The sequence below is a fragment of the Uloborus diversus genome, unplaced genomic scaffold (assembly GCF_026930045.1).
Source record: "Uloborus diversus isolate 005 unplaced genomic scaffold, Udiv.v.3.1 scaffold_127, whole genome shotgun sequence".
Lineage (NCBI taxonomy): Eukaryota > Metazoa > Arthropoda > Arachnida > Araneae > Uloboridae > Uloborus > Uloborus diversus.
This window is the reverse complement of record NW_026557954.1, coordinates 96,304-240,482: the sequence shown is the minus strand read 5'-3', so window position 1 is coordinate 240,482 and position 144,179 is coordinate 96,304. Positions and strand designations below refer to the sequence as shown.

At 35.1% G+C, this 144,179-nt stretch overlaps 3 protein-coding genes across 3 annotated transcripts in view; 2 read left to right on the top strand and 1 right to left on the bottom strand.

The window, feature by feature from the left end:
- The first annotated feature begins 58,105 nt into the window (after positions 1-58,105).
- Positions 58,106-117,588, top strand: LOC129232560 (alpha-mannosidase 2-like). The gene is made up of 3 exons (XM_054866694.1): positions 58,106-58,504; positions 103,492-103,664; positions 114,784-117,588. Exons 1-3 carry the CDS (start codon positions 58,106-58,108, stop codon positions 117,569-117,571), a joined length of 3,360 nt encoding a protein of 1,119 aa, XP_054722669.1. The 3' UTR covers positions 117,572-117,588.
- Positions 117,589-134,100: 16,512 nt separating this feature from the next.
- On the bottom strand, positions 134,101-134,691 carry LOC129232559 (uncharacterized). Its single transcript, XM_054866693.1, is given in 2 exon segments — positions 134,101-134,517; positions 134,519-134,691. Coding segments are annotated over 2 exon segments (531 nt in total). The 5' UTR covers positions 134,633-134,691.
- A 7,634-nt stretch (positions 134,692-142,325) lies between these two features.
- Positions 142,326-144,179, top strand: part of LOC129232561 (ceramide-1-phosphate transfer protein-like) — an 18,608-nt gene continuing 16,754 nt past the window's right edge. Inside the window, exon 1 of the mRNA XM_054866695.1 lies at positions 142,326-142,546. Within this exon, the coding sequence (XP_054722670.1) occupies positions 142,377-142,546 (170 nt within the window). The 5' untranslated portion in view covers positions 142,326-142,376. The remainder of the gene's footprint in view (positions 142,547-144,179) is intronic.

The window sequence follows — 144,179 nt, the reverse complement described above, 5'->3', positions numbered from 1 at the left end:
AAAATGGTCATTTTGTTCCGCACGTGACGGTTCCTATATTTCATACAAAATAAATAATTTTTGAAGAAAGTTTTTGCTTAAGAAGTCACACATGCGTTTGTGATTTCTTAAGCAACAAAATTTTGTTCATCATCCTTTTGAATAAATATTTTTTATGGAATATATGAAGCGACACGTGCGGGACAAAACTACCGTTTTCCGTGGAATGGCCCCCTTGCAGATGATGTCCTGTTTCATTCTTCCACCTGTGAAAAAAAAACAAAAACAAAAAAAAAAAAATTGAATTTTGACATCTTTAATTCAAATTATGTTTTTCGAAATCACGAATGTGTGTGTGTGTGTGTGTGTGTGTGTGTGTGTGTGTGTGTGTATGTAGGCGTGTGTATTTATGTGTGTGTGGGGGGGTATGTGTGTTTGTGTGTAGGGGGTATGTGTATGTGTGTAAGCACGTGTGTTTGTGTCTGCGTGCAGGTATGAGTGTGTGGGTAGTTGTGTGTGTGTGTGTGTAGGCATATGTGTTTGTGCCTGTGTGCAGGCACGAGTGTGTGGGTAGTTGTGTGTAGCCGTGTTTATATGTGTAGGTGTCTGTATGGTATGCGTGTGTGTATGTGTTTGAGTGTGTGTTTGTGTATGTGTGTAAGCGTATGTACGTGTGTGTATGTGTTTGTGTGTGTGTGTGTAGGTGCGTGTATGTATGCGTGTAAGTGTAGATATTGACGCAACCTGGAGACGGTTTTCGCTAGAGGAGCAGCATCGTGAGGTGCGACACCCGGTCGACGGTGATGCTGCAGAGGGTGCTGGTGGGAAAATAAAATGATAGCACGCCAAAACAGTCAAATGAAAGCAATAAGCAATCGTGATTGCTCAAAAAAAAAAAAAAAAAACTTTAAAGCTGATGGGAAAAAATAATAACTTATTAGTTAATACGCGACGCTGCCAGTCAAAAGAAATTCAGTGAGTAAGGAACCAAGCGTTTAGCCTGAGAGTTTCTAATTTGGATGCTGAAGATGGGTTTTCTATTTATATAATAGCATGCCGCCAAAATTTGTTTTTCTTACTGCATCATTTTTTTAAAGAAAAAAACATTATTACTTTGTACCGCGAATATTTTGCTGTTGAGTGCCGTAGCAAATTTGCATTTTCTATGTTTTTTAGGTTTAACGAAAACGAATGAAAAAAATGGGACATTTTTGCGAAAATAAGAAAGTTATTATTTGTGATTTCTTCGCACAAATTTCGTTAAAATCAACATACTTTCCTCGATGTTTTTAGTCAGAGTTCTATGAACTTATATTTTCTCAGGTTCCTAGTTACTCTCTTTGTGAAATTAATAGGATATTTTCAGAACATATTCTTTATTTAAAAACGCTTTATGCTGTCTAAAATAATTCATAAACAACTGAATCTTCTTGCATTTGAAAAATAGTTATGCAATGGTCATGGGGTCTTCCACAAATGCTGTCACAATTTGAGGGAGGAGAAATTGTGAGTTTGTGACAAGGGGGAGGGAGGAGGAAACAAGAAGTGTGACATCACACATTTTGGTTGAAATAAAAACATTTTCTACAGTACTATGTTTAGGGGCTGTTCATAAATGATGTGCCAATTTTTTGACCCCTTTCCCCTTTGTCACAAAGAGTCACACTTCACCATACATCCTCTCCCCTTTGTCACATGTCACGATGTTTTTACTAACATATTCTTATGAAAAATGCATGGTGTCACATTTATTGTTACCTCTTCTCTTCCCCCTTGTCACAAATTGTCACAACTTCACGAACTCAAAGAGGGACATCATTTGGGGACAACCTTATGAAATATAGCGTGACATATGACAAGGAGAGGGTGAGATGAAGTGCGACACTTTGTGGGAAAGGGTGTCAAATATGTTGAAAAAAAAGTGTGACATCATTTATATACAGCCCCTCACAACAAGTGCAATGATTTTCGATTTGAAATTCTTCACCGTGATTCGTTTGGCTAGTCTAAGCTTAGGGGTAGTAACAGTTAACCTTTCGTAAACGAGCGCAAGCAACGCTGCAATACAAATTGTAAACTTTTTTGCAAATAGGCGTTTCGAAGTAACAAGAAACCAGTGTCATCAGTAAAAGTTTTCAGCTTTGAGGTGCACCTCAAAGCTGCAAGCATCAGTCGAAATATAGCCAGCTGAATTCGACCCTGAATTCAGCTCCATGCCGCTCCTAGACAGATTTGAAATCTGCCCCCCACCCCCTCTAAAAGAAGCAAAACTTCAAAAACACGCAAAAAAGTGTTCCCGAAATTTCAACTGTCCTCGGAAAATTTGGAGATAATATTGCAACATATTCTTTTTTTTCTTTGTTAAATGGCTTTTTAATGGTACATAACGTTTCTTCTCATTAGATGTAATGTACGTATGGCGTTATAGTTTCATAAAACATGTTGTTCTCTTTCATTCTTTGAAGTTTTAAAACCTTTCCTTATAATAGCAACGCAGATGAATCCTGAAAAACGAGATAGATTTGAGTTGGACCTATAATAGTATAATAGAAAATGTAATGATAGGAAATGGGCAGATAAAGAGTTACCGAGATATAGACATCCGATTTTTATAAGATGTGTGAAAGTAATCATTATTAAATTACAAGAAAAAAATGTCTCTGTGAAAAATGAAAGAATGCTAATATTTTACTTTCAATAATAAAAAAATTCATTGAAAAATATGTGTTTAAAGCAAAATTTGCCGCTTCTGAAAATTTTGCCGCCCTACTCTGCCTATTGGGAAATTGGGCCCTGAACATAGCTGGTCTCAACGAGAAAGAGTGTTAAAAATGAAGTTCATGTGTTCATATTAGCGCCACTTCCGAGAAAGAAGAAAGAAAAAACTGCAAATATTACCAGTGTAATTTTTAGTCGACCCCTTTTGAGTGCATTCATAACCCCAAATATACCTCTCGCTACTTCAGTGATGAGCCCAAATTAACTGATACACATTAACAAACTAATTAATTTTGCCTCATTCTTGCCGAGATGAAATATCTTCCACCATCAATCTCTTTTCTAATCCAACAGAATGTGATTTTTGCCCTTTCTTTTTGGGCGCAGTAATAACCCCGAAATCGGGCAAAATTATTCAGCCAAATACGCCAATAAAGACTAAGAAATAAATGCAGGAAAATAAAGTATCTCTGAGATGAAATTACTTACCCCAGCTTAAGCGAATCTAGAGTAACACTTTTATTGATTTGTGTTCCAAGCTGTAGTTCCAGTGTGTGGGCCTTTTCCTGACGGGACGTCAGCATTCCGATAAACGAAAGAAGTCTTTTCTTGGGAGGGTGCCAGAATTTCAAAAGATTTCATCGACCCCTTGTTCAGCTGGATTTCCTTTCGAGAATAATAGTGTTAAAGTTTGGAAGTCCAATGCGGGATTGTTTCTCCCAAGTAGCTGATGTAATATTTTGGAAGAATTTAGAACATGGTAGAGGGCACGAGACTTTTTTTTCTTCGTGAGGAGGTGAAAGTTTTGAAACTCGTTTTTGGGTCACATTCGAAACCTAAAACCAGGGCTGTCCAACTGGCGGCCCGCGTGCCGCATACGGCCCGCCAACACATATTTTGCGGCCCGCAACGATGTTGAAGTACATCGATGTTGACATTCCTGCCCTTGTCAAGAAGGCGGATCGGCCTCAGTTTTCCCATTAAAATGTAAGCAAATTGTTTTATAATCCTTCTGTTTCATTTTTTTATAATTAATAATTAAACTATTAATTGTTATTGTATAAGAGGTAAGAGGTTTTGTTCAACTTTTTCAAACTGCTGCCCGCCAGGTGATCAGTAACCGAAATTCTGGTCCGTGGGCTCTTTGCAGTTGGACAGCCCTGCCTAAAACTTTAAATTTCATTTTTGTGAAGTGTCCCAATACTATGTGACCAAAAGTATTGGGACACTTCACAAAATATTCATATTCTTTCGGATTTCTCAAAAAATAAGAGACCAATTGCTTTGTAACTTTTGTCACACAAAAGGTATGCCGCAGCTGTCATTTACCGATAAAAGTTATATCAATAAAAGTGTCATTTTGCTATGCGAGAGCCTTTTGTCGATGAAAAAAAAAATAAAACCTTGAAATATTTCTCTTTAAATATACGAATCACTTTTTATAACATGTGCCTTATTTTCGAAAGTATGTTTCTTACTTCCTTTTACAAACGAGGAAGTATTGTATTAGCAAAAAAATTTTCACTCAAAAATCGGCCTTAATTTCCATTTTGCTCTCGCCCCCGAATGAATATTGATTTTTTTTTTCAACCTGACCACCTTGTGGATACATGCCTAAGAAAGTATAGACATCTGAACAATTCATTTTGACGATCCCCGAGTTAATTACAACGAGTTTTCTTGTGACGTCCGTATGTACGTATGTGTGTATGTATCTCGCATAACTCAAGAACGGTATGTCTTAGAAAGTTGAAATTTGGTACATAGACTCCAAGTGGGGTCTAGTTGTGCACCTTCTCTTTTGGTGTATTCGGATGTTCCAAAGGGGGTCTTTTACACTTTTTTGGGGTAAAATCATTGTTAATTTCAATGTAAACTCAAGCGGTGCTATAATTTGGCAAACACTTGGCAATATATCGCCAAGCTTTTGGTCGCCAAGTTTTGTCGCCAACTTGGCGACAAATTTGGTGTTTTTTTTAAAATCTGGTTTCAATTTGGCCATATTTAGAGAGTTAACCATTGAATCACACTAAAACTGCCAATATTGGGAAAATTTATCTGTATAAAATGTTTTCTTTGTTTCGGTTCACAACAGACTTGGAATGAAAGTATTTTAAGTGTTTTTTTGCTTACTTCAAGGCACTACTATTATCATTAAATTGGCGTAAAAGGAAGTCATGTGATGCACACATCAGCTCGTTTTTTTTTTTTTTTTTGAAATCGGGTCCATCTTTTTTGCTGACCTTTTTGAATTAACATGACTGATTCTACTTTCTACGAGATTGCTACTATAAATAAAAAGATAATCTGTATTCTAAAGTCTTGAATAGTTTTATAGTACATTATTTTTCGTCTAAAATTTAATGATAGGTTTGTACTATAAGAGCACTTTTCCGCAAAAATGGGGATATCGATGATTTCGCGGCTTGAAAATTTCCTGAATTTTATATGAACAGTATGAAAGTTTATTGCATGAATAGAGTTGAAATGTTTCGCGACCACAAGCTCACGAAAGTCGCAAAAAATAAATAAATAAATATATTAATTTGAATTTTTGGCATCTTGAATTCAAATTATATTTTTCGCAATCACGAGCGTGTGTGTGTATGTATGCGCGTGTGTGTTTGTGTTGGCGCATGTGTGTGGTTGCGTGTGTGTGTGAGTGTATGTATGCATGTGTGTGCGTGTTGTGTATGCAGTGCTGTGCGTGTATGCGCGTGTGCGTCTAGGCGTTCGTGTGTGTGTGTGTGTATGTAGACATATGTGTTTGTGTCTGTGTCTGTCAGGCATGAGAGTGTGTATGTGTATGTGTGTGTGTGTGTAGGAGTGTGTGTTGGTGTCTGTGCGCAGGCATGAGTGTGTGTAGGCGTGTGTGTGTAGGATATGGACGCAACCTGGAGACGGTTTTTGCAAGAGGAGCAGCATCGGGAGGCAGGTCGACGCGACGGTGGTGCTGGCAGAGGGTCCTGGCGGGAAAATAAAATCAGCGTAACATCAAAAACAGTCGAATGAGAACAATAAGCAATCGTGATTGCTCAAAAAAAAAAAAAAAAAAGCAGCCTGGCGAAAAGAAGTAATCTCGATTTTACAGTAGTTAGTTGAGCAATATTTATTTCCGTATAAAATTAACAATTGAAAATTTAATCCTCTTATACGAAGAAACTCCTAATTCCACACGCGTTCCAAGCAAAAATCTTATTTATTGCATTACTGTTAATAAATTAGTGATTGAATAGCTTTGGTATTCATCGACTCTAATTGACACCCTAAATGAGATCCACCCCTTAAATATGTACCCTCAGGAACCCAGGGTTCGACATTGACCACTAGTGCTAAAGCTGTAGCGAGACTTAATTCCAAACTCTTCTGCCACGCGGTAAAAATAAATTCCCTCAAAATCAGCATTTAACAACATAACATTTATTGAAACAAAAAACAACAAAAACTAAATTAAAACCAAATAAACAAACATAAGTGCCGTCTCCAACAGTCATTCACATGGTATACATAAAAAAATTCTTGGCTCAAAAATGTTGCCATTTATTTCAACTTAAATTTTTTTTCGCACAAGACTCGAGAAAATATTTTGGTGAAGATGATGGTACGCTCGGTTAGTTCCGTATGAACTTATTTCCTATTTAGAGGTCAATGAAGAGAAAGAACCGAACTCTTTCAAACTGTAGACATTGTCAATATTGCTGTCGACGCAGTGACACCGTCAGTCCTTTAGTTCTAAGAGATCGATTAAACTTTTGAAAAGGATTTAGTTCTTGAAGGCTTTATTGTATTTCGCAAAACCATTAACGCTTATGTTTTCGAACAGAAGACTTGGAACAAATTCAATTTTGATGAGAGAAGCCCTTTTCTTTTCGATAAAATGTTTATCTTCAAGACTTGTGTCGATAAAAAAAAATATTTTTTTTAGTATTATCAAATTCTAAATTGCTTATTGTCATTAAGTTCAAAAAAGGTAAAAAGTTGAAGATTTGATGCTGAAAATAATCTAATTGAAGTTTTAAAAAATATTTCTGTAAACGTTAATAGTTTGCAGATGATAACCATGGAAAACATTTAAGGACTAAATTTTAAAAAGAACGAAGTAACTCAAATGCTTCTTAGACATATCACAGATATTGAAAAATCCTTGTATTTTTGGGTGAAAATGCTGCATTTTATCACGTACTCTAATACGGACTCTAACAGGACACATTTTTTTTGTCCACGATAGAGGGGTGTCCGCAGGACAGGGGTTTAATAATGTTATTTGTCTTAGAATCGGGGAATAAAAAATTGTCCGCATAAGAGGGGTGTCCGTTAGGAGGGGTTTCACTGCATGTTACAATTTGGGGCTTCAATAAGTTGACTTTATCATTTATTTTGTCTGTCCAATTGTAAAAGTTTTAGTTTCTTATCAGATTTGTTAAAGGGATTTGGAAAAGAAAGCGTTTTTTGCATTTTTTTAAAGCATAATTTTAGTGCAACTACAACTAAATTCATTTAAAACAAACTTCATCTTGACATACATAAATTTAGCAAAAGTGAACTTTTTTTAGTATCGCAAGGCGCAGCTTCAATCTTTGTCCGTGTAGTAAGGCGACAAAAATATAATCTTCAGCTGATGTGAGATCAAAAAGCAACAAGATGAAAGTCAGAGTGCTGTCAAAAAACAAGATAAAAATCAAATCAAAGTGCGACAAAAAAAAAATAAATAATAATAATAATAATTTGAATTTTGACCTCTTAAATTCAAATTATGTTTTTCGCAATCACGAGTGTGTGTGTGTATGTAGGCATGTGTGTGGGGTTTGTGTGTAGGGGGTATGTGTATGTGTATATAGGCATGTGTGTTTGTGTCTGTGTGCAGGTATGAGTGTGTGGGCAGTTGTGTGTATGAGTGTTTGTGTGTGTAGGCATATGTGTTTGTGTCTGTGTGCAGGCATGAGTGTGTGGGTAGTTGTATGTAGGCATTGAGATTGAGTGTGATGAGTGTGTGGGTAGTTGTGTGTATGAGTGTTGTGTGTGTGTATTTGTATGTGCACCTGTGTGTGTGTAGTTTTGTACGTATGCGCGTGTGCGTAACATATGGATGCTACCTGGAGACGGTTTTCGCTATAGGAGCATCATCGTGAGGAGCCGGTCGACGGTGATGCTGCAGAGGGTGCTGGCGGGAAAATAAAATGATAGCACATCAAAGCAGTCAAGTGAGAACAATAAGCAATCGTGATTGCTCAATAAACAAATAACATAAAATAAAATAAAAATTTTAAAAAAAGGATGAAAATCAACCTACGTAATTAAAAAGCAAGATGAAACTAAATCAAAATGTCTTTCAAAAACCGGATGAACATCAAAGAGCAAGAAAAAATCACAGAGGAGTCAGAAAATCAGATAAAAACAAAGTGCAGTCAAACAGCAAGTTGAAAATCCATCGAAGTGCAGTCAAAACACCAGATAAAAATCTGTATGTGTGTGTAAGAAATTTAAGTAGAAAAAGAAAAAGAACGAAGGCTTTAACATAAATTCCCATGCACTAATGTACAAAATATTGAGGTCTTTAATTTCACTGGTTTCTCGTCTGATCCCCCCCTCAACCAAACCCCTCTGAAACTTGTCATCAGACCAAGAAAATTAGCTCGTTTCTCCTTAACCTCGTTTCTCCTTCTCTTGAACCAGTTTAGTTTTTTGCTAAGCTAAATTTTTGATGCTGATAAAAATTATTTTTGTGCGTCATTCATTTTCGGTTTAAATATATTCAGATCTTCAAAAAATCTCATTAAAATAAATGTTTCAACTTTTATAATATTCCTCTATCACTCTTCTACGTATAGAAAGCCAGGTTGCAGAGTCAGGAAGATTATAATCGACTCTGACTACGGCTGTGGTTATTTCAGAGCCTATGACTCCTTTACTCTAAAATCAGCCCGACTCCGACTCCACGAATCCGACTCTGACTTAAAAGTAATTTGCGCAATTGCGGACTCGGAGGAAAATGATCGGCTCCGATTCTTGAATTTTTTATACCCTGCGATCCTTGGCTCCGACTCCTTCACCCTAAAATCTGCCCGACTCCGATCCCACGAATCCGACTCAAGCTTAAAATTAATTGCAGAATTGCGGGTTCAGAGGAAAAAGAACCTACTCTGATTCTTGATATTTTAAACCCGTCGTTCCTTGACTCCGACTCTTTCCCCCTAAAACCTGCCCGACTCCGACTCCACGAGTCCGACTCAGGCTTAGAATTAATTACAGAATTTCGGACTCAGAGGAAAAATGATCGGCTCTGATTCTTGAAATTTTAAACCCTTCGTTCCTCGACTCCAACTTCGACTCCTTCACCGTAAAATTAGTCCGACTCCAGTTCCGCTGCCCTGGTAAAAAAAGTTTTGATGAGGATTTTCAGAAAAAACGAAACGAGTTGTCACATAATTAATTTTTGTGTTTTAACATCTTTCCATATTTTTTAATTAATGGCAAGACTCGTACGCAGCTCTTGATAACAATCAATTAATTTAAACATTTTTCTCCGTATCATTTAGCCTGCTTTTAACTCGCCTGACACACAGGCAGATACTTTGAAACTGGGATATCTTTCTTTCATTACACTGTGAGTTATGAAACTGATTAATATGCAGTTACCAGACGATTTCAGATTTGGACGGGAGCCAGAAAAGGTCTGGCACGAAATGGTAGTCTATGCTGCAATAAGTCCTTTTTATTTGAAAAGCAACTTGACCGACGGAAACAAAAATTACAGCTCTTTTTTTTTTTTGCTTTGTATATAAAACGTATAATTTTCTAATGACTTTGTTAGGTTTTTAATACTTTTTTTGGGTTTTTCATACTATTCTTTGTAGATCAAATGAATTACAGTGAAACGACTCGAAAGTAGTGTTTCAAAATAAAATGTGGTTATGATACTCCATTATTTTAGTTTTATTTTCATCATTCCGCTACAACCGAATTCAACTTTATGCCACCCACAAACTGACTTGAAAATGGCCCGATTCGAAAATATTTATCGCTTGCCAACAATAAATAAGTAAAGAAAATGATTAAAACAAAAAAAGAAAGAAAGTTTCGCAAAATAAGTTAAAAAATAAAAAGTTAAAGTAAAAAATGTAAAAAATAAAAACTACAAAATGCAATGGATATCTCGACTCGCTATCTACCAATCACAAAAAACAAAGTGAGAAACGTCTAGCCACGAGCAATGTGAAATAAATTATCGAAAAGCAAAGATGAATAAAAAGAAAGAAAAATAAATTATTCAACAAAAAATAAATAAGTAAGTAAATAAATCTTACTAATATTACATATGCGAAAGTTTGTCTGTATGGATGTATGGATGTTTGTTACTCTTTCACGCAAAAACTACTGAACGGATTTTGATGAAACTTTACAATAATATAGCTTATGCATCAGAATAACACATAGGGTAGTTTTCGTCCCGTTATGGGGGGCAAAACCCCCTGGGGGGCAATAAAACACAATTTTTGTATAAATTCTCTAATATTGGGATGAAAAAATACTTGCACATATTTACATTATATGTCCATCGAAAGCTCTGATTTTTCTGCTGAAGATGGCACCTGTTCGAAATTTCTAAGTAGAATAAAAAACGAGTTATGAGCTTTTTAGATCCATGTTCGAAGGCTTTCCTCAACTCAATACAGTATTTAGTGTATCATCTCAACTCCCTGTCGATAGCGACAATTGTTGTATTGTTGACGTTCTTTGCTTTTCGTGATTGTTCAAGGCTTTTCTCAAGTCAAATCTTGAAGTAAGATTTTTGCACAAGATTGGCAAATAATACATCATTTGGCTGATGATTTTCCATTTAAACGGAACGTTAATGTAATTAATGGTTTTTATTATTATTTATGCTGATTGAACACTTACTCATTATCCAAACAACCAGCAGATCGCCAAAATTTTTGCAGAAACATTTCCGTAGCTGATGCATTTGGCAGTTTTTTCAACGTTGCTGTTTTTGAAGCCGAAGACTACGTCATAATGTTTCTCAGCTTTCACCATGTGAACAAAATATCGCCAATCAAAGAATTTTCAAAAGACTTTTTTTACTGTGTTAAATAATCCAGCAACTAAATTAGGCAAATCCATAAACAGCATAAAAACTTCCATTAATTTTCCTTTTTGCACAATTTCAGACAATCACCAAATTTTATTACTTATTTTGGTAACATTTCGGATGAAACTGTTTAGCGCCATTTTATGGTGACCAAAAATATCTCAACATCTGGCGACGATATCTCTGTAACGAAAATTAATATCATATCGTTTTACAAAGTAAGGAAAGAATGGGGGAGCATCATCGAAGGTAACCCAAAACGACTTTCGCAAATTCGGTAAAATCGCACCAAGAGCCACAATGATTGAAATTTCCCGAAATAACTAAAGCAAGTATAAGGGGATTACGAGCGCAGCTACTTTTTTTTAATCACTTCGTACTTCATTAGCCATACAGAGAAGGTTTTAGACTTCATGTTAAAAAAAAGTATCAACAGATTAATCTTTTTAAACATGAGAAGATTAATTTCATGTTTTTTAAATTTGTATATGCTTAAATAAAGTGCTTTCGTTTCTAAATCAATACTACTTTGTTCTTTATACTTATTGCTATTTTAGTTTTATGGGTAAGGAAGAAACTCGATTTTTAATCACGTCAAAAAGATGTGTTTTAAATTCTTTCACTTAAAACAGAAAACAAAAGCAAGTAACGATTTTTTCTAATAATTATTACTGACCCAGGACACGCCGGGTATTTTTGCTAGCAAATAAATAAATTAAAAAATTTTAAAAAAAGCCAAAAAAAACACGAAAGTAGGGTCAACGTAATAACATAGCACGCCTTAAAATTTCTAATATATTTCTTTTTTTGAATTTCTAAAATAATTCTAATCTTAATAGAATTCCAGTTTCTAATTGCCTTTCTTTTCCTAGAAATTTCTTCCAATATCCGATTATAATAGAAAAATATACGTAAAATAATACGATTAGTCTTGATAAAGTAATCTTCGTTTTATTTTCTTAATCTTCTTTAAAATTTCAAAATGGGAAGCAAAAGAAAAAATCAATTAATTTTAATACATGAATGACGAAAATGCGTTTAGCTCACAGGTATACAGAAAAAATACATTAAAAAAAAAAAAAAAAAACTTATACTACGTAGGTGGAAAACGCAATTGCCATCACAAGTAATTAGCTAAATAAACTAGTCTGAATGCAAAGTAGATAAAATATTTATTGCTTTATTTTTGGCAAAGAGTGGTTTTCGAAAAAAACTTAATGACATTTGAGGTAGTGAGTGGTAAAGGGATGTAAGTGGCAAAATTAAAAATTCGGAGATAACCAGTACAAATGGTAGGGGAACATCTCCTCTGCCTTGGGACTAGAGCTAGTACTAGTAGCACTGGTAGTTGCTGTGATATAGCATGAATTAGAAAAAAATTCAATGAAAGCCTACTTACGACGTAATCTTTAAACGCGTTTTACTCAAAACTTGAAAAGGTCCACTTACATAAATTTGCTTCTCACTGCCTCAAATGAAAAATTATTTAATGATTATATTTTCTTAGAGAACAAACATATGCATCAAACTTTTACAGTTAAAAAAGTGGCCAGAAACGTTTTCGCTCAAAACCAAAAATTATCAAATTAGTCAAATCATCAATGAACTAATATTAATTTTGAGCGAGATGTGATTTTTGTAAGTTGTTGAATTAAATTTTTTGGCATTTTTTTTTCTCGGTACAGTGAGTTTTTTTAAAGATTTTTTTTTTTTCATTTTATGTTACATGCATTAACATACATGTGTGTACTTACACACACACACACACATTAAATGACTATATTAAAATTATATGGTTTAAATTATGAAATTAATTTTTAGTTTTCTTGCAGTCTAGCAGTTACTATCTCATGATTTTGCCACAAAAGGAGAATTCAAGAATAAAAAATCTAATTTTATTTGTGAAATTTCTTTTTGCTTCAGAAAACTTTTAAGATAAGCTGTCAGTAATTTGCATATAATAAACCAAATTGATAAAATAAGTACGGGACATTGCATATTCAGCATCCAAAATGCAGTGGCAAATTTACCATATCACAAATGTAGCAATTGCGAGGGGCCCCCGCGACCTCGAAGGGGTTTACGAATGCACTTGATAACTGTTTTAATGAGACACAATACTAAATAGGCATGCCAAAGCAGGAAAACACTACTTACAAGTAAAGCAACAATAAGATTATTTTAGTTAAACGAGCAGATGTGTGCGTCACATGACTTCCTTTTACTCCAATTTAATGTCATTTTCTCATTATTGGCAGTTTTAATGTGATTCAATAGTTGACTCTCTAAATATCACCAACAGTGGCCAAACTGAAACCAGATTTAAAAAAAATAATAACAATAAAAATAAAATATTTTTTTTTAGAAAATCGCCTAATTGTCGCCAAGTTGGCAACAAACTGGATCAAAAGACTGGCAATATATTGCCAAGTGTCCGCCAAATTATAACACCACTTGAGTTTACATCGAAATTAACAATGACTTCCCCCAAAAAAGGGGCAAAAGACCCTTTTTGGAGCATCCGAATGCAACCAACAAGGGAGGTGCACAACTAGACCCCACTAGGAGTCTACGCAGCAAATTTCAACTTTCTAGGACATTCCGTTCTTTAGTTATACGACATACATACGCACATACGTACATACAGACGTCACGAGAAAACTCGTTGTTTTTTTTCTCAGGAATCGTCTATTTCGCGTGTCTATATATTCTTAGGCACTTGTCCACCCTGTGGTCGAGTCGAAAAAAAAACTCATTATTCATTCCGGGGGTGAGTAAAATGGAAATTAAGGTCGATTTTTGAGTGAAATTTTTTTCGCGAATACAATACTTCCTTTTTTGTAAAAGGAAGTAAAAATTAATGAATAAACACCAATTTTAAACAAAATTATAAACGGTTAAGCCCGTAAAAACATAAAAAATTATTACTTATCTATTTACGAAATTTATGACAAAATATTTATGCAACCACTGTCGTTTAAATAATATCATCGATTCAACTTTGTAATCAGAGTCTTATTAAAGAAATATTAGCTTGTCCATATGTGTACCTAACTTACTGAATTGCTTGATGAGGTTCGAAGATGCATGAAGGGCAATCGAAATTTAATATCGCCAGAGCTTCTTTCTATCAACATTAGAGAACTGAATCAACATCCGATGCTTTGTTTAACCAAGCTCCAGAACCTCTTATCTATGGCTTCCTTCGAAATCTGTGGATTCTCAGTCAGGCTTCTTCTGCGATTCAAAACAGTTGACGTCGAGGTATTATAAAAACATGTTTTGAAATTCTCTGAAATAAAACTTTTTTACTTCCTTTTACCAAAAGGAAGTATTGTATTCGCGAAAAACATTTTCACTCAAAAATCGACCTTAATTTCCATTTTGCTCACCCCCGAAGGAATGTTGAATTTTTTTTTTCGACTCGACCACACGTGGATAGTTGTCTAAGAACGTATAGACACGCGAAATATCAATTTTGACGATTCCCGAGTTAATTACGACGAGTTTTCTCATGACGTCTGTATATACGAATGTGTGGATGTGCGTATGTGCGCATGTATGTCGCATAACTTAAGAACGGTATGCCCTAGAAAGTTGGAATTTGGTACGTAAATTCCTAGTGGGGTCTAGTTGTATACCTCCCCTTTTGGTTGCATTCGGGTATTTCTAAGGGGGTCTTTTGCCCCTTTTTGGGGGGAAATCATTGTTAATTTCGATGTAAAACTCAAGTGGTGTTACAATTTGGCGGATACTTGGCGATATATCGCCAGGTCTTTAGGCTTGGCGACAAATTTGGCGATTTTTTTTTGAGCAATCACGATTGTTTATTGTTCTCACTTGACTGTTTTGATGTCCTTTGATTTTATTTTCCCACCGCCACCCCTCTGCAGCATCACCGTCGACGGGCTCCTCACGATGCTGCTCCTATAGCGAAAGCCGTCTCCAGGTTGCATCCATGTCCTACACACACGCGCATACATACACAACTACACACACACACATACACACACACAAACACACGTACACCTACACACACACAAACACATGTACACACGCATACACACAACTACCCACACATTCATGCCTGCACACAGACACAAACACATATGCCCTACACACATATACACATACCCCCTACACACAAACACACATACCCCCCCACACACAAACACACAATACCCCCCACACACAAACACACACGCCTACATACACCCACTCGTGATTTGCGAAAAACATAATTTGAATTCAAGATGTCAAAATTCAAATTAATTTTTCTTTTTCTTTTTTAAATCTGATTTCAATTTGGCCACTGTTGGTGATATTTAGAAAGCAAACTATTGAATCACATTAAAACTGCCAATAATGGGAAAAAGACATTTAAATTGGAGTAAAAAGGGAAGTCATGTGAGGCACACATCAGCTCGTTTCATTTCAACCTCCAAAAAAATCTGATGCAGAACTATAAAAGTTCTTCCAAATTTTAAATTATCTAAATGGTTATACTGTCATGTGACAAATGCTACCAATTTTTAACGATGCTATGAATTTTGGAAAATGAAGTTACGCCTAAGTGTTGAAAGAAAAATGAGTTTTTGAAAATGAAATTACGCTTAAGCGTTGAAACAAAAATGAATTTTAGAAAGTGAAATTACGTTTCAGTGTTCTTTCCCAGGTCGATCTACCCTAAATTCTGAGATGATTTAGCAATGAAATTTGTAATTTATCACCAGAAAATTAAAGGGAACATCTAACAACTATCTGAAGATAACTTTACTTAATTTTCACCGCAAAATTGATTTTATATAAAAGTAGTACCAAAGTGTCGTTCGGTGGAAGAGCAGACATTTTGCCATGCACGTGACTGCTCTACATTCATATTCAAAAATGAAAAGTTTTTTTACGTAAAAAAACCACACGAGTGTATGATTTTTAAAAGATTTTTTCTTAAATTATTTTTTTCATATTTTTTTTTTCGAAATAAAATATAGAGCTTTCACGCTCAGAACACAACCCATGAAGTTCTGTGCAATGGGCCCAATATTTGAAATTAACTCCAAAAATAATGCATACTTGCATATTTTAAGTAACTGTTCAAATTTTAATCATATACGTTTTAAATATTTTAATGATTTTAATCCACATTTGAAGGACTTGCTGGGGGGACCCACCCCATCGCAATTTGTACTCTTCCCCCCAGGAGATTGATTTCCTCCTTTTTAATTTAGTGTTTTGTCTCGTCATTATGTGACTTCGTCCTTTCCTTATTTTTCAAGATATTGTTTCATCCATTTTTTCTTAACCTACAATTTGTTTAAATGTTTTTAACGGCTGTCTTTTTTTTAATTCTAGTACTTGAAGTTTTATGCCTTTTATTTCAAAATATGCGTACTTTTCCCTTTTTCCTGGCTTAATTTTTGAAAGAAGAGTAAATAGTATGTGATAAAAAATCGTTTGGCGCAGTATAGCCCTCAAGGGCTCTCGCGCCATAAAAATCGAATAAACCAACCAACCAAAAAATAATTATTACACGTTAAAAAATCGCAACAATAGATTCGGAGAATATTTTGCCTTATTTTCAAAAAGTACGTCCTGCACATAACAAGCAAACTTCATTCAAAAAATGATAATTAAAAGAAAAAGATCGTGTGATTTTTTTTTTTTTTTGCTTAACAAATCACACAAGTAAAGTCCTTTTTTTCGCTACTTCTGAATATTTAAGACTTTCATCTCTATACAGTTTGCTACTACAGAAAATGTAAGGTAAAATATACATATTCCAGTTTGATAGTGAAATCCCCGCTAAACCATAGACGCGGACACTCTAAATTCAAACAAAGCCAAGAGACTGCCTGGAAAAAAACAAGAATTAATTAATTTGAATTTTGACATCTTGAATTCAAATTATGTTTTTCGCAATCACGTGTTTTTTTGCGTGTGTGCAGTAATGTGTTGTATATATATGTGTGTGGGTATGTGTGTATGTGTGAGTGTGTGTGTTTGTGTCTGTGTGCAGGCGTATGTGTGTGAGTGTGTGTGTAGGCGTGTGTTTGTGTCTGTGTGTATTGTGTGTTGTGTGGGTGTGTGGGTGTGTGTAGGCATGCGTGTGTTTGTGTCTGTGTGTATTGTGTGTGTGGGGGGTGTGGGGAGTGTGTGTAGGCATGCGTGTGTGTATGTATGCGTGTAGGGATATGGACGCAACCTGGAGAAGGTTTTTCGCTATAGGAGCAGCATCGTGTGAGGCCGGCCGGTCGACGGTGGTGCTGGCAGAGGGTGCTGGCGGGAAAATAAAATCAAAGGAACGTCAAAACCGTCAAGTGAGAACAATAAGCAATCGTGATTGCTCAAAAAACATGCCATTTAAGCCCCACCGAAAGCCACATGAATGAGATTGATCCTACATATTGATTTTCTTTCATCTAAAATCTTCCATCCTTAAACGAACAGCATATCCAGCATTATTAAACTCTAAAGCCCATAGGAGTCCAGACTTGGGAAAGAGTAAACAAGACGTTGACATGGTTGTAATGAAGAATCATGACGGACAAGATTCCTTGACAACACAGGGACAAGTGTATGATAAAGTGCAGATTTTTCAATCAATAACCCATTAAAGTCTGGAAAGTTCACTGAAATGTCTGCACAAACATCACTCGCTCAACTCAGTGTTATTAAAGGATGTTTAACGTAAACTTGAGTTTCGAAGCAAGGAGGATGAATATCGCTCAGAATGAAATGCATGATGAATTGGCCATAGACGCAGATGCTGGTGGCAATTTAAATTTTATTTGAATATTTATCTTTAGATAGCGACATTCTGAAATGTTTGTCGGGTATTTAACTTATGCTCTTGTTTCACCTTTATGCAGGTTTTTGTTGTCCTTAACCATGTACATAGGGAGGGAAAAAAAACCTTTGTACAGCAAAAAAATATTGAGAAAAACAATTTTAAAAGAGCAATTTTTTAGAAAAAAATTGAAAACATGCGTTTGGGGGTTTCAAGGAACCCCTTTTCAATACGAACGAGCCGGTGTGTGCAATACATGACTTCATTTTACTCCAATTTAATGTCATTTTCTCATTATTGGCAGTTTTAATGCGATTCAGTAGTTTACTCTCTAAATATCACCAACAGTGGCAAAATTGAAACTAGATTTAAAAAAAAGAAAAAAAAATTAAATCGCCGAATTTGTCGCCAAAAGGGAAATCATTGGTAAATTTCGATGTAAACTCAAGTAGTGTTATAATTTGGGCGAACACTTGGCGACATATCTCCAGTCTTTTGGTCGCCAAGTTTTGTCCCCAACTTGGCGACAAATTCGGCGATTTAATTTTTTTTTCTTTTTTTTTAAATCTAGTTTCAATTTTGCCACTGTTGGTGATATTTAGAGAGTAAACTACTGAATCGCATTAAAAACTGCCAATAATGAGAAAATGACATTAAATTGGAGTAAAATGAAGGTCATGTATTGCACACACCGGCTCGTTCGTATTGAAAAGGGGTTCCTTGAAACCCCCAAACGCATGTTTTCAATTTTTTTCTAAAAAATTGCTCTTTTAAAATTGTTTTTCTCAATATTTTTTTGCTGTACAAAGGTTTTTTTCCCTCCCTATGTACATGGTTAAGGGACATCAAAACCTGCATAAAGGTGAAACAAGAGCATAAGTTAAATACCCGACAAGAGCATAAGTTAAATACCGGGGGTCTTTAGCCCCCCCAAAAAGGGGCTAAAGGACCCCCTTTGAAACATCCGAATGCAACCAAAAAGGGAGGTCACAACTGGACCCCACTAGGAGTCTACGTACCAAGTTTCAACTTTCTAGGACATTCCGTTACGGGGACGGGCTTTTTAGGAGTGAAAAGGGGTGGGGGAGATTTTCGAGGCCTCTATTCATGATGAATTTGAAAAATTCAATCGCAACAAAGCATTAAACCTCCCAAAATGTCGCCTATCAAAGTATAAAAGTCGTTTTCATTGCGACTGACGACGCATGCGCAGAGATGTATTTCCAACATTAGTCAATGAGCAAAGAAGAAACAACTGTTCAGTTCCTCATGGCTTGCCTCCAAAACAAAAACATACAAACCAAATCAAAAGGAAAATAATTTTTGCGTTTGCTGCCACACAATTTTCTTATTGCTCATTATATCACTTTTTTTGAGCAATCACGATTGCTTATTGCTTTCATTTGACTATTTTTGGCGTCCTATCATTTTAGTTTCCCACCGCCACCCTCCGCAGCATCACCGTCGACCGACGCCTCACGATGCTGCTCCTATAGCGAGAACCGTCTTCAGGTTACGTCACTTATTTGCCTACCTTTACACATACACACACATACACCTACGCACACATACACAAACATATACACATACACACACGCATACATACAGACACCTACACATACACACACGCATACATACAGACACCTACACATACACACACGCATACATACAGACACCTACACATACACACACAAAAACATACACACCCACATACGCTCAACTACCAAAACCTTTAAGGCCTGCACACAGACACAAAAACATATGCCAACACACATATACACATACCCCCCCCCCACACACATTCATACTCACAACTACCCACACACTTAAGACAGCACACAGACACAAACACATATGCCTACACACAAACATCCATACCCCAGACACACAAACACACACGCCTACATACACACTCGTGATTGCGAAAAACATAACTTGAATTCAAGATGTCAAATTCAAATTAATTTTCTTCTTTTTTTTTTTTAACTTCATTTTTTCCCCTTACAATAATGTCCCTTTCCGTAAAAAAATGTTATCAGCTAGAATACGGGACTTTAACCCGTCCCGCATGGAAGTTCCCCGGGACGCGGGACGATTTCTCAAAATATGGGACTGCCCCTTGAAATACGGGACTTCTGGCAAACCTGGTCGTCACTTATCGCGTCAGGAAAGCGTTTCCGACCATGCATTGCTATGTGATTTACCATCGTCTAGGTGTACACTATCTGCCATGAAAGTCTGTAAACGCTGTACTGATACAGCCTGTATAAAAACAAAAACACGATGAGTATATGTGCCACGTCTAAGTATTACACGATATTTCGCATTAAAAATATTACTACAAACATTATGCAGCACGATTTCATGCTCAAACTGAACCAATTCAAACGACGCAATTAATTGTTGTGAAAATAAGCTTTACTTCTTTTAGCCTTTCTCCAGGGATGGCTGGAAACTTCTTCAGGCGCTCATCGGCAAACACTCTCGTTCGCTGGTGAAGCTAAGTGGAAAATTTTCTAGTAAAAGGAGAGAAGGGAATTGTTGAAGCGAATACAGCTGCAATGGATGAGTTAAAACGAATCTGCTTAGCTGATTGTGTCCAAAGCTATATATTTAGCTCCTTTTCAAGACTGAAACTGTAATTTGTTTTAGACGAAAGTGCGAAATTCGCTCTTAATTCAAAAAGATTGGATTTATAACGAAATGTTGAAGATAGCTGAGTAAGGTTTATTGGGACAAAAACATTGCTTTCTCTTTAAATCTGAAAAAAAAGAAAAAGAAAAAATAAATTAATATGAATTTTGGCTTCTTAAATTCAAATTATGTTTTTCGCATTCACGAGTGTGTGTGTGTATGTAGGCGTGTGTGTGGGGGCATGTGCGTTTGTGTGTACGAGGGTATGTGTATGTGTGTGTAGGTATGTGTGTTTATGTCTGTGTGCAGGTATGAGTGTGTGGGTATTTGTGTGTATGAGTGTTTGTATGTGGGGGGGGGGGTGTATATGTGTCGGCATATGCCTTTGTGTCTGTGTACAGGTAAGAATGTGTGGGTAGTTGTGTGTAGGTGTGTATGTATGTGTAGGTGTCTGTATGTATGCATGTGTGTGTAGGTGTGTATGTATGTGTAGGTGTCTGTATGTATGCATGTGTGTGTATGTGTTTGAGTGTGTGTATGTGTTTGTTTATGTGTGTAGGCGTATGTATGTGTGTATGTGTTTGTGTGTATGTGTTTGTGTGTACGTGCGTGTATATATGCGTGTAAGTGTAGGATATTGACGCAACCTGGAGACGGTTTTCGCTAGAGGCGCAGCATCGTGAGGAGCCGGTCGACGGTGATGCTGCAGAGGGTGCTGGTGGGAAAATAAAATCATAGGACTTCAAAACAGTCAAATGAAAGCAATAAGCAATCGTGATTGCTCAAAAATAGAAACTACAACGTGTACTATTCACACTTTTTAAATATTTAATCTCGTGTACCAATATTTACGCATTTAAAAAATTCATTTATTTCGTCACCCCCTTGACACTAAAACAAAAGACTGATTTATGAAATTCTAGTGGTACCCGCACGGCTTTGCTCATAGTTGAAAAATTAAGAGGTCATTCGGTTTACCAGTATATTTACAAATAAAGGATGACGAATTTCTCGCCAATTGGCTATGTTTATTCGCTCTCCCATTCCACGTCATGATAATTTCGCAATTTACTCGTCCATCTTATGGTAATTTTTCTCCGGAAAATGTTCTTAAAATTGAAAAAGAAAAAGAATAAAATCGAATTTTCGAGAGATCGCTTCGAGGTGCACACCCCCATGCTACTAACTTTGTGCCAAATTTCATGAAAATCGGCCGAACGATCTAGGCGCTATGTGCGTCACAGAGATCCTGACAGACATCCAGACAGAGAGACTTACCGCTTTATTATTAGTTAAGATTACTTTAAAATGTAGTGTTCGGAAAACGGATAGAACGATGAGCAGAAAAATACAGCAGAAAAGAAAACGATCGCAAAGCCAAATGGTAGACATTATAGTTTTGTTTTTCAAAAATTATTCCTGACTAGCAAAAATACCCGGCGTTGCCTGGGTCAGTAATAATTATTAGAAAAAATCGTTACTTGCTTTTGTTTTCTGTTTTAAGTGAAAGAATTTAAAACACACCTTTTTTGACGTTATTAAAAATCGAGTTTCTTCCTTACCCATAAAACTAAAATAGCAATAAGTATAAAGAACAAAGTAGTATTGATTTAGAAACGAAAGCACTATATTTAAGCATATACAAATTTAAAAAACATGAAATTAATCTTCTCATGTTTAAAAAGATTAATCTGTTGATACTTTTTTTTTTTAACATGGATTCTAAAACCTTCTCTGTATGGCTAATGAAGTACGAAGTGATTTAAAAAAAGTAGCTGCGCTCGTAATCCCCTTATACTTGCTTTAGCTATTTTGGGAAATTTCAATCATTGTGGGCTCTTGTAGCGATTTTACCGAATTTGCGAGAGTCGTTTTGGGGTACCTTCGATGATTCTCCCCCCTTCTTTCCTTACTTTGTAAAATGATATGATATTAATTTTCGTTACAGAGATATCGTCGCTAGATGCTGACATATTTTTGGTCACCATAAAATGGCGCTAAACAGTTTCATCCGAAATGTTACCAAAATAAGTAATAAAATTTGGTGATTGTTTGAAATTGTGCAAAAAGGAAAATTAATGGAAGTTTTTGTGCTGTTTATGGATTTGCCTAATTTAGTTGCTGGATTATTTAACACAGTAAAAAAAGTCTTTTGAAAATTCTTTGATTGGCGATATTTTGTTTACATGGTGAAAGCTGAGAAACATTATGACGTAGTCTTCGGCTTCAAAAACAGCAACGTTGAAAAAACTGTCAAATGCATCAGCTACGGAAATCTTTCTGCAAAAATTTTGGCGATCTGCTGGTTGTTTGGATAATGAGTAAGTGTTCAATCAGCATAAATAATAATAAAAACCATTAATTACATTAAAGTTCCGTTTAAATGGAAAATCATCAGCCAAATCATGTATTATTTGCCAATCTTGTGCAAAAATCTTACTTCAAGATTTGACTTGAGAAAAGCCTTGAACAATCACGAAAAGCAAAGAAAGTCAACAATACAACAATTGTCGCTATCGACAGGGAGTTGAGATGATACACTAAATACTGTACTGAGTTGAGGAAAGCCTTCGAACATGGATCTGAAAAGCTTATAACTCGTTTTTTATTCTACTTAGAAATTTCGAATAGGTGCCATCTTCAGCAGAAAAATCAGAGCTTTCTATGGACATATAATGTAAATATGTGCAAGTATTTTTTCATCCCAAAATTAGAGAATTTATACAAAAATTGTGTTTTATTGCCCCCCTAAGGGGGTTTTGCCCCCCATAACGGGACGAAAACTACCCTACGTGTTATTCTGATGCATAAGCTATATTATTGTAAAGTTTCATCAAAATCCGTTCAGTAGTTTTTGCGTGAAAGAGTAACAAACATCCATACATCCATACATCCGTACATCCATACATCCATACATCCATACAGACAAACTTTCGCATATATAATATTAGTAAGATGTTAGTTTCTCTGTCATAATACCTGCCGATTTCAGGTTTATATATTCGGGTTACTGTCGCCAAAAACAATGAAAAATAAATTAAATTTCTTAACAAATTTAGCAAATTAATTTCAAGGCTCAACTTAAGCAAGCATAGATTTGAATGTTGGGCATTAGAAGCTTGGCAAGTAATACAGGTTTTCAAAACTCTCTTTAAATCAAGCATGGCCCCACTAGATGGCGCTGGGGGCCTTGGCAATTTATCAATTTTCTGTGTTTAACAGATGCAGCTCGTGCATCCACCAATCAATGTCAACGTTTAACATTTTGCTTATTTTTTATTTTTGATTGGATGTCGCCCATTTTGACAGCAAGAGTCACTACAGGGAACCCCTTCGTCCACCTATCAATGTCAACGTTTAACAGTTTGCTTATTTTTGATTGGACGTCGCCCATTTTGACCGCAAGAGTCACCACAGGGAACCCCTGCATCCACCAATCAATGTCAACGTTTAATAGTTTGCTTAATTTTCATTGGATGTCGCCTATTTTGACCGCAAGAGTCACCACAGGGAACCCCTGCATCCACCAATCAATGGCAACGTAATGGAAACAGGGGTTCCCAGTAGCGCCATGAGTTTCAGCGATTGTCACGGCCTTTAAGAATTAAGTGGGGGCCATGATTCAAGTCAAATCATCATTGAAAGCCAATAAAGCCCTTAAATGAAACCCCTTTCATTTAAGGGGTTTATTTTTTAACCCTCAACACACAAAGGAAGGAGGTTATAAGTTTGACGTGTCTGTGTATCTGTGTATCTTTGTATCTATCTGTGGCACTCCAGCGCCTAAACGGATGGACCGATTTTGAAAAAGAAAGATTTGTTCAAAAGGAGAGTTGAGTGAATGTTCTTAGCTAGGTTGCGTCTTGGGATGACATTAATTAACGAAGATGTTCATTAAAAACCTCTAAAAGGTTTTTCGTGATTTTTGCAGTGAAAACATATTTAAAAAAATTTAAAATTTAATACCAAAATAAAGAGAATTTTTTTCCTCGTCTAATAGAATGTGTTTGGATTTTCCATGTTACGTAGAATTCGACTTACAACGTTTTTAAAAAGCATATTTTAATAACGGCTAAGCCTTTATTCACGCGATTGATCACCGAATCCATTGTTGGCCGACAAGGAAATTAAACGGAATGATTTAAAGTTTTTATCTGTTGCAAGTTTCTATTTGTTCGCAAATAAAATAACTGAAATTGATTTTAAATAATGTAAGGCTTTTAAAAGGATTTTCAATTTTCCCTCTTGATTCCACAGTTGCGACTCAGTCGGGGGGTTTTTAAATTTTTAATTTTACATGGTACTTGTTACTACAGTAACCACTCGTTATATCACGCTTTTCGGGGGACAAAGAAAAAGAGCGATATATCCGAAAGCGCGATATAACGGAGGGCATTAAAAATTGTTATGTCTAATACACAAGTAAATTGGCATTCGTTCTTTTTGACATTAGTTTCTAATGGTTTCGATGTGCGTACTATCACACCTATTGAAATTTAAGTAAATTTTCACCGTCAGAAAGTTTAAATCATCAATTGGCGAATAAAGACGATCTTTCTGAGCTACCGCGAGATAAGAATGAGCATTCCAATACCCTCTTATTCCGAGTAGGTTTTCTAATCCGTTTTATTTGCTGTAGAAAGGATGTGAAAAGTAAAAGAAACCAGATTGTTTCCAGGAAACTATTTCGCCCGTCCAGATCATTATTCCCTTCTTTGATGCAAATCCTGGTTTGTGCAACCAAGTACAAATCTTTTCTGTGCTAAAAGAAGGGCGTATGTTCTCTTCTACATGGGCTACTATGACACTTGCTTGATGTCTCTCACTCCTTGTAAAGGCAATGTATCAATACAAAAGAAGATGTCAAGTAGTTTACAGACCATCTTAAACTGAAATATACTGTGCGGGTATGTACATTTGGATGACAGGAATTGCTGCTGCTTTTCCAGCGAATTCAGAAGAATTGCTTCCTTTTGTTCATTGACAAAAGAGAGAAGAAAGAGACCTTCTCTGTGCAATACCATATGTTTTCAGAAATGGTTTCAAACTTAAAGCAAAGTTTTTTTCTTATTTTAGGCTTTACTATTTCGGGAGACAGAAGAAAAGAGCGATATATCCGAATGAGCGATATAACGAGGGGCTATTGTATTTACAGGTGCGATTGTGATCCGGTATTTTAAAAACCTTCTTTTTTAAAATTTAAGATAATCGAACCATGAAATTATGAATTAATCCGTTCTCTTTTCACCATAATGTATTTAGGGCGATGTAGGAGAAATTGTGTTTGTTTCGCTTACACACCGGAATTCCGATACTTTTTCGTGTGTTAATGCTGGAAATCGGGTATTTTTCGTTGTGCTTTAGTTCTTTATTTGCGAAACTTTATTTCATTACTCCGGTTTTTTTGGCGGTTATGTCAATAAAAAATCCCTTGCGGTATCTTGCTGATGAATTGGCTAGTTTGCGTTTGTTTTCAGACAGACTTCTAGTTGTAGAAAAAGTTGAAATTATATCAGTGATAAAGATGCGAAACACAAGAGATCCAGTGTAGTTAAAAATATTAAAAGATGATGCTAGCATCTGCAGATTTTGTAGGCAACAATGGGGTTGTTTCCATCAGTCAAAAATACTACTTTTAGTCACTGAAATTGATTGAATGCGCAAAAAATAAATAAATAAATAAATAAATAACATGGAGCGAGGAAAACTTTTGTTTTCAGAACATTAGATTTTTAATTTTTTTTTTTTAATTTCCAATTTTTCAAACAAGACGTGGTCTTTACTACGTCACAAGTGATGAACTTTAGCGCACACTCCACTGGCGTCCTGAATGTTGACGCTTGCTGTCTACCGCGTTTCCAGAATTATGATAATTCAGAAGCGAATTAAACATTATTGAGCTCTCCGCTTGCTATCAACCATATCGTTGCCAGAACATGTGAGTAAAGAAGCGAATCAAACATCGGCTCTAATGGCACCAGTGAATGGCATTTTCATGGCAATATCATGTGCAGAAGCGTAAAAAAGAAATCTGAATCTGCGCACCGATTAAAATGTTTATTTTAAATATTAAACTGTGTCAAATTGTTTAAAAAATGATCAAATCCTATGTTTTTAAGCGTGCTCTTTCAGAAAAAAAATATTTTTAAAATTTCGGAAACGACCCCATTGGCAATAAATCAGTAAAATCCCACCAAAAACATTCTGTAAAAAACTAGCCAAGTCTCGATGGAGCTGTTTGTTTATCTCTAAAAAGTAATGAAATCTAAACAAAGTCATGACAAGTCGAAGGTTCCTTACTGCGATTTCTTTATTGTTATAGTTAATGTTGTGTGACTTGGCCGTTAAACATTCTTTATACGTTAGTGGGTACAAGTCAATTTTGTTTACACGTTTTCCAAGTGGCAATTTTCCATCGTCAATGGGTAGCGGTTCTGGCGACAGATTGGTGCAATCGTGTCATGGAGCACCTGTTTTTGTACCCTTGTGTTATACTCTTTAACGGCCAAGTCACACAACATTAACTATAACAATAAAGAAATCGCAGTAAGGAACCTTCGACTTGTCATGACTTTGTTTAGATTTCATTACTTTTTAGAGATAAACAAACAGCTCCATCGAGACTTGGCTAGTTTTTTACAGAATGTTTTTGGTGGGATTTCACTTCTTTTTGTAGAAACATTTAATTTGTGTGATGTTCGAGTAGACTAAAGTTAGGCTAGATTAAATTAGAAGATGTGTCCCACTACGCTAGACTTTCGCAATGACAGTCGATTTTTTGATGTACCAAGAGTAGAAGGGGGCATTACCATATCTAATACAGCTGAGACCAGCTGAGGGTTCTTCATTAGATACTTCAGACTTTCGATTTTTGACATCAAATGAAGCGGCCCACCAAGTTGAATATTTTTTGTAAAGGCGGTTAGCCTAGTTTTTATAGTTTTCCCTTTATGTAGTCATCAAACCCTAACTCTGTACCAAATTTCACCTCTCTGAGTTTATGGGAAGTACTAGTTCTATTTTGATGATCATGAGTGAGTGAGTGTCATAAATGCGAAACTTTGCTTTCGCTTAACTTCGGAACTAAATGACCTACAGACTTGAAATTTCGGATTTCCAGTGTGTGATTATAGCTTACTGGATGACGAAAATTTCTGCGTTCTGGTCTCATCAGAAGGTTCTCAAATAGGGGCCTGAAAATGCGACGAAATGGTTCCAGTAAAGATGGTACGGCAGTGTTTGCTTCGCGCTCGACTTGGCTGGGGCACTGCCGTGCCCCTCGATAAATAAGAATGGTGAATGGCACTGCTGAGATAAGTGTTCAGCTAATTCAAGTATTTAACACAATTCTTTTATGTAATGAAGACGGTAAGAAGTTTTTTTTTTTTTTTTTTTTTTTAAGTTGTTGAAGAAAACAGAGTGGCTATCCCTAATGAAACAACGAAATAATATATATTGCTCCAAGTCAAAAAAAGAGATATAAAGAAGATGAAACTGCAAATTCATTTGCAAAATGTTATAATAAATGAAAAAATAATGTGAAATGTGTTAAAATAATTTGGCTTTAATTAAAAACGTCTAGCAAATTACAGGAGGTACAATTACAAAAAAAAAAAAAAAAAACACTTGAAATTCGCAAAAACGTCAACTATGTGAGCAATGAGAACCATGAGAGTGAAATTTCGCTACTATAAAAGGATAGATAAATGAAAAAAAAAAAAAAAAAAAACATTTGTATGTTTTTTTTTTTTTTTTTGCCCTGTTCAAACCTAGGGGGGAAAAAGCATAGACTTGTAAACCACCCTACCCTACACACCCTCACGATTATTAATTTTTTTAATGAAAATAGCGTTCATTTTGGTTTTTCATATTTTCTGTGTTTAGTGTTCGTTAAAAATGCTATATATTTTCAATGTAAAAAAAAAAAAAATCATTTTATAAGCTTTTTGCGAATTGGACAAAATCTGTTCTCAGCTCGTAGGTTGGAGATCCCTGTTTTAAAGAATTTGGACTTTTTCTGTCGAAAGCGTTTGCTTAAAAAAAATTAAATCTATATTCTTCATGATTGTTTCAAATCCTTCTCCTGATTTCTCTTACTTTCAACTCAGTTTAAAAAAATAGGTTTTTAAGTCTTCATAATTCTAATTATACATAAGCTTAATTTGTAATCGTTATTATAATAAGCTCGTAAAAATGCAGTAAAACTCCAACAAAAGTTTACTTTAGAATGGTGTCCCGCTTGAGGCTAATATAGATGAATAAATAAAATCTAGAACAACTCATTATTACTTGCAATGTTCAAAGGATGATAGTAAAGTGCCTAAAAATTGTTTTTTTATTCATGTGTAATTTGAATGCCTTTTTTCCTGGTTTGAAGAGTTAATTTTGTTTCACGTTTATTTTTGAAAGTTAAAATAACAATAGTTTATGAATTTTATTTAACGAATTAATCTTTTCACAGGGACGCAAGTTTTTGAAACCTCCTTTGATTTTTCCTGAATCAATACCTCAACCGAATCACCATTTTTGTCGGTAAGTTTCAATCACTATAAAAATACATGCTATATGTGTAAATGAAATAATTGTTTCATATTAACACGCTTTTATTAGCTTCACCTGTATGTATGTATGTATGTATCTTGTAACGGAATCTTGCAGAACAAATTTCGCCCACTTCCTGCGATCGGATTCTTTTGAAATTTGGCCCGCGACCTCAGACCCGATGACAATGCAATATTCTATAATCAAATTAATTAATTAACACTTTTAATTGTTAGTTTCCTCCAATTTTAATCAATATTTTCGCATATATCCAACAATGTGAAAAAGGAAAAATTTAAAAAAATACATTAAAAAAAGCTCGCAAAAATTATTTAAAATATCTACAAAAACCTTTAATTTTTCTGCATCAGATAAAATTTGTTCCAATGTTCCAAGGTAATTAGAATATGAAATATAATTGTTTTTAACTGATTTCATGCCAAAATTTAGGTGAGCCTTCAATTGGAAATTTATTGCTGATCAGACCATTGTTGAACAAAACTTTTATTCAAATGCATCTCAAATTTTCAAAGTAATGTAGGTATGATTTCAGCACACATACGTGGATGACTGAGATGGATTAGCTGGATTAGACAATTACTCCACAGGCAATTTATCAGCGAAGTTGAATGTTTTTAGAACTCGGCTATTACACTTTAAGGGGTACAGTTGCTCTTTTTGGATTTGGAGAACCACGTCTCGAATGCCACCCAAGACCTTTAGTCGCCTTTTTTGGGCAAATTTCATAAATATAAAAGATTTTGAACAAAATTAAAATGAATATTTTTTCGTAAAACAAGTTAAACTAAAAAGAAGAAAATGAAATAAAAGTTTAAAAAACTAAAAGAACACGCTTTTGTAGCAAAATGAACTAAAAAGTGAAAAATAATCTTTGGATGATAATAGTTGACCAATCACTTAATTTTAATGTAATACAAAAAAGCGTGGGGGGCTTCTTATCAGTTGTCTTGAATTTCTTCCATTTGTTGTCCATGCAAAAATGTAAATAGACAGCACCCCACGCTTTTTTGTATTACATTAAAATTAAGTGATTGGTCAACTACTATCATCCAAAGATTATTTTTCACTTTTTAGTTCATTTTGCTACAAAAGCGTGTTTTTTTAGTTTTTGCTTTTATTTTTTTTCTAAAATCTATTGGTTCAACGATTTTTAACCATTGGAATCATTTCGAAAATATTTCAAAATGTATTGACAAAATACCATAAAAAGGGCAGCCTTCTAAGTGAAAACTGCAGCAATCAAAAGCGAAATTTAAAACCAGGTAAGGCTTCGAAGCTGAATAGTTACCATGACAACCTATTTGAAAGGTAAGACGATCTTATAGGTCTTGTTTTTGGTTTGCTTTAGGTTCAAATTTCTTGCGCACGTTGCAGTGCTTTTATGCCTTTTTATTTTTCTCTTAGCGTCTGAACCTTTCTTTAAAAATTTCTTAGTCAAAAACGAATAAATAAAATATCAAAGAATATTCCGAGGAAAAGGATGAAAAGATTGTTGAAGCTGATTTATAATATTACTAGCTTCCCCGGTCATGGGTTCGCGTTTAGTAAACATATTGCGACAACTGCAAGCCCTTTGTCACTGCAACCACTTCCAACGTAGGAATTTTGAATTGTTCTTGTATTAAAAACATAGACTAATAATAAGAGTAGACCGAGCTTTCCCAGACTTGCTGATGAAAAAATTGGTTCATGGATACATCATGTGACTGGTGGGAGGCTTGGCGAAAACTTTGGCAACATGGTTGCTAGTTGGCAACATTATCTATAGTTTGGCTCTCGACATGTATTTTAAGACGTAATGTATTTTTATTATATTTTTTTTCCAGGTGAAGAAATTGAACTGTTTTTCTTTTAGTTATGCATTATTTTGACATTAGTAATTAATTTTTGATCACAGTTTTCAGTAACTTTTATTTCATTTGGAACTGCTACGTCAACATTGGCGTGAAAGTTATGGCGTAAACGTTTTGCGTTAACGCAAAAATGTACTAATCGGTATCTTAAATTGATATTGTAGGTAAAAATTTTACCGTTTGCCGACTCTTTTGGGGCGCTTGCATCTTTAACTGCTTAGAGAGTTATTGAAATTGACTAAAGAAAATGCACAATACTATCTAAACTTTGGTGAAGGGTAAAGACTGATCTATAATCTACCTCCATCTTCATTACTGAATCTTCTATCTGACTAACTTTGCTGCTATTATATCGTCAACCAGAAAGACATGACGTCACTCCATCATTGTCTGCTCTTGTGAGCAAGAAAATCTCTTTTTTTAAGAAGTTTTTACGAACGCGTCCCCCCCCCCCCCTCCTTTTTCATTCATTGTACTCTCAGATAGCGAATTCAATTTCTTCGCTATATACAGAGAAGCTAGCATGAAATTTGGTTTCGAAGTGCTCAGAAAGAAGTGAATTTGGAAGCACAAATTCGACGGAAAGTTATTTTCTCCTCCCTCTGTTTTCTTCTTCATTTCAAAATCATATAAAATGATTTTGCAATTCTAAGCTTTATCGTCGCCAATGGTACGAAATATTCCTTTCAAGGAACTTTTATCGTAAAAGTGGAAATAAAATATCAGCAGCTTAAGAATAGAAACTTGAAATTGAAAAACCGCTTCAAGTCTTTATTAAGACGACTGATACCAAAAGGTGGAGTGATTTAATGATTCAAGTTTGTTTTCACGGGTTTTTTTAGATGACTTTTTTATATTAATAGTAAACTGATTTATGGATTTAAGCATGCAAAAAAACATTTAAAAAAGCATTATTTGTTACTTTTTTAATGAAACAAATAAGGCCTAATGTTTAATCAGCCGTTCTCCTTTATTCATTTATCAATTACAGTTGGCCCTCTGTTTAACGACTTTTAAGTGACCACAAAAAATTGTCCTTAAGTAGAAAGCGTCCTTAAATAGAATGCTTTTAACACTACTGTGGACCATCTGGGACCGTGAAAAGCCGTCGTTAAATAGAGAAAGTCGTTAAATAAAGCGTCGTTAAACAGAGAGCCAACTGTACTTTCATTTAATCCTCTTGTTATCGTATAATAATGATACGCTACTTACGCGTAATTAGGATGACTGTCAAATTTTACTTTAAGGACTGTATGTCACTCAACATGATTGCCCCCCCCCCCCACTTTGGTAACGTCACAATTTTTCGACCTCTCCTCTCTCCCTCTCAATGTATGACATCCTTTGAGGTAGTAAGAAGCAAAGAGATGTAATTATAAATTTGGAGAAAATCAGTGCAAATGCGGTAGGAAAATCTCCCCTCTGTATTAGGGCAAGGGTGCTGCTTTTCTGCATGATTTAAAAACAAAATCAATGAAAGCCTACCTAGGATTTGAATTTTCAAAGCGTTTTACTCAAAACTTTGAAAAGTCTGCTTGCATCCGTTTGTTTATCATTGCCGCATTTTTGGATGAACCTTTTGTACATTTCTACACTCATTAGAACTTTCAAGTGAAACAAGTTACTACAAATGGATTCAGTCACATTATTTGTTCTGCCATACGGCTTGATATCAGGGTTGGCCAGATTGGACCCAATTGGGTTGGACCCAATGGGTTTTTTTGAAAAAACCCATTTAAAAAAACCCATTATTTAACCCACTTTTGGGTTTTTTTAAATTTTCCGAGAAATTTCCAAAAAAATCAATCAATTTAAATACTTTCACAATTTAAACTTCTTTTTTATTTGTTCTTCACTACAGACAATGGACATAAAAAATGAATTTTTAACTTTAATAGTATTTCTTAACTCTTAATGACATTAAAAAAATACTTCAAAAATTTTAAATAAATATATTTAACTTTTTTCTTTAACTGGTCAATAAATAAATCAAATTATCTTGATTAAGTCCTGTCACGTCTGATTTTCTCAATATTTGCAGATTGTACAGAGGAAATTACTCTAGCTAAAAGGCTTTCATTTGAATTATTTTCTGCAAACCAACACGTCACAAATCTTGAATAAACAAGGTATATTTTTTAGAAATTAACAGGTGTTACAGAAAACAGAATAGGATGTACAGTATTTTCATTATCTTACGAAAAAGTTTAATATTTCTTACTCTGTACACAGAAATAGAAAAACGGGCAAATAAGATTCAGAGAAATGTCTTGATTAAGCGGGAATTCAGTAGAAAGGGATTTAAACTACTTGAGGTTCTACAGTAGTTTTGCATAACAAAATGAAATACAATAAAGTACAATTCAAAAAAAAAAGTGTAGTACTTAAAAACAAACTAACGAACAATAGATTTTATCACTCGAGAAGTAACTTTGCCTTAACTGTTGATAATCATGGAAACTAAAAAATCTGAAGCTTCACCATTCTTGGGTTTCGTCGTCTTTCATACTTTTCTTCAGAAAACGCCGAATTTTCGAGCTTTTTTTACCCCAAGACAATTTTTGTGCTTTGTTCATATACTTTCGCTACAATATGCTACAAGTATCTACATTTTCCCTAAAAAAAGACAAAAAAAAACACATTTCTTTTAAAAACCCAGCTTTAGTTGGGTTTTATATTTAAAAATAACCTGGGTCCATGGGCTTTTTAAAAACAACCCGGATTTTTGCCAACCCTGCTTGAGGTTCTACAGTAGTTTTGCATAACAAAATGAAATACAATAAAGCAAAATGCAAAAAAAAAAAAAAAAAAGTAGTAACTAAAAACGAACAATAGATTTTATCACTCGAGAAGTATTTGTGCCTTAACTGTTAATAAGCAGGGAAACTAAAAAATCTGAAACTTCACCATTCCTGGGTTTCATCGTCTTTTATACTTTTCTTCAGAAAACGCCCAATTTTAACTAGTTTTCCAGCTTTTTTTACCCCAAGACATTTTTGCGCTTTGTCCATATACTTATGCTACAAGTACCCCACATTTTCCTTAAAAAAATACAAAAAAACCCACATTTCTTTTAAAAAACCCAGCTTTAGTTGGGTTTTTTTGGGTTTTATTTTAAAAAACCCAAAAAACCCTGGGTCCATGGGCTTTTTAAAAAAAAACCGGGTTTTTGCCAACCCTGCTTGATATACGTACAAATTTGAATCATAAAAAATAGTTTTGCCGCTTATTGGTAGAGGAAGTGGTGCAACTGTGGAAGCGTTTTGGTAATGTGGAAACATAACCTGTACGGCTTGTTAGGCGTTGCACTTTTACGGTGAAAGCATACTGTGCTTGTTTAGTAAGCCTATAGGAGCGTTGGTAGTCAACTCGTGGTTTATTATCAGTGCAGTTGTTGTTTTAAGTTTTTCGTGATTTTTCAAGCTTTTGAGGTAAGTCTTTAAAGTTGGTTTAATTACATAGTCCATTAAGCTATTTCTTAGTATTTAGGCAGTTATTGGTTAAGCAAAAAATACTCTACAATCTATTACAATTAAGTGGATTCCTAGTTTGAAAATATAGCGTAGTTTTATCTTCGTAGTTCAATATGGCTATGCTGGCAATGTGGAAGCCATTTGCATTTTTTGCGGGGAGGCTTTTTCGAATGATGTTCAAGGGGAACAACTTTGTATCAGATGTTTGGTTTGTGAGTCTTGATGCCATACTTTGTGCGCTGGATGTGTAAATGATCATTACATTTGTGACTTTTGCAAGTAAACATTTTATTTTATTTATTTATTTATCTATATATATAAAAATGGAGTTTGGTAAATTTGTTCCCTAAGATCTCAGAAACTACCCGGCAGATTTGGCTAAAACTTTCACCGTTTGTTCTTTTTGGTACTGGGGAGGTTTGTAGACCAGTTCGAAAAAAATCCGATTGATAGTTCCTTTTTTATTCTAATTTGTCAAAATTTTCGCATAAATGCCCCAATATGACGGTGAAAAAATACTTGCACATATTAAAATTATGTGTCCATCGAAAGCGCTTATTTTTCTGCTGAAGATGGCATCTGTTAAAAAGTTCTAAGTTGTATGAAAAACGAGTTATGAGCTTTTTTTTTTCCATGTTCGAAGGCTTTCCTCAACCCAATTCATTATTTAGTGTATCATCTCAACTCCCAGTTCATAGTTAGAATTGTTGAAAGTTTTGTGTTTCGTCTGACTGTTTAAGGCTTTTCTCATTTCAAATCTTAAAGTAACGTTTTTTCCCCCAAGATTGGCTAATAATAAATAGATTTGGTTGATTATTTTCCATTTAAACGGAACTTTAGTGTAATTAATGGGTTTTTTTTTTAATTTTCCAGAATTTAGACAAATTTCATTGATAAAAAAACTAGATACACCAAAAATTAAAACGGGGTTTCCACAGGGTTCCTCTACTCATATCCAGTTGAACTGCAGAAAGGACTTACATATATTGATACACAATTCGATGTACAAAAAAGATGAAAGCTTGCAAGATTAAATTTTCAAAATGAAAATGTTCCCCTAAATTTTTCAAAGTTTATCAAAAATGCTTCCTTTTCAACAATGGGGTTGTTTCCATGCATCAGTCAAAAGTACTACTTTTAGTCACTGAAGTTGATAGAATAAGCAAAAGAAAATAACATGGAGCGAAAAAAATCTTTTATTTTCAAAACATTTAATTTTTAATTATTTTTTTAAAAGGTCAGATTTTAAACAAGGCGTGGTCTTTATGATGTTACAAGTGATGAACTCTGACACACACTCCACTGGCGCGCTGAATGATGACGCTTGCTATCTACAGCGTTTCCAGATTATGATAATTAAGAAGTCAATTAAATATTGCGCTCTATGCTTGCTACCAACCATATCGCTGCCAGTACATAGAATTGAACGAGATAAATAAATGTTGCGTTCTGCGTTAATGGCATCAGTGAATGGCATTTCATCACTTGTGATGTCATGTGCAGAAGCGTAAAAAATGAAATCGAATCTGCGCACCGATTAAAATAATTGTTAAAAATATTAAACTTTGTCAAATTATTTTAAACGAACTGATGTGTGCATCACATGACTTCCTCTTACGCCAATTTAATGATAATGGTAGTGCCTTGAAGTAAGCAAAGAAACGCTTTAAATATTTATTGCCCCAAGTTTGTTGCGAACTGAAGCAAAAAAAAGTTTTACACAGATTAATTATCCCAATGTTGGATATTTTAGAGTGATTCGATGGTTAACTCTCTAAATAGCGCCAATAGTGGCCAAAATAAAACCAAATTTAAAAAAACGCCAATTTTTTTTGTCGCCAAGTTGGCGAAAAAACTTGGCGACCAAAAGACTGGCGATATATCGCCAAGTGTTCGCCAAATTGTAACACCACTTGAGTTTACATCGAAATTAACAATGATTTCTCCCCAGAAAGGGGCAAAAGACCCCTTTAGAAACACTTGAATGCAACCAAAAGGGGAGGTGCACAACTAGACCCCACTAGAAGTCTACGTAGCAAATTTCAACTTTTTAGGACATACCGTTCTTGAGTTATGCGACATACATACGCACGTACGTACATTCTCACATACGCACATACATACATACGCACATGCATACGTACGTACAAACAGACGTCACGAGAAAACTCGTTGTAATTAACTCGGGAATGGTCAAAATGGATATTTCGCGTGTCTATACGTTCTTAGGCACTTATCCACGTGTGGTCGAATCGAAAAAAAAAAAAAACTCAATGTTCATTCGGGGATGAGCAAAATGGAAATTAAGGTCGATTTTTGAGTGAAAATTTTTTCGCGAACATAATACCTCCTTTATGGTAAAAGGAAGTAAAAATGGTCATACCCTATGTTTTTAAACATGCTCTTTTAGAAAAAAAAACAGCTTTTAAAATTTTGAAAGCGACCCCATTATTCTCTTTTAAAACTAAAAAGGCAAATGATTTCAAAATCCTTTACTTGTAATCAAGTTTGAAGATATTTTTCTGAGTTAAAAAAAAGGGCCCTTCCTTTATTAGTTTCGAATAAAAAAAAGAAATTCCTTCCAAGTTGAGTTCCTCTAATATGTTTGGCTTTCGTAGTTATTTTCTTATTCAAATGTAGAATTAAAAGTAAATTAGAAAAATATGTGCCTCTATTGAACACGCATGACGCAAAAAAAAAAAAAATGAATACTGCGTGTCTGAAAAGATGAAAGAAATTTATTAAATTGTGAATTAAATTTTATTCTGATGTTTCATTAGCTTGAATGAAAAATGAGTGGGCGTACTCATGACCAATTCAGATTTGTTTTTAATTCGAGTTGAAGTAAAAAATAATTTTAAATATCCTTTTTAAACATTAAAGGAAAATATTTTTTACTTAGAATTTCAACTACATTTTCTCTGGAGGTTTTTTCTGAAAAATAAACCATTGCTGAAAAATTAAATATTTCCTTTAAGAGCAAAACTTTAGATACCTGTTCTAGCTGTAAAAACTATGTAAAAGAATAATTTCAAGTGAAGTTTTATAGTACACAAATTCAGATAATTTTAATTTCCTGAACCAAATAGATTTATGTGATAAGATTTGTGGAAATGTAAATCATAATGTATCCGACAAAGTTGCGTAGCGCCGACAGATTGGTGTAGAGCTTTAACGCTGGGTTCTTACTTCTAAAGGCACAGGTTCGATCCTAGATCCAGTCGGAGGGGTTTTCACGATGCAGAAAATCGACAACGTCCATGTCTTACGATTATACGGCATGCAAAAGATCCCTCGAGTACTTGTTTGGCTTGTAGTGCTCTTGGCAAATTTAAATTCCTTTTGCAGTTTTGCATCGAACAGAGCCCAGGTGCTTCCATCTGGTGGGGGAAATTGGGCGTCGAAATTCACATGGTAATGGCATCCACCACCGATAGTGGTGCTACGTAAAAAATGGATACTATATCGGGGGATCTCACTAGTTCAGCAGAAGATAGTACCTCAAATGCAGCCCAATGAGAAAAAATGTCTCCTAAACAATACGTAACATTGTCAAGCAATATAAGTGTTAAGCCAAAATCCAGGTATTTATGCTTACTGAGTTAATATTAGGTCAAATGTTTTTAATAGCAAATTTATTTGAATTCATAAAAACTTGAACTATCTAGTTGATATGCACGCGACATCAGTAACTTGAATTAGGTAACTTGGTATTCAATAAAAATGCGCCTAAACCCCTTTAGTCGGAATTATGAATTGTGAAATAGTTAACGAAAACATGTCTTATTTAATATAAAGAGTACAATAGCAAAAAGTACCTTATGAAAAAATTTGAAGACTGTAAGTAAAAAATTAAAATGGTTATGATGTTCCCGGTATACCGGATGTATCTTTTAAAATAAATATTTCATCTCGAAGAAATGATGAAACATCATACAAACTTCATCGCAAAATATTTACAAAACGACGATAAAACATAATATAAGTCTTTAAGAAAAAATGTATCAGAAAATAGAACTCATCTTTGCGACGAGAATTCATAGTTGGAAAAATTTGGCAATCCCAACATCCCAACCCCTATTTGGGAGTTTTGCCAATTTTAAAACGAGAAATTTTTGCACATCTTTACTAATAATAAAGCTGAAAGTCTCTCAGTCCGGAGGGTATCTGGATGTCTGGATTTCTGTGACACGCCTAGACCGTTCGACCGATTTTCATGAAATTTGGCACAAAGTTAGTTTGTAGCATGGGGGTGTGCACCTCGAAGCGATTTTTCAAAAATTCGATGTGGTTCTTTTTCTATTCCAATTTTAAGAACAAAACTATCATAAGATGGACGAGTAAATTACGAAATTATCATAATGTGGAACCGTAACATGGGCATAAGCCAGTTGTCGAGATACGAAATTATCATAACGTGGAACCGTAACATGGGTACAAGCCAATTAGCGAGAAAATTCACCATACATTATTTGTAAATATACAGGCGAACCAAATGACCTTTTAATTTTTCTATTACGGACAAAGCCGTGCGGGTACTACTAGTATAATAATAAGCAGAATGTGAAGAGTCAACTAGGATACATACCACGTAATGTAATCAATTATTAAGTGTTTAGCGGCTGTTCAGAGTTTAGGTCCGGTATAACGGACACCTGATCTGAAGGAGTGAGTAAATGAACGCTATTATGTCAAAGGTAAAAACGAAAGTAAATCTTTACTAATAATAAAGCTGAAAGTCTCTATCTGGATCTCTCTCTGTCCTGATCTCTGTCTCTCTCTCTCAGGATCTATGTCCTGATCTCTGTCTGTCTCTCAGGATCTCTGTCCTGATCTCTGTCTGTCTCTCAGGATCTCTGCCTGTCTCTCAGGATCTCTGTCCTGATCTCTGTCTGTCTCTCAGGATCTCTGCCTGTCTCTCAGGATCTCTGCCTGTCTCTCAGGATCTTTGTGTCAGGATAAGTTTCTAATGCCCAACATTCAAATCTATGCTTGCTTAAGTTGAGCCTTGAAATTTGTTTGCTAAATTTGTTAAGAAAATTAACTTATTTTTCATTGTTTTTGGAGACAATAACCCGAATATAAAACCTGAAATCGGCAGGGACTGTGACAGAGAAACTAACATCAGGAATAATATTTAAAAAAACAAAACTATAATGTCTACCATTTGGCTTTGCGATCGTTTTCTTTTCTGCTCTATTTTTCTGCTCATCATTCTATCCGTTTTTCGAACATTACATTTTAAAGTAATCTTTACTAATAATAAAGCGGAAAGTCTCTCTGTCTGGATGTCTGTAGGATGTCTGTCAGGATCTCTGTGACGTACATAGCGACTAGACCGTTCGGCAGGTTAGCATGAAATTTGGCACAAAGTTAGTTTGTAGCATGGTGGTGTGCACCTCGAAGCGATTTTTCGAAAATTCGATTTTGTTCTTTTTCTATTTCAACTTTAAGAACATTTTTCAGCGCAAATTATTACAACGTGGAAGAGTAAATTACCAAATTATCATAACGTGGAACCGTAACAGGGGCAGGCAAATGAACATAGCAAATTGGCGAGAAATTCATCATTCATTATTTGTAAATATAGAGGCGAACCAAATGACCTGACAATTTTCTACTACGGGCAAAGCCGTGCGGTTACCTCTAGTTTTAAATAAAACTTGCTTTTTTTGTGCGTGCGTTTGGTATAAAAAAGAAGGAGGGAGGGAAACAGAATAAACGAAAAAAGTTAGAAAAATTGTTTTGATAACCCAGAAAAGTAGATAGTCGCCTAATAAGGCTCTGGTTAGCCTTATCAGAACACCAAGTATCGAATGGAGGAAAAGATAATGTGTTACATAGGCCTGAATAAATGCATGAACTGTGCGCGGGAGTAACCAAGAAAAGAAAAAAGAAAGAAAAAAAGAAATCAGAAAATAAAGATTTCTTACTGCGCCGAATGTGAAAATTGATCGTTCTACTTTCCGTTGAAGTAAACGTGAATTTTTGATTATGTGTGTATTATCAAATATGTGTGTGTGTTTAACTGAATGAAGAATTTTTCTTTCTTTTTTTTTTTTTTTGTTTCAATCCTGAGTAGTGAGGTGACCTTTGCCCAGAGTTGACTTCATTGGGAACATACGTCAATATTCTGTATTTCAACTTGGTTGAAATTTAAGTTTTCACTTGAATTTTTTTTTTTTTTTTTTTGGGCAATCACGATTGCTTATTGTTCTCACATGACTGTTTTGACGTCCTTTGATTTTATTTTCCCACCACCACCCTCTGCACCATCACCGTCGACCGGCTCCTCACGATGCTGCTCCTATAGCGAAAGCCGTCTCCAGGTTGCATCCATGTCCTACACACAAGCGCATACATACGCAGCTACACACACAAACCATACACCTACACACACATACACACATGCATACATACAGACACCTACACACACACATACACACAACTACCCACACATTCATGCCTGCACAAAGACACAAACACATATGCCTACACACACATACACATACCCCCCCACACACACATTCATACACACAACTACCCACGCACTTATGCCAGCACACAGACACAAACACACATGCCTACACACACAGACACAAACACACATGCCTACACACACATACACATACCCCCTACACACAAACACACATACCCCCACACACAAACACACACGCCTACATACACACACTCGTGATTGCGAAAAACATAACTTGAATTCAAAATGTCAAAATTCAAATTAATTCTTTTTTTTTTTTTTCTCATCTCTCAGATGGTTGATCGCATATTTTCGATCTCTTTTTCTCACAAAAAAAAAGTGATAGTCTATGTCAACAAAATTTCATTTCTCACCTGCAATTCTCCCTTTCCTCCTCTGGAAAAAGAAGGAAAAAAACATTAATCACCCACTTGAAAGACTTCCTCTAATGCCGCAAAAGCGGAGAAATTGAAATCCTTTTTCAGGACAAGGCCCTTTGCGCAATAACTCATTTCGCGTTTGAGCATAAACAGAATGAAGACTGCAAATGCAATTTGAGAAGATCCCGCTTTTTGTTTTTTTCCTCACTCAAATAAATTTGATTCGGAAGATCAATAGTATAAGGAGGTGTGGGAACGAGTTTTTTTTTCGAGCTTGAAGACCATTTCATCAATTAATTTATTGGACAACCGGATAATATTCCTTTCGCAATTGTTTTCAATTTAATTGAAATTGGTTTTGTCTCCACAAAAGAGTTGTTTAAGATTTTAGGGGTCGTCCACAAATGCGGCAGTGAGAAGCAAAAGGATGCAAGTGGCCAAATTAAAAATTTAGAGATAACCAGCACAAATGGTAGGTGAACCCCCTCCTCTATCTTAGGGCAAGATATAGTACTAGTAGTCCTAGAAGGTGCTGCTGTATAGCATGATTTAGAAAAAAAATTCAATGAAGGCCTTCCTAGAATCTGATCTTTAAACGCGTTTTACTTAAAACTTGAAATAGTCCACTTGCATTCCTTTACTTCTCACTGTCTCATTTAACATCATAATTTCAACGGTCACACACGTATTTACATCAAAATACGCAAAAACACAGCACAAAGGTTAATAAACACTTTCCAGAAGTAGTGTAAAAAGGCCGGTTTCCCTGCAGCCGGCGCAATGCGCAATATTGCGCCGTCCATCTCCTCCGCCTGATGATAGCCGCCTCCCACTCCCCCTCCGACCTTGGGGGATGACCTTGGGCTGCGCCTCCTCCGACTCAGACCACCGGGGCCGCCGAGATTTCGCCCTTCCTCGTTTTCGCTCGGCTACATTTTCGCCCTTCCTCGTTTTCGCTCGGCTACATTTTCGCTCGAGTTTTTGCTCTTCCTCGTTTTTGCTCGCGTTTTTACCGTGAAAGGTTACAGGGATATTTTTAGACTTTGTCGTTTTTACCGTGAAAAGTTTTTGGACTTAGAATATTTTTCCGTAACCTTATACGATGGTTTTCGAGTGGCAACCTGTTTAGGGTATGACAAAACGTCACAATTGTTGTCATAAGAATGTGTGATACTTTTTGTCATGCCATCCTCATGAAGTTGTACAGAGCTATTTCCAGTGTTTTTTTTTTTTTTTTTTACAAACATACTGGACTTTGTCGTTTTTTTTTACCGTGAAAGATTTTCCCTACGTTTCTGAACTTTGTTACAAAATAAATTTATGTTTTAAGTTGACGGTCCCACCAACCAGCCCGGTGTATTAAATACACCCCATCAACTTCTTTTCATCTGCCAATGCAATTTGCATACAAATGCAGATCAATTTTGAAGATTTTTCACAAGTTAGATCAATCAGCTTTAATATTCAATATGATTTATACATTTTCATGAGTTATGTTTTAATCGCGTTATTAATCGTTTACACTGTCATTTTATTATTTTCATGCATTTATTATACTTGTAAAAATAAATCCCAACTCTGTTATATTTATCATTCTTTCGGTGATTCTTTTTTTTTTTCGGACTTTGAATAATTTCGACGAATGGTTGTCAAGACAACCAAAGTTTCGCGAATTTAATTATTTTTATTTTACAGAGTGTCGGGAATCGAACACCCAAACTTTGAGTTAGCAAAAACGTATGCTAACCACTATGCTATATTTCCCATTACACTTTCAGTCTTAATGTGAATCTGTACCATGACAACGAATATTACAATTAAATTAATTTTAAAACCATCAGTTAATTCACTCTTTAGTACTAATCATGGCATATCATTAACTGTATTTCAGCTCATAATTGAAACTATCATCATTATTATTATTTTTCATAATAACAAAGTTTTCACTTAAGTAAAGATTTATTTAAATACAACCCATTCGAGATTTTAGATTTGGTTCAATGCTTTGTGGACTTGAAATATATTTTAAACTTTGATTTTCTTTTTCATGCATTTCAAACTTTATCATTTTTATTTTTTCTAACTTGTTAAATTTTCTTAACTAATTTCTTTTTTCTTTGTCAAATTGACAAATATTTTTTCTAACTTGTAAAAATTTCGAAGAAATAATTTTCTTAACTAATTTTTTTTTGACTTTCATACAACAAAATATTTTTTCTTACTTGTTAAATTTTCGAAGAAATAATTAACTTAAATATTCTTTCACACATTTTGAACTTTAACGTTTTTTCCTGTCATTTAGAACTTTGATTTTTTTTTTACTATTTTAGCGTTTTTCAATTATTTTCAGTCTTTAACTATTTTCTTAACTTTTTAGTCTTTAACTAATTTCAAGCATTTCAGACTTAGATTATTTTTTCGTGATTTTGATTTTTTTTTAGTATATTTTAGAGTTTGATCATTTTCTCGCTTGTTTTTACTTTATCGTTTTTTTCGGATATTTTTAAACTTAGAAATTTTTCACAAGTAGTGACAGGAATCGAACCTTCAAATTTTTCAAAACGTTATCATGTCTTCAATTTTTGCAATCATGTCAAACTTGCAATCAATTTACTCGTAGTAGTAATTAACACTTATCATTAACAAATTTTCTCAGATTTTAAAAAATCAACTTAATTAATTTTTTCCAGTAAGCAAATTGCGCACTCAAGTTACATTCCAACACTGCATATACGTTTCAAGAGTTTCATTGAATTTATCACATTCCATTTAATTAACTCTAATAATTACTTTTTCATTAATACTTAACATAATCATTTTATCATACATTTATTCCAGTTACAAAATTATGCTTAAAAGTTATTTATTTTTCTTAGCACAAGAGATTTTAACATGTTCCTACTAAAATGCTTTTCACTCTAGTTTGAGTTTACTAAAATAGCAACTCATTTACGATTTAGATTCATTTAATCGTCTTTGATTCTTTTTCATTGTTAATATTTTAAATTATCACATACGTTATTATTTTTATACATTTATCCATTTAATTTTCCAAAATCTACAATCAATTTACTTTTCGTATTAATTAACACTTATCACTATCAAATATTTTCATGAATTTTAAAAATTATCTTCTTAAATAATTTTTTACTGTAACCAAATTTCCCACTCAAGTTATATTTTATCACTACATATGCTTTTCATGAGTTTCACTTAATTTATCGCATTTCATTTAATTAACTCTAATAATTATTTTTTTATCATCGATACTTAAGTTAATCATATTTTCCTTTCTTTATTTTTTTTTTCATGCAAACACTCTTGATGGAATAAAACAAAATTTTCAACTTTCATGAATTAAATCCCCTCTGAATATTTTATTTTACTTTACCATACTTTACTATTTTACTTACTGCGTTTTACTATTTATCATTCATTACAGCTTTTCCAAAATATTACTTTACAACCAACCAATTTCATTAACAGAATTTTCATTACAATTTATAAATTTCACTTTCATTTAATTATTTTTACTTACGGTAAAATAAAACACATAACACAAAAATGTTAAACATCAATGAAGTACCCAAGAAATGTTAAAATTATAAGTCGAGTATCAAAACTTCATGTCAGCAAATTTTAAAAATAGACTTACCGAAAAATAACTTCTACTGAAATTCATTTCAAAACTTGGAATCAATTTACTCTTAGCATTAATAAACACTTATCATTAAGAAATTTTCATGGATTTTAAAAATCAACTTATTTAATTTTTTTCCAGTAAGCAAATTTCGCACTCAAGTTACATTTTATCACATTTTATTTAATTATTTTTTGATTAGTATTAAACTTAGTCATTTTATCGCTTAGTATTTAACTTAATCATTTTCTTGCTTGTTTTTTACTTTATAGTTTTTTTTTTCCCGTTATTTTTAAACTTAGAAATTTTTCACAATTAGTAACAGGAATCGAACACACAAATTTTTCGAAACATCATCAAGTCTACAATTTTCATCCAACTAAGTTAATTTAAAAACTTGCAATCAATTTACTCTTAGTAGTAATTAGCACTTATCATTATCAAATTTTCACGATTTTAAAAAAATCAACTTATTTAATTTTTTTCCAGTAAGCAAATTTCGCACTCAAGTTACATTTCATCACTTTATATGCTTTTCAAGAGTTTCATTTAATTTATCACATTTTATTTAATCAACTCTATTAATTATTTTTTGATTAGTATTTAACTTAGTCATTTTATCGCATAGTGGTTTACTTTATTATTATTTTTTTTTTCATACAAGCACTCTTGTTAGAATAAAACAAAATTTTCAACCTTCATGAATTAGAATCACTTTGACTATTTCATTTTCCCAATAATATTTTACTTTAACAACTAATTTCTTTAACAAAATCGATATCATTTATTTTAGTCTTTATCCTTTTCGAACGATATATTCAAATGGACAGCTATACGTTAGATTAAGAAACTTAATCTAAAATTTGACAAATTAAGTTAAAGCTAAATACTGACTAAAATTAAGTACAAAAGACTAACCTTTTTAGGGTGAAATCTCTCAAGTACCAGCTATCGCGAAGTTATTTAAAAACAGTGAATGAAATTGTAATAAGTGGATTGTTAATTATAACTCAATCTCACAAATTACAACTACACGCATGTTTTATTTGAAATCGCTGCATACGGCTGTTTGCCCATCGTCGATTTGCAGAAGGCATGCCGTAAAATCGCAAATCAACTCGGCTGTTGAAAAAAACTACCGTAATCCTACAGCGCTTCGGATGGTCCACACACAACGGTGCGAATTGAGGAAATGACTTTATCAATATTTCTATCTACCCTTTACCGATAACAGATAACAAACCCCACGTGCGAGTATGATTCACCCCTTAGCAAGTACGTCTTGTAAGTGATGTCACTGTTTCTGACCAATTAAAATTAGTTCACGTTTCTCAAATATCAAGCACATAGATCGACAATAGTCTGATGTCAGGTTTTCCAAACAAAATTTTAGATTTTAATTCGTAGTTTCGAATTAATTTCTTTTTCATTTCAAACTTATTAAAAAAAATTTCCAGCTTGTAAGAATATTTCTTTCAAAAACAGATTTTTGATTCAAAACAGTATTTTTTCAAACTTGTAATATTTTTCTACTTAGAAAATGAAATCAAAAATTTTTGTTTTCTTTAATCATATAAAATGTTTTTAAGAAATAATTTCTCAAACTTGTAATATTTTTCCACTAATTAAAAAAAAATCAATTTTTTTCAATCATATAAAAATAAATTTTTAATCTTACAACAATAAATTTTTCCGCAAAAATATTTTTTTCAAATCAAAATAATAATAATATTTTTGTAACATATTATTTTTTTTCTTTTCAATCTTTTTTTTTTCGCAAAACTATTTTCTTTTTTTTTTTTTTTCAAAAATTTTCAAACTTACAAAATAAAATTTTTTCAACTGAATCTTTAAACGAAATGCTTTAATTAAATTTAAAACTCAATATCACTTTACTCTTAGTATTAATAACCAATAGCACTTAACCATTTACTCTTTGCACTCTAAGTATTAATTAACACACATGCATTAGAAATAATAATAATAATGTTTAAGATACTTACAAATCATCTACTCAAGCTTTCAAATATCCATCTAGCATGTTATTGTTCATTCGTGTGAGGGAACTTGTAATAAAACTTTACACATCAACCGAAATTATAAGCGAAAATATCACATTTTTAGCACTTAATATAATCCTACAATTAACAAATTGGTTTTAACTTTGAATTTAAGAAAAATAAAAACTATTACACACTTAGCCACATATCTATCGATGTATATTATTTCATGACAAATCACAAATAGGTGAGGATCTTTTATCGATCATGTGACCAACTAAGTTAAGAAAGAGCGTTCTTATCTCATATGAGAATTTATAAGTCTTTAATATTTCTCTTTAATGTAAGTGTATTGATACGTACGAGTTTGTGTATGTGAATATAACTGTGTATTGTTTTCAAACCATTGACATGTTTAAGCTTTACGGTTCTAATTTTGACTTTCCACTTAGCATTAGTCGAAGTCCTTCGCATGTATTAAACTATAGAAATATTACAAAAATTATATTTTCACTCAGTCTTAATTACAAAACCATACAATAAGATGAAGACAACACCGATAGTATAAAGATTACTTACAATAAAGTGCATATAAAAAATATATGTAAGAGTGATTTCAAAGTATAATCCATCAACCATATTCAACAACTCAATCAAAACGCAAGTCTCTTTTAAAATGATAAACACAATTTATTCACACACACAGTAAAAGACAATTAAAAAATATATGTAAGAGTGATTTCAAAGTATAATCCATCAACCATATTCAACAACTCAATCAAAACACAAGTCTCTTTTAAAATGATAAACACAATTTATTCACACACACAGTAAAAGACAATTAAAAAAACTTTCATCTTTAAGTAAAACTCTTCAAAACTTTCAAGCGTATTTTTAACATCGATTGCATCAAATAAATCAGACACATGACATTTTAAACATGGACTATCAACATTCAAAGTAACGAAGTCACGAGTCAAGTTTTCCCAATTAACATTAAAAAGAGCCTGTTCGAAAAAAGTGTCGAACTTTCGACCCCTTGTTAATGATTCACATTCATGCACTCTCTCTCATGTAAAAAATGAATCCATTTTTACAATCCACACATTCTTTTTTAGAAAGGTAGTTTATGTTGCATATGAGCTCATCAAATAGTCACTTACGTAGAGAATCAGCCAGTTTACGAACTTCTTGTGATGTATATGTGCTGATTTTATCACATCGACAATCACAGGGATATTTTTTCTCAATTTCCGAAAGGATGTACTCTTTTAGAGTATAAGTCATAAGTTTGTCTTTGACACTACGTGAGATACAAGGGGACGCGTAGCACAATTTGTCAATCTGGCTTTCCAAAAGTAGAATTCTATCAGGCATCAACTGGAACACTTCTCGTTTCAGTTTGAACAATCTTTGCACACTAACACAGATGTTACCATTCGCACTCGACTCTCCTTTTTTTTATAACAAAAGCGAAATCACGGTCTTCGATTAATTTTTGATTTATATTTTTACGTAGGCTTGAAATAAGTGATCTCCACACATCTGGTTCTAAGGAAATACCATCCTTAGTTGGTCGAAGAATACCATCTTTCCCACACGTATATCTTCTAATATGCACGCACGTACGTTTCCGAAAAGTATTCACCTAAAGTGAAAATACAATCACCCAAGTGTATCATATCATCAGGCTGTGGAGAAGCCTCAGTGTTCATTTTCATGTTCGTTGCATCCCATCTGTTCATCTTCAGGCTTCAAAGTTTCAGAATGATTTTCACCAGCCTTAGTCATTCTTAACTCTCATAGGATTAAGAGTCACAATACTAAAACAACTTCCTGCGAACTTAAAAAATAAATCAAAAATTAATCGAAGACCGTGATTTCGCTTTTGTTATAAAAAAAAGGAGAGTCGAGTGCGAATGGTAACATCTGTGTTAGTGTGCAAAGATTGTTCAAACTGAAACGAGAAGTGTTCCAGTTGATGCCTGATAGAATTCTACTTTTGGAAAGCCAGATTGACAAATTGTGCTACGCGTCCCCTTGTATCTCACGTAGTGTCAAAGACAAACTTATGACTTATACTCTAAAAGAGTACATCCTTTCGGAAATTGAGAAAAAATATCCCTGTGATTGTCGATGTGATAAAATCAGCACATATACATCACAAGAAGTTCGTAAACTGGCTGATTCTCTACGTAAGTGACTATTTGATGAGCTCATATGCAACATAAACTACCTTTCTAAAAAAGAATGTGTGGATTGTAAAAATGGATTCATTTTTTACATGAGAGAGAGTGCATGAATGTGAATCATTAACAAGGGGTCGAAAGTTCGACACTTTTTTCGAACAGGCTCTTTTTAATGTTAATTGGGAAAACTTGACTCGTGACTTCGTTACTTTGAATGTTGATAGTCCATGTTTAAAATGTCATGTGTCTGATTTATTTGATGCAATCGATGTTAAAAATACGCTTGAAAGTTTTGAAGAGTTTTACTTAAAGATGAAAGTTTTTTTAATTGTCTTTTACTGTGTGTGTGAATAAATTGTGTTTATCATTTTAAAAGAGACTTGTGTTTTGATTGGGTTGTTGAATATGGTTGATGGAGTATACTTTGAAATCACTCTTACATATATTTTTTAATTGTTTTTTACTGTGTGTGTGAATAAATTGTGTTTATCATTTTAAAAGAGACTTGTGTTTTGATTGAGTTGTTGAATATGGTTGATGGATTATACTTTGAAATCACTCTTACATATATTTTTTATATGCACTTTATTGTAAGTAATCTTTATACTATCGGTGTTGTCTTCATCTTATTGTATGGTTTTGTAATTAAGACTGAGTGAAAATATAATTTTTGTAATATTTCTATAGTTTAATACATGCGAAGGACTTCGACTAATGCTAAGTGGAAAGTCAAAATTAGAACCGTAAAGCTTAAACATGTCAATGGTTTGAAAACAATACACAGTTATATTCACATACACAAACTCGTACGTATCAATACACTTACATTAAAGAGAAATATTAAAGACTTATAAATTCTCATATGAGATAAGAACGCTCTTTCTTAACTTAGTTGGTCACATGATCGATAAAAGATCCTCACCTATTTGTGATTTGTCATGAAATAATATACATCGATAGATATGTGACTAAGTGTGTAATAGTTTTTATTTTTCTTAAATTCAAAGTTAAAACCAATTTGTTAATTGTAGGATTATATTAAGTGCTAAAAATGTGATATTTTCGCTTATAATTTCGGTTGATGTGTAAAGTTTTATTACAAGTTCCCTCACACGAATGAACAATAACATGCTAGATGGATATTTGAAAGCTTGAGTGAATGATTTGTAAGTATCTTAAACATTATTATTATTATTTCTAATGCATGTGTGTTAATTAATACTTAGAGTGCAAAGAGTAAATGGTTAAGTGCTATTGGTTATTAATACTAAGAGTAAAGTGATATTGAGTTTTAAATTTAATTAAAGCATTTCGTTTAAAGATTCAGTTGAAAAAATTTTATTTTGTAAGTTTGAAAATTTTTGAAAAAAAAAAAAAAGAAAATAGTTTTGCGAAAAAAAAAAAGATTGAAAAGAAAAAAAAATAATATGTTACAAAAATATTATTATTATTTTGATTTGAAAAAAATATTTTTGCGGAAAAATTTATTGTTGTAAGATTAAAAATTTATTTTTATATGATTGAAAAAAAATTGATTTTTTTTAATTAGTGGAAAAATATTACAAGTTTGAGAAATTATTTCTTAAAAACATTTTATATGATTAAAGAAAACAAAAATTTTTGATTTCATTTTCTAAGTAGAAAAATATTACAAGTTTGAAAAAATACTGTTTTGAATCAAAAATCTGTTTTTGAAAGAAATATTCTTACAAGCTGGAAATTTTTTTTTATAAGTTTGAAATGAAAAAGAAATTAATTCGAAACTACGAATTAAAATCTAAAATTTTGTTTGGAAAACCTGACATCAGACTATTGTCGATCTATGTGCTTGATATTTGAGAAACGTGAACTAATTTTAATTGGTCAGAAACAGTGACATCACTTACAAGACGTACTTGCTAAGGGGTGAATCATACTCGCACGTGGGGTTTGTTATCTGTTATCGGTAAAGGGTAGATAGAAATATTGATAAAGTCATTTCCTCAATTCGCACCGTTGTGTGTGGACCATCCGAAGTGCTGTAGGATTAGGGTAGTTTTTTTCAACAGCCGAGTTGATTTGCGATTTTACGGCATGCCTTCTGCAAATCGACGATGGGCAAACAGCCGTATGCAGCGATTTCAAATAAAACATGCGTGTAGTTGTAATTTGTGAGATTGAGTTATAATTAACAATCACCTTATTACAATTTCATTCACTGTTTTTAAATAACTTCGCGATAGCTGGTACTTGAGAGATTTCACCCCAAAAAGGTTAGTCTTTTGTACTTAATTTTAGTCAGTATTTAGCTTTAACTTAATTTGTCAAATTTTAGATTAAGTTTCTTAATCTAACGTATAGCTGTCCATTTGAATGTATCGTTCGAAAAGGATAAAGACTAAAATAAATGATATCGATTTTGTTAAAGAAATTAGTTGTTAAAGTAAAATATTATTGGGAAAATGAAATAGTCAAAGTGATTCTAATTCATGAAGGTTGAAAATTTTGTTTTATTCTAACAAGAGTGCTTGTATGAAAAAAAAAAATAATAATAAAGTAAACCACTATGCGATAAAATGACTAAGTTAAATACTAATCAAAAAATAATTAATAGAGTTGATTAAATAAAATGTGATAAATTAAATGAAACTCTTGAAAAGCATATAAAGTGATGAAATGTAACTTGAGTGCGAAATTTGCTTACTGGAAAAAAATTAAATAAGTTGATTTTTTTAAAATCGTGAAAATTTGATAATGATAAGTGTTAATTACTACTAAGAGTAAATTGATTGCAAGTTTTTAAATTAACTTAGTTGGATGAAAATTGTAGACTTGATAATGTTTCGAAAAATTTGTGTGTTCGATTCCTGTTACTAATTGTGAAAAATTTCTAAGTTTAAAAATAACGGGAAAAAAAACGATAAAGTAAAAAACAAGCAAGAAAATGATTAAGTTAAATACTAAGCGATAAAATGACTAAGTTTAATACTAATCAAAAAATAATTAAATAAAATGTGATAAAATGTAACTTGAGTGCGAAATTTGCTTACTGGAAAAAGATTAAATAAGTTGATTTTTAAAATCCATGAAAATTTCTTAATGATAAGTGTTTATTAATGCTAAGAGTAAATTGATTCCAAGTTTTGAAATGAATTTCAGTAGAAGTTATTTTTCGGTAAGTCTATTTTTAAAATTTGCTGACATGAAGTTTTGATACTCGACTTATAATTTTAACATTTCTTGGGTACTTCATTGATGTTTAACATTTTTGTGTTATGTGTTTTATTTTACCGTAGGTAAAAATAATTAAATAAAAGTGAAATTTATAAATTGTAATGAAAATTCTGTTAATGAAATTGGTTGGTTGTAAAGTAATATTTTGGAAAAGCTGTAATGAATGATAAATAGTAAAACGCAGTAAGTAAAATAGTAAAGTATGGTAAAGTAAAATAAAATATTCAGAGGGGATTTAATTCATGAAAGTTGAAAATTTTGTTTTATTCCATCAAGAGTGTTTGCATGAAAAAAAAAATAAAGAAAGGAAAATATGATTAACTTAAATATCGATGATAAAAAAATAATTATTAGAGTTAATTAAATGAAATGCGATAAATTAAGTGAAACTCATGAAAAGCATATGTAGTGATAAAATATAACTTGAGTGGGAAATTTGGTTACAGTAAAAAATTATTTAAGAAGATAATTTTTAAAATTCATGAAAATATTTGATAGTGATAAGTGTTAATTAATACGAAAAGTAAATTGATTGTAGATTTTGGAAAATTAAATGGATAAATGTATAAAAATAATAACGTATGTGATAATTTAAAATATTAACAATGAAAAAGAATCAAAGACGATTAAATGAATCTAAATCGTAAATGAGTTGCTATTTTAGTAAACTCAAACTAGAGTGAAAAGCATTTTAGTAGGAACATGTTAAAATCTCTTGTGCTAAGAAAAATAAATAACTTTTAAGCATAATTTTGTAACTGGAATAAATGTATGATAAAATGATTAAGTTAAGTATTAATGAAAAAGTAATTATTAGAGTTAATTAAATGGAATGTGATAAATTTAATGAAACTCTTGAAACGTATATGCAGTGTTGGAATTTAACTTGAGTGCGCAATTTGCTTACTGGAAAAAATTAATTAAGTTTATTTTTTAAAATCTGAGAAAATTTGTTAATGATAAGTGTTAATTACTACTACGAGTAAATTGATTGCAAGTTTGACATGATTGCAAAAATTGAAGACATGATAACGTTTTGAAAAATTTGAAGGTTCGATTCCTGTCACTACTTGTGAAAAATTTCTAAGTTTAAAAATATCGGAAAAAAACGATAAAGTAAAAACAAGCGAGAAAATGATCAAACTCTAAAATATACTAAAAAAAATCGAAATCACGAAAAAATAATCTAAGTCTGAAATGCTTGAAATTAGTTAAAGACTAAAAAGTTAAGAAAATAGTTAAAGACTGAAAATAATTGAAAAACGCTAAAATAGTGAAAAAAAAAATCAAAGTGCTAAATGACAGGAAAAAACGTTAAAGTTCAAAATGTGTGAAAGAATATTTAAGTTAATTATTTCTTCGAAAATTTAACAAGTAAGAAAAAATATTTTGTTGTATGAAAGTCAAAAAAAAATTAGTTAAGAAAATTATTTCTTCGAAATTTTTACAAGTTAGAAAAAATATTTGTCAATTTGACAAAGAAAAAAGAAATTAGTTAAGAAAATTTAACAAGATTAGAAAAAATAAAAATGATAAAGTTTGAAATGCATGAAAAAGAAAATCAAAGTTTAAAATATATTTCAAGTCCACAAAGCATTGAACCAAATCTAAAATCTCGAATGGGTTGTATTTAAATAAATCTCTACTTAAGTGAAAACTTTGTTATTATGAAAAATAATAATAATGATGATAGTTTCAATTATGAGCTGAAATACAGTTAATGATATGCCATGATTAGTACTAAAGAGTGAATTAACTGATGGTTTTAAAATTAATTTAATTGTAATATTCGTTGTCATGGTACAGATTCACATTAAGACTGAAAGTGTAATGGGACATATAGCATAGTGGTTAGCATACGTTTTTGCTAACTCAAAGTTTGGGTGTTCGATTCCCGACACTCTGTAAAATAAAAATAATTAAATTCGCGAAACTTTGGTTGTCTTGACAACCATTCGTCGAAATTATTCAAAGTCCGAAAAAAAAAAAAAGAATCACCGAATGAATGATAAATATAACAGAGTTGGGATTTATTTTTACAAGTATAATAAATGCATGAAAATAATAAAATGACAGTGTAAACGATTAATAACGCGATTAAAACATAACTCATGAAAATGTATAAATCATATTGAATATTAAAGCTGATTGGTACTATGAAAAAAAAAAGTTTTGTGAAAAATATTTAAAGTTTGAAAACGCTCGAAAATAATCAAAAGAACGAAAGACGTCGAATTAGTCTAAGACCTGAATGTAAAAAATATTCGAACTCTAAAATGAATAATAAAATTCATGAAAAATAATCCAAGTTCATAAAGCATTGAAATAATCAAATTCGCGAAAAATATTCAAAAAATAATTAAATTCGCGAAACTTTGGTTGTCTTGACAACCATTCGTCGAAATTATTCAAAGTCCGAAAAAAAAAAAGAATCACCGAAAGAATGATAAATATAACAGAGTTGGGATTTATTTTTACAAGTATAATAAATGCATGAAAATAATAAAATGACAGTGTAAACGATTAATAACGCGATTAAAACATAACTCATGAAAATGTATAAATCATATTGAATATTAAAGCTGATTGATCTAACTTGTGAAAAATCTTCAAAATTGATCTGCATTTGTATGCAAATTGCATTGGCAGATGAAAAGAAGTTGATTGGGTGTATTTAATACACCGGGCTGGTTGGTGGGACCGTCAACTTAAAACATAAATTTATTTTGTAACAAAGTTCAGAAACGTAGGGAAAATCTTTCACGGTAAAAAAAAAAAAAAAAAAAAAAAAAAAAAAAAAAAAAAAAAACGACAAAGTCCAGTATGTTTGTAAAAAAAAAAAAAACCACTGGAAATAGCTCTATACAACTTCATGAGGATGGCATGACAAAAAGTATCACACATTCTTATGACAACAATTGTGACGTTTTGTCATACCCTAAACAGGTTGCCACTCGAAAACCATCGTATAAGGTTACGGAAAAATATTCTAAGTCCAAAAACTTTTCACGGTAAAAACGACAAAGTCTAAAAATATCCCTGTAACCTTTCACGGTAAAAACGCGAGCAAAAACGAGGAAGAGCAAAAACTCGAGCGAAAATGTAGCCGAGCGAAAACGAGGAAGGGCGAAAATGTAGCCGAGCGAAAACGAGGAAGGGCGAAATCTCGGGAAAAAACCCTCGTCACCTTCTTCAAGTTCGAGGCGCAACCCCAAGGTCAGAGGGGGAGTGGGAGGCGCAATATTGCGCATTGCGCCTCCTGGCCCAGAACTGTCCTTTTCCCTCTACTTTCGCAATCACGAGCGTGTGTGTTTGTGTAAGCGCATGTGTGTGTTTGTGTAGGCGCATGTGTGTGGGTGCGTGTGTGCGTAAGTGTATGTATGTGTGTGAGTGAGTGTTGTGTACGCGCATGTGCGTGTAGGCGTTCGTGTGTGTGTGTGTAGGCGTTCGTGTGTGTGTGTGTGTGTAGGCGTTCGTGTGTGTGTGTGTATGTAGGCATGTGTGTTTGTGTCTGTGTGCAGGCATGAGTGTGTGTATGTGTGTGTAGGAGTGTGTGAAGTCGTGTGTTTGTACGTGTGTGAGTGTGTGTGTGTGTAGGACATGGAGTCTCCTATCAGGAAAAGCTCAGGACCGGGGGACAGCCGCGCCTGGAGGACGGCGGGCGGTGGTGCTGCAGAGGCCGTGGCCCAAGCTGAAAAAGGAACCGGAACATCAAGGACGGTCAAATGAGAGCAATAAGCAATCGTGATTACTCAAAAAAAAAATATATATTAATTTGAATTCTGAAATTTTGAATTCAAATTATGTTTTTCGCAATCACGAGCATGTGTGTTTGTGTAGGCGCATGTGTGTGGATGCGTAAGTGTATGTATGCATGTGTGTGAGTGAGTGTTGTGTACGTGCGTGTGCGTGTAGGTGTTCGTGTGTGTGTGTGTAGGCGTTCGTGTGTGTGTCTGTGTAGGCGTTCGTGTGTGTGTGTAGGCGTTCGTGTGTGTGTGTGTGTAGGCGTTCGTGTGTGTGTGTGTGTGTGTGGGCGTTCGTGTGTGTGTGTGTGTAGGCGTTCGTGTGTGTGTGCAGGCGTTCGTGTGTGTGTGTAGGCGTTCGTGTGTGTGTGACTTGGACGCCACCGCCCAGCAAAAGTGGATTCCGGGGGACAATGGTCAGGACCAGCCGCGCCGCCGCCGGTGGACGGTGGTGCTGCAGCCCTGGTCCAAGCTGAAAAAGGAACCGGAACATCAAGGACTGTCAAGTGAGAACAATAAGCAATCGGGATTGCTCAAAAAAAAAAAACTGAGCTCCCGTGCGCATTAATCCCTCATATTTACGTTATGTTACCAAAGTCCGCGGGGCAACTGATCCCGGAAATTACGGGCCTGGCAACGACAGTTCTTTTTCTTCAATAGCTTTCTGACAAAAAGTGGTGAGCCCCAGCCCTCAGAACTTGTTTTAATACTTAAATACAGTAGAATTCCAACTATGCGAATCAACTAGGATCGAACCAAATTTGAATAATGAAAAAATCGGATTATTGCTTTTTTTTTTGTTTCAAAAAAAGAAAAAGAAATTAATTTGAACATTGACATCTTGAATTCAAATTATGTTTTTCGCAATCACATTGTGTGTAGGGGGGTATGTGTATGTATGTGTAGGCATGTGTGTATGTGTGTGTAAGTGTTTGTGAGTGTATGTGTAGGTGTCTGTATTTATGCGTGTGCGTAGGTGTATGTGTAGGTGTAGGTGTGTGTGTGTGTAAGTGTAGGCAAGTAAGTGACGCAACATGGAGACGGTTTTCGCTAGAGGAGCAGCATCGTGAGGCGGCCGGCCGACGGTGGAGCTGCAGAGGGAGGCGGGGGGGGGGGAATAAAATCATAGGAATTAAAAACTGTGAAGTGAGAACAATGAGCAATCGTGATTGCTAAAAAGAAAAGGGAGGGTGGTGCCGTCTGTTAAAATTAATTACTGTGTGTATGTTGAAAATGGGAGAAACAACTATTTTTAAAGAAAGAGAGCTTTTAATAAATCAAATGAAAAGGCAACAAATTTACATCTCTCGTGTACTTGCAAGTGTAGCACATTAGTACAGTTTGTGTGCATCATACTTTTCATGAAAGTCATTTCGCTCGCTCAGTATCATTATTTTGCGATCCGCAGTACGTTTCCTCTTTTTTCTGAGAATCTGAAATCAATTCGGATAATCATATATTCGGATAGTAGGAGTTCGAACATTTGAAGTTCTACTGTTGGTTGAAATTCGTGTAAAATTCTGAAATCCTCATGAAACTGAAAAGAAGTGCAGGAACTGAGCTTCCGTAAGCTCCCATGCAGGGGTGCATACCCCCCCGCTTCCCAAATTCAATGGCGGAAGTCCCCCCTTTCCAAATTTTTCTCAATTCTCTTTCCTTTTTTTTTAATTTTTTTAGCTCTCTCTTTTTTATTTAATACTTATTTTTTTTTCTTTATTTATTTACTTATTTATTTTTAATTATTATTAATTTTTCAATCGAAAAGTTCTGTGCTACGCAATGCACAATACGCAATACACACACGCATGGCACACATTGGCGCACACGCTGCGCAATACACACACAAACTAAATAAATTAATTTAAAAACTATAAATAGAATAAACTGAAATAAAATAAGTAATTCAAATTCAAAAATAAATCTATAACTAATAAATTTAAATAAATAAATTTAAAATATTTAAAAATCCCCCCCCCCCCTCAAAAAAAATAGATGGCGCAATTTAGAATGCGCCATAATCTCTCTCTGTTGGCACTCCTGCTCCCATGCAAATTAAACCCTTGTTTCAAGAAAATTCTTCCGAGAAAAAATGCGGAAGAGATTTTTAAGTTTGGCGACGAAACATGCTTTGGCGCACTTTCGTAGAGCTCGTGCGGAGAGCATTTTCCGGCAGCCGTGACATTGCCGGCAGGCTAGTTGTGTTTTCATTCGAATGCTCCGCTTCTATCGTTCCATCAGAGTCAACGAAGGATGAAGGAGCATCGTTGAAAATACCGTCTGCTCAGATGCGGGTCATAATGTTGATCCATTCGAACGTTTGTTGATGTTATAAAGATTCTTGAAGCATCGCCCTCACAACACCTAGCAATGCCGAAATCCTCAATCGCCCGCTTCTTGCAAAGGCCCCGCACTAAATTCCTGGTCGTGGTAGCTGTTCTTGCATGTGTTTCCGTGCTTGTGATTTATCACAGTTTGGGGAGCCGCCAGCCGACCCCTGCCCCACAAACGATGGTCATAGCGGACCCTCCCGAAGTTTCAGTTCAGCTTGTAGAACAAGTAGATGCTCAAGTAGAATTAGTTAAAAAGGTAAAATCGCGGGAAAAATTACCGTGCGACCGTGTGATGCAGTTGAAAAATGTTGACATTAGTACGCCGGAAATTTATCCTACTTTGAACTTCAAACCCCCCTACAGGAGTTACTGGAATTATACGTTCGATATGAGGTATCTGAAGATTAAGGAACACTGGGATAAACTGCCTTTAGAAGTAAGTACTAAAATAATTCTTTTCTATTCCTATAGTGTAAAGAAATTATCACTTTAATCAGGGGTGCTCACCTGGGAGTGGGAGGGGGATTCATGGTGCACAATGCGCCACTGAAATTCTTAGGGGGGGGGGGTTGTTGTAGGGGCAAAAGCATTTGTCTCTTTTTTGGGGGGGAGAGGGGGACTCATTCTTAGAGTATTTGTGGTTTTGGAGGGAGGTTGTGCGCCATTGCTCTTGGGGGGGGGGGACACCCCTGTTTTAATCGAATCAAAATCATTCTATGCAAATGTGTCATCAAGTAACATGCTGAAGTTATGCCAATGCAGAAATTTAGGAAGACAGTGCAGAAATTTAATTATGTGTCTCTAATGATTACCTAAGCATGTTTTTGATTTTTTTAAACAGTGTTGTGTGGCAACATTGGTGTAGTATTAAAGGGGGCGGGGGGCTCAGTCTCCCCAGTCTGTAAGGCATATAACAATCCTCAAACCATGTTAAGTTTCAATTGAACCAAATTTAGGGTCACATTTTATAGGAGGGGGGTCTTTGAACTATTTTTGTAAACACCTGCAAATCCTTAGGGGCGCTTCTTACTGATTCGTTTATAAGATGAGATAATTTCTCTATATCTCTCTTTATACAACGGACACGGTGGGTGTGCAATGAGGGAGGGGGGGGGGTTCAAATTTTGAGGGGAGATAATAGAGGATTTTTTGATCTCGTTTGGGGGGCGGGCACTATCGTCACTGGGGGGAAGGACAAATCTTACATCTTTTCCACACATGTATGTTTTCTATGCTTTAGTTCCGCGGTAGATGGCGCCACTTACATCACATATAATAGGCAATTGATTTCCGTATCGTCATCTATTGAGCAACTAGACAACTAGTGAGGTAGATCGCCAATTAGGAGAATGTCCAATATATTGTTTCTTAAACTTAAGTTTTGCATTAATGTGTTCTTCGAACATTAATAACTAACTGCCCCTTCCATGACATGAATAATCCAAGTTTAATGATATAAGTTCTTTATCCTTTCTTTCAATTTTTGGGCATGAGAGTGCTTGATTTTTTTTGGGAGGGGGGAGGGGGCACTAGGACTTCGTGGGTAGGGGCCTGGGCATGAAAAACTTTAGGGCTCCCCATGACGTTTTGCATATCAATATTGCAAGTACATTCATTGAAAAATATGGAGATAACATTCTTCAAGAGATAAACAGTGTTCATATATGTGTAACAAGATATTTTTTTTAATTTCATCGATAAATGGCAACATCAGATGTGTTTCAGAATGTTCAAGTTGAACAAATTCATGCCCAGTTGTAGAATTTAGTAAAATAACACTGCATACAAACTTTTATCAGGGCAAGATTTGGAGCTATCAAACAGCTAACGTCCACTTGTCGTAACGAAAATCGGGGCCCGAGGGGCAGGGGGGGTGTCGAGGTTTGTAATTCTTTTAAAGAAAAATCTGTGCTTTAGTTTTAGCATCAATCTTTAAAGAATGATCAAAAATCAGCGGCGTCGCGAACTTATCAGGGGAAATTTTTCAGTTTGTCGAATGAAACTCCGAGTTTTAGCGTGTGATGAAATACAAGCATGCAATCATACCTATAACCAGGGGGACCACCCCCTAAGAGCGAAGGCGCACCCCCTAAATGTGACGAAGACCCCCCCCCTAAAAAAGGGAAAAAAACCTCAAAAAAAACCTCCCCTGAAAACTTTATTGGCGCAGTCTGCGCCATGACCACACTCCCCCCCCCTAGATGGGCACCCCTGCTATACTAATGAGAAGAGTCATTTTTATATAATTTTAAAAATTTAAAGAAATATAAAGGGTGAGGGAGGGGTTGCACCAGGGTTGCCCGACGTCCCGGATTTCAAGGGACAGTCCCGTATTTTGAAACATTGTCCCGCGTCCCGGGGAACATCCATACGGGACGGCTAAAGTCCCGTATTCTGCCTAATAACAGTATTTTACTAAACGAGGCATTATATTAAGGGAAAAAAATAACAAAACACGTGAAAAAAGGGCTAAAAGAAAATAATTTGGAAGCAAATGCAAAAATTGTTATCGTTTTTATTTGGTTCGTACGTTTTTGTTTTGTCAGCAGACCATGAGGCTTACTCATTCAAACTTCCACATTGGCTGGTGTGGCATTAAAAAATAATTTTTGCTCCACGATTCCTTCCATTACTATTTTTGACTAAGTAGTCACATTAAAAAGAATTTTTTTTTTTCGATTGCACTGTTTCTCTTATAGCAAATGCAAGCAAAAAAACTAGTTAGCACCTGCTCCTATCAACGTTGATCTGTACACTGAACATCGTTCTATTGCTTGCTTTATTCTCTGAGATAGAGTTCCTCCAAAATTGTGCTCACCCATAAACATACTGAGAGGGATATTCGGAAAGCTATAAAAACGTTGTTTATCACTCCTCAAAAATACAACATAACCAGTAATTGGACTCAATCTCAAAAATATCCCCCCTCTCCCCCTTTCACTCCTAGAAGCCTGTCCCGTATTTACTGTTCTTAAATCTGGCAACCCTGGGTTGCACTTACTCAATGCTGTCTCTAAATTGTCCGAATCGCCAGCGAAAATTTGCCAAAAAAGGAACATTTTGACCTCTCATCGGGGCACCGAAAATGCCGCAGAATTAGTAACAATGTCACAAACTAGGAGCCAAGTATTCAGAAATGTGTTCTGAACAACATGCATTTAATAAAATAGGCATTAAGTAATCGTAATAACACAACAATTATTAGATTACTAGCTGCGTGCCCGACGTTGCACGGGCTACTTAAAAAATGAAAGAGATGTCCAATTGATGGTTTTGTATTACTCTGACATCAGTTTCTAAAGCGCTAAAGAGTAAATAAATACGCGTAATGCAAAGTTTGCAAAACACCAGTAGAGCATATTTTTGTCAAAACTCTCTTTAACGTTAATCATAGTTATCAATGATACAAGTTATGAGTATTTTCAATTAGCACAAAAGATGAAAATATATGCATTATCAACTATAATCTGTGCTCACGTTAAAATGAATTACATCTGATAGACTATGTCTGAACTATTTATGTACAATTACAATCAGTTTTTTACATAGAATGACACATACTGTTTGGTTGAACACGTGAAACTAAAGCAACAGGACTTAAAAATACCAATATGCATTAATTTAATATTAAGTCATCAGATTCCAACTAAGCTTTAGTTAAAATCCTTAAAAACAATCTTTTTTGTTCAACTCTGTTTCACAAAGAAATCTAAACAATCTTAATTTAACATGTTCTTTTAACGATATAAACTGTATTTTAAAAATAGAAACAGGAAGGAAAAAGAGAGTTATTACAATTCGAAAACTCACCCATGTGACGGGAAAAAGTCCAACAAAATAAATATAATTAGTCGCACATCCTAAGCGTACCAAAATATGAGGCCGGTGAATGATAAACTTACACTACAATCAATAAACATAGCTAAAGAAACAACTTTCATATGCAGAAAAGAGTTAAGAAAGTTGACCGTAAAAAATAAAAAAAAAAAGGACAGACGATAAAATAAAGGCTATGTCCGAATAGGGCAACCAATTTTAAACTAATTTAAAATGAAATTCTGGATGGAAACGTTGTTTTAAGATTTGGACAGCAGCCAAAATAATCTCTTTCAAAACAATTATTAGAATTTTACTTGCTCATCCATATGCAAAATGGCAACAGGAAAGAAATAAAAATTTCTGAATAAAGTTATGTTAATTAACGTTTTAATTAATATCTCAGCTAATTAAAGTCGCACAATTACGAGATTGGTCCTATTGTTTTCTTCGGAAAATTTCGAATTGATCGGTATCTCGTTTGACTCTCGATTCGCAGCGGTTCTCGAGAAGATCGATCTTCAGACAGACAGACGGACGCGAACAGATTTTAATAATATAGTGGATAAATTGTTTTCCTTTTCGATATTTTTACATGTGATTTAGAAAAGAATGAAATATTTTGAAATTTTATGTGTGTTAGTGTCCAGAGGCGGATGGAGACCACGATTTTAGTGCGAGGGGGGGGGGGGTGAGATCATGCCTAGGAATGACACCACCCTCTTATGACCTACGGTTTTGAGTGCGAAAAGTTTCTGAAACTGGGTGTCAATAAAAAGCACCAAATCGGCCGGGAATAATGCCCCTTATAGGGCAAAAACGTTGCTAATTAATTTCATAAGCAATGAATAGAAGTAATGTTTCAAATGGTTACTTGAAATTAAAAAAAGAAAAAGATTGCTGCAATCGTTTGTATTTTATTCTTTATTGTTTGAACACAATGTGGATGAAACGGTTTAAGAGGGGGGGGGGGTCATGACCCCATGACCTTGACCCCTTCTCCTATATCTGCCCCTGGCTCTGTCCTACAAAATGTATTTTAATGTGCTGCGGATAGGCCTGTCATTTCAATATTTTCCGGGGAGGGGGTGGAAGGGTTTGTGTTCAATACATTTCATGGAGTAAAAAAAAAACAAAATATGCACAAAAATGCCTGGTTTTATTGTTTTACTGAAATCTACAATGGGGGGGGGGGGGGGAATTGACCACGCATGATCGCCTGAATGAGAGGTCTAGTTGCGGCCCTCGTCTAGAAAAAGGTTGGACACCACTGCTCCAGGGGTGCTGACCTAAAGGGGTCATGTCGCATACTGCGCCATTAAAATTTTTAGGGGGGTTGAGGGGTGGTTTTTGTGGGGTGGGCTTTTGCTTTTATGGGGCGGGTGTTCGTGATATTTAGGAGGGGGGTGCGTCCCTGCTCTTCGGGGGGGGGGGGCACACCTGATTGCTCTATGTATTTTGTAATCAGATGTGAAAACTCTGGAAAATCGTAAAACAGTTGAAGATAAAAGCTCAAAAAAAAAAAAAAGAAAGAAAGAAAGAAAGAAACTGTTATCTACTATAATACAATGAAGAATTAGTAATGCTCAAATGCATTGAATTCTGGATTATGCGTCCTAATCTACATCTGGCTTTATGTTGAATATTGTCGGAGAGTCGAAATAGTAGCCGGAATGAAACAATATCCTGGCTACCCCAGAACATATTGTACAAGCGATTTATTTTGTTAAATGACATACAATTTTCCTAAACGGCATTTTATCGGTTATTTTCGAAAATCCGATGCCCTTCTTGCAATCCAGTCGGGGGGGGGGGGGGATTGACCCGGAACCTCAAATGAAGGGTTTCAGAACTCTTCTCCAGGATGAGAATGGGTTCCGCAAGGCAACGTCAACCTTGGTCTCCAAAGGGCGCGAAAAAAGGGGCAAAAAAAAAATTATAACATTAACTTGAATTTAGACATCTTGAATTCAAATTGTTTTTCGCAATCACGAGTGTGTGTATGTAGGCATGTGTGTTTGGGTGTGTGTGGGGGGGGGGGTATGTGTATGTGTGTGTGGGGGGGTATGTGTATGTGTGTGTAGTCATATGTGTTTGTGTCTGTGTGCAGGCAGGAATGTGTGGGTAGTTGTGTGTATGTGTGTGTATGTATGCGTATGTGTATGTCGGCATATGTGTTAGTGTCTATGTGCAGGCATGAATGTGTGGGTAGTTGTGTGTATGTGTGTGTATGTATGCGTGTGTGTTTGTGTGTGTATGTGTTTGTGTGTGTAGGTGTATGTGTGTGTAGGTGTATGTGTGTGTAGGTGTATGTGTGCGTATGTGTCTGTGTATGTGTATGTATGCGCGTGTGTGTAGGACATGGATGCAACCTGGAGACGGCTTTCGCTGTAGGAGCAGCATCGTGAGGAGCCCGCCTGTCCACGGTGATGGTGCAGAGGCTGGCGGTGGGAAAATAAAATGATAGGACATCAAAAACAGTCAAATGAAAGCAATAAGCAATCGTGATTGCTCAAAAAAAAGGTGCTTAAAAGGGAAAAAAAAGGAAAGAAAAGAAAGGAAAAGAAAAAAAGAACGATGGTATATACAGGTTAACGAGTTAAAAGAAAACAAGAAAAAAAAGCGAAGGGAAGTCGCTCAAGTTTGTGAGTGCGAAAAAAAAAAAAAAAAAGAAATTGCGCTAAAATATTTTAAAAATAAATTAAAAAAAAAACAAATTTTTTAACAAAAAAAGGTGTTCAGCTTTGAGGGCGCAAACGCGCATCGGCCCGCGGGCCAGTCCGCCCCTACTCCCCTGTGTTACTCAAGGTATTCTTTTAGTCTGTTAGTTCGAAGGCCTCGGTTAGTTCCACTAATGCAAGTGGTCCTGCAATAAATGAACAACATTCGGTTTTTGCCTTGTTCCGTGGACGTAAAAGCTGACCTTGGAACTGTTCACTTCCTACACGAGAGAAATTAGGCGGATTCATGCGTGACAGAGCAGACAGAGTCTCACTCAGTGCTCCCTTGAAATTAAGTTTCGTTTTCGATATGCTTGCTACTTCCTTGCACGGAGCAAAGAAAATTATTTAACCTAAATTTTCTTTTTATTCACCCATTAATCGGTTTTCACCTTCTTTTTTTTTGAGCAATCAAGAAAATTGCTTTTGAGAAAAGCGAACGCTTATATTTCGTGCCAAGTCGATTTCTCTTGAGCAGCAGAACTCCAATTTTGTAGTAAGTTACCGCCCTAAGTAAGGGCTAAGGCAGAAATACTTAAAATACCCCGCCAGCTCAGTTATTACATCCGAGGACTGCAGTTTTGTGCTTTTTAGCACTCATCAGCCCGGAATAGGAATTACCTGAGCTGGAGGCGAGAAACCTCTTAAGGGAGCCTACAATCTTCTGGTGTGCTAATTCTACATTAGCTACCAGTTTGTTTGGCTCCCTAAAGAGGTTTTTCGCTTTCAGCTCAGGTAATTCCTATTCCTGACGGATCATGACGGATGGCCACCGTAGACTTTTCCCTTCCATTTTTAAGTTCCATTCTTATGAAATACTAGTGGTACCCACACGGCATTGCCCGTAATAGAAAATTAAAAGGTCTTTTGGTTCGCCTGTATATTAGAAATAATGCATGGTGAATTTCCTCGCCAACTGGCTTGTGCCCATGTTACGGTTCCACATTATGATAATTTCGTAATTTACTCGTCCATCTTTTGGTAATTTTGTTCTTAAAATTGGAATAGAAAAAGAACCACATCGAATTTTCGAAAAATCGCTCCGAGGTGCACACCCCCATGCTACAAACTATTTTTGTGCCAAATTTCATGAAAATCGGCTGACCGGTCTAGGCGCTATGCGCGTCACAGAGATCCTGACAGACAGGCAGAGATCCTGACAGACAGGCAGAGGTCCGGACAGATATCCTGACAGACAGACTTTCAGCTTATTTTTAGTAAAGAAGATGAAAAAATTTAATTTATTTTTAATTTTTAGTTTTTACTTTCGTGAAATAAATCAATTCACCGTATATAAAAAAAAAAAAAAAAATCAGTTTTCTGTCGATCATTAATGTTTTTTAGAAGTAAGGGGCAGTTTCCCCCCTTGTCACCCCCTCCCCCCCCCCGGATTAACCGCCTGTGGCTTCTGTGATTGGCAAAGAGGCTCCAAAAATGCATTACGACTAACCCCGAAACCCGTAAAGCCGTTGTAGGCAGCCGAAGGAGCTTTCCTGTAAATGATTTTTTCTTATACTAATACTCAAGTTGCAGTGAAGCCATTTTAACGAATTGTATAACTACTTCTATAACAACGGTTTCCAACCTTTTTCCCCTTGCGCGAACCCCTTCCAAACTCTGAAAAAAGTTGGCGAACCCCTTGGGTACTAGGTAATAAGTAACAAGAGAAAAAAAAAAAAAAATTGAATTTTTGTCATCTTGAATTCAAATTATGTTTTTCGCAATCTCGAGTGTGTGTGTATATGTAGGCGTGTGTGTTTGTGTGTAGGGGGTATGTGTGTTTGTGTGTGGGGGTATGTGTGTTTGTGTGTAGGGGTATGTGTGTTTGTGTGTAGGGGGTATGTCTGTCTGTGTGTAGGGGTATGTGTATGTGTGCAGGCATGTGTGTTTGCGTCTGTGTGCAGGCATGAGTATGTGAGTAGTTGTGTGTATGTGAGTGTGTAGGTGTGTGAGTGTATGTGTTTGTGTTGTATGTGTGTGTAGGTGTATTGTATATGTGTGTAGGTGCGTGTATGTATGCGTGTAAGTGTAGGATATTGACGAAACCTGGAGACGGCTTTCGCTAGAGGTGCAGCATCGTGAGGAGCCGGTCGACGGTGATGCTACGGAGGGTGCTGGTGGGAAAATAAAATGTAAGCACATCAAAACAGTCAAATGAAAGCAATAAGCAATCGTGATTGCTCAAAAAACGCGCGCACTCCCACGCATACACAATAAGATTTGGGAGATTTTTGACAGTTTGATGCTGCTGCGTAGTTTATAACAAGAACGAAAACACAATTACAAAATATAGAATTACAACTATTGCTACGACGTAAAATGATCGCAAAAAAATGAATACGAAACAAATTCACCAACAAATAAACGCAGTGATTATTCTGTGTTGAGCTTCAATCAACTTGGAAAAAATTTTGAAAATTAGATACTTGCGGAACAAAGAGACTCAAAAAAAAAAAAAAAGTTTGGCTGAAATTTTTCTGACACTAGGGTACATTTATCTCTAATCATTGAATCAGAAGTCAATTAAAGAATGATCTTTAAAATACCTATCACAGAGCCGTGTCCAAAGGGAGAGTTTTAGGGGTTAAACCCCTCCCATTGAAAAAAAAAAAGTATGTCAAATGAAGAAAACGATCGACTTAAATTAACTTTAATGTGAAAGCCTGCGTTTGACGTCCTCCCCCCCTCTTTCTCTCTGAAGTTTTTCTGTAATTTTAACTCAGTAAATCTGTATTTTTTCCTCTCTAATTCAACTCAGTTGGACCTAAACGCTTGCATTTCTTTCTCTTATAACTTAAAAAATTTTGCATAACATTCAAATGTTATGTAATTTACAACTGTTAAGGCTTTGCCAACTGAAATAATATTTTGGAAAAACTGTGGTGGTAGAACCGTTGAATTATCTATCAATACAAAGCATTAATATTGCGTATTGTAAGGAGGTAATGATGAATTTGGCATATGTTGCAGCTATGAAGATGTATTAGCGATTGTGTTTAGTAATGTAATTTGCATCTACAATAAGCTCGTTCTAAGCATTATTTCAGAACATAAAATCTGATATGCTTTCTCTTACATAAAGAGAATTCGTGGACAGTTTTTAATACTTGTTGCAATAAACCGCATAGTTAACAGATTTTATTAAAAAGAAACAAACAAAGTTTGATAAAAGTGAACCTGTAAAATGAAGGAATATTTTGGTCACTTGAGCAGTAGAATTATTCTTCTAAGGGAAAGGGGGGGGGGGGGGTACAGCAGTACTTATAGGTGCATAAACGCCATACTGGGATCGACAATTTGTAGTAAAACTAAAGGTTGTGAGGTATTGAATTCCTCCCCCCCCCCCCCAGGTAAGATTGAAACCCCTCCCTTTATAAAAATCTGGACACGGGCTTGACCTATCAGGGAATTCGCAGATTAACTAAATTAACTTTTTTTCTTACAGTAAAATAAGAAAGATGTCTAGGTTCATGAAATTATTACCAAGTGTTTGTGACATCTCAAAATACTTAAGGGGTAAATAATGTAAGTCTAATTCATGTCTGAGTGTTTCTTCGGGGAAAGTTATTGTGTACATAATTCATCAAAACCTTTAGAAAAATGTGAGTTTATAGATCTTAGATTTCTTAGATTTGCATCAATTACCACTTACCAGCTCTCAAAACCAACCTAAGCAAAATTTTGTACTTTTTTTTTCCTCTTATTTTTCTTGTATTTTCTTGCCGCCGCTAAAAATCCTATGACTTTTAGTTTTTTTTTTTTTTTTGATCATACAACCTTTATTTTTATGTTAAAATTCATCGCTGTCGCTTGAAGTAAAAAAAAAAAATAATAAATAAATAAATTCTGTCAAGAACTTCAATTTACTTTTCTTCAAAAAAAAAAAAAAAAAATTCCCTTTCCACTTAGAATGGGGTGGTTTCCTTCAGTCAAAAGTACTACTTTTAGTCTTTGAAATGGATAGAATGAGCAAAAAAAAAAATTACATGGACCTAGAAAATGCTTTCATTTTCCAAACTGTTTTTTTTTAAATTAATTTTTTAAAATGTCCGATTTTTGAAACAAGGCGTGGTCTTTATGACGTCACAAATGATGCACTTTGGCGCATCTTTCTACTACGTTTCCACGTTTTGATAATCAAGCAGTGAATTAAAATTGCGCTCTGCGCTTTCTACCAACCCTATCGTTGCCAATACACATGAGTAAAGATGCGAATTAAATATTTTGTTCTGTAAATGGCAACATTGAATGGCATTTCATCATTTGTGATGTCACACGACAGAAGTGTAAACAATAAAAGCGCTCCGATTTAAGTAATTTTTTAAAAATATTAACCGTAGTCAAATTATTTAAAAAATGGTCAGATCCTATGTTTTTAAGCATGCTCTTTCAGAGAAAACACTTTTAAAATTTTGGAACCGACCCCACACACATTGGTCACGACTGAGTATTCAATTCTTTCTTATTTGTGCTTCGGTACTGGAAAATTTACGAATTCACTCCCAGTGGCGTAGCTAGACCCGACTTTCGGGGGGGGGTTACTTCTTTTATATATATATATATATATATATATATATATATATATATATATATATATATATATATATATATATATACATTTAATATATATATATTTAATATATATATATTTATATATATATATATTATATATATATATATATATATATGTATATATATTTATATATATATATATTATATATATATATATATATGTATAATCGCTTGGAATTTTTTCCTTTTCTTCTTTTTTTTTCTTTCTCTTCTCTCTTCTTTTTCTCTTTTTTTTTGAGACTAACTTTTCGGGGGGGGGGTTGTCCCCCCAACCCCCCCCCCCTTAGCTACGCCCCTGTTCACTCCTACTCCAAATCTGACCCTCTTCCACTTGCTCAATCGGTGAACCATCAACAATCCTACAAATGAGCGAAAAGCTATGAATTCGTTGTTTAATGAAAGAAGGAGATAAGATTTTTAGTTTTGAGTGTAAATATCGTGCCGACAGTATAATCAATCCACAAGGAGGTCAATGTTTACCACGTTAAAGGTCATTGTGATAAGTCGAGTTCATACTGAAAATTATTATAAGTGCATGCAACTTGTTTATTTATTAAAGCCGTTCGACTTATTTAAACATGTTTGATGAGGTCACTGCACCGCTTTGCACTGAGAAGTGTATTCAAAGATAGATTCATGAAAGATTTTTCCTGCCAGAACATTTGTCAAAATATTACGTTTCACGTAGGCCAGAAACAACTAGTCCGTGGGACAGAGTTTTCGCACATTAAAAAGTGCTCGTCAAAATCAACGTTTATTCAAACGTTCTCACGTTACGTTATAAAAACGAACGTTGAATATACCATACCTTGCCTTCAATCCTCGAGTTGAACCGAACCATTGCTTCGGTCACTCGTCTGGTCTGCGCTAATTCTATATTAGCTACCAGTTTGTTTGGCACTCTTGGCTTCCTTAAGAGGTTTTCCATCTCTAGCTCAGTCACTTTCCTATGCCGGGCTGATGAGTGCTAATAAGCACGAAAAACTGCAGTCCTCGGTGTATTTCATGAAAATGAACGTTGTCTCATTTACAGCACGGGAATATGTTCAGGGGCCATTCATTAATTACGTAAGGGTGATTTTAGCAATTTTGACCCCCCCCCCCTTTCCCATATAAGAGTAAGTAAGATTCCCTCCCCCCTTATCTTACGTTAGATTCCGTTTCGTTTTTCAAAGTGATAAAATAACGAATCTTACATCACTTAAATCGTTATTAAATTCACTTTTTAAAATTCTTTTTAAAAAAAATTTTGTGTGAAAGAAATATTTACTAAAAAGAATCGAGATTGATACTTTTTTCAACAAATATTTTTTGCATATGATGCGATACTAATTAAAAATAAGACGTGCCATACACGGTGCGATTCTTTTATAAATTTTTACACTATTCATTCTTTGTAAAACAAGTTAAAAAAAAATCATCCTAATACGTTTTTTACTTTCCAGAAGCAAGTGAAATATAATCCCTGCCAAACCAATTGACTGCGCGATTTCTAATACAAAATATCGACTTGGAAAATATTGCGTAAGAATGGGTCTGACCCCCTCCCAAGTAAGGGTATGTAGAGATTTTTCCAGCCCCCCGTATCAGGACCCTTACGTAATTAATGAATGGCCCGTCACCAATTAGCGATGAGACGGGCTCGGGCTCTAGAACCGAAAATAGGTTTCGGGCTCGGGCGAGCTCGGACTCAAGCAAAGATATTCAATCGTCAATCTCCAAACAAATTCAAAGCGAATAAACATTTTCCTACTGTGAGAAAATGAAAGGAACGAAAAGAAATTTATTCTCATTTATAGTGTTTTTTTGCGATTACTCTTCCAATATGTGCAACAGTAATGCATTTGAAGTGGAGCATTTTGAGGAAATTTAGAAACTTCTGTTGATGAAGGACATTTTACATTACATTTTCCGTTAACAGAGAGATCATGTCAGACTGTAGAAGGCTCGGTTTCCTTCGGGCTCGGGTGGGCTCGGACTTTGGTCCGAGACGATATCACCCGGGCTCGGGCTGGCTCGGTTACAAATTTTCGGGCTCGGGCGGGTCCGGGCTCTCAAAAATAAGCCCGAACTCATCTCTATCACCATTCACTACCAAGCTTAACTAAACTCTGCGTGCGAGCGAAGTGCAATTTCGTTGTGAACGGATAGTAATGCGTATATGTTAGGTATGAATAATGTATGGGTCATTCTTTAAAAAGTGTAACTTTTCTGTCACTCGCCTTTTACAGTAAAAACTTTAAGGAACAATTCATTTAACAATGATTTTTAATTTCATCAAAAGTTATCTATCTAAACCCGCCAACATTTTTTAAATAATAATTTATATTTTAGTACAGTGAAACCTGTGTAAGTTGAACCACTTGCGGTGCACTACTTTAGTGGTCAACTTAAACAGGTGGTCAACTTATAGAGGTTGATTCATATGGTAAGATCTAATTCTGTGCCTGAAAATAGCGGTCAACTTAGGTGGTTAATTTTTGGTTCACAACATGTGAATTCTCACCTGGCACCTTGTGTGACTGTTTATGTTGCTTAATAACTTGTTTAATTAAAAGTATATGCTTATTGAGCAATCACGATTGCTTATTGCTTTCATTTGACTGTTTAGATGTGCTATTATTTTATTTTCCCTCCGCACCATCACCGTCGACCGGCTCCTCACGATGCTGCTCCTATAGCGAAAGCCGTCTCCAGGTTGCGTCCATGTCCTGCACTTACGCGCATACATACACAACTACACACATGCACATACACACACATGCACATACATGCACATACACAAACACACACATGCACATACACAAACACATACACACACACAAACACATACACACACTCAAACACATTCACACACACAAATAAATACACATACTCTAACACATACACGCACATGCACACACACAAACACACACATGCACATACACAAACACATACACACACTCAAACACATTCACACACACAAATAAATACACATACTCTAACACATACACGCACATGCACACACACACATGCACATACACACACATGCACATACACACACATGCACAAACACACACATGCACATACACAAACACATACACACACACAAACACATACACACACACAAATACATACACATACTCAAACACATACACACACGCATACATACAGACACCTACACATACACACATACCTACACACAACTACCCTCACACTCATGCCTGCACACAGACACAAACACATATGCCTATACACACATACACATCCCCCCACACACATAAACACACACGCCTACATACACACACACTCGTGATTGCGAAAAACATAATTTGAATTCAAGAGGTCAAAATTCAAATTAATTTTTTTTTCTTTTTTTTTTATTTATTTATTATTCCTTTCACAAGTGTATTCCTCATTAATACGTGGCAGTAATGACATCAAATTTTATTTTCCATGATACAAGAGAGCCCCCTTGTTGATTTTCAGCCATAGTTGAAATTTTGAGATTTTTGTCGAAAAACAAGAAGATAGATTTTGCTTTAAAAACTTAGTGTGATTATTCTGACTTCTCATCTCCGTGAACTTAAGTTTCAGGGATGTAAATTAATGTAAAAAAAGAAGTGAACATGTTTTCATATGCTTAACATATGCAGATTGTAGCAACGAAGAAAAAAAAATCCCTCACCTCCGTGACAGACCTTATCAATGTCATTATTTCTGATGGAGGGAAAATACATCAATAATAGGCATTCTACCAAAATTATAAATTGCCAGTACAGTGAAACCTGTACTTGCGGTGCACTACTTTAGTGGTCAACTTAAACAGGTGGTCAACTTACAGAAGTTGATTCATATGGTAATGGCTAATTCCGTGCCTGAAAAAAGCGGTCAACTTATAGAGAAGTGGTCAACTTACAAGGGTGGTCAACTTCACAGGTTTTGAACTACTAATTAAGCCGTACTTTAATTAAGAGAACTTAATATTATATTCCCACTAATCATTAAAATAGCTGATTGTTTGCACAATTAACAAAATGACTACTTTGATATTAAATTGACCTCGATTTTTAAATATTAAAAGTTTTTTTTTTTCCCGTGAACAAGACATTTTTTCATTTTTTTTTCTTTTTTTTATTTATGAGTAAAATAATTGTAACTTAGCTGGGCCATTGTTTATGGAAATACTTTCATGCAAGAATGAAAAAAAAAGAAGGTTTCGAAATTGAAAAATGTTTGCGTTCAAAAGTTACGTTTTCTGGAGAAATGACCCGTATTCTGAAAAAAATAGGTCTCCTGCACTTTTTTAAGCCCTGGTCATAAGTCCTCAAATGTATAATGTATTGACACATTAGAAGTGACAGTATGGCTAAAAGTCAAAGTGCTGTTGAGGAGGAGGGGGGTGGTAATAACCTCGCTGTGCCTCTATGTGAGCATAGAGAAGATATAAAACAGAGGGAGTGAAGACATTCATTCGGTGAAGGAAAGGCCCCAACGATTTTAAAGAAGAGCATCGGAAGAAATAGGTTTCTTTCGCCTAGTTACCCTCAAAACGTGTCAATCATTCGTCGTTGTTGAGTCACGTGACTTGACCGCTTAGCCAATGATTGGACTAGCTCCCTCTTTACTAATTCCTGCTCTTCGGTGTGGAGTACATGATCTTTCCCAGAAGCGGATACAGAAAACATTTTGGGGGGGGGGGGTCATGCTAAAGAATGACCTCCCCCTCTAAACAAACCTACGGTTTCGGGTACGAAAAGTTTCTGACACTGCTTGGGGGTCAAAAAAAAAAGCAAAAAATCTGTCACTAATAAGGCACTTAATTGGGGATAAAAGTTGCAACTTAATTTCATAAGCAATGAAACGAAGTAGTAGTTCAAATAATTACTTTTAAAAAACGAATTGAAAAGACACTGTAATACAGTCGGAGCAATTGCGGACTCGGATACATCGGACAAACCCGCCGTTCTTTGAAATTTCGGTTAAAAGAACATCAAAGCTATGTCAGAAAACAACAGCTGAATAAATCCAGTATTGCTCAACGCTGTTGGGAATGGAATCGCTCTTTCGATTTTCTTATCAAATTATCCAAAAATGCCACAATTCGTTGGATCTTGATTTTTGGGAATTTTTCCACATTCTGAGGAACCGTTATAATTTAGTTAACGATCTTACTGCAATTCCCTATTTTTCTTCTGTGGGGACTCCTTTGTTAAAATTGGTTTAGTTTTTCTATTATTTTTATGTATACGTCGTACATTTCTTACTTTTATTATTATTATTTTTTTTCATTTTTTGCTTTCTTATTTCGTTTTGTGTTTAACTAATTCCAATATGTTTATCCTTCACTCTGTTTTTTCCTGCATTTCTCCATTTGATACATTGCTTCCATACATAGTTTTTTCCGCTGGTAAATTTATTGCTAATTTATTCAGAGTGGTTTCATTTTTGGACTTCTTGCATTGTTTATGGGTTTTCTTGGAAAATTTATTACTTAACGGTTTTTTCCTGATGGAATTGTATAATAAATTTTGCCTCCAGGTGTCATTTTATCTTTTTTGTTCTGTTTAATTTCTATTTTTTGATATTTATACTATCTCCTGTTCCACCGTGTTGCTTTTCTCGGATGACTTTTCATCCAGAAGCTCACACTTCTTAGCAATGAAAAAGGTGTTCCTTATCACACCGAAACACGTGTCTGCAATAATTTTGCAATTTTTGTGCTTCATAACGTTGGACTACTAATTATTTTATCACACACTAGTTAATTTGAAATTTTAAGCTACTGAGTAATAAATGTTTCGCCATTTCCTAGATACCTGGCTCGAAATAGTTCTCTTTCGACTTTATGGAGAGAAGAAAATACTGTGTTATTTGCAGCCTGTTGCGTGAGTTTTTAGTTCCCATGTCATGTAAAGTATTTTAAAATGCGACGGGTTTAATGGAAGATTCAGTATCGCTTTTCTGCAACAAAATCAGTATTCATTGGTTGCCCCTTCGCCCGTGAAAAATTGCTGATTCCAAGAGAAGTCTTATTCTATTTCGGACAATATGGATGGAATATTTGGAAATCAATCCAACATTTCCTAACTCAAATTAACAAAAAAGCTTTTTTTTTTTCGGCCGTTAAAATAATTCATTAATTCGGTATTTATTATTCGGTAAATAGAGGGTTTGCCTCCATTTTAGTCGGGGAAAAAGAAAAATTCGTTAAATCGCGAAATTCGTTAAATTGAGGTTCGTTAAATCGGAGTCTTAATTGACTGAGCTGGAGGTGTATTTCATGTATTTCATCTATTTATCATCGTTTGACAGCTTCCATTTAACTGAAATCCTCCCCACGTGCCTGTAATCCATTAACGATTTTATTCCACAAATTCCTTCGATGGCTCTCGCTGTTCCGAAGAATTACACAAACCTACCAGGCAGAGTCATCAACCCGGTGGTGCGTGCAAATCAGCGGCGTTCGTCCATTCTGGAACTGGAGCAATTCAAGCCCATTGTTTACAGCAGCCTTTTTTATTTTCGGCTCGGGCCATTCCGGTCACGTTCTCCACGCTTAATTTCGTGCCAAGGTGTTAAGTTCGCATGTGTGTCGACAGTATCGTCTGCAACTTCATTCTGTCGTCCGAGTTCAGTGGTGATTGCGTGATTCAACTAGAGAACAATAGGTTTTGATAGCATTGAAATTCTCAGTACACGAACGCATTGGGAATCTTCTTTTGGCTCGCTCCTTTTATTTTACACTGGTGGTACCCGCACGGCTTTGCCCGTAGTAGAATATTAAAAACTCATTTGGTTCGCCTGTCTATTTACTCGCCTGTATAATGGATGATGAATTTCTCGCCAATTTATATGTTAATTTGTTCGTCCACGTTATGGTAATTTGCTCGTCCACGTTATGCTAATTTACTCGTCCATGTTATGATAATTTGCTCGGTAAAATGTTTTAAAAATTGGAATGAAAAAAGAACAAAATCGAATTTTCGAAAAAACCCTTCGAGGTGTACACCCCTATGCTACAAACTAATTTTGTGCCAAATTTAATGAAAATTGGCCGAACAGTCTAGGCGCTATTTGCGTCACAGAGATCCAGACTTTCAGCTTTATTATTAGTGAAGATTTTTTATCGACGAAGTTTTTCTTAAAGCAAGCTTAGCTTTTACAAAACAAATAGTAATTGTTTTGTAAAAGATAGCCGGAGTTTTGGACGTAATCTTTAAACGTGTTTTACTCAATTACTTGAAAATGTCCACTTACACCCCATTGCTTATCACTGCCTCATATATTTTATTATTCTTTTTACTGTCTTTTACATAGTAAAGAAAGTATTGTATTCGCGAAAAAAATTTCCGCCAAATTTCGGCTTAAATTTCCATTTTACTCATCTCCGAATGAATGTTGAGTGGTTTTTCCGACCCGACCGCACATGCATATTTGACTAAGAACGTACGGACACCCGAAATATCCATTTTAACCACCCCGAGTTTTCTCGTGACGACTGTTTGTACGTATGTACGTATCTCGCATAACTCAAAAACAGTTTGTTGTAGAAAGTTGGAATTTGGTATGTAAACTCTTAGTAGGGTCTAGTTGTGCACATCCCTTTTTGGTTGCATTCGAATGTTCCAAAAGGTGTCTTTTACACCTTTTTGGGGGAAAATCAGTGTTCATTTCAATGCAAACTCCAATGATGTTATAATTTGGCGAACATTTTTTTTTTTTTTTAGAGATTTTACTCGCGTACATCCACATAAAACCTCTTGCAAGCTGAATGAATAGCAAAAAACAAACAATTGAAATGTTTGTACTCCTAGTGATTTAAACAAAATTCCAACGCCAATACTGACGAGAATTTCTCTGAGCAGGAAATTTCAACCTGCGAGCTTGAGACCAGCTTGTCCAGCGAACCGGTACGGGTGCTAAATATTTTACTGTTGGTCAGAGATTTTCACCTGTCCACGTTAAAATACTTCCCTATTCAAAACAAAATAACACACATTCAGTGATTTTTTTTTTTTTTTTTGCTGTTGTTTTGTAATTATGTACCATTCATAATTTTCTGTGATTTTTCCCAAAGAGCTAATTTGTAATGAGTATTTACTTATCTTTGTATGAAGACATAATTGTATAACTGAAATAAAAATCGACGGGTTTATTGATCCGTGAAAATATTTCAAAATCAACCGGTCAACGGATCAAGAGAGGTTGAGAAACGTTGTCTAAAGGTAAGTGCCAACTGTAGCTCTGCTGATGTGTTAAAGTGCGATGTTTTTGTTCTCGTTTTGCGTGAAAACAGAAAATATACGCCATCTTCACGCGTCAAAAGAACGCCGCATGAATGAGCGATGTTTTTTTGGAAATGTTTTCGTCCGTCCGATGTTTTGACCAACACCTTCTTAATACTAAATGTCTATCGCATTTGCTTCTAAAAGTGATCCTCCGTTGGTACTCTTAAGAACGCTGCCTGGCGGCAATACATGGATGGCGTTGCTATGATGATGGATCCAAACAAATTCAAATCAAATTTGTCAGTTGGTCAATTTCAAAGTTTAAATTTAGAAGTTAACCAATTGCATTCTCCGCTATTAATTTCTAACACTTTTGACCTTCGATGGAGGGCGTTGTGAGAGTACCGAAATTGTTCTTACTGGGATCATTTTACTCTATGCTAAAAGTGAGAGAGCGATAGGCATTTAGTACTTAGGAGGTTTTGGTTTTGACACGTGATGCTTTTGTTCTCGAATTACGTCAAAACAGAAAGAAAATGCCATCTTCGCCCGTCAAAACAACGCCGCACGAATGGGCGATGTTTTCTGGGAAATGTTGTGTCCGTCCGATGTTTTGACTATAGTTTTGACACGTGATGCTTTTGGTCTCGTATTGCGTGAAAACAGAAAGAAAACGTCATCTTCACCCGTCAAAACAACGCCATACGAATGCGCGATGTTTTTTGGGAAATGTTTTCGCCCGTCCGATGTTTTGACACGTGATGCTTTTGTTCTCGTATTGCGTGAAAACAGAAAGAAAACGTCATCTTCACCCATCAAAACAACTCTGCATGAATGGGCGATGTTATCTGGGAAACGTTTTTGTCCGGCCGATGTTTTGACGCGCGATGTTTTTGTTTAGCTGAAGTTTTACACAGTGGGTTATGATGTCCGTCTTCTCCAACTGTAGAGCTAATTTTCAGGTACAGTGTACCTCGATATCCGAAGTCGGCGATACGATATATTGCAAATTTTCTATAGTATTGCAAGTATTTTTGCAATCCGAAAAAAAAAAAAACTTATCTGTGCGGTGTAAGAACTTTTAATGCATCCAAATTGTTCCATGCAGACTGCATGAAACAGAGGCAGTAGCGTACCCCCATAGACTTCAGTGCCCCTCTCCCCCAGAGAGAATTTTTTATTTATTTTAACACAGGTATTTTTTCAGAGCGTGCGCCCTCACACCTTTTGCGCCCCTCCCCCCCGCGCCGCAGGCGTTGTGGAGGTGCTATGTACGCCACTGAACAAAGGTGTTCAAATGATGTTGATTAGAATATTTTTTTTTATTTTCATTTAGTCTGCTTGAAATAGTTTTTTTCTTCCCCAACATACAATTATTTTGCGAGATATTTTATTACCACAATTGCACACATTTTTTACTGTGTAGATTATTGTTTCACTTATAAAACATTACGATTTATGAGACTTTTTGTATGATTAGTGAGAATAAAACTCTTGAAAACGTAGACTGAAATTTATGCAAAATAATAACATATTAGAATGACGGAGCAATAAACTATTGTGCATGGGGGAGGGGGGCTCAAAAATAAATCAGTTAATTAATCAATTAAAATAAAAAGCAAAGTTCCAAAACATTGCTGTAATCCTGTATTAAAATATAAATAAATAATAAAATCAACTAAATTGTGATTATTTTTTAAGTTTTAGTTTTAATTTTCAAAACTGCCTCATTTGATTTGGCTTGCAATAAAAGTTTTTCAATGCCTTCTTTTTTACAGTTTTTCATAGCCACACACTTAGACATAAGCCACACATAGACCGTCACTGTTTACCATGAGTGTTACGAATCGTTACGGGCTTTCTCTTTCACGGTAACCGTGCGGCCCGAGGGTTCCTTTGCGACTTTTGCCGAGCATTCCCGAAGCGCGCGATCGTGTCCCGAATTTCTCCGGCCCAATCGATCAGTCGACCCCAGCTGATGATTCACACGAAGGGCAATCTCGAGTCACGAGGACGCCATTTTTACCCTCCACGCGTGCGCGCAGGACTGTTTCAGCATTTTATTTATACTTCCCGCGTGGTCGTGGGGGGGGGGGGGGGATAGCTCGCTCAATAATTCCGCCGCCATCGTCTGCTCCGAAAAGTCATTTGCAAGCCGCCCCTCCCCCCCTCACGTGACTAGGGACACTTAATGAAAAGGGAGAGGAGTTTTAGAGCCGGCAGAGTCCCTCTGAGGGAGAAAGTGATTTCAACCGGGTGGTCTGATGACGACGTGTATTTTAATAAAACACATGCGTGAGGATTTTGAACAAGTTTATGCAAATCCTGTGAAAGGAGACAGTGGAGAAAAAAGTCTGTTCTGCATCATCAGAACCTGCCCTCGGGCCAACCTTAATAACTTTCGTGCTGTGTCAAGACCTGTTCCGCTATTGACAGGATCAGATATTGGAAGCAGGAACGTAGTTAGAAATTTATTTCGGGAGAGACTCAAGCCAAAAGTTGTGAGAACTTTTCAAATTTGAGTTTTAAAAATATTACAATCTTTATTCCCGATGAGGAGGTTTAAATTTATTTCGGATGGGCAGATGCGTGCACAGGGGGGAGGGGGAGAAGGGACACCTGATGTCCCGGGTCCGAGTCTGAAGGGGGCCCTATAGTTTTAAAACTAGGCGTGAAATATAGGGGTAAACAACATGGAGGGGATCCGGAAAAGTCATTTGGTTCCGCCCCCAAAATTTCTGTGCACGCCCCTGCGGATGGTTCCCACTCCCTTGATGTGAAGATTGCACTATTTTTCTCATTACTTTAAGACAAGGGGCTGTCACAACGGTTTCAGTGATGATCCATAACTATATAGCAAGGAAGCACTGTGGGGAAGGGGGGGGGGGCAGCTCCCTGATTCATTAATCGGTTTTAGCACTTTTCCACTCCTTGCATGTTTTTTGGAAAGCAAGCTATTACGGCAAGTGGGAAGCAGGCTTAAGTAATACTGCACCAGTGTTGTAAAATTATTTAAGCCTGCTTTCCACTTGCAAGCGAAAGAGCGCATACGCTCATTTCTTTATGATGCAATCTTTTTGCATCCTTTCTAAGAATAGGACATTTTCCATTTCAATTATTTGTTAAGATTCGTTATGCAGTAAGTAAATCTAATTTCTTTGTATTTTCTTTAAAATCGTAGTTTAAAATGTAAACTTCTTTCGTAGGAAAATATAATCTATTATGTAACTTTAGAAGTTATTAAGTCATTTCAATAACCATCAGTAAAAGCAAGTGAAAGCAATACCTAAACAGTTGCAGATTTGCACGTTTTATGGCTTTGTCTCCATGAATTTTTGGGACTCTTTTGTTTAACGTAAACATTTTTTCATGCGCAGTTTTGTATCGTTCTCACGAGGGCCTTATGTTGTGGTAGTCCCTCGTAATATCGACATGGTAAATTCGTCATTGTTTGCACGTAATCTGCTGGTAAAACACTGATGTTCTTTTGAAACTTTTTTTCCTCCAAAAGTTAAAAGAAAAGAAGGAAAAAAACTAAACGTAGAAATAAATTACAGTCAACTCTCGATAACTCAAAACATGATAACCCGAATATTCTTTTATCTCAAAGTTTTCAAGTAGGTCCAAACTCTTGAGAAGGCTGTGGACACATCCCATAGCTCGAACTACCAATAACTCGAAAGTTTTAGCGGTCTCTAATGACAGTGCTAGCATTTTAGTACTTTTAGTGTTCTTCTGTGTTTCACTAATTTGTTAAACGCTTCAACAAAGTATTGTCATCGACTTTTGCTTCAATAAAACGAATATAACTAAGAGTTCAGCAAAAAAAAAAAAAAAACTTGCTTTTTATCTATATATATATAAATGAATGTTTGTCTGTATGTCATCCATGAACTCAAAAACTACGTGAAACTCGCGTGAAAGATCTCATTGATAAGAAGTTAGCTGTTGCCATTTTTCTTGAGTTTGAACAAATAAATTCTTTCTTTATTGAAATACACCGCCAGCTCAGTCATACCTTGCCTCGCGTTCAATCTTTGAGTTGAACCGAACCATTGCTTCCGTCACTCGTCTGGTCTGCTAATTCTATATTAGCTAACCACTTTGTTTCGCACTCTTGGCTTCCTTAAGAGGTTTTCCATCTCCAGCTCAGTCACTTTCCTATGCCGGGCTGATGAATGCTAATAAGCACGAAACTGCAGTCCTCGGCTGGAAATGACTGAGCTGGCGGTGTATTTCACGTATTTCTGCTTTAGCCCTGGCTAATGGGCGGTAATTTACTGAATATCTTTCTTTATTGTTTTATGGCTTTTCATGCAACGGGGGGGATTTAAAACTTTTTCTATTTGATATTTTTAGCGATTGATTGATCTTGCAAACTGCGCGAGTACAAAATTTGAGTATAGTCACGGCTTCACTCGATACCTGGACCGATTATTATGAAAATTGCTATATATATGTATTTTTCCACGGAGAAGGTGCATAATATGCTCTTTGAAGCCACTCGCCACCAGGTGGCACTGCAGAGTAGCAACTTCAGCCCCGTTCAACCGATTGTCATGAAAATCTGTATAATGATGTATTTTTTTGTTGGCGTAGCAACGCGCGTCTGGTACAGCTAGTGTTCTATAAAATATACAAGTACTAATGTAAAGGGAAAAAAAAAGCAAATTATATGAAATGGCTGAATTGACTGTAGTCAATGAACTCACTGGAGTGTTAGAGAATTTTTTGAATTTATCACCATTTTCTAATCGAGCATCCGCCCCCCCCCCCCTTTTTTTAATATTTTAATAAAGCAATCACCATTGGTACTGTAATTTCTGCTCAGTTGATATTGAATTAGACAGGAGACGCTGCGCTGTCACGAGCAAGGACCACTTATTCTAAATAACTTTATTGTTTTGCCTAGTATGTAGTTGCTATAAGGGCCCGATTATGACAGCATGAGACGTAAATATCGGAACAAATCGTCGCAATCAGAAAAAATGAATGTATCACAAAATTAAATTATGAAAATGCTGTGCAAATATCTTGGGCAGAAATTAGCTAATATACTATGACCTAGAAAAAGCAGCACAACATTTTATTTCATGGCAAGAACACAAATTTCTCCTTTTTCTATTCAAAAATTTACTACTTTCCGAAAATGTTGATTGGAAAAGCAATCTTGCTGCGATCAACTCACATCATATTTTTCCGATTTCTAAACTTTTTAAGCTAATTAGGGAAGCAAAGTTATCCACAATTTTTGCATTTTATGGGCCTTTTTTAGGAGTCCCTGTGTATTCGCCCTGTCCCGCTTGCCCCTGTAATAATCAGGACCTGATTATCAGGGTTAAAAAAGAAGTTTCTTATTCTTATTTTTAAGTTGATTTATTTTCAATTAAATTTAAAAAAAAAAGAAAAAATAAAGACTTTCCAGTTTGGCCTATACCCTGGAACCAGCAGTTTTCGAACAGGTATTGGATTCAGTTAGTAAAGCATATCGCAATCACAATGGGGTCGTTTCCAATATTTTAAAAGTATTTTTTTCTGAAAGAACATGCTTAAAAACATAGGATATTACCTTTTTTTTAAATAATTTGTTTAAGTTTAATATTTTAAAAAAATTACTTAAATCTGTGTTCTTTCATTGTTTACATTTCTTGCCGATGATATCACAAATGATGAAATGCCATTCTGTGTTGCCATTCACTGAGCAAAATATTTAATTACCTTATTTACTCACATGTGTTGGCAACGATATGGTTGATAGCAAGCGTAGAGTGCAATTTTAATTCGCTGCTTGATTATCATAACGTGGAAACGAGGTACAAAGATGCGCCAAAAAGCATCATTTGTGACGTCATCTAGACCACGTCTTGTTTGAAAAATCGGACATTTAAAAAAATTAATTAAAAAATAACTGTTGGGAAAATGAAAGAATTTTCTTGGTCCATGTTATTTTTTAATTATTATATATATATATTTACTTATTCGATCAATTTCAGGATAAAAGTACTACTTTTGACTGAAGGAAACAACCCCATTGTATTCTTTCGATCGAATACAACGAATGTTGTACAGCGCAATGAATTAAAATAACCTTCACAAACAAAAGAATACCAAAAATTTGAATCCTACGACGAACTATTTACAAAAGGCGGAACAATCTTTCATGGTCAGCATCCTCAAAAGAACGAATATACCTTTCCCCCTCTGCGTATCTAATTTGACCATCCTCACTTCTCTACTTCAGAACACAATGTAAATTTACCTCAGGTGGTGCTCTAATAACCTACATCTACCTTGCACTGCATTTCCTCGTCTAATTATAGATCAAATGCTTGCGTGTCTAATAAGTGAAATGTGTTCAAACAAGGCTTAGCTCCGCAGAAAATCTTGCGACGTTTATTATTTTATTTTTATTTAGTAAATAAAAGAACCTTTTCTCGAGTCACTTTTATGTTAGGAATATCTTTTCGATACTCCCCGCCTTTTCGCGAAAGTTATCCAAATTATTATGGAAATAATATATGATATGAAAAGAATTGGAGAGATAGAAATAATGGATGTTTCGTTCCAGAAACGCAAGATGATTGGCCCGTGACCGTCGCATCCGATAGAATTTCCTTCAAAAATTATTTCCTGGTTGAAAATCATTATCGTCGCTAGTCTTGTTTTTATTTTTTACATCTGTATTTGGAATCGTTTGTGTTTCTCTTATTGTTATTGTTTACGCAACAAAGGTTAATAAGTGAAACTTTTAGCCAATTTACTATTTTATTTTTGACTAGTGGTACACGAACGGCTTCCCGTAATAGAAAAATTAAAAGGTCTTTTGGTTCGCCTATATATTTACAAATAATGTATGGTGAATTTTCTCGCCAATTGGCTTGTGCCCATGTTACGATTCCACGTTTTGATAATTTCGTAATTTACTCGTCCATCTTATGATAGTTTTGTTCTTAAAATTGGAATAGAAAAAGAACAACATCGAATTTTCGAAAAATCGCTTCGAGGTGCACACCCCCATGCTACAAACTAACTTCGTGCCCAATTTCATGAAAATCGGCCGAACGGTCTAGGCGCTATGCGCGTCACATTCCTGACATCCAGACATCCCCCGGACATCCAGACAGAGAGAATTTCAGCTTTATTATAAGTAAAGATAAATATAGTTATTTTGCTTGAAGTCGTGCGAGAAAAAACATTGTTTATTTTGTCTTTAAGCTCTGCTTTAGCTTAGATAAATAGTATTAAGTTTCTAAATGATATGGAAGTTAATATTTTAAAATATGTAATTTTGAGAGTGTATACCTCTCATGTTCGCGCAAGGGACCGACTAAAAAAAAATAGATAAGTACTTACATGAAATTCAATTGTATTTTAGATCAAATTGCATTTTAAGTTAAAATTTTTCGTTCCATTATGAAAACTGCCGTTTTACTTGATTCTGTTACCCTCAGCGGTTCCCAACCTTTTTCCCTTTGCGAACCGCTTCCAAATTCCAAAAGAAGTTGGCGAACCCCTTGGGTACTAGGTAATAAGTAACAAGCAAAAAAAAAAAAAAAAACACGCTCTCACACACCCACATAGGCTAAAATTTGGGAGATTTTTTTAGTTTGATACTGCTCCATAGTTTATAACAAGAGCGAAAATATAATTGCAAAATATAGAATTACAAATATTGTTACGAACTAAAATGATCGCTAAAAAAATGAATGTAAAACAAATTCACCAAAAAAATTCTGTGTTGAGCTTCAATCAACTTAAAAAAAATTAAAAATTAATTTGAATTTTGACATCTGGAATTCAAATTATGTTTTTCGCAATCACGAGTGTGTGTGTGTGTATGTAGGCATGTGTGTTTGTGTCTGTGTGCAGGTATGAGTGTGTGGGTAGTAGTGTGTATGAGTGTTTGTGTGTGGGGGGGGGAATGTGTATGATGTGTGTGGAGGCATATGTGTTTGTGTCTGTGTGCAGGCATGAGTGTGGGTAGTTGTGTGTAGGTGTGTATGTGTAGGTGCCTGTATGTATGCGTGTGTGGGGGGGGGGAATGTGTATGATGTGTGTGGAGGCATATGTGTTTGTGTCTGTGTGCAGGCATGAGTGTGGGTAGTTGTGTGTAGGTGTGTATGTGTAGGTGCCTGTATGTATGCGTGTGTGTGTATATGTTTGTGTATGTGTGTAGGTGTATCTATGTGTGTGTTTGTGTGTACGTGCGTGTATGTATGCGTGTAAGTGTAGGATATTGACGCAAGCTGGAGACTGTTTTCGCTAGAAGAGCAGCATCGTGAGGAGCCGGTCGACGGTGATGCTGCGGAGGGTGCTGGCGGGGAAAATAAAATGATAGCACATCAAAACAGTCAAATGAAAGCAATAAGCAATCGTGATTGCTCAAAAAAAAAAATGAAAATGGGATATTTGTGGAACAAAGAGGCTCAAAAAAAAAAAAAAGTTTGGCTGAAATTTTTCTGACACAAGGGTACATTTATCTCTATAATCGCTAAATCAGAAATCAATTAAGGAATGAGCTTTAAAATACCTTTCAAGGAACTGTCTCCGATCAACTAAATGAACTTTTTTTTTTTTTACAGTAAAATGAGAAAGATGTCAAGGTTTAATTCTTCTTGAAAAGGACTACGAGCCTAAGCTGTTTGATAAATATATACTGCGTACCTTAATCTTCTGACTGTTGAAGAGTTTTCTTGTAATTATGCTATAAGTGCGGAGTAAAATGCGTATATTGAAAAATAATAGAAGCGTCTATTTTCAAAATACGCATTTACTCTAATTTGTACACAAAAAAATGTAATTCTTAACAAAACAAATATTTTTAAGCTCACTTACCATAAGAGATTTTCTATACAAATTTCATAAATTCCTTATTTACATGTAGCACAAATTAAGTTGAATAGTTAAATTCAGTTTTTTTTTTACTGTGTAAACCTTACACTGCAAAAATTTCATCCACGAAAATTTTCTATGGTAATTAATTTTTAATACTTCCTGTGGTATTTATGGGTTGTTACCCATTCTTTCCCTTTTTCGACGATAAAGCTCGAAGTAAACTGTTATAGGAACAAATAACAGCGTGATCTCACTTCTATGCATTTTTGACTCAACACACGAGACCAACACACGTTCGGCAAACCTTTTCTGGCAATTCGGAAAATTGCGAGACAGTAAAGCAATTCTTCAATTAATTGAGTTTTTAAAAATATTTTATTTATATTTTAAGGAAGCTCAATCTTCTATATATATAAAAATGAATGTTTGTATGTCATCCATGAACTCAAAAACTACCCGGCAGATTTGGCTGAAACTTTCACCGTTTGTTAGTTTTGGTACTGGGAATGTTTATAGACCAGTTCGAAAAAAATCCGATCGATAGTTCCTTTTTTATTCCAATTTAAGTCACAATCCATTGGATAAATACGAATAAAAGGATCGGCTGCAGAAATTAATTCGCGTGAAAGATCTCATTGATAAGAAGTGAGCTGTTGCCATTTTTCTTGAGTTTGAACAAATAAATTCTTTCTTTATTGTTTTATGGCGCAACGGGGGGATTTAAAACTTTTCCTATTTGATATTTTTAGCGATAGATTGATCTTGCAAACTGCGTGAGTACAAAATTTGAGTATAGTCACGGCTTCACTTGATACCTGGACCGATTATTATGAAAATTGTTATATATATATGTATTTTTCCACGGAGAAGGTGCATAATATGCTCATTGAAGCCACTCGCCACCAGGTGGCACTGCAGAGTAGTAACTTCTGCCCCGTTCAACCGATTGTCAAGAAAATCAGTATAATGATTTATTTTTTTGTTGGCGTAGCAACGCGCGTCGGGTACAGCTAGTTATAATATTAGAAGTAGGTATGGGCATGCTCATATTTTATCATTCGGTAAATTAAGAATTTCCCACTTTCTTTCCCGAAGAAATTTAATTTCGAGGCTGTTGATCATACCTGTAGTTACATATATAATTTGCCGTAACATGCTATTATTTTATAGTTTTTACTAGTGGTACCCGCACTGCTTTGCCCGTAATAGAAAATTAAAAGGTCTTTTGGTTCGCCCGTATATTTATAAATAATGTATGGAGAATTTTCTCGCCAATTGGGTTGTACCCATGTTACGGTTCCACGTTATGATAATTTCGTAATTTACTCGTCCATCTTATGATAGTTTTGTTCTTAAAATTGGAATAGAAAAAGAAGAACATCGAATGTTCGAAAAATCGCTTCGCGGTGCACACCCCCATGCTACAAACTAACTTTGTGCCAAATTTCATGAAAATCGGTCGAACGGTCTAGGCGCTATGCGCGTCCCAGACATCCAAACATCCTACAGACACCCAGACATCCTCCGGACAGAGAGACTTTCAGCTTTATTATTAGTAAAGATAAAGAAGATAAAGATCACAAAAATTGTAAGTATATGTACAAATATATACGTTCAAGTATTCTTTGAAGTTATAATGCAGCAATTTTTCTTCTCAGCATTACTTTGTACAACAACTCTTGCCGCATCAGACTTCTCGCGGCAAAATATGAAAGACTTGAAAGATAGAGTACATCGCATATAATGCATAAAACATATCAACAGCCATGGTTGGAAGATTTCCACCAAAAGCCAACGGAACGTTTTCAGTTTGAAAATAAAGACAACCCCATTTGCTTTGAGTGCCATTCTTTTATGCACATTCCACGAAAATATAATGGCGGCCTCAAACAAAGAAACATCGGGTCATTTCAGACGACGATCCAAATATAAAATAATGCAGTTGAGAGAGAGAGAGAGAAAAGAGGGGGGGAATTGGTAAAATGTATTCGTGCTGGCTTTTCGAAGAAATATCCAAGTCAAGGTACTTGTTAAGGAGATGGAAGATAAACGAATGAAAGGTTTTTCTAAGTTTTTGATGATGCTTTGGAGTTTTGCAATGTTTCTTGTTGGGGAACATGAATGAAAAGCACATTTAGGTTTTTTTGAACCTTCGTTTTTGTGGAGAAAGGGAGTTGTTGAAACAAAAGGACTCGGTTCGTCCATTGAGCGAAAGATAACGGGAGACATCACATCACACTGTCGCGGGTAGAAAGTATAATAAAAGTAGATCAGAGAGTATTTCAGAGAAATCAGAGAGTATTTCCTACGGGCAGAGGCAAGGGCGCCCATATAGGGGGGCAAGGGGGGGGGGGGGGCTCGAGCCCCCCTTTGAAATTAGAACTTCCTTGCTTTTAGTACTTTTTTCTTTGCAAAAATGTAAAAACATTTCTTCTCCATCCATTAATGAATAAGTTATCAAAAATGTCAAATTTTAATGACTCTAATCTGTCCTGAAATCAGTTTCCACGGGAGAAATATCTAACTAAACCACGGGGAAAATATTTGAGTCCCCCCCCCCCCCCCTTGCAACTTTGCATATCGGCGCCCATGGGCAGAGGCATATTTAGATGTGAAACCATCCCGGGCTTTTGAAACTGGCCGCCCTCTAGGGGAGAGAGTTGGAAAACAAATCACGATTTTTTAAAGTACTTAAACTGGAATTTTTTGAAATTTGAAGAAGCTTTTTTTTAAATTTAAATCAATTTTTTTTCCGTGAAATCTGTTCAAAATCAACAGAATCATGAGCAGAAATGCTAAAAAATGAGCAGGACTAAAGCTTTCTCTTAGACTTTGGAGATTTATTCCATTTGTTTTTAAGTAAAAATCTTACCTACTTCCGATTTCATGATTTTAACCACGCAACAGCATCAGATTATAATAAAAAGAACAAGTATTGTTTGGTGCATTGAGAAGAGATAAAATGGAGGGAGTGAAGACTCTCATTCATGAAACCCAGACCCCATGTCACGTGATCGAATCAAAAGCAAAGCATTGGAAGAAATCAGGTTTCTTTCGCGAATGTGCCAACCATTCGTCGCTGTTGAGTCACGTGACTTGGGGGGGGGGTCAGCTTTTGCTAAGCCAATGATTGGACTTGCTCCCCCCATTTTAATTCCTGCTCTAAGGTTTGGTGAATGTACGTTTAATGGGCTGAAAGCTTAGTAGGAAATTTTCAATTGATTCAAACAATGAAATAACGTGGGCGCTCCTATGGCCCAAAAAGGTTTTTACTTATTTTGATATGGGAAAAAGTGCCGCTCCCCCAATCATGCCGCCCTGGGCTATAGCCCAGTTACGTAACGTAACACGTAAATGCGGCACGTTCTACAAGGGTGATTCTTCTTGAAAATTAATTTAGGTCTTTTGCTTCCTTAACAGAAAGTACATTACTGCCTAATTGCATATTTCAATACTTAAAGAAATGCTACGAAATAAATAGGTAACACTCGTGAGAGATGAATGATTAAAATAGTCTTCACATTGAATTGTGCAGTTCAATATACAGCATACAGGATGTCTAGGAAAGGACTCCCTGATTTCGAAATTAAATATCTCGAAAACAAAGGCCGATATTGGAATAAAATAAACGGCACGTTTCTTGTGAAACCCATAAAAATCACGTACGGAAACTTGGAAATTAGTTTAAAAATTGCCAATAGGGGGCGCTGCACGCTGTTGTTGCAATGGAAATCCCCATAAATAGTGCTGCGAAGGGGTAAGGCGCTTAGCAGTAGTTTTGCCTCTCAGAGGCACTTACATTTTCGCTAGAAATTATCGTCCAACCTCTTCGCAGCACTATTTATGGGGACTTGTATTGCAATTACAGCGTGCAGCGCCCCCTGTTGGCAATTTTTGTTACTAATTTCCAAGTTTCTGTACATGATTTTTATGGGTTTCACAATAAACATACCGTTTATTGTATTCCAATATCGGCCTTTGTTTTGTAGATGTTTAATTTCGAAATCAGGGAGTCCTTCCCTGAACACCCTGTATAAGGAATAAGTATTTCTATTTTTAGACTTACACATTCTAAGAAGAAAGAAATATGGCTTCTCTAACACTGCTGATAACTACGATCAAGAAATATTTTGCACGAAAAAAATATTTAATTCCCTGGGGTAACACTCATAAGTTACACATTAGGACACAAACTGCATTGAAATTTTAAACTGTTAGATGAGCAGTTCAGTAAAATTTATTTCAGATGTGTATAGATAACAAATATTACTTCCTTCTTTTCCGTTAAATTTTTGTGACACAGAAACGGGAGTGAGTTTTTCTGAAAGGTATTGGCAAGCGGAAAACAAATTAGATTGTTGCGAACACCGAACATGGTGCCGGGGAGGGGGCAAGTGGTTTTCCGTGGAATTTTTGTGATAAAATGACGGCAGTTGGTTTTTCTGAAAGGTATTGGCACGAGGAAAACGAATTAGTATGTGGCCAACCCCAAAAATGGTGCAAGGGACAGAGTGGGGGGAATTATAACTGCAAACATAAAATAGGTATGTATGCAACATTTCTCACTTAGAAGAAGTTTCCAAAGCTTAAAGTGCTTAATTCAACTAATAACAACATTATAATGCACAAACATCCGAATTAAATTGCAGACACGTGTTTCGGAGCTATTAAGAGCTCCTTTTTCAGTGTAAAAAATGTGAGTTTGTGAATGAAAATGCATTCGGCTAAGGTAGTAGACTAAGGTATTGTAGATGAGGGTCATAAAATTAATCAAAAAGTGCACCAGAAGGACGTTTTAGAAGCTGTTGTACTTCTGTGGACCTAAGAGCACAGCAATGTAGACTGGGACACTTCAATTTGACTCCACACCAGTTCATACAGCCAAAAAGAGTGTTTTTGACATGATATCATCTTTAGAGTGGACGCTCTGCTTGCTAGACCTCAATCCCATTTATTACACTGTATGGCCTGTTTTAGACTCAAAGGTCTGCCCTAAACTGCTCATAAGTTTGGATCTCTAAAGGAATTGCTTTATAGGGAATAGGACTGATTAAAGGAATTGCTTTATAGGGAATAGGACTGAATAAAGGACTTGCGGGCCTTGAATAAAAATTTCAATCAGCAGTTGCACTTCTGCATTGCTTCAAAAGGCTGCTAGTTTGAAACCAATTTATTGATTATTAAAGGTCTTCTCTCAAATTATTTGCTTGCCCGGGTTTTTTTTTTTTTTTTTTTTGCCGCACCTTGTACATTTGGTTCGCACAGTCAGCCAAAGCATAGTTCTGCGATTAAAGTTATACTTGTTTGTGTGTATAAAGAAGGAAAAAAAGTTTTTTTTATCTATATGCAAATTATATTATCATACAACAACTTGCATTATCAAAGTTAGACAGTATTTTAACATACATGGAGGGGGTGGGGAGAGGAAATTGCATCATAACTTAAGTATGAGAAATTTCTAATAACTTTTCGCTGAAAATTTCAATTAAAACTACCTGAAAAGTTGAAAAAGTTCATTTTTTCAATCTTTCTGGAGTGTAAATATACCCCTTTGGGGAAAACCCCCCGTTTTTGTCCATTTTCCCCCGAAATTTTCCGTCCCCCCCCCCCCCCCCGAATGTTTTCATCTTTACTGCTGTATAATATGATGCATTTCAAGGATCCTTTCTTCATTTCTTCTTCAATTTAGAATCTTTTCTTTGGGTTGAACTTTTAAAGTTCTTTATCAGCTGAAATGAAACTATGATTAAAAAATTTATTCCCTTTATGAATATTTTTCAATATACATTTACAGAAGCAGAGTATTTATTTATTTTAAACTGCTCTTGTAACCAAGATTGCTGTTTTGACTTTTTAATCTTGAAAATAAAGATGGAATTATATAATCATTGGTACAATTTGCTTGTTTTGAAAAGGAAAAATCTAGAAAAGTACTATTTTGAAGATATCTTAAGTTTGGGTCTTGGATAAATAAAATTATAATTTTAAAGGAGAAGAGAATAAACTCTGGAATATGTCTTTGAAACTGAGATTGTTGTTATAATTACAACTGAGTGGGGGGGGGGGGCGGTACATAACTAATCCTAATATGGAAGATTATATACTCGGTTATGACTGCTCCCATCCCCAAAAGCTCAATTAGCCCAACAAACGTTTTACATTTTGCAAGGGTGCCCCCCCCCCCAAATATCGCGAAGATTCCCCCTTCCAAAAGCAAGAGCCCCCCCTCCATAATAAAAAATACCCCTCAAAATACCCCTCCTTTAAAAACTTCAATGGCGCACTCAGCGCTATGACCTACCCCCCCCCCCCCTGCATTTTAGTGTTTTATATATTCAATTTAAATTGGCAGATTTTTTCATCAAGACTTTTGGATGCATCTAAACCTTTCGCACTCTGCACTTCATTAGACACGACAACAACATAATATTCAATCCACGATTACGGACTATTTATATTTATTCGTCTGTATTTATGATAGCTAAGGGGTTTTTTTTTTTTAAGTTATTATTATTATTATTTCGATTATAGTTTCTCGGGAAAAATATATTTCATACAAGACGTTCTTACTAATAGAGATGGTGTTATAGAGTAAATAAAAAAAAAAAACGTTAATTTTTATCTTGCTTATTTATTGGCTTTTTTCCCCTCTTCGATTTCTGTTTCAGACACTGTAAAATTGAAATATGCGTAAAATATGACTTACCTTTTGCCACTTGACTATGCTTTTTGCACCGGAGCCCTCGGCCCATTTTTCCTTTGTGTACTATTTTGTAAAATTCTCGGAGAATTATTTTTTTACGAACGTCTGGATTTGCTTCAAGAAAATCTAAAATTATTTCGATGTGATTCTCTGCAACGTAAAACGTATTCTTTGAAGTAGTAGCCATTAGAGTGGCTAGTCGTCAAAGTTCGCGCCTTTCCGTGCAAGAATGGAACAAAACAAAATTAGCAGCGTTGAAAGAACATTGGTTGGAAGAAGTCACGTGCACCTCCTCCGACGAAACTACAGTTGGCTCTCTGTTTAACGACGCTCTTTTTAACGACTTTCTCTATTTAACGACGGCTTTTCACGGTCCCAGATGGTCCACTCTGGACGCTTTCTACTTAAGGACGATTTTTTGTGGTACCTTGAAAGTCGTTAAATAGAGCCAACTGTAGTTGAAAAACTCGTCGCCTTTTCATAAGATAGGTGTCAGCAGATTAGAATATTACTTTGCGAAATTTTTTCGACAACATCGATCACGTGACGGGATATGCCGAATTCGAAAGGCGAATAGCTTGGAATGACCGCCCAGAACATCAAACTGTCACTTGGATTTGAAAATCACCCTATTAAACAATAATAGCGAGGAACATGTTGGTTCTGTATAAACTAAAGCCATTGCTCTAGTGTGAACAACGTAACCCTATCTTATTTTGCTGAATTTTTGCATGTTGGACATCATTTTTTTTTTTTTTTTTTGAGCAATCACGATTGCTAATTGTTCTCATTTGACTGTTTTGAATTCCTATCATTTTATTTTCCCACCACCTCCCTCTGCCAGCAAAACCGTCGGCCGGCCGCCTCACGATGCTGCTCCTCTTTCGAAAACCGTCTCCAGGTTGCGTCCATATCCTACACACACACACATACACTCATGCCTACGCACAGACACAAACACACACACACTCATGCCTACGCACAGACACAAACACATATGCCTAAGCACTGCATACATACCACGCACACACATACACACACACACGTGTGTGTGTATGAATGCGCGTCTGTGCGCCTATATATATATATATTACTTTACCCCCTAATGAATAATGAGCAGTTTTTTTTTTTTTTTCCGGCTCGTCCACTCGTGCATATATGCATGAGAACATGTGGACAGCCTAAATATCTGTTTCGACGAACACCCAATTAATTACTACTAATTTTCTTTTGACGTGTGTACGTATGCATGTGCCTCGCTCAACTCGTAGAAGGTTGGCATTTTGTTTGTAGATTCTGAGTGGGATCTATTGTGCAGAGGAGAGGTGCAGCACCTCTCCTTTTGGTTGCATACGATGTTCCAAAAGAGTCTTTTACACTTTTTTTTTTGGTGGACGAATCGGTGTTAATTTCAATGCTGGATTAATGATGCATTGAAGGGCATTATCATTTTCTCTGCTGCACTAAAAAGCACCTGCTAGTTAATAACGTTTCCGCCATCACGACAAACTAAAACTCAAGAATAGCGGCCACCAGTCGCCATCGGGCGACCATGTCATCAAAAATGGCTACCAAACATTAAGTTTTAGTCGCCAAAAGAGGCGACTATTGTGTTTCTTTATTTGTTAAAAATCATATCGTATATCGTGCTACGACAAAACGCTTCCAATCCTGAGATGTTCAGAGCATCAGTCGACTCCACCTTGGCGACGAAATTCGGAGCAAACTCCCTAAATTCTATTTATTTTTTGCGCCGAGTATCCTCATATAAATAATAGCCAATGATCGAGTAACCCGCGTGTTTCAACAATGAAACTCGCGCCACCGCATGATCATTTGACAATATATGTTTCGGTTCTGTTTAACATGCGGGGAAAGGCTTTATTTTGACAAGGCTGAACTCGATCCGGTAACTTAACCGTTTTACTGGTAAAACTCAGTTCAGGGGAATGAAGAAACGAAAACAATTAGCGCCATCTATTGAAGTTTAGGGTTCATCCACTGGTGTTAGGGTTAAAATTTCAACTATCAAAATATCACCGAACAGGCAATTCGCAACTCCAGAGCTCGAATTGGCTATTTTGCGGTGATTAACAATGCTACCGAAAAAGGTAAAACATTCCATTCCACGTGTTTTCTTCGGGGTAAATTACAAGCTTCAGACAGTTTGTGGTGTAATGTAATTTTAGAAGAATAGAAAAGAAAGCTTCCCACAAATACGATGAAAAATTACTGTCATTCACAAAGCGTCAAAGCAAAAATTATCAGTTACGGCATTTGTTTGTTTTACCTTTTTCATCCGCCATTAGACAGTGGCTGCAGCGCCTCCTATGGTTCATTGGAGTTGCGAATTGCTTCGTTCAAATGGAGAAGAGTAGAAGCAATTTTCACCGGTCACACCTTGACGAGCAACTTTCAAGTGTATAAATAAAGGGTGTCCCAAAATTAACGCAAGATTTGAATTTGCCGCCATTTTTGCAATAAATGGTTGGCAACCCTGAAAAAAGAACAATTTGACAGCTGAGAGTTTAGGGTAATCAAAAATGGAGCTTTATACGATACAATAACGCGCTTTCATTACTGAACAATTGTTTCAAAAATAATGAAAGTTGAGGCTGGTCAAGCAGTTACTGTTATTGGCGCTCGGTATCGCAACACGGTAATGCACGGGTGGTTGTGGGCTTGTTGACATAGACCTTTGAATTCAAATAACCCCATAAGAAGAAATTTAAAAATGTTAAATCACACGATCTAGGGTGCCAATTCTGATGACCGAAATGAGAGAGTACGCGACTAGGAAATGCCTTATGCAGTCATTGAAATGTTTCACTCTCTGTAGCTGTATGGTACAATAACACCCCATTTTTACTAACCCTAAACTCTCAACTGTCAAATTGTTCTTTTTTCATGGCTGCCAACAATTTATGGAAAAAATGGTGGCAAATTCAAATCTTGCGTTTTAATTTTGAGACACTCTTTACATATTTTTAAATGGCTACCAAAAGCCAAAAGTGGCTTCCATGTTTAGTGATTCTGATAGACAGTGGCTACAATTCAGAATTCTTAGTTTAGAGCTTTACGACAAACCCTCCACTCCACTACAAAAGGCAATGTTTAAATAAAACGTGCCAAAAAGCGGAAAGAATAATAAGAGCGAAGAGCAACAATTAAAATGTCATGCAACTGTTCCAACAATTCCGAAATGTGTGCAGGATAACAGTTGGTTGACACGCCCGAAATTCTAACTGCTGCATAGAAGGGGAAAAAAAAAAAAAAAACTAAACAGTTGCTTTGAAGCAAAACATATGCATGTGAATTAAATGTACTCCACCAGAAAACCGTCTCATGAGAGTGACCATGCGATTAGAATTATAATGCGTGACTGAGGAACTACAGAGAGATCATCTTCCTCCACTCTTCTTTTTCATTTTTTTTACCTCCTGTAATCCCTTGACGCAGTTGAAACATTTTATTTAACATAAAGACACTTTGTCTTATTGAGGAATGCCGTATCATAATAAGTATCCGACGGATGACGAAGTTTACATTTCGTCCATTCATGAAGGATCAAATTGAGATGATTTATGTTTAGATTTTAATTGAGTGGAAGAGGGGGGGGGGAGGGAGTCCTCTCTGGTTGCTGTAGCCGGTATGCTTGTTTTTTCCCCTCTTATTCGACGGTCCCTATCATTTTATTTTCCCGCCAGCACCCTCTGCAGCATCACCGTCGACCGGCTGCTCACGATGCTGCTCCTCTAGCAAAAGCCGTCTCCAGGTTGCGTCAATATTCTACACTTACACGCATACATACATGCACGCACGTACACACACGCACAAACACATACACACATATATATACACCTACACACATATATATACACCTACACACATATATATACACCTACACACAAACACATACACACACACAAACACATACACACACACAAACACTTACACGCACTCAAACACATACACACACGAGTACATACAGACACCTACACATACACACATACCTACACACAATTACCCACACACTCATGCCTGCACACAGACGCAAACACATATGCCTACACACACATACACATCCCCCCCACACACATAAACACACACGCATACATACTACACACACTCTCCTGCTTGCGAAAAACATAATTTGAATTCAAGAGGTCAAAATTCAATTTTTTTTTTTTTTTTTTTGAAAAGTTGGGCTATATTACTACTTTTTAATATCATTGATTAAATAACTTCGAAAAATGGAACATGGCATCATAATTTGGCATGGATAGACACCGTAGACTTTATCTTTCCACATCAAAGTTCCATTCTTTTGAAGATGAGAAAGGATCATTACATTGGAATTTTTAGTTTTACTTTCGGTGAAGTAAATTAATCTACCTACCATATAAAATTTATTTTTCAAAAGACCATTAATTTTTCACTCTTAAAAGTGAGGGGACAAGACCCCTTTACCTTTGTAAGTGAGGGGCAGTTGCTCCCCTTGCCCATCCGTACGAGCCGCCTATTTCCTTCTTTACTAATAATAAAGCTGAAAGTCTCTCTGTCTGGATGTCCGGAGGATGTCTGGATCTCTGTGACGCGCATAGCGCCTAGACTGTTCGGCCGATTTTCATGAAATTCGGCACAAAGTTAGTTTGCAGCATGGGGGTGTGCACCTCGAAGAGATTTTTCTAAAATTCGATGTGGTTCTTTTTCTATTCCAATTTTAAGAACAAAACTATCATAAGATCGACGAGTAAATTATGAAATTATCATAACGTGGAACCGTAACATGGGCACAAGCCAATTGGCGAGATACGAAATTATCATAACGTGGAACTGTAACGTGGGTACAAGCCAACTGGCGAAAAAATTCACCATACATTATTTGTAAATATACAGGCGAACCAAAAGACCTTTTATTTTTTCTATTACGGGCAAAGCCGTGCGGGTACCACTAGTCTTCAATCCTTATATATTATTTCTGTAGCCTGTTTTTGGTTTCTACGCCAGATTTTCCTCAATTCTTGATCGATTTCTTTGATTTACACCTTATTTTAAAGCTTATGGTGCTGGCTACTGACGAAAAATAGACCCACGGTCTAAAAATTGTTTTTTTCAGCCGAAAATCGTATTTTAAAGAACCAGAATGAGGTTTTCGGTTAAACTTATAACTTTAACTTGCACTATGACCGACAGAGCTGAATAGCTAGATCGGCAGAGCGTTCTCCTCGTAACCAGGAGAATGCGTGTTGGGGCCCACGTCCGGACAATCTGCATCAAAAAATTAGAGAAATATCGCGCATTACACAAACATTTAATTAAGTGGATAACAAATATGAGGAAATAGAATAAATGAGAAGGAAACGCTCCTTGCTGTTATGAAGACTTGATGTGACTTTGTGCTAAATTACTTCTTTTTTTTTAAGCTTTGGCTGTGATAAGAAAATTAAAGCATAATGTAAGCGAAAATATAAGTAACAGGTTTAAGATTTCAGACTACAATAGAATTGTTTTTTGTTCATAAAAAAATAATAAATCGTATATTGAAATATATATTCTTCTAATGAGTTTTTGACTCATTGTACAAATAAAAAAATTACTACCTCAATTTGAAGGGTAAAATGTATATTTTTTCTTCTTTTTGCAAAAAAAAAAAACAAAAAAACAAATAGCTTATCACATTTTTACTACATTCGAAAAGCTACGCTTAAAAAAGAGCATAGTTCAATTTATTTTGTATTTTAACCGTGCTGTTAAATGATGGACACGTGCTGCCATCTAAGTCATAACGGTTCAAGCAGCCTGCGGTAACAAATTGTAAAAATTTTCAAAAATAAAAACATTTTTCTTCAATATCTTATCTTAAATATTATTCCCTTCTCATTTTAAAACTTATCAGGCTGGCTAATGACGAAAAATAGACTTACGGTCGAAAAATCAAGTTTTCGAAAACGCCCCTTGCTGTTTCAAAACCTTGATGCAGCCTGTAGTTCTTATGCATTTTTTTTAAAGCAAAGCTCTAATGCAGTTTTCCATTTTTTTACGTCACTTTCGGCAAAAAAAAAAAGAAAAAAAAAAATAGCCTGTATGTGTGTTCATATTTTAATAAAGCTTAAAAGCACTGGACTTAGTTGTTCGGTTAAATTGATAAGTTTCTTTCGGTAGAGCGTTCGGCTATAAACTATCTGAACTTCGGGCAAGTTTGGGCTGTTCGACATAATATCAAATTTATATTAGTATTACGCATTACATGTACTCATAACATACAAACGTAATAAAATAAATGCAGTGGGAATGCTACTTGGTGTTTCGACTCCTTTATGCAGACTACAGTTATCATTCGGATAAGTTGACTGTTAATTGAACGGTGTTCTTCCTTTTTTTTAAAGCTTTGACTCCATCCAGACCACTAAGCATAATGTAAGTAAAAAAAAGCATTAGATTTACCTCAAGGGAATCCTTTTTGTGCAGAAAAACATTTTCATTGTATGCTGAAAGATTAGATTTTTCTAATAGTAGTGTTCAACCTTTTGTACAAATGAAAAAAAAAAAAAAAAAAAATACGCCGGCCAAATTGAAACTACGAGTTTTACCCAGTAAACCTTTTTTATTCGCGTGAATGCGATATAAAACATTAAAATTATTATCAACGTCATTCGTAGGAAATTATTTTCTACTCCTCTGTTTTCTGCTGAAAAAAAAAAAAAAATACATTTTGTCTACGTTCGAAAAATTACACTTAAAAAACGGATTCAGGTTAACTGGTTTTGGTTTTGAATTTTAAGTGTTCGATTAAAAGAGGAACATGTGCGGGCATTTAAGCCGTAACGGTTAAAGCAGCCTGCTATGGGAAATAGTTCAATATTCAAAAATAAAAACACTTATTTTTTCAATCGAATTTATTACTTCTCTAGAATGTTTGTTTCAATCGCTACGTGAGACCTTCCTCATTCTTTAATCTAATTTCTTGTTTTACGAATAATTTTAAATCGTATCATGCTGGCTAATGACAAAACATAGACGCATGATCTTATTATATTTTTTTCGGCAAAAAGCTTTTTTTACTGTGTTTTATTACGCATTCCTTCAATGAATAGCATTCGAAAAGGAAAGCGCAGTTGCTACATTTGTTGGAGCGTCGTACTGTTAATCAGAATGGCGCCAGTTCGAATCCGTGTCACTAATTATATCTTTAATGTTTCTTTTTTTTTCCATCAGATGCTCACATGGGCAGGACTGTATTTGCCACAATCTGTTTTTTCACATGCAAAATTACTGATTTTTCACATGTCACTCAGCCACACTTTTAATGATATTTATATTTGCATTGAAAATGCGTACAACCAAAAGGGGAGCGATGATCAAATTATCACAACGTTGTATTTAACGAGGTTTTGTTACTGATGTATTCAAATTACATCCCTTTTCTTGTGCGCTTACTTTTTCCGTGTACTTTTTTTCGGTTCTTCTTCATAATGTTCTTCCTTTGAAAATTTTAAAGAACGAAATGCCTTATGAAACGTTTTGAAGCACAGTGCGGAGTTCCGCACGGGTCAACTAGTGAAGGAAAAAAAAGCAACGCAATAAGGCACAATGTGGCAGGAAGCTGCATACACGTGTTTAGAGGGTTAAGTAGAACTCCTCTTTCACAGGGCTGCAGAGTCGGAGCAAAAAACGACCCGTTCCTACTCCGACTCTGAGAATTTCAGAGCATTCGACTCCGACACATTTTCCCCTGAATCAGCCCGACTCTGACTCCGTTAGCACTGAATCATTGAGGGGAGGGGGGTGACAGGCAAAGCGACGGACCGACAGACACGCATATCCTCCTCTAATACAGGGGTGCCCACCTATAGGGCGAGCCGTGGCGCTGACTGCGCATTTGAAATTTTTAGGCGGGGGGGGGGGGTCAGGGATATTTTTCCCATTTGGGGAGGGGCTCTTGGTCTTGGGGGGTTCTTCGTGAGATTTAGGGGGATGCGCTTTGTTCTTGGGGGGAGGGCGGTATATCCCTGGTCTAATTGCACCATACTTACAATTTTTTATGTTTTCAACATTTATATAACTTTTTAACTAGAATCTAGACTTAGAGCAATAAATAAATCGTAATAAGTTACTTCGTATATGCGATTTGAAAATGTCTCTCGATTCCGCTAACAAAAAATTTTGTTTCATCTTTCGAATAGTAACTACCTTTTTTTATCGAACTTTTCGTACGCATTTAAAAATGGGAAAGAAAGCATTTTCCGTTTTAAAATGCTAAAATGCTGCATTTGAAATATATATTGAAAGGCAGAATCAGCTTGATCAAAAAATGCTTTTGTTTAACGAAGTATGTGAAGTAGAATTCCCTTTGCCAAGCAACGGTTGCTATGGAAACGGTGTTTGCGACCTCTTGAGGGTCAGAGGTCTGACTTGCAGTCTGCAGGGGAATAGAAGTGAAATGTTCTCGCTTCATGTTCGCGTTTCCCCCCTTAATTTATTGATTGTTAGAGCTTGTTGCCCAGCTTTGAATTTTTATTAATATTTTATTTTTTGGAAATTATTTTTACGAGTAATGAAAAGTACTTGTGCGGAAATAATATTCGAAATGCTTAAATAATGAGAAATACATCGAATTATAAATAATAATTTTCAACTTAAATTAAATAAATGAGACGCTTCAACCCCACTGACATTTTATGCATAAATCAGTAATCCTCAACAGGTGACTTTTTTGAAATTTGAGAGCATTCATTCGCTCATAATGGATTCTCTAGTTTTAGCAGAACGAGTTATTTATTTATTTATTTACTAGTGGTACCCGCACGGCTTTGCCCGTAATAGAAAAATTAAAAGGTCTTTTGGTTCGCCTGTATATTTACAAATAATGTATGGTGAATTTTCTCGCCAATTGGCTTGTGCCCATGTTACGGTTCCACGTTATGATAATTTCGTATTTCGCCAATTGGCTTGTGCCCATGTTACGGTTCCACGTTATGATAATTTCGTATCTCGGTAATTGGCTTGTGCCCATGTTACGCTTCCACGTTATGATAATTTCGTATCTCGCCAATTGGCTTGTACCCATGTTACGGTTCCACGTTATGATAATTTTGTACCTCGCCAATTGGCTTGTGCCCATGTTACAGTTCCACGTTATGATAATTTCGTATCTCGCCAAATGGCTTGTGCCCATGTTACAGTTCCACGTTATGATGATTTCGTAATTTACTCGTCCATCTTATGATATTTTTGTTCTTAAAATTGGAACAAAAAAAGAACAAAATCGAATTTTCGAAAAATCGCTTCTAGGTGCACACCCCCATGCTACAAACTAACTTTGTACCAAATTTCATGAAAATCGGTCGAACGGTCTAGGCGCTATGCGCGTCACAGACATCCTACAGACATCCTCCGGACAGAGAGACTTTCAGCTTTATTATTAGTAAAGATTTATTTATTTTTGTAACATTTGTCTTTTGTTTGAAAAATCGCAGATTATCAAACCCACTATAAAACGATGTAATGCTTAAGGTGAAAAACCAACGTAAATAAAGCACAAAAACTCAAGAAAGTACCGCACATGGCTATTACAAGGCTACATGGGATCTTTTTATCAGTGCTTAAGAAAAGTGAAAAGAAAATAACTACTGATATGTGAAGATATAAGTGCATTGTTATTTAAAGTCTGAACCAAATGACTGGTATGACAGCAGCAATGTCATGTGTTTTTTTTTAATTTAACAAAAATGTATTTATAATCATTTAAATTCCATTGAACTAGACTAATTTCTTAATATAGAGCTTTTTTGAGCAATCACGATTGCTTATTGTTCTCATTTGACAGTCCTTGATGTTGGGATTATTTTTCAGCTTGGACCAGCAGCACCACCGCCCACCGGCGGCACGGCTGCTCTGGTCCTGACCACTGTCCCCCGGAATCCACTTCTGCTGGCTGGTGGCGTCCGTGTCCTTCACACGCATGCTCATACACACTCACCAACGCGTGAGCGCCTTTACACACATACACAGGCCTACGTGCACACACTTAAGCCTGCACACACACAACTATACACACATAACCACCCAGGAGGAGGGACATGCTTGGGAGGGTGGGAGCCATTTCTCGAAACAATAACTCTAATCAGTAGGGTCTTGTCGCAACTCGTGATTGCGAAAAACATAATTTGAATTCAAAATTTCGGAATTCAAATTAGAGTTGATTAGAGGAAGAGGGTCACAGGTTTTTTTTTTTTTTTTTTTTTGTATTGAACGACATTATTTAACAACTACCAAACTTTTATTTTTTTTTCATGGAATTTAATTTAATACAGTTGTAATTGCATTAAGGATACAAAGATAATTTTCATTTTGATTAAATTACTATAAAAATACCCCTGAAAATTATTGTTTCTTAAAAAAGCCGTCCTTTTTTTAGCGGTTTAAACCAAAAAAAAGTCGGCCGGCCAGTCCTGGCTTGATCGTATCGTTGCTTCAATACAAATTATTTTTTAATTATTTTTCTCTATTTTTACCGCCAAGATACTCTTCTCTGCAACATTCTTTTTTCTCTCTCTCTCCTCAGGTTATCGTGGTGCCTCATTCCCATAACGACCCTGGATGGTTGAAAACGTTTGATGGCTACTTCATGGCTTACACCGCTCACATCCTCAACAATATGGCAGACAAACTGAATAAATACAAAGACATGACGTTTGTTTGGTCGGAAATATCCTTCTTTTCCAGGTGGTGGAACAGGTATGTTTCATCAGTATTGGAAGCAAATTTCAGCATTTTGTTGGATCATTGTGTGTGGTTATGCAAATATTTTACTGCGGTCCTGCTTTCAGATTTCACTGTTAGATACATGCCAAATTTTGTTGCTGTAACCTTTCTTCCTCCGGAGTAATGCTCATTTTACTGTTTGTTGCTTTTTTGAGCAATCACGATTGCTTATTGGTTTCATTTGACTGTTTTTGGCGTCCTATCATTTTATTTTCCCACCGCCACCCTCCGCAGCATCACCGTCGACCGGGTCCTCACGATGCTGCTCCTATAGCGAAAGCCGGCTCCAGGTTGCATCCATGTCCTACACACATGCGATACATACACGCACATACAAACAAACACATACACCTACGCACACACACATGCACAGACACACACAAACACATTCACACACATACACATACAAACATGCGATACATACACGCACATACAAACAAACACATACACCTACGCACACACACATACACAGACACACACAAACACATACACACATACACATACACACACGCATACATACAGACACCTACACATACACACACACACAAAAACATACACACATACATACACACAACTACTCACACATTCATGCATGCATACAGACACCTACACATACACACAAACAAAAAGATACATACACACAACTACCCACACTTTCATGCCTGCTCACAGACACAGATATGCCTACACACACATACACATACCCCCCCCCCCACACACACATTCATACACACAACTACCCACACACTTATGCCAGCACACAGACACAAACACACATGCCTACACACACATACACATACCCTCTACACACATTCCCGCCACACACAAACACACACGCCTACATACACACACTCGTGATTGCGAAAAGCATAATTTGAATTCAAGATGTCAAAATTCAAATTATTTTTTTTTTTTTTTTGATAAAGTCTGCATTAATACATCAACCAAAAACGATCAACGATTTGAAGCATCAGTTTACATTTTCTTAAATTCATATCCACACATACCGTATTACCCCGCATTAGCCGGCATGCCGCAAAATTCTGTGGTCACCAGATTTTCAATAACACTTTTCTGGCCCTTTCCGCCGTGGCGCAAAATTTGAGGCTAGGGAAAAATAATAATGCTATAAGAAATATATGTTCAGCTTAAAAATGAATATAAGTTCTGTACATCTCTTTTTAGTATTGTTACAAATTCTGTAAATAGTAATTATTTTTATGATTAATTTGTTGTAATCTGGCTAAATGCGTTTATGCCATTATTCTTCATCTAAAAATTATTGTAGTAACTTAACTTTAACCCTGTATTTCCTGTAATGAATATACAACCCCCTTACATTCGAATGAAGTATATGGTCCTTCCATTTCTGCACGCTAAGATTTGTGAATGGAATAAAAAAAAAGAATCATTTCGAATTTTGTCGAACTTTTCAAAGCAGTATAAAAAGCCGAGTGGCCGTTTGAAGGAGAGTCAGTTTTGCTTTTTTTAAACTGTCTGAGCCGTTAGCTCTGTTATTGTGCCTTCGCACCGTGTTTTCGCGTATTTGGATGTAATTACGTGTGTAACCGTTGAGTTTACGGTGTTAATTGATGTTTGCCTAATTGTTATGGTTGATTTAGCAGTTGCAAATACATTTCCTGTACATAGCTGTAAATAAATCTCCTGTGCTTTTCTCAAGAACTGTGTCGTCATTTAAAGAAAGTTTGAAGTTGCATCGAACGTGTAACAGTATTAATAAACAATTTAATTTTGTAAAAATATTAACTAACAATGTCGTTTGTTATTTTAGCAAGAAAAATATTATTCACTGACGAATAATTTTATAAAAATAAAATTAAAACTAAGCAAACATTTAAGCAGTAAGTTACCGCCCCTTAGCCAGTGCTAAAGAATTTGCCAATAACTATTCATTAAACAAAAATTGAATTTACCTCTCTGAAAGGAACCAAGAATATTTTTTTAAAAAAACATTATGAACGAAACGCAGTAGCAATGGTTTACTTTCTGATTGGAACTGAATGGAGAAACTCACTATTGTTTTGTTACAAAATAAACCTCAAATTATCCGGCATGCCGGAAAATTCGAATTTTCCGGCATGTTGGTCAACCTCGCTTTTTTCCGGCATGCCGGCTAATGCGGGGTAATACAGTAATAACAGCTGTCATTTTCTCCGGAGAGGAGGCTTACATTTGGCCCCCCGACCTCACGACTGATCGAGGATCTTATGTATTTGCAACCATTTAAAATCTGTTCCAGGGCCACAGTGGCGGATTTACTAGGGGGGCGGTGGGGGCGACCGCCCCCTCCGTGACCGTCATTTTCTAAAACTAATAATATAGAAATGAAGGAATTACTAGCACTCGCTACTAATTTCAATCAAGTACATTCCACAAATTTGCTTGAAATTAAGTTTAGACAGTTAGTGTACTCAACGATGGACAACGTTACCCACTTTTTAATTTGAACCTAAGCTCGCCCCCCCCCCCCCTTTTTTAATGATTTTTATATTTCTATGTGTGTCTTCCAACCTTTTTCCTCCATGGACTACACTATACTGGTACTATAATACATTGCTATGACTTTAGTTTCCAGTGACTTAAACAGTAGTTTCCAATCCTGGGGGCGATAGCCTCCAAAGGGGAGAGTTGACACTTCAAGGGGGCTGTTCGTGTGGAGCGATTAGTATTTAAAAGACAAGATAAAGGGGAAGGGGACATTTGACTCCCTACCCCCTTAAATGATGAGTTTGGGGGGAGGAATGGCTTTAACGGTTTTCAACCGCCACCCCCTTGAATAGGCTGTAAATCCGCCCCTGCAGGGCCATTCCACGAAAAAGTCGACCCTTTGTCCGGCACGTGATGGTTTATATATTTCGGTATAAAGTAATAGTTTTGAAGGATAAAGGCGAAAGTTTTTGCTTGAGAACTCACACATAAGTTTGTAACTTGTTAAGCAGAAAAAAAATTGTTTATTAATATATTAAAATACTAGAAAAGTGCCTTTCAATATATGACAGGTGAAAATTGCTTCTGGATTCGAACGCAGCAATTGCCTGTTTGGTGATACAGTTGAGCCTCCATACATCGAACTTCCACATATCGAAGTTTTCTATATATCGAAATTCCAGCAAATTTCCGTGTCCATTACAAAGAAAAATTGTTTCCATATATCGAAAAAATCTCTATATATCGAAATTTTTTTACAGACATTCGTCGATTTTTTTCCCACTTTGGACTGTTTGTCTCATGAAAAATGAAGGTTAGGGGAGAAAATTATGTTCACTAAAGGTTGGTACGAAACTCACAAGGAATCTGTGGTTGAGAGGAGAGTAGATAGATCGTTGTTTCGTTCTGGAGTTCTTAAATTCCCTCCAGTTTATTTCAAATCTTAGTTGCAACCAGTAAAATAGTAAAATCAGTTTCAAGTTATTTCTATTATCTGTTGATTATCATTGCTAATCTTTTTAGTTTCAGTGAAAATCATTCAAGTTAAGTACTAGATTGATTTCTTACTTTTCTCTCAGTTACATTGTCAGAACAAAAATCCCCTAATATTTGGTAAATTTAGTATTTCCGCAAGCAGAGTTCCTGCTATTGTGAGAAATCGGAAAGTCGTAATAAAAGTACAGAAACTTGCAGAAAACCCACTCAAAAACATGAAACGGCATTACAGTTGGCAAAAATTAGTTTCATTTTAATGTCTTAAGGAGATTTTTATGATAAACTAAAATTGTTTCTACATATCGAAATTTCTATATATCGAATTTTATTCCCACACTTTGCCACTTCGATATATGGAGGTCCGATATTTTGATAAATGACATTTTAACCCTAGCTCCAGTGGAATAATCCTAAACTCCAGTAGATAGCGTTCATTTTTGTCCCCTTTTTCGTTTTTTCATTCTCCTGAAATGACACAGTCTTACCAGTAAGACAGTTAACTACCGGATCCAGTTCAGCCTTGTCACAATTTCCCTGCATGTTAAACATTGCCAAAACATATTTTCAAATAATCATCGGCGATGGACGTGTTTCAATGTTGGCATGTTTCCAAAACATACGTTTATGGAGGAAATTGTAGTGGTGAAGATAGATTGGGAAATATAAGGAAAACGCGAACCAAAGCGCTAGAAAAATCAAAATCTTTTTAGATTTAGATGATGAAACTTCTGCAGAAAATCTGCAGAAACTACCAATTTTCTACAAATGCCTTCCAACTCCAGATAGAATTTGGCACAAATTCTGCAGATTTCTTTCAGTTCAAAGTAAATCTGAAGTTCTTGCAGATGACTTATCGAATTCAACATATTTCGCAAGCTTTCCACCGCATTATCATAATTTCTGAAAATTTTAGATTTTCTTCTAACTTAAAGAAATTTGCGGAATTTGTGCACAATTCTATCTTGAGTTGGAAGATATTTGCCGGAAATCTGCAGTTTCTGCAGAAATTTCACAGAAATCCGTAGAACTTCTGCAGAAAATTTGAGTTTTCCTCTCACATTTGAACAGAATTGTTCTGCAACGTAGGCATCTGCTCTGCGACATACGTCGCAAATTTAATAGTATTCTGCTTTGGGGGTTGATGACGTCAGAAGCGTTGCTCGATCATTATGAGGATTATTTTTCATGAAATATATGTCGCATCACGTGCGGGACAAAATGGCCGTTTACCTTGGAATGACCCTGACCTAACAGTAATAGTGAGATATATTTTTAAAAAATATGCTGCTTATCAAAGAAAACTAAAACTATTTGTAGGTACGAACACTATTTACACTGTTTAAAAAAAGAAGTTGTTAACTTATACCTTCTACATTAATTCTATATTTTTCAGGAAGTGCTATATAAGATTTTCACTAAAATTCTCTCATTGTGGGCAAATATAGTCATTCTTGATTAATATTTCATTGCAACTTTCATTATTATTGAAGTTTTATAAGTCTAATTTTTGTTTCTTGTATTCTTTTCCCATTTCAAAATAGAACTTTGACAACGTAAAAACAGGAAACATCGATGTTAAACATGAAAGTCAATAAGTTAATGGTAAAAACATCAATATTTTTGGAAACATTGATATGGATGACGTAGACGTCAGTTCTAAATTTAATGGCCGAAGAAGCTTAAAATTTGACTTCACCAAGTAAAAAATAAAAAAATGAACAAACAATTTCGATTTTTTAATAGAGTCGTTTCTAAAATTTTAAAAGTACATTTTCTGAAAGAGAAAGTAGGGGAACCTAGGGAGCCTTGACCACGTTTTCAGATAAACATTTTTGTAAATTTTATATTAAAAATTTAAATATCATATGATAGCACATATTGAAGGACATTCTATTGGCAACAGGAATATATTTGCGATAATGTAAATAATATTTTTTCTTTTCTAAAATTAATATTTTTTAGAACTTAGGTTAGCGGGTCAAGCCTCCCTTATTAAGGAAGACTTGACTCATGGTCTGGGAGTCTTGACCCGGGTAGTGATATATAATTGTAAAATGAGAAATAGAAAATATTTTTTATTAATTATGTAAATATTAAGTATACATGTTTTAGCATGATAATTAAATGTTTAGAAATTATTTTTAAGATCATGTATATATTAATATTTAGAAAACATTGGTAAAACATTGGTAAACATTGGTAAAACATTGGTAAAACATTTATAATATTTTACCAATTATATTTAAAAAATAATAAAGAATACTGTCCATAGAATCAAGTAAACAGACTTACCTCCTATTTATTTTGAATATATTTTATTTAATTTGTGCATACATCAAAATGTACAAGATAGGACATTATCTTAATGGCATAAATTAGGAAAAATCAAAATTTTCATGACTACTCTTACAGTATAACCAGAAGATATAGGACATGGCAGTTTAGTCATATCTGTAAAATATACAACAGATGAATCATTGTTTTCAGGATAAAATAAAACTGATTGTTCACATCGTCGTAAGAAGGTGACTTCATACTCATCATTTGTAAACATACAAAATATATAATAATCATATATATTATCCTCATAAAGTAACTATTGTAATTATAAATTGTTTTTGCTAAACAGTATTTCTAGAATTCCTGAACGGTTTAAGTAAGGGAGCCTTGACCCAGTGGGTCAAGCCTCCTTTACATAGAGTGGGTCAAGCCTCCCCACCTACCCATTTTGTACAGAATAGCACATGGTGAGGTGAAACCTAATTCAAGGGACAAACTTTATAGTTATAATAAAAGCTCAATATTATAGTATTTAGAAAATCCCATTTGCAAAACTATAAGTTAATTACATTTGCTGAAAAGGTCTTACAAATTATGCTCAAAATTCTTACTTTTTAGGTTGAAAAATTCTCTTTTCTGAATATCTCCACACACCTGATAGCTAGATGAATAAAACTAAGATGGATGCCTGATCACATCACTAGCTTTGATTGCCATCTAGTGAGAAACAGCTAAAATATTTTTAAATACAAAAATTGAAGGGTGGGTCAAGCCTCCCTTATGGTCAAGGCTCCCTAGTTACCCCTAAATTTAAATATCCTACATTACGTGTAAAAAGGTTAGTTTATACCACAAAACAGCATTTGATTAATGAGTAGAATAAATTTTGCATTATATGATTATTTCCTGGTGTGAAAATAAATGTGATTTTTAAGTCAATTTCGAGGCTCCATATTTCTAAAACTATAAAGAGATCAAATATAAAATTTTTGCCACATATTTACTGCTATATGAAGGTTATACAGTTAAATTTTCATTGATTTTCGTTCAGTCCCTTTTCGGATATTGAATCTTAAATTTAGCATTTTTTCTCTAAGATGGCAAATTTGACTAACTGTAAAAAAAATGGATTTCCTTCAGACGTTTCACACCATAGACTAATAATAAGAGTAGACCGAGCTATGGCAACCCTTTTGCTGCTCATAAACCAAACCATGTGACTGGTGGATATCCTAGCAACAGCGGGCGTTAATCGTAGCAGACGATCAACGCCAGCGCGAAATAAAACAAATAGAATTGATGGAACACGGAAAAATGATCTTTTATGGAGTCCCATTTGTAAATTTTTTATTCTAAGTTGTAAATATTTTGTTAATATAGTGAGTTTTTCGTTTAGATAGTATTGTGCATTTTCTTTAGTCAATTTCAATAACTCTCTAAGCAATAAAAGATGCAAGCGACCAAGAAGAATTAGCAAACGGTAAGATTTTTACCTACAGTTTCAATCTAAGATACCGATTAGTACATATTTGCGTTAACGCAAAACGTTTACGCCATTTCGTTCACGCCAACGCTGACAGATCAAATGAAATAAAAGTTACCGAAAACTGATCAAAAACTATTACTAATGTCAAAATAATGCATAACTAAAAGAAAAACAGTTCAATCTATGCATCTGGAAGTTTTTTTTAATGAAAACACATTGTCTTAAAATACATGTCGAGTGCCAAACTATAGATAATGCTGCCATCTAGCAACCATGCTGCCAAAGTTTTCGCCAAGCCCTTCCACTAGTCACATGATACATCTATGAACCAATTTTCTTCATCAGCAAGAATGAGAAAGCTCGGTCTACTCTTATTATTAGTCTATGTTTCACACTGCTTCTGAGAATAGTTCTATAAGATATCTATTCAAAGAGGAAAAAGTAAGATTTAGTCTTACTTTTCTTCTACTAATATTTTTATGCTAAAAATGTGAAATTTAACACGGAAAATCTCATTTTTACGTCAATGTTACCCAGATTTGTTAAAACTTATCAGAAAAATAACTATCATAGAAATTTAGGCCATTTTCTACTTTATCTAAGAGTTTTTGTAAAGTGTTATTTTCATGAAAAGTCTTACCCCGCAGATACTGAAAAGTGGTTGCCAAAAATAATTCTGAAGGTTTAAAAATTTTTAAACCACTGTTTCAGACTCCCAATATAACAGTTAAATAACAGGCAAAAAATTTTAAAAATAAAAAAAGTGAGCAATATTTTTTTTCTTTTCCTATATGATTACACATGGATTGACCCTAAAATTTTTACAATTAAAAGGAGTTTCTAGTTTAATTCCCAACTGGGTTTTGCATATCCAAGCACTGGTACACATTTTAAATTATATTTTTATAATCATTGAAGTAGTGCATCTTATGGCGCTGAAACAGATATTAATATTTTCAAATGATTTTTAAATCGCTCAATTTGCCGCTTCTAAAAGTGAATTGAATCTTATTAAAAACTGAGCGTATGTACCTATGTATGTCCAAGCTTCTCCTTCCGAACGACAGTGAACTGACCATTGAACCAGATATCGATGGATTCGTAATCTTCCCGTCTTCATGTTTGGCTATTTAATATAATCCTACGATAATAATTAGCGGAGACATCAATTAAAAACTATTAATTATGACACTTAGATTTCGACATAAAATCCCTATTTTTCGAAAGCTTTCCTCCATTGAAATTATTATTCAGTGCTTCATCTCAACTTTCCGCAACAACGCTTTTATTAAAATGCATAGCGTGAAGAAAATCATTGAGATAAAAGATCTGTTGCCATTTTTTTTTCTCGATTAAGAGCAGGTAAAATTCTTGTTTTTGTTTTGATGCTTTTCCTGTATCAGGGGATTTAAAATGTTTACTGTTTGGGGGTTTTTTCCCGCAATCTGCCGCAAAATTTCACTGACATTTTTTTTTTTTTTTTGGTTCAAGCCTGAGTGTTGAACTCGCGTCATTTGACATAACTTTTATTTTCTAGGTAGACCTTGCAAAGCCGGGCGACGCAGCTAGTTTCTAGTTAAATTCCGAACTATGTTTTGCATATCCAAGCACTGGTACACACTAAATTATTATTATTGCATATTATTATTAATATTTTTTTAGCATTGAAGCAGTGAATCTTATGGCGCTGAAACAGATATTCATACTCCTTAAAAAAATTTCAATTTTGAAATTTGCCGCCCCTAAAATCTGCTGCCCTAGGCGGCCGCCTAGGTCGTCTACCCCTAGAACCGGGCCTGGTCATAGTATAAAGACCCAAAATTTTTCTGCGCAAGGACATCACAGCATATAAGAAAAGGTTCGCTATTGATTGAGCTTAGTCGCGCTGGCTTTGGCAGGAAACAGTAGCAAAGGTGCAAAAATTGCTGCAAAAAGCTAAACATCATAGATTCATTTAATGTCACGTGACCCGGTGGTACCCATCCAACCATCTCCGATTTGGAGGACGTTCTACAAAGATACAGACATCCTTTGAAACGAACCTATGCAAATTTTCAGCTTCCAAGACACAAATTATGAGGATCTAGGATACCGCAAAAAGAAGAGGAAAAGTGGGTTCCAATATGTTCTCCAAACATGGCAATTCCTTCGTTTTACAAACCTCATCCGCCATTTTGGAGTCCCCCTTTTTTTCGATCCTAGATCCTCGAGATTCGGGTCTTGGAAGGTGAAAATTTGTACAGATGAGTTTTAAAGGCATGTCTGCACCTCTATAAAATTTCGTTCAAATCGGAGATGGTCGGGTGGAGACGAGGAGGTCACTCGACATGGAATGACTCTAGCCGCGTTCACAAGAGACTTTTGTACCTCGCTACAGCTCCGAAAAACCGGTTGGAAAATTCACCATTCACATGTAGAAAGAGGTTGAAAATTGTACCCGAGAAAGCGGTTTTTACCCAGCATCCTTAGCGGCTATACCCAACAAGTAGAGGAATTTATTTGGGGTAATGCCTTCTGGGTAAAAACTCTCCATTACTTTTACATTACAATGACTCTTTATTAATTACTGCCAAAGTCGACGCGACTCAGCTTAAATAATAGCGAATCTTTCTTACCTTCTATGATGTCCTTAAGGAGAAAAATTTTGAGCCTTTACACTACGACATAGGTCTGGCACTCATGTGCGCTAAGGCCGCCTATATATACGAGCCGACGCATCAGCTTAAGATTCGCCGTTTTGGATCGGAGCGCGTGTTTGAGTGGTTGTCTTTTGTGGCGAGTTATCGTGTTTGGTGATTGTTCACTTTGAGCAATTATTAGCGGCACGTGAATTGTTTGTTAAATAAAATATTATTTTCGGCAAATTTGACGAAATCCATAACTTTGCTGTAGTAACCATTGTGAGGGAATAGATATAATATTCCTTCTCAATGGTAGTAACCCGATGAGTGCAACAATGAAAAATCCGATCCAAAATGGCTAAACTTAAGCTGATTCCTCGGCCTTGTGCGCTTACTCTATAGAGGAAATGAGATGAATCCAAAGGTGTTCGTGCATTAGTTTTTGCTCCCAGATCCAAGATGAATTTTCACTATCTGTTCGCGGACCTCATGAAAATTCCTCGCGGACCAGAGGTTGAAAAGCACTATTTTAGAGGAAGAGGATGAACTCTTATATTTGCACAAAACCAGTAACCATCGCATAACGTATTGCTGAAGCAAATCGACTGTTTCATCAAATGGAAACTATTAATTCTTTTCTCTTCGGAGTTCAAGCTGCCAGAACCAGACTACACTTCGGTTCAGGGCCGCATCGGGGAGGGGGATCTTGGGGGTCAACTCCCTACCAGAACCTTTGGTTTTGATACTGTTGGCCAATCTTAAGATGGTAGTTTATCTGCAGAGTAGGAATGATTTGATCGGCCACCAGAAGGTAAATTCTGTCAGGAAGCGCTGAAGCCATGAGAAGATTGTTAATGGGATCACAAAATGTAGATGCCTTCCTAAAACGAACTATATGCGAAACTTAAGAGAGCTTGATAAAACGAACCGTAGGTATAGTATAACTTTAACAACATTATCAACATTCATTACTAAATTACCATGGTACAACTTTCTCAATTGCTTTTATCATATCGTTTTTATATGCAGAGTCGATAGTTTTTCTGTTCTTACTCGTTATTTTAAGGTAATTTGTCAATCAAATACAAATTAAATGTTGATAAAATAAAAACAATTGTAATTCAGTCGGAGTTGCATTAATAAGAATTATGGATTATGATACAAAAAAAAGACGATGAACTGTCTCGGTTCTTTAATTATTTGCAACTGTGTCTGATTTTGATAACATACATCTGTAACAGCAATTTCCTTCCTCTTCTAGCTTAAAGAATCGCCCTCATCTAAGGGACCAAGTAAAGCAATTCCTACGGAAAGGCCAACTGGAGATTTTAACCGGAGGCTGGGTGATGACAGACGAAGCAGCAGCCCACTACTACGCCATTGTGGACCAATTGGTGGAAGGCCACCAGTGGATGAAGACGAACCTTGGCATTGCACCTCACTCAGCTTGGTCTGTGGACTCCTTCGGGCACTCTGCAACGGTTCCTTACATCCTGAGAGCTGCCGGAATGCACAACATGGTCATACAACGCACACATTATGCGTGGAAGGCATACCTCGCAGAAAAGCGGCAGTTGAACTACTGGTGGCGCCAAGAGTTTGACAACTTCGGGCCCAACAATCATTCGTCCGACATAATGTGCCAAATGATGCCGTTCGATCTGTACAGCATCAAGCACTCATGCGGGCCAGATCCTGACGTGTGCTTACAGTTCGATTTCAGGCGCATCCCTGGCGAATATTCCGAAAGTCGAGCAACGCCCGTTACTCCTGAAAAATTGGCAGAGAGGGCAGACCTGCTCTTGGGACAGTATGGTAGAATCGGTTCCTTGTTTCCTCATAATGTTGCTCTGGTGCCTCTCGGGGACGACTTTCGTTACAATCACGACGAGGAATGGGATCAGCAGTACGAGAATTACGCGAAGATAATGCAGTATATCAATTCCAGACCGGACTGGAACGCTCGAGTGAGGTTCGGGACGTTGAAAGATTACTTTAACATTGTCCATAAGAGAATGAATTTCTTGGGTTATGACAATATTCCGAGCCTAGTTGGTGATTTCCACGCTTATGGAGACATCTACGGAGAAGGCCATCCTTCGTACTGGAGTGGATATTTCACCACGCGGCCGTACTGGAAACATTTGTGTCGTGAGCTTCAGTACTGGTTGCGCAGTGCCGAAATTTTGTATTCAGTATCCAGGGCCTATGTTAAGCAACATGATTTGCCGCATTTATATAAACGGTTGGACCAAGATTATACGTATTTAACTCTGGCCAGAGACAGCTTAGGCTTATTTCAGCATCATGACGCAATTACAGGCACAGCGAAGGAAGCTGTGATGGCTGACTATGGCATGAGACTTTTTCGCGGAATAAAGGACGCGAAAGGTATAATTGCTCATGCCAGTTTGTACATAATGGCTGAAGAAGCTGTGAAGCGGTCTGTGGACTTGAGGCCCGCTCATCCGCTTACTTCGTTCCTTTATCCAGACATCGACCAGACGCATTTTGATAAACTGCCTCAAAAAGTTCCTCTCAGCATACCATCCCAAGGAAGGAAAATAGTTTTATTTAATTCGAAAGCACGTCGCGTCATAGAACCCATTCGAATTAGGGTGAAGAGTGCCTCGGTCAAAGTTTTGAATCCCGAAGGAGATGAAGTGCCTGTACAAGTGAATCCAGCGTGGAACGGAACTGTCGAAGTTTTAGGCGACGTTTATGAACTTCTGTTTTTAGCTGATCTCTCTCCCCTGTCCCTGATGACCTTCACAGTGATGCCAACTGAACGAGTGCCTCGTCCTCGATCCCAAGTGGCTATTACGCTGAACGACGCTTTTGCTAAGCAACCCCAAAATTCCATTTTCTCTTTCCAGAGCCCCACGGATGTGGACATAGAAGTGTCCTCTCCATCCCTCGTTGCCCGATTTTCCAAGCAAAGTGGTTTAATTCAAAGCGTCGAAATGAAAGAAGACGATATCATAAATAAAGTGAACCTGTTGCTCCAAGCCTATAAGTCTGAAGAATTCAGAAGTGGTGCTTATTTATTCCATCCATTAACGACGGATCCCGTGCAAAATATCTCTGGTAGATATCCCATTATTCGGACAGTGAAAGGTCCTTTGTGTTCAGAAGTGACGGCTGTTTATTCGAATGTTGTAACAGTCACTCAGAGAGTTTACCATACATCTGGTATTTTGGGGAAAGCTGTACAAATAGAAATATTATCTGACATTGCGCAACTACCTGACATGAATCTTGAATTGTTTCTCAGAATAAAAACTGATATTAAGAGCGGCAACGTGTTTTACACGGATTCAAATGGATTCCAAATGATAAAGCGGAAAACCCTCAGCTACCTTCCTTTGGAAGCAAATTACTACCCAGCCACGTCTGCAACGTTCCTAGAAGATGCAGAATCTCGTCTCACCTTACTTCTTTCCCACGCACATGGCGTGGCAAGTGTCAGTTCAGGGTGGTTGGAAGTGATGCTCGATCGCAGACTTCGAGGGGACGATAACAGGGGCTTGGGCGAGGGCGTGTTGGACAATAAGAAGACTTTGTCAGAGTTCTGGCTGCTTCTGGAAGGAATGAATGAAGAAGCAGCTAATGAGGTTCCAACCCTTTCGCTCAATTCGCATTTCGTGTCGTCATTCCTTTCCGATCCACCCGTGGTCGTCGCAACTCAAAGTCCGGAGCAGCGGAATTTGAAGCCAAAAGTGGAATTCCTAAGTACCTCATTTCCGTGCAATGTGGAACTGCTGAACTTCAGAACTTTGCCTGCTGAAGATGATTTCGAAGTACCATCGAACAGCAGTCTTATGATTCTGCATAGCAAGGGAATCAGTTGCAGGGTTAAAGCTTGGGTGGATGAAGCTTGTTCTAGTCAAAAGGATAGCAGGATAAAATTAGATTTACAAAACTTGTATTTATCGTCGATAAGTAAAACATCTTTAACGGGTCTTAACCCACAAGAAAATTTCGGCAATAGTTCAGTCTTTGCAGACGTAATGCAGCTCTCTTCATACAATATTACGTTCAAGACATGAATTCTGTGTTACAGCATATATGGAAAACTGATTATTTAGTCTTGCAGGAAAGTCTGCTGGAAATAGGAAGAAAAAAGAATATCATATTTCTATGATTTTTTTTAAAAAATTTAACTCCCTTTTCGCTAGCTAGTCAATAACGAGGCTATTTGTGTTGTTTAATCTATCATGAGTACAAATATTATTTTGAAATAGAAACTTATCTGTAGTTGAATTGAAGGTCACATGTAAAAAAAAATGTCAGAAAAGAACAAGAAATTTTTATCAGTCCTTTATTTTCATGGGCGAATGTACTACAAATTGAATGCATGTTTTGAAATTTCGTTTTGTAAATTATCTTCCAAATTTTCGAACTGTATGTACGAGTTATAAATGCTATTTTCTTATACAGATCGTTTTAATCACATCTTTGGAATACTAGCGATAATTTTGGACGGTTCTTATTTATAAATTAAAAGGTACTTTTAACTTACTAATTTCTTGGTGGCATTTCTCCCAAAGAAATATTACTGTAGGGAGTTTAAATATTTCTAAGATATTGCTTAATTGCTTTAATGCTTTTTCGCTGAAGTACTTTTAAATTGGAAAACTTATGGCGAAAATTCAACAATTATGAATTTTTTTGGACATGGTTACAATAATACGAAAGGCGTGTGAATAGAAACAGCCTCTGACGTACTTATGGAAGATTTATTATTTTAATTACGTCTGAAAATACTTACTCTTGAAGTTTCATTTTAACTATATTTGATGATTATTAGTTGACCCCCTCGTTTTACGTTTCGTTTTCTGTAAGGAGTGAGGGAATTATTATTACTCTTTTTCTCGCTTTCTAACATGAAGAATCACTTTAAAAATGTATTTAAAAAAAATTTGCTTTATGTAATTCCAACGTTGCTCAGTCTTAAAACTTCTACTTAAAGGTTAGGGGGTGGAAAATCTTCACATTCTAAGCTCAAGTGATATTTTTATTTGTGATGGACGTAGAAAAGGTTTTAGTTTTGGTCACGAAATTTCAAGAGTTATTATTCCAACTCAAGGTGCTGTTATTCTTCTTGATATTTTTACTATGTCCGACTCCAGCTGGAGCTGGATTAATCCTGCAAGATTATTGAAGTTGTTGATATTGACGGGCAGAACATTGAATTTATGTGGAAAAAATATAATTTATGAAGTGAATAACACGTTAGAAAAAGCGTGTTAATGTATTATATTGCTAAATGAACTTTTAATTTTAAAACATTGCTTCTTTAATTACCCTATGATACTATTTTATAAAGTCGAAGTATTTAAGACAAAATTTGGAATCTGGAAAGGAGAGGATTGACTTATGCATGAAATTTTAGACAAAAGAAAAAGTTCTTACCAAATCATCGATGTTCAATGAATTTAATGTCATAAAAAAACCGCCTACTGATGTCACGAATTTTTAAAACTTTTTTTTTCATATGAAAATTTAAATGTAACGTATCATTGAAACTTATCAAATTAGAATATTGCTTAGAATATTCATCATGCTCAATTAATTGAAAGTGCGATATTTTTTTTCTCTATGAGTGTTAAAGGTTAAAGTTACAGTAAAACTTCGGTAAATCGAAGTTGCAGGGAAAGTGAAAAAAAATTCGAGTCCCATAATCGTCCATTCAATAGAATTTGTAGGAAAATCTTCGACGCAAGTGATTTGACTGACACGCAAAAATTTGATTTTTTTCCAACATTCCACATTTGAAGTCACGCGTACACACCATCCGGCCTACATACGAAAATTTAATTTTTCCCAGCATTCCACATAAAACATCGCATATATACGAGTGTATAACGCAAGGGCGCCCCGATAAAAGGTCACGATAGGTTGGAAATTTGACAACAAATTTCCTTATTCGGCAAAACGTCTTTATTTCAGACCAAAAAAGGGCAGGGTGCTTCCAGATAAAAGGGCACTTTAATTCAATTAAAAGGGCACTTTTGAACAGAGATTTTGTTGTAGAAAGGGAGTTTTTCTTCTTTTTGTTATACAAATTCATGTATTTTTCCAATAGTATTTTTTTTTTGAATAACCACTATTGCTTAGGATGGTTCAAAAATAAATGTAAAAAAAAAGAACTTTCTCCTAGATAAAGGGACACCCCTCAATATTTTTAGACTTGTGGATAGTAATATACTCGAAGAATTTTAGCTTCCTATTTTATTTGAAAGAGGGTGCTCAACCCCTCCCCCAAACTTCATAAGCATGGGGAGGGGGGGGGGAGGGTTAAAAAATACACTGCACTAAAAACACAATGCTACATATTATAATACTAGCTGCGTTGCCCGGCTTTGCCCGGTCTACCTTGAAAATAAAAATTGTGTCAAGTGACGTATATTCAACAATCAGGCGTAAAAAATAAATAAAAAAAACATCATGATTTCCCTTCCAAACAATGAGGACAGATATTAAAATACTTTTAAGAAATTAAATCCAGAAAGATGGATTTAAAATGCGTAACCATGGAAACACAAAATAAAATAAGTTTAAGGAATTAAAAGGTGAAAGAAAATAGTTCACAATTTGAATGGACTCGAGATTTCTTAAACTTAATTTAAAAAGGCTTGTAACTTTTTTTCCTTTCGAGATATAAGCTTATTTTTTTCGAAAATAGGTCGAGTTAGATCTGGAGTAAAAAAGGTCGCTTTTTCCAATGGCGTCGAAAAGAAAGCTGTGGGACAATTTCTTCACTTTTTATTGAGTTATTTAATGAAGGCAGTAGTGCCTAAATTTCAGCTAAGCCTAAAAAAGTTCGAGCTAAAACGCAAATTACTCCCGCCGTAGTTAAGTTAGAGCATTGAAACAAATTGCGTAGAACGCAGAAAATTTTACCCTTTCTAACGATATGTAATATTAATATGTGCAAGTAATTTTTCACCCCCATATTTGAGAATTTATGTGAAAATTGGACGTAAATTTTAAAAAAAAAAGAACAATTCATCGAATTTTATCCGAACTGGTCTGTAAACCTTTTCAGGACTTAAAGGAACAAATTGTGAAAATTTCAGCGCAATCGGCCTGGTAGTTCTCGAGTTTTGTGATTTCAAACACACAGACGCTTTTTCGGGACTTCATTTTATACTATGTGGAGAAGATACACTAGTAATACGCATATACATTGAAATAAAATAATCATTTACGAAAAAATAGCTGGGGAAATTAAATATTTCTAAATTTGTGGCATATTCAGCATAATACTATTAGTAAGCCTAAAAATAATGGGGAGTGTCCTGGATTCTAGCTGAAAAAAGGTTTTATTGAACCACCCTACTATTGCTACTGTAACTATTTTTGAAAAAGGTTTTAATGTTGAACTTTTAGATAATGCTAAAATATTCAGGTTTCTACTAATTCATGAAGGAAACGAAGTTATTAAGTTTGAAGGCCGGGGGGGGGGGGATGAATCTTCACCTTTTGCAGAAAATAAAAAGTTTTCTTTTATGATGAACTTTTGTTCAAGAATTTTCCCCTCCCAAGAACTAAAGTTCGGGATGCTCCTGTTGTTTATACGGTATTTGTTTGAATTAAAGAAACGGTATCAGATATCATATTTTTTTTCTTTTTTTTTTATTGTACCTATGAAGATTTTTCCGATAATTCATCTTTATGATCAGTGTTTGTTTACATTTTTGTCACTATACGGGCAGTTGAACTGCTTTTATCACCAAAGCACATGATTTTTGTCTTTCATATTTGTATGTACTGAACACTGTGAAGTTTACAGGGTGTTAAATTCAGGGCCCGATTAACTAAAAGTGAGGCCAAGGCCCACAATGCTTTGGAGGCCCCATCTCTATTCTGCTTTTTTAAAGTTAATGGAAAATAATGTTCAACATTATTTAAAAGAGGTATGTTTTCAATTAATAAATCGTTAGTTTTTATTATTTTCACAAAAATACATGATTTTTTAATGCTATGCATAAGTTTTTAGAAAATTCGGGGCCCCTTAGGAAGGTGAGGCCCCAGGCCCAGGCCTAGTTGACTGTGCGGTAATCAGGCCTTGGTTAAATCACAACTAGCTCGTTTACAACTTCAGAAAGGTATTTTACCTGTAATTCACAGAGGATTCTGAAATCAGTTTTATGTAGAACTGTCAAAGGTTTTGCCAATACAGAGCTGGCATTCCGTTATGGCCTTGTAAAGTCTTCTCTTGAATTCTATCACGAAAAGCCTTTTCGGAAGTGACGTCATTCTTCCTTTATCGATACTCTCCGGTTACAGACTTTTGACAAAAGTGACGTAACGATGATATCCCAGCCATATTATAAAAATCTGAAATAGGCCAAAAAACAAATTAAAAAAAAAGTTTGTAATACAAAATATACAGATCAAAAAATGCATACAAAAGTTTCGAGGTTGTAAGGAACCCTTCTTTTTAATCAAATTGATCCTGATAGAAATATAGAAAGATATACGACAAGTGTTATGCTTTCATCGAGAGCATTTACCCCTGTATCATTGGAGTTGCATCTTTTTCATTGAGAAGGAAGTTTTTTGTAACCCGAAACTTTTGCAAGTAATTTTTTTATTACTGTTCTGTGCTTTATACGTTGTTTTATTTTTTTTGGCTATTTCGCGTAAAAGGAAACTTTTTACTTAACAAGCTGATTTAATATTCCTGATTATATATATACAGGGTTAGCATAAAAGAATATCCTGGTTTTAAAATTTTATATTTCATAAACTATAACACTTACCACTATAAATGACACATAAACATAAAGATAAACTGTTTTTTTTTTCACTCACAAATGTTTAATGTGTTCGCCTTTCGTAACGCAAAACACATCTTTCTATAACATACATACTGGCAAGTTTTCGTAATGCTATTCGTTTACGATTTTTCAGTTCTTGCAATGTTGGTTGGTTTGATTAGATATTATGGCTCAAGGTTTGGTTTTTGGCTTGCAGTGTTGTACGCAATAGTGGCGTAAAAATAATGTCTTTGACGTAAACCTCGTAAAAAAGAAATCACATGGGGTTAGGTTTGGGGATTTGGCTGGCCAACGCATAAAAGGTAAATCATCATCACCTGCACGGCCAATCCAGCTTTGCGGAACGTCAGTAGCGCAGCGAAGGGGGCGGGGGGGGGGGTGATCTTGAGGTCTTGGTTTTAACATTTTTGGCAATCCCAATACAGTAGTTAATACACTTGTAAGGACTGTTTTGACCAAAAAAGCGCCTCCATAAGGAATTTCTGGCTGCGCTCGTGCGGAACTCGTGCACGTTTAAGAAGTTACTGCCTGACCATCGATTACATGGAAAGGCTAATATCCGGTTTATAGGCGGAAATGGACGTACCTATTAGTTTATAGGGGTGTTAGTTGGTTTGTTTCAGATGCGCACTTTTGCCTCTCCATTATTTAGCCTTAGTTTTGTAAAAATGAAAATTTGCTCACAGCAACATTTTTTAAATCTAAAGTATATTCGATCTATATTCTCACTGCAAAAATTAATTGATTTATTTATTCACAACTAAGTTTTGAGCTTACCATTTTGCTTTTACGTTCCTGAACGAAATGGAAAATATTTTATTTTATTTTTGTTGTTTCCATCGTAACTATTTTTGTTTTCCCTTATTTTATTTTTGAGAATGCAATAAATGAATAAGGCACTAGTGACATTATAAAACGTGTGCATCAAAATCCCATCGTTATTTTCCCTTCTCCCCTGCTGGATTCATTCAGATGGAATCGTTTTTACTTGGCAGATTGCCAAATTACATACAATCCGTGGTCAAACAGTACGTACGTTAAAAAAAAAAAAAACTTTCACAGTGTATTGTTATGTATCATTGAAAGTGCAGGAGGTAATAGTTAATGAAATATGAATTTTTAAAACCGGGATATTCTTCTATGCTAACCCTGTATTTCCAACACTATAATTTCAGTGGAAATGATTATTGTGCATGTATTGAAAGAATTACTTGTGTTTGTTTTTGACGGAGTTGATTTAATATTTTCTGAACGGAAAGCCTTAGATTTCCACAGAACTAGGTCAATATAGTTTCCCTCTTGGGATATTATTTTTAGTCTGCATCAGATTATCATATTCATGTTATACATGATCGCATTATTTAGTTTTTGTTTTACACTGTACTTTGCCACTGCTGGTCACGTGGTGCTGAATACATGTATTAGATACTTAACATATGTTACCCATTGGGTATAACTTAGCAGAATTTAATATAAAATAATTATATATTATATCTATATTCATATGCATAGAACATAATAATTGTAGAGCTATGGAAAATTGTGATTTTTCATTTTATAGTTGTGCTATAATAAATAGATTTTTTAAATATTTATGTTTTGTATTTTTGTTACATAACATACACAAAAGGCTCGAGTAAAGATAATGTTGCTGATTCTGCACAAAACGAAATAAGTGGAATCGAAAACGATTTCGTTTAAAAGGAAGAAACCACAAATAAATTTCGAATGAGATGTGAATCATTTCCTAACGGGTTGGAAGACACTAGAGTAATGATTTGATTCACTAGTCGAATCGAACCTCCGTCAGATACCCAAACAGCCGATCGAAGCCTTTACCTTCAATCAATAACGGCCATATTCACCAGCTATGTTGTTCCTCAGTCAGACACTGGAACCGCTGATTGAAGCCAGCTTTAATCAATAACGGCCATATTCACCAGCTGAGTCAAACACCCGAACCACTGATAGAAGCTTTCTGGGCGGTCATTCCAAGCTCGTCAGCTTGCGAGATCGAGATACTCGCTCACGTGATCGGTTGTGATGTAGAAATGTCGCAAAGTAGTATTCTAATCTACTCGAACCTAGTCGCAAGGTAAGTTCGAATAGATTAAAATGCTACTTTGCAACATTTCTACGTCACAACCGATCACGTGAGCGAGTATCTCGATCTCGCAAGCTGACGAGCTTGGAATGACCGCCCTGATTGGTTGAAAAAGGCTTCGAGCGACGACTCGGGTGTTTGACTGACCAGAAGAAAGGCTTCATTTGACCGCTTCGGTATCTAACGGACGTTCGAGTCGGTTTTGATATTTGAATACGGCAGCAAGACGATATAATGGCTGAACTGTCATTTGTTTTTTTTTAGTATAAAAGATAGTCTACCAGTACATCGACACCCGATTTTTTCCACTGAGATGTGGGCTTTCGGATACACATCTGCAGGACCGTCGAGAGGAGGAGGGGGGAGGGAGGCAAGCCTGTGCTTGCATAGGGGCCCGTGAGAGATTGGGGGGGGGGTTCACGGTGGGAGGCCTAAGAAAAATATATGCAAAATAGAATGCATTTCTTTATTTTTTGTATAAACATATTTTGGAATTCTAGTTTGAAGGGACTTGCCCTTTTTTAGACTACTTTTCCGTAAAAGTGACGAAGGAAGAAAAAAGCAAGAAAAGCATCCTAAAAATATCGCTGAAAACAAGAAGAAAGAAGTCAAAATAAAATAGTTACTGTCCGATATTTTAACGTGAAACCTTACTCGAATTTGCGCGTGCGTCAGGTCTCTTCTGGTTTTATCAAAACAGGGGTGATAGTAAGAAGGAAGTAACGAACAAGCAAAAGCTGAATGCATCAGGGAGTGCGCTTCCTTAAACCATCACCCCTTTTTCAATTGGAACCGTTCGCAGCTGCTAGTCGCCGAGTTGGAGAACAGACAGTAAATACATATCTTAAAATTAGAAAGTTGAGTTTTATGATGGGGAAAATGTATCTGTCTGTCTATACCCCCCCCCCCCCCGCCCGAATCCAATAACTTTTGAACCGATTCGAGCGAACTTTTTTTTTTTTTTTTTTGAAAGATCTCAGTGAGGACAATTTATTACAACATTCAACTTTTTGTTTTGGATAATTTTTCGTTCAATTTTAAACAGTTCAAAAAACTTATTATCAGCACCAAGGGGAAAATGTAAGCCTTCTTCCTTGTTATTAGTTTTCAGGTAACTAAAATTCTTAAGCGATTCCAATTCCAACTGTTGTTTTTCCCTCCTATAAATAATCTTTCCTTCTCTTCTGTTAAAGATTCTATTTCTCTTCTTAATTGTTGTGGAATTTATAAAATTTATTGCAACTGTGGTCTTGCATACATTGGACAGACCCGACGTTCTTTAAAATTTCGCTTGAAAGAGCATCAATATTATGCGAAAAAACAAGTTCTAGCATTATTCAACACTGTTGGGATTCGAGTCACTCTTTTAATTTCAACTCTTATCAAATTACCCAAAAATGCCCAAATTCGTCATATCTTGATTTTTGGGAATCTTTCCATGATCTGAAGAACTGGTTATTTTTTTTACAGTCTTACTGCAGTACAATATTTTTTTTTCAATTTGGATTCCATTTCAGGTGGTGCCGTTTACATGGTTTTTGATGTAAATGGTACCTCCATGTCATTCCTTGTTCTAGTTTTTTCTCTATACTTTCTTAATTTGCCGACAAAGTGGTGTAGTGGTTAGACGCTGGTCTCTTACGAACAAAGGCGCTGGTTCGAGAATTTCAAGATGCAGAAAATCGACAGCATCCATGTCGTATATTATGCGGCATGTGAAAGATCCCTCGGTACTCGTTTGCCTGGAGTGCTCGTGGTAAAATTTAATTCATAGCAGTTTCGCATCGAATAGAGCCCTGGAGCCTCCATCTGGTGGGGAAACTGGGCGGTAAAATTCTAGTGGTAAAAGCATTTGCCGATAGTGGTGCCTCGTTGAAAAATGGATGATGCTAGATCGGTGGAGGACATTAGGTTTGCAATGCCTCTAACGCAGCTCCATTAGAAAAGGAAAAGAAAATATTTTTAGTTTTAAATATTTGACTTACATGTTTTGTGATCAACTAATTTCTATTACTTTTCCTTCTGCCTTTCTCTAAATGTTTATATTGATTCGTTACATATCCCCCCCCCCCGACAATAAGTTTATTGCTAATTTATTCGTAAGTGGTTTTATTTATGTGACAATACTTAATGTTAAATGGTCTTTTTGGAAATTTATTCTTAATGATTTTTTCTTGATGGAATTATGTAATAAATTTTGGCATATTGTTTCGCTTGACTTTGTTTGTTTCTTTTTAGTAATCTCCAATTTTTTACTATTTAAACCAGTGGTTCCCCAAATTGCTGGCGATTGTTCCCAAAGGGGCGATAAATTTTTGAGGAATGATGGGGGGGGGGGGGGGGACACGCGATGAGTATTGAAAAGAAATAATAAAAAGTCAGCAAATATCAAAATTGAAAACGCCTACGAAACAGATTGATTAGAGTTCAGATAAGGAATCAAAAGTGTCAATTTTTTCTTAAATTTAAAGTGTAAGTGTTTTTAACTCCCCCAGACTCCAGTTTAAAAAAGAAAATTTTGTCAAAAATAATGTTGGTGGAGATGAGGTTTGTTGGACCGATCTGAATAATTTTAATACTAATTTTTTGTTTGAAATTATGACCAACAAATAGCACCTACAGTCCAACAAATCCTGTAACGAAATCACATAGTGCAGTTACATTAAACAAATTTTATAGCTATTTTTTCAAAATTGAACTCCTCCTCTCCTTAAGCAAGTTCTTTAAAAATAAGAAGTAACGTTCCACTGAATAAAAATGACGGATTACTGCATACACGTGTTTCGGAATCACGAGGAACCTCTTTTTCAAGGCAAAATAAGTGAGCTTGAGGAGAAAAAGAGTTCCGGCAAAGGGTATGCATTAATTTGCAATTTTCATTCTGTTATTTGTTATTTCACTTTGTAGAAAGGTATTTGAAGTTCCTAGTTATTTGTAGTTTCTTTATTTTTTGTTATAAAAAAAAATATATATGACGGCATTTCTTCAAACCAAGAACACGCGGACTTAGTTGGTCCACTTTTGTAAGCATCATCACAAAAAACGAGAACTTAAAAGAATTAGAAAAACAAAATTCTGGTAATAGCAAAACAGAGAAGTTGATATGTTGATGATGACCCAAGTTGTGCTGATTCTTGAGAAAATGTTGATAGTTCAATCATAAATAGTGCAAAAGTAGAAGTTGGTCAACTTAATATTTTAATGTTATATTTTCATCTCTAAACTTAATTCTTTCATGCTAAACACAAAAGAACATGAGTTGGTGGATAATAGTTATCCTTAAAATTGAAATAGAAGTTCTTTTCGTAATGCGGACAACCCAGGGGTGATTGATAGTGGACTCGGGTAAAATTTTCTGAAGACAGAAACTATGAGGAAGCTCGACCTCCACCCCCCCCCCCTCTCCCTTTCCCATGTAAAAAAAAATCCTTCAAATATGCATACAAAAATCATTGGTCGGGGGACAAAAACATTTTAAAAGTTTTTTTTGAGCAATCACGATTGCTTATTGCTTTCATTTGACTGTTTTTGGCGTGCTATCATTTTATTTTCCCACCGCCACATTCCGCACCATCACTGTCGACCGGCTCCTCACGATGCTGCCTCTCTAGCGAAAGCCGTCTCCAGGTTACATCCATGTCCTACACACACACACATACACCTAAACACGCATACATACAGACACATACACACAACTACCCACACATTCATGCCTGCACACAGACAAATATGCCTACACACATACACATACTCCCCCCACACACACATTCATACACACAACTACTCACACACTTATTCCAGCACACAGACACAAACACACATGCGTACACTCACACATACCCCCACACACAAACACACACGCCTACATACACACACTCGTGATTGCGAAAAATATAATTTGAATTCAAGATGTAAAAATTCAAATTAATTCTTTTTTTTTTTTTTTGGAGTTAGAATGTGCTGTTAGCCCAAAATTTTTGATCACAACACACCCCTGGGACCAACGTACCCCGCGCTCAGAGTACGTTGGTCCGCTTCACAGTTCTGTTAAAAAATGGATACAAAAAGAGTTAATGCATTAAACTTTTACACAAAACCTGGGATGGCGAGGAATATGTAATGAAACTCATGGTGGAAAATTAAGCTGCTCATATAATTTTTTGACAAGGTAAAAAATGAAAAGTAGAAAGCAAACCATCTTCTGCTACTTCTGCTTTTTAAGTACGTCAATGATCTTATTCAGGGGTTCACAACCTTTAAGGTCTGTGCCCCTATTTGAACTGATGTAAGCTCTTGCTCCCCCCACCCAACAGATGACCATATAATGTGGCCAATACAAGAGTACAATCAAAATTTGAAACTAAAACTAGTTGGGACAGCTGAAGCTGGTTATTTTATACGAAATATAGATAATTCTATGAAGAGAACTTAATAACTTTAAAAACTTTTTTCTGTTTGTGACGTTTTTCCGCACTATAGGTGTCGTTGCTGTTCTGTGACGCATGTGTTTCCGGTTTCCATGTCTGTTTACTTTGCTTCCTTCTATTTTTGTTCATTTGTCGTTCGGTCTACATCGTGTGGGCTTTTCGTTCTTCTTTTATGCACTGATGAAGGGGCTTGCATTTGACAGCCCCCAAACAGCTGTTTGCTGAGTTTTTAACTCTATTTTATTACTTTATTCGTACTTTATGCACATTGTTGTCGTTTTACTCATTCCATAGTACAAAGTTTTCGACTGCTTTTTTACAATTAAAAAAACTTAATATTACTGACAGAATTTTATTTGGAACACATTCTTATAAAACATATGAAATCAGAGAACTAAATACAAGTTAGTTTAAAGTAATCTAGGATTTTTTTTTAAAGACTTTTATTTAACATTCTTTCTTGTAAGAAATATCGTTAGGGGCAATTTCGTTTCTTATTGTTAAACGATATCTAATGTGTTCATCAAACAGCTGTTCAAATTCAAGTGATGTTTATCTTAAAAATGGTCCCGATCATTCCTATCAATTTAACTAGGACGATACTGACACTATTAAGATAAATAAATACCTTTGGGCTGAACCGTAAAGTAAGAAAAAACAACGTCAAAAAAGTAATGAGCTTATGGATGGAAAGACATCTTTTGTCGAATGTCTTTTCATTCATAAGCTCATTACTTTTTGCATTGAAAAAGGCGTTCCCTGTAACGCCGAAACAAGTGTCTGCTGCAATTGGCAATTTGTGCTTTTTTGACGTTTTTTTTACTTTATTGACACTATTATCTGAAATAAATTTGAAGATAAGATTACACTTGTAACATAGAAAATTATAGTTAATTTGAATAATGCACAACAATTATATTTACAATCTATGAAAATTTGCCTCTGGTTTAAACAAGACAAAATTCAAAATTTTAGGAAAATGTTTGTCAAGTCAAAACACTGCAAAAACAATTCAACTAGGTTAACGTTTATTTATTTTGCAGACAAGAATACACTACGAATTTACAGCAAACAATTACACTATCTCAGACACAACTCGCATTCATAAACACAATTTTCCAAATTGTTTTGGAAGCTAGTCAATCAAACATCTGCAATGAATTAAAACTGTTACTTCTAAACATGTAAGCATATATATATATATGGCAACTTTAAATGATCAGCAGGCACTCTTACAAAAATATACCTTGACAGATTTTTTTTAAAATATACAATATTTCATTAGTCATAACATATCACAGTATAATCCATTGTGTATTAAATTTCATATTAGACTAGCACCAAAGGCACACAATTACAAAAGGAGCCCCTCTAATAGTTAACAATGGCAAGATTTTCATAGCTCAATTTATGATCACAGATTTTTTTTTTTCCCTTCAATGAATTCAACACTCTATACAAATAATTTTAGGAAGCTGAAATTATTTGTATAGAGTGTTGCAGATTATTAATGCACGTTTGATTAATAATTTCACAATACTTTTTTTAGAAAATGATTTCACACTTTTTAGTCTCCGGGCATGCCAGGCGATTTGGTCTGCTTCTTAATACAAACACTCTCTAGTTTGACACTTGGTGTGCTTTTTTTAAATGTAAAAAATCACGTGAAAATTTCTTGAATGTAAGGATTTGATAAACAAAGCAAGTTAAATAAGTAAAAAAGAAACAATTTCCTAAATATGTTGGTTTGGGAAACCTTTGGAAAAAAAATAAAAACTTAAGTATTTAAAGAAAAATTAACTTAATATTTCAACAAACGAAGTTTTTAACAGTATTTTATGGGATATAATTTACAGAGGCAGAGCCAGATCTAGGGGGAGGATGATGAGGGCCCTTGCTCGAGTAAACAACTTCTGAGGGAGGCAACTTCACTCTACTTTGGTCTTTTTTGTGGATTCTCAATATAGAATCTTGCAGGAAGATGGGTAAAGGATAAAATCGAGCATCGGGCACTGCACACAGGTGTGTACTTGTAGTTTTTAAGTCAAGCAACTTATTTTCATGCATTTCTTGGTGCTGATTCAAGTTTTACAATATATCCTATTTAAGTTTAAATCTTTGCAAACTATTTTTGGTTTTTTTAATCTGTGTCGCACACAGACTGCTGAAAAAAAAAATCTGCGGCGGGGATATAAATATCAGTTAAAAATATATCTGATATTTAATATTCAAAAAGGAATAAACTGTCAAAATATTTTTCTACAGTACAAGGCTGAAAATATAAGACCCTAAAATTTCGCAAATGCACTGGTAACACTATGAGATGTAACTTTTTTTTTTTTAATTTGACTCTTGAAAACTATTCCATAAAAAATTTGTAAGGAAAAAATACATTTTAGAGTAATCCTTTGTTTGCAAAGAAATTAAAAAAGAGATCGTATTTAAAAATAAAATGTTTCTTAACTTATTTCAAAATCTAAAAATTAAAACTTTTTTTTTTGGCAGATAAAATTATTGAAACAAAAATAGCAGTAGTATGCAATCAGCATAATACTCAACTAAGTGAATAAAACCAATGTTAAGTGCAAAATTCTACAATTTGCAAAAACTTCCGGCCCTAAGCTGTGCAGATTGTTGGCATGTACTGCAATTTAAAATGCAAGCACTGCTAAAATGTAAAATAAGCAAAAGTTTCATAATATGCAAGACTGATTGACTTGATGCACTGTAAAGGCGTTGAACATTGAGAATGTAGAATTAGAATAGGGTTTTAAGATCTGTAATTGCAATTCACATCATTTAAAAATAAGAATACAAAACAATGTTGGAAAAAATATTAAATAGATTCACTGCACTTTCAATTATGTGTGAAACAATTTTAAAACACATTTACTTGAACATTTTCACTAAGAACATGTTATAAATATTAAAAATATAAACTTTCAGTATTTGTGAGTATTTCATTCTTTCTTCAACATAATTTTTTTTTTAATTCCAGATTACAGCTTAGATTATGTTGTCTAGTACTGTTCTATCAAAACGATTTATCATTTGTGATATGAAAAACTAAAAAAAATGTTGCCCATGCTTGAATACACACTAACCCAGGGCGAGTTTTGAATATTATAGACGAACGCGCGAATGGCGTTCACAGAAAACTTTTGGCTCTTCAGAAACTTTTTCAAACTGCTAATGTTAATATATATTTTTTTTTTAAAAAAAAGTTGAATTTTTTAAAAACACAGTCCCAGTTTATTTCGGTTAAAGCCTTTTAAAGAACATGTGTGAAAAAAATAATGGTTTTGGCAGTTTTCTTCAGTTGGTGCAATTGTTCAGTTGGTGGTAAGCAAACTATGTAATGTTATTGTAAAAAATAAATAAATAAATGATTTAAAGCACTTTTTTTTCTCTTTCATATTTGAATAAATTTAATTCTTTATTCAAGGGTGAGTTAGACAAAATAATTATTTGCAGAAAATTTTCCAGTTAGGACTTGTGTTCGCAGAAAGCTTTTCATTTCATCTAAGTCTGCTCAGGGGGGTTTTGGAGTTCAACCCCCTCCCTCTCCGGAAAGTTCGGTTTGACATTTAGATATTCGTTTTTATTTGAAAATTTCCAAATTTTTCCACAAAGCTCCGCATGAAAGTTTTAAAATCCTCCCTGAAACTATTTTCTGGTTACGGCCCTGCACTAACTCGAAATCAATCTCTATGAAACATATTAAAACAAGATAATAATCATAGAACAAGTTATAACTAGATACCATTTCATAACTTTCTGCAAATATTGGTTGTGTCTGAAATTTGGAACCAAATTTTAAAAAAAGATTAACATTTTCTCTATTTAAGTTACTTTAAATCAAAACAAAATGGGAAGTTAAAAAAAATGAACGGAACATTTTCAATTTAAAAAATAACTAAATTTGAACAATATTAAAATTCATATGATAACAAAAACATAAGGGAACATAAAGGATTAAAATATCTCCAACATTTCTAAAGCTTTGATTTTTACGTTCATACTTGCCAACCTTCGAAGGGAAAAAAAAACAAAAAAACAGAAGATTCCACTAGGGATATATAGGCGATTCCCCAGCGACATATTTCACGACAAAACTATTAAGATATGCTTTTAAATAACATAAATACTAAATTTAAAGTGAAATGAGGATTTTTCGCAGATGTAAGCAAATTGATAGCAGCAAGAAAAATATACTGCAAAGGAAAAACTAAATAATGAGTGAATTGGTTTAAAGTTTTGTACATTCTCCAGTCTCTACCAAAAAAGTAGCTACAAAAATTTAATTACTAAAATCCGGAAAAAAAACCCAATATATATTTAAAATATAATATAAAATAAGTAGGTATAAGGTAGCACATGCTAAAATAACTTCAAACTTACAAAATAATTGAAATATTTTCAAGATGCAAAAGGATTGAAATTTGCTGCATTTTTTGGCAAACCGCGTGCTTCGTTGAACATGCATTGTGGAAAGCGCCCAAAAAAGTAATTTTTACTAATTGAGTTATTAATTGGAAAAATTCTTATTCCCTGACAGTGGTAGATTAGAAAAGGGCGCCATCTATTGAGAAGAAAGCGAAAATTTTTGATGAATGACTGAAAAAATTGAAAAAACAGTAGAAAATTGTAGAAAACGGGAAATTGGGAGATAAAAGCAAAAAACGGTAGTCTCCCGCTAAAAACAGTAAAGTTGGCAAGTGTGTACATTTAATCTTTCAACCTTAACAATGTTAACAAGTTAAATGTTTTTTTTTCTCAAACAGAGCAAGATACATTCCTTTCAGAAAAACAAGCAATGATTTTAAGCAGTTTTCAGCTCTTACTGCAACAGTTTTTAATTTAATAGTAATCCCTATCCATTTTTTTTTTATTATTCTCATACTATCTGTCAAGTGAATAAATTTAACTTAAAAAACTTATTAAATTCTGATTTATGAAATTATTTTTTGTTAAAAATAATTTGAAAAAAGTGATTTTTACAACAATTTAGCAAATGTGAAAAATGATGATTGCAAAAAAAAAAAAAAAATCTTCAAATAAAACAAAAGGTCTACACTTCACTATATGAAAACTTCAATATTCTAACTCAAAAGCATCAATTAAAACACAAAAGACAAAACTATAACAAGCTCTTCTCATATAAAATCTCATAGTTGAAATTATAATGTATTAGATAATAGAAAAGGGAGAGTCGTCAATCGGTTGAAAATGGGGCTCCATACAGTTACAAAGTAAAATCAACCGCTTTTTGATGTTGTTCCATTAGACTGAACATATGTTGCTAGAGTAGAAAGTGCTGCAGTTGTAATAAGAGAATCACGAAACCAACATTTGGCATCTTCCACGGTCGTGGAGGTTTCATCTTCAATAGCTATTTCAGATTCGAAATTCTCATTTTTGACAGTCACATTTTCCGTAGTCGGGGAGGCAGTGACCCCAGCTGCTTCACCAACCTGCCAAGACTGTGCAACATTAGAATCTACCACAACTTCCTGTTCGACCACAACATATTCTTGTGGCTGTGAGACTAAGACTATCACATTATTTCCTAACCAGCTGACGTTATCTGAATTGACGTCTGCAACTAGAACAGGGTTATCACATAAATTGAGTGACTTATTTTCGTCTTGAATCAATACTATTTCGGAAGCGGGGAACAGCTAACTGAACTTGAGCTAAGTTGATGCTGCTAGTTTCTAAAACATAAGTCATCTGTCCAGATGGATTCACAGATATATATCTGGGAGTCATGTCAGTTGACATACCCATAATGTGCTCAGAGAACAATAGTAAGAAGTTTTTGCAGGATCCCTTGATGAAGTCCCGCAATCCAGTGATTTGAGGAGGGCCTGTTTTTAACCCTATCAAAAGAATAAAACCAATTAGACGAAATGAAACACTAAACAAAACAAAAAGAAAAAAGTACAAAGAAAATGTTTGGTACTTTTTCATTATAGGTACATCACAGCACATTTGAGTCTATTATTGCAGAAAGGGCATAAGTAACATTTTTTCTCAAAATTGAGTTAGCTGTGGTTTTCCCATGCTTGTATATAGAGACATCGACTAGTGTAGCAGTGAAGTCGATTCTTGTACAACAAAGCACTTTAGTTAGGGGTCACATTTTTCGTTTAGTGCAGAAAGGGGGTAAGTCCCGGATTTATGCCCTTCCTGCACTAAACGCGAAGGAAGAAATAGTAAGACGCAATGGCTAGATCATAGAAGAACTAGATTTTTTGGCAATGAAGTAAAATTGGTCGTAATGAAGTAAAAACAAATAACTCCTTTGATCTGATATAATTTCGGTAATGGTAGGTTTGTCAGCTCAAGAGGTTAGGGGGGATTCGAAATCAGGGAATCCGAACGAAATTCGCTAATTTCTCAGGGGTTTTATTAACATAGCTCTAGGAACTGCGAAAAAACTCTATGCTTTTAGTGAGATGTACGCTGGTCAAAATAAGAAGAACAACACTGCAGGAGACTTTTTCTAGGAATAACAATGAAGAAATTTAACAAGATTGCCGATGACTTTCCTCTGAGAGGACATTCGTTTGTCCTTTGCGACCGGGATCTTGGGACAGTAAGCGAATGTTCAACAGATGTGACAGATTATAACCATGTGAAATACAATCTCTTATAAGTGAAATCCTGAAATTACATCAAGTTTCATCGTCAAATCTGTTGAAAACAATAAAATCTGTAACTGCTTAAACAGGTGCCCTTCATTTTTTTAAGAGGACTTATCTCTCAAATTGAGATTTTGATAAAAGATTCTACTGGGGCAACAAATGTTTTCAATTATCAACATTCATTATGCTTAAATATTCGATAGAACATCAAAGGAACAGTTTCAGGCGAGCTATTTTATAGATAGGGTTTATAGGTTTTCAAGAGAATATTGCAAAGTAACGCTTGTCGACTGAACTACCTTTGCCAGTATTGAGTACCACAGGGGTTCAATATAAAGGAGTCCATGGAGCAGACTGCACCATCAAAATTTTTAAAGCAGTTTAATTTGAGAGGGTTTTTAAAACTCATGATGGGGGGGGGGACAAAGGGGGGTCCATAGCATTTGAGGGCCATGTCATTATGTCATTGCCCTTAGGAGGGGGGATGGGATCCCCTGGATACATTACATTGTTTTGTACTTTTAATGTACTACCTTTAAACAGATCACAGCTGGTAACAAGACTGAATGATTAATTTTGCTTTGAAAAAGAATCCATTAAATAATTAAATTGTGCAATTAAAATAATTCTCTAAGGAAAAAAAAAACTTAAGCTTTAAATAAATAACATGAAAACTCCCATTAAAATAATAATCGAATAAATATAATGATTCCTAAAGAAAAACTAAAAGTTCTATTCCAACTGTAAAATTAATTTTCCAATTTTTACCAAAGTAAACAAGTTAGCAAGCCAAATGACATACCAAAAATAGAAAAATACCAAAAATCTAAAACAAGATTGCTATGCAAAAGGGACTGTTCTGTCAAAGGTATATTTAAAGGTGATTTTCTATTAGAGATATGTCACACATTTGCTTAATTGGACAACACAGCCGGCAAGGTTAGAAATAGCTGATGAAACTACAACTACTCAATCCTTACACTGCTTATTAATCATTATTTCTTTCACATCCTTCGAGTTTGAAAATTCTGACAGGGGACAAAATAACATTGCACATATGGAATTGCATTGCGGTTGCTATAATAGAATGGTTGCAGTAATGAGAGGTCATTTTAAGGAAAGTTGACTGTATCAATAACTTGTCTACTTATTTTTCCTACTATTTATCCTTTCTTTTCTGTACAATAGATTTGTCCCCCCTTCCCCTCTCCAAAAAAGAACGAATATAAGAAATCATGAAAGGGTGTTGAATTGAGAATTGTGAATAGTTTTACTGACCTCAGTGGTATGTTTACACTCTTGGGACCCCCTCATATTGATTTTTGCCCATCCACTTTAAAAGAAACAGCAATACTATAAACAATGAACTTTTCATAACTTTGACCGTTAATAAAAGAAAGCAACATTGAGATCTTCAAAAGACTAGAAAATTGCCCGTCAAGATATGACGGGCGAAAATTGCTTCTACATTTCAACAAAGCAATTGCTTATTAGTGAGTTTGATAGTTGAAATTTTAACCCTAACTCCAGTAGATAGCGTTCATTGTTGACCACTTTTTCTTTTCTTAAGTCTCCAAAAATGACAATCGTACCAGTAAAACAGTCAAGTTATAGGATCCAATTCAGCTTTGTCAAAATAAAGCATTTGCCTGTACATCAATCATCACAATAAAAAATATTATCAAATTATCATGCTATTCGCAGCTCCAATAAACTACAGGGGGCGCTGGAGCTACAGTCTAATGGCGAATGAAAAAGGTAAAACAAACAAATGCCGTAACTTTACTTTGACACTTAGGGAATAACAGTAATTTTTCATTGTGTGTGTGGGAAGCTTTTTTTTTAGCCTACTTTCCCAGTAAAAATCAGAGAAAGAAGAAAAAAGCATGAAAGAAGGCTTAATACATCTTAAAAATATCCCGAAAAACAAAAAAAAGTCAAAAATAAATAAAATAGTTAGATAAATATTGAAAAATTAAAAATTGGAAAGTAGGGTATTGAGATGGGGAAAAATGTCTGTTGGTCTGTCTGTCTGTCCCCCCCTAATAACTTTTGAATGAATAGTCCGATTCGAACAAATTTTTTTTTGTTAGAAAGATCTCGGCGAGGACATCTCATTCCCATAATTCATTTTTTGATTTGAACAATTTTTCGTTCAATTTTGAACAGTTCAAAAAACTTAACATTAGCGCCTACGGGGAAATTCAAATCAAAAATAAATCTTGAACTTAGAAGCGAAGTGGCTTCAAACAAACTTTGTAGGAAAAAACTTTTGATAAAAAACATGTATCAAAAATATCTTTTTGATTTGAACAAGTTTTCGTTCAATTTTGAACAGTTCAAATCTCTTAACATTAGCGCCTAAGGGGAAACTGAAAGTCAATATAGATTCCGAACTTAAAGGCGGATTTACTTCAAACAAACTTTGTTGGAAATAGCTCTTGACGACCTACTCCCGACTCCGACTCCGAGAATTTAGGGGCACCTGACACCGACCCCTGTTCCCGACAATTAATCGGACTCCGACTCCCCGACTTCGACTCTGACTTCGTAGCTTTGGCAAACATTTATACACAGAGGACAAATGACTGACTCCGATTCTTGGACATTCGACTCCGACTCTTTTATCCCAAAATGAGATTGACTCCGACTCCGACTCCGCTGCTGTGGTTTTAACTGTGAAATAATTATTGTTGATATGATTTGTTTTTATTTTCACGCTAAAGTTTTAATTTAGGTATTTAGTTTTCGGTGAATAAACTCGAAAAATATGCGCAGACGATTTTTTTTTTTTTTGACAATGAAAATTATTTCTTTAAGTTGACATTTTATTGTTTTTATTTATTTTGGTAAGTGCATTAATTCATTTAAAAAATTGTTTTTGGCAACAGGGGAAAAAGAAACGATATTTTTATTATTTTGATATGATGTATTTATTTTAATGAGCTTATGAATTTTAATTATAATTTTTTCGTTTTGAAAGCTGTTAAAGATTTTTTTATTGGAAAGAAGTGTATTAGCTGCTTTGTTTAAAAGGTGCTGCTATTTTATTTGTTCGTTTTTTTGAAGAAAAGTAAGCAATATTTTATTCCTAGAAATCAGCTAAAATATTTAAAAAAATATGTTTGAAAAAATTTGCGATTTTAGCTATTTTTGAGAATATTGATCAGGTACTAGAAAGTAGTATGGGTATACGGGAAAGTAGGCTCGTCTAGTTCTAGACGGAACTTCTTGTCTATTCTTCTGAAATTACATTACACCACGAACTGTCTGAAGCCTGTAATTTACCCTCGAAAGGACACTTATATGCAATTTAACAAGGTTTCTCATCTTAGTAAAAAACTGTAAAGGAAAACAGTCAGGACAGCTATTGTTTGGACAAGCCTAGAGAGAACCGAGGTAAACTTTGAACCAAATTTATATTTTTTCCTCCATATCCCCACCAGTTAGCAGTGGTGTAGCCTCAAAAATTTCAGAGGTGAGCATGGTTCAATTTGGGGACAGGGGAAAGTTAGTTTTAGTCTCTTTACATGATCAAATAAGGAATCTTTCTGCCTTTCGGGGATATATATTACCTTGGATACCAGGGTTGGCAAAAACCCGGGGTTTTTTAAAAAAGCCCATGGACCCAGGGTTTAACTAAAGCTGGGTTTTTTAAAAGAAATGTTGGTTTTTTTGTCTTTTTTTAGGGAAAATGTGGGGTGCTTGTAGCATATTGTAGCGTAAGTATATGGACAAAGCACAAAAAAACGTCTTGGGGTAAAAAAAGGTGGAAAATTCAGCGTTTTCTGAAGAAAAGTAAAAGAGACGACGGAACCCAAGAATGGTGAAGTTTCAGATTTTTTAGTTTCCATGATTACCAACAGTTAAGGCAAAGTTACTTCTCAAGTGATAAAATCTATTGTTTGCTTGTAATTACTACGATTTTTTTTTTTTTTGCACTTTATTGTATTTCATTTTGTTATGCAAAACTACAGTAGAACCTCAAGTGGTTTAAATCCCTTTTTACTGAATTCCAGCTTAATCAAGACATTTCTTTGAACTTTATGTTGCCTGATTTTCTATTTCTGTGTACAGAGTAAGAAATATTAAACTTTTTCGTAAGATAATGAAAATACTGTACATCCTATTCTGTTTTCTGTCTGACCGTTTGAGAAACCTGTTGATTTCTAAAAAATATACCTTGTTTATTTGAGATTTGTGATGTGTTGGTTTGCAGAAAATAATTGACATAAAAGCCTTTTAGCTAGAGTAGTTTCCTCTGTGCAATCTACAAATATTGAGAAAAACAGACGTGACAGGAATAAGTAAAGATAATTTGAGTTATTTATTGACCAGTTAAAGAAAAAAGTTTAAAATATTTATTTAAAATCTTTGAAGTATTTTTTTAATGCCATCAAGAGTTAAGAAATACTATTAAAGTTCAAAATTCATTTTTTATGTCCATTGTCTGTGGTAAAGAACAAATAAAAAATAAGTTTAAATTGTGAAAGTATTTTAATTAATCAATTTTTTTAAAAACTTCTAAAAAAATTTTAAAAAACCCAAAAGTGGGCTAAATAATGGGTTTTTTTAAATGGGTTTTTTCAAAAAAACCATTGGGTCCAACCCAATTGGGTCCAATTCGGCCAACCCTGTTGGATACGCAACTAACTTTTAGCCCTGGGGCTCCCAAAGTGAGTCCTTCGAAGCATCCAGTTTGATAAGACCTCATTTGGAGTATGCTGTTCAGTTTTGGTCTCCTTATCTTAAGAAAGACATTAATGTATTGGAAAGGGTTCAAAGGCAGGCTACAAGGCTAATAAATGGACTTTCTCATTTAGACTATGATTCCAGGCTTAGAAGGCTAAAAATGTACGGTCTTGAGCAAAGAAGAGACCGAGGGGACATGATTCAGTTGTTTAAATTTATTAAAATGAAAGATGTTACAGGGCTGAAGTTTAGCACTGAAAACAGGACAAGGGGTCATCGTTTTAAGCTATTTAAATCTCAGGCATCATGGATATTAGGAAAAATTATGATTTTAGCAGGGTAGTGGAACCTTGGAACAGCTTACCGGAAGAGGTGATAATGAGTAAGGGAGTAGATAGTTTTAAGAGGGTCATTGATCTTCACTGGGGATTGTAAATTGACTAGGACCAGTCTAGCTGGGCCCAGAGCCTGTTGCTGGTCGTCACTTTTGTATTTGTATAATATAAATACTTTTATTATAGAGATAGACTAGGGTCAGGGTTTCCGTGAGAAAATAATTCTTCAAAGGGTGCCATGAATCTGAAACGTTTGGGAATCCGTTTTAGTCTATATAACCTTAGGATTTCCATATACAGTATAACTTCGATTTAACGATACCCGATTTAGCAATTTCTTCAATTTAATGATACATTTCCCTAGTTCAAGTTTAGTTGCATTGAATGTATAATGCTCCTTGATTTAACGATATATCCTTGAATTAACGATAACTTTTTCCAGTCCCTTGGCCATCATTAAATCAGAGTTATATTGTACATAGTAGTTGAGGCTTTTTGACAAAAAAGGACATGTTTATACATGGGTAACAAAAAAAAAAATGTTTCGAAACTTTTAATGTAAACTGTAAAATGAAAAGGTTGTTATTCTAAGAATTAAGTGGACAACAGTTTAATTTTCAGCTTCCAAAGGCCTTTTAGCAATTTTCAGCATTTATTTTCTAACACAAGAGCGAATTCTATGCCTTGCATTTAACACCTTTTCACATGCCTATTTTTTTGAGATCACAGGAAATTATGTCACATACGTCGAAGCTGTATTCTTAAATATAATTTGAATCGTACTTCACAAAATTAGTTTCCAAAGTATATTTGGCGTGTAAAGAATGATAGCAGCAAAACGATGAAACAATATTTACAAATGAAAATTTACGACATTGATACATGAATAAATTAGGTATACCTATAATGGTTATTTGGACAAACTGAACGACAACGAGGGATTTATGAATGCAATGTCTGGTTTTAAATTTGGAAAAACATTGTTAGAAATCACTTTTTTTATTTCCAAAAACATATCTTATCAAGTACGCACAATAAATACACGACAAATAAAAAACACCGCAGGTGGCCTATTAATCTCTTTTCTTGAACTTTGGTACGGAGGAAAATGTTTCGAAAGAAATAGTTGGAAAGAAATAATCAATTCAATTCTGAAACTTACCTCAAATATTAACTGAACGAATTTGGAAACTTATAAGAACCGGGAAAAAAAAAAAAATTAAATACAAAACATTTCTTTCACATGATCTGCATGGAAATATGGAATTTTCATGTCTAGGTATAGGCATCCGCAAAATGTTTAATTCAATTGCAATACTATTTTTTAAAAAATTTAAAACAATTTCTCAACGTTTAATCACAACACTAAAATACGCATGCACACACAAAACAGTACCATATTCGATGACGTAATATATTTCTCCATTATTTTGTTCTACACCTTCCAGCAGCAAACAAACGTCACCAATGACGTCACAAGCGACTACGAAATGTAAGTGAAAGTTTTTAAAATTTATAGTATAAATTAAAATAAAGGTTCTGCTTCTAAAATCAGTTAATAGGCTCTAATTTAAAATTTTACCTTTAAAAATAGTGAGGAAACATCTATTTGCTTACGGTTTTACCGATTTATAGGCAAATTCATGAAAGAAAAATCTCGCTAAAGTATGCTGTAGCTCTCCATAGATGTTGCGCTTCACAAACGAATGAAAAAAAAAGAAAGTGAAAGTAAACTTTTGATTAGTTTCCGCAGCTGTAAGAAGTTTTCATTAAATTTAAAATTGTTCTTCGCATAAAAATTGACTGTTGTTCTCAGCAGTTTTCGGCATATTTATTTACATCTGATTTCTTTCTGAAATGTCATCAAAACTAGTTTGCCCTGCAAATAATGAACACTCACTTTCTTCAAATAGTTCAGATGAAAAATTTGACATTCAATTAGTGTACGACTCTTTTGCTAAATGTTGTGAAAATATTGATGCATTAAACATGGACCATTACCTTACTGGATTTAAGGAGTTGTACAGGTAACTCAGTCTTTAAAATTCGAGGTGAAACAAGTGCAGCACTGAGAGTAATTTTATTTGTGGATATTTTGGAAATATATCTCATTTTTGTTTTATTGCTCTGTATTTTTGTTTGTTTTTTGTGTTTTAATCTTTGGAAAAGATTGTGATTGCCTCTCAGTGGGAATTTGAAAAGGGAGGGTGTATCGTAACTACATGTGCTATTTTCAGAAATTTGCAGATTCAGTCCACAACTCAAAATGTTCATAAAAGCTTCTTTTATTTTACTTAAAATATTAAAAGCAACTATAACTAAAACTTTTGTAAATAATACTAACGAAATTAAAGTTCTTCAAGATTCAAGAGATAAAGTTTAAAACAAGAACTGAACTAAAGCAAGAAAAAAAACTCTGAATTTTCAAATGATGAGAAAACAAATTTTCTTTTAATGTCGACAGTTAACTGTTCTTGCATGATAGCATTGTAATTTTTCAGTAACCATTCGTTCTTATATAATTTAGGTTTTAAATTTTTGAAACTGTACTCTCCAATCTTAAAGTTATCGCTCAACGGTTCCAACCTGCTTAACAGTTCATGGAATTTCCAACAAAAGTTTCGTTTCATACTTCCCATCATCAAATTTTAGTTATCTTCGAAATCTTTCACGATAGCCAAATCTGAATTATTTGCCTCGTTAGCTATTATACCTAGCGATTCCAAACTCGAAAATTTCTTTATTTCATTGTTTAATTCTGCATCAGTTGTGCTCATAAAATGCACCCCTGTTGTTGAGTTAAAGTTTTCCAATTCCAATGGGCCCTGAACAGTAGTATGTCCAAATATAGTTTCACTAATAAACAATCCACCCGGTTAACTGTTCAACTTCACCCCTCATAGTTTTCTGAGCATAATCTGATCTGAACCTAACAGGATTCCTATTTCTTCTTTCTGGTTGGTATCACACAATTTATACTCTTGTGAGCAAAGAAGTCTATGAAGGTCACGAGGTGCTTGTTTCAATTTTGTGCAAGTGATAACATCTGTAACTAGAGCTTCAATTTTAAGGGAACTAGAATTAATTATTGTTACGATTCCGAGTCACAACTGACTACAACTGTATTTATGTCGAGGACTGCATACTAAGTGCCTTGCCTCCATTATTTTTTATACCGATAGATGGCAACACCGTCACCGGATCGAACAGTTAATGAGAATTTAGAACTAGACCAGGAGCTAATAGCTACCTGGTGCTAGCACCCCCAGAGGTATCGTTTCACTTGGAGGACATTTAAAACACAAGCATATTTAACGTCGCCCAGTCCCCTTTAATGACGACGGTGGATCTTCGACCATTGAGATTCAAACTCAGGACCCTCCGGCCCCAAATCCGACACTCTACCGATCGGGCTACCATGGCCCCTTGCACTTATTTAAAACAAGATTTTTGCTAAGCAATCACAATATTCATCTCTAAAAATTTGTGCATTTTTTTGTTTATATATGTATTGGAACATTTTCTGTGATTAATTATGTAAAAAATCGGTAATTTTTTTAAAAAAAAATTTTGTTTTTAAAGGTATAACATGCTCTCAACATTTGAGTAATTTATAAAATGCTTATCCAATGCACAGTTTTGTTAAATATATTATCCTGG

Coding starts and splice junctions, on each gene's coding strand:
- LOC129232560 (XM_054866694.1), top strand. CDS start 58,106: ATGCCGAAATCCTCAATCGCCCGCTTCTTGCAAAGGCCCCGCACTAAA. Junction 58,505..103,491: donor GGGATAAACTGCCTTTAGAA/GTAAGTACTAAA, acceptor CTCTCTCCTCAG/GTTATCGTGGTGCCTCATTC. Junction 103,665..114,783: donor TTTTCCAGGTGGTGGAACAG/GTATGTTTCATC, acceptor TTCCTCTTCTAG/CTTAAAGAATCGCCCTCATC.